Source organism: Myiozetetes cayanensis, unplaced genomic scaffold, assembly GCF_022539395.1.
Source record: "Myiozetetes cayanensis isolate MyiCay16 unplaced genomic scaffold, myiCay2020 scf14, whole genome shotgun sequence".
Taxonomy (NCBI): domain Eukaryota; kingdom Metazoa; phylum Chordata; class Aves; order Passeriformes; family Tyrannidae; genus Myiozetetes; species Myiozetetes cayanensis.
This window is the reverse complement of record NW_026087048.1, coordinates 10110150-10254328: the sequence shown is the minus strand read 5'-3', so window position 1 is coordinate 10254328 and position 144179 is coordinate 10110150. Positions and strand designations below refer to the sequence as shown.

The following is a 144179-nucleotide window of genomic DNA, read 5'->3' as shown; positions in this document are numbered from 1 at the left end:
GCAGAGAATAAACCCACGTCACTGAAGTAGAGAATTGTGCTGAAAAGGTATTTTCATTACAGTGACCCAGCTTTGGAGGAACATCCTTGATAAGAGTACCTGAAAGACATTGGCCCAGATAAGTGTTTACAGCTTTCCCTCAGGTTGTAAGTGTCAAGTTTATAATTTTAAAAAAGTCTAAGAAGCCAAAGTCCTAGTTTTGCCTGGGTTTTTAGGAGCATTTTGCTTCAGACCTCAACAAAGGGCAGGCAAAAGTCTGTGCTAACATGTTGTTCTCCACAGCTCTTGGTGTTACAAAGAAAAGAGGAGACATATAGAAAGATCAAAATGATGACTTCTTTGAAGCCTTTCGGTCATTCCAGTGATGCAGCAGGACTGTGATAAGTTTTGTGTGCAGACACATTTAGATGTAGGTCCAGGTATATGTAAAATCTTTGCCTGATTAGAGCTTTTAATCAGTAAAATCATCGAGACATTGTTACAGAGCAAATTACTGCAGAGGAAATTCTGACTCAGACAGGTGAGATGGGGAAAGCACAGGAGTGTTACATATTTTTAATTCGATTTATGGATAATTCAAGAAAGATTAAATTTTCACTTTTTTTTTCCTTGGATCCAGAAATGGGATTACACCTATCTCTGTATGTTTGTTGGGGGAGAAAAATAAACAACTTGAAAAAGACCTTTTTATTTCTTTATATCTCCAAAGGTATCTGTAGTCACCTGAAGTATCTTTAGACCATGGCTTGTTATCTGAAGCATATTCATAGTTCATAGTATGAATTGTCTTAGCTGAAAATATTGTTTGTATCATTGTGTGAAATAGTCTGAAATTCTGACTTTTGACCCATTTTGCGTATTAAGTTGTTACTATTAATAAAAATAATTTTTTGCACATTAACCTATCATTAAATAGTATTGCACTGATTGAATTTCACACTCTATTTTAAAATAGTTACTAACTGATCAGACTGAAGAATATTGTAAATATTCTGAGTGAATTTTGACTGCTTCATGTTTATAAATGAAGAAAACCTAATTCCTGTCATTTGTCCAAGGCCAAATACTGTCAAGCTGATAAAAACAAGTTGAGCAGAGTGAAGGAGAGATTTCAAATTCAGATCTGTGAGCAGCCTTGATAAACTCTGTGTCTAAAGACTGACCTGTTGGTAGCACTTGCCACAAAATGTGTGCACAAATGCAAGATTTTTGAGATAAAAACACTCACAGGGAAACACGTTGGTTGAAGCTGACAATGTACAAAAGTAATGACTAGTCCTACAAAGTATAAAATGTCTGGGTTTTTAAACAGAAAGCCTAATGCCTTGGCACCCAGAGAATGGCTGGAGATCTTACTACTTGCACTGGATAAAAATTTTATATGAGTTTATAATCCACAGCTCTTCCTGTTAGAGGTATTTATAATACACTGCCAGAAGCTGATGCTGCTTTCTGAAATGCCACACACCTTTGGAGGACTGATTAAAATTTTTTGTTTATTTGTGCTTAAACAGGTGCAAATATACCCAGATAAGCAAGATGCAAGAAATACTGAAATCCTTTTAGCACTTCTTGGCAGTTCTGGCACAGCTGAGACTCAGTGCTTGCCTCCTAAAGTAGAAGGAAATGTTAGTCCAGTGTCTTCCTCTGCTTTGTCATTATGGTTATTTACGACACTTTTGTTCTTACATATTTTTGAATTATGTAGTAAAACGAATGCCACAAGTGTGACTTGATGCCTTACTGATTTTGTGTGCCTTCATTTTTGTGTTTTAAACTTCAGATGTTTCCACTTTCAGTCCCAGGTTTATGGAAAATTAAAAAAACAAAACCAAAAACCAAAAACCAGTAAAAGGTTGAGAGAGTTGCAGGTAGCTGGCTTAGGGACATCAGTCCCTGTATTTTGACAACCTAATATTTAAATACCCCAAGAAGCTCTTTTGCTCTTCTCAGTAAAAGCCAAGCATTTCCCCTGCAGGTTTTTTCCCTTCAGTATTTCTGCAAACTGAAAGAAGTTCCTCTGTGCTTGTGCATTGTGTTTCAAATTAAAATCTTTATACCTTCTACCTCTGTCTAATTTTGATTTGCTTTGTGGGTTTAGGATTTTTTAAATCCCTTCAGTCAGCGTCTCGGATTTTTTTTTGTTGTTTTGACAGAAAACTGTTCTCAAAGTCTGGAGACGTTTCTTTCTCTAAGAATAATCTATTGCAGTGTTTCAGGGTTCTTCTTGATCGTGGTTTCTCCCAAAGTTTAATATATAAATTAAGTTCAAGTCTTCTTAGATCTGTTATTATCAAATAAGCTGCATATTCCCCAAACACAAAACTGCAAATGTTTTACTAATGTAGCTCAACTGCATCAGCTGTAGACCCGAGATTCATGTAACTTTAAAGAACAGAAGTGGAACATATGAAGAACTAATTTAGTAAGCTGGTTTATATCATGAAGCTTAAAACAAACTTTTAGATGATGAAATTGACTGTTTATTTTACTTTGCTTACTTTGTGTAATGGTGCTAAAATTTATAAAAGGTATGAGTTTGGAATATTTAGGTTAAGAGAATAAATCAAAAGTGTATGGGTTCTGTTACCTCAGGTGATCACTGTGTTCTTTATTAAGGAGAGAAAGAAAATATTCCTGTGGCAGGACATTGGGATTATGTCCACTGGCTTTGATTCAGCACATCACTTGGACTCTGCCTTAATTGCTGGCTGATAAACTTAACATATGCTTCAAATAATGCATGTTTTTGAGTGCTATTCTGAATCAGGGACTACTGCAATATACTCAACAAAAATTAAACCTTTAGAGGAACAACATATTGGAGTAAGAGATGGAATTAATTTACAAATACGTGTTTCAGTGCTGTTCCTTTGTGTTGTCAAAGCCTCGCCTCACAGGGTACATAAACATGAGCTTTAACGATGCTGTGCATTATGAAATAATCACTATACAGCACACAGCTACCTCTGAATTTATGCTGAGATCTTTTTCCTCATTTTCCCCCCATTTGAAGCCTGACCAAGACCCCTTGTTTGACAGAATTGCAAGATTTTATGGCACATTTTCTACTTGTTCTTGGGGATGCTAAAGATGCTTTCTCTCAGGTAAGAGTACAAGTAGCATTTTCGGTGGTATATTGGTAGATGCTGCATTTCAGCTCATAAAAGTATTACCCTGACACATGAGCCAATTTACCTCCATCCAGACTGGCAACTTTTGGCTGCAGAAGAGAGCTGGAAGCACGTGCACGTGAGAACCAGAGAGAGCAATCGTGGGCAGTCAGTAAAGGGGTTTTTTTTTTTGCTCATATAATGTGTGAATATTAAAAATTAAATTATAATATTAAATTAGGTTTCTTTTAAGAAATGTATTTGATTTTCATTAAATATAGTAATTAGTTAAATATTAACAAATATTACTTATTCTGCATCCTAATTTTAACCCTAAGGACAGGTTGAAACCATGCAATTTGTTGAAATCAGCATCCTCCAGTTCAGGCATAACTGGAAACTTTGACTTTTACATTAATAAAATCGGTTTTAGGAAGTGAATTCCCCTGTTGTTTGTACAGTTACTTAATGTTTCATGCAAATAACAAAAGGTTATACTTTTTTTCTTTGGTTGAAGGTCTTTGCAACTGCTACAGTTCACTTGAATATTTTTACATTAAGTAAAAAAAATTGTATTATGAAATCTCTTTTGTGGACTTTTTAGATGGAGAGTTATTTTGTCAGGTATATCCTGATTGCTCATTGCAAGTCATTTATTTTGCTTTCTGTGAAGTGTTTCCTGAATCTATTCAATGTTTTGATGATGATTTTATGGAGGCATTGGCAGACCTTGTTTTTCAGGGGATATCAGGTACTAGCAGGTTTTTTTTCCTTCTACCAGGTCTGCATTTCAGTGAGAATCTATTGCTTTTCCCTTAGAGATTGAGTACATATATACAGAGAAAATTCAGTACTAACAGTACTACTGTCAAGGCTGGCTTTCTCTGCTCAGTAATAATGATGATTGTGATTTCTTAATGGCCCTAAAGGTGTCTCTCTCTAAAAAATGGCCACTTTTTATAAATATTCTTTCAGGATGCAGACTGTACCTGTCCTAGAAATTTCTATTGGAAGTAGTATTATATTACCATTAAAGGAAGTAGTATTATATTACCATTAAATATCTGCGTGTTTTGACAGTAAAAGTTTATGATTTTTAGATTGCATATGTCATTTGATATCCATTCCAAAACTTAGATTTAGAGCAGATTTCTATCTTTACTGCTCATTTATTTAGATTTCATGACAATGTGGATTTCATTATCTTGTATGTTGAAGCTGATTGACAAATGCAATAGAAATATGGTTTTGAAGTAGATATAAAATGCAGGAATATTTTTCCCCGAACCTTTCTCTCTGTCGGTCACTGTTTGTTGGGCGGAATTTTCTTTTTAGTTACAGACAGAGAAAATTGTATGTAGAAAAAGATCACCCTGGAAATTTAATTTAGAGAAGGTTTACATACATCAAAGTTATATGTGCTCCAAACTCCTAATGGGTCTTTAACTTGGAAGAGCTGGGTAAGCCCACAGTATTCTCTGTAATGTGTAACCACTATAAATAGATAATGAATGGATTTAACTGAAATTTAGTCAGCCCAGAAAAAATCCCAAGGCTCTGGGAGACCACTGCTATGGCAGAAATTCTGTATCTGCAGGAGACTAATGGTGTGGGAGCTGTGTAAAATTCTAGGGGAATGAACACTGAAAACCACGGAATAAAGTCAATTAAGTATTGCTGTGAGAATAATTCACAACCTCAACAAAACCTATGCAAATGTATTGAATTACCAGAATTGAAACAACCACAAAGTAAGGATATTCAGCCATGTGCAAAACCAAGCAGAAACAGGAGGGAGATAGTAAAAACTGTTCTGGTTAACTTTAACTATATGAATATAATCATTTCAGTTAACAAACAGGCTTGGATCCCATGCCTGAAAGTTGGCCGTGGGCAAAAAATTTGCCCATTGGAGACAGGAAATAAAGCAATTTTAATTTTATTTGGGAATATTCATAGGGTGATTTTCAAAATGAATGTAAACATTTTTCTAAATTAAGTTTTTTTCTTTTCAGATCTAAAACCAAGGAAATGGGTGTGGAAGAAATGGAATCTCAAAAGCTCTAAGGCTGCCACAGTAAATCATACAGTAAAGATGCTACTGCTAACACACAAACTGCTGCATCTGCCAGTTCTGCAGCAGCCAGTAAGTCTTGTAAATATTTTTAAACACATAATGCACGTGACTGTACATTTTTGGAAGAGAACTTAGGGTACATTGCAAAACCTTAATTGGCAACAGAAAGTATTAGTAATATTTTCAGTTCGTTTTGCACAAAATCAAAATGTTAAAGCAACTAAAAATGAATTGTGAATTTTGGTCAACTCTAAACATATGTCCTGCCAATATACTGATACTTCCATTTGATTAAGCTGTAAACACTATTACAAAGTATTCCATCTAGTAAAATCTGACTGGTTTGATTTATCAATTTTCTAATACTAATGAAACAGCTACTCTTTTTTCTACTCCTTTCTCTGGTATCTGCCTCCCATTTTCAGAATGTCTTGCATTCCAGCTCTAACATTTACCCCTTTGTCTTCACTGCCCTGATGGATCAGCCTTTTATTGTTTTATACTAACCTGCTGTTCTTCCTCGTGGCCACTATTTGAACTTATTTTTTCAAGCTTCTTGTACTCATGTTTCTTCTAACTTGCTCCCTTTCTGAATGTTATCCAGCATTTTGTTTCTCCAGGTTTGCCTGTTTCTTCTCTCTTCCCCCTCCTGAAGTGACTGTTCTCCTTCAATCATCTACAGCCCTAATTTTATGCTACCAGTCATCTCTTACTCCTTTTTGTCCTCCTGCACCAACTATAACCATAATTTTTCCCATTCTTGCCTTTTCCCCACTCATTCTTTTTTTTTTTTCCACGTGCTCGTGTGCTTTTTCTGGTTTTAGATCATTCCCCAGTTGTCAAGGTAGGAAAACCTTATTTTTTTTGCAAAACAATTTAGAGGAAAACGTCTGAGTGAAAACTCATAAATGTGCATTCCCCCTGCCATTTTCAATGGTATCACTCTGATTTTCTCTATAGTTATATTCAATGCTTAGGAAATGTATTTTTTTAGATCCCAAAGCCTAAAACCAGTGGAAATATTTGTGTGATTTTTCTCCATTCCAATGGGTTTGTTCTGATATAATCATATTTACTTTTAGATCTTGGTCATTGTATTACTTTACTGGTATATGAAAACAAGAATATGAAACAGAGTAGAAAGTGATTATTCTTGAAGCAGCTTCAATAAATCACCTCAGCTGTTGATTATAATAACACTTCAAACCTTTAGGGAGTCTTTTTACTGACACTAATTTTGAAGTCACTGAAGCTGTCGTTTCCTCATGTTTCTTGCCAAGAGATAATGACTCGTTTTTTCATGTGACAATAAAATAAAAGGGAGAAGCCTCACTATTTTAGCCCTCCCTGTTAATACCCTGTTCAGTGATCTCCCTTTTTGCTTTAGGCCTTCACAGTGTTCCCAGTTTTGTTCAATAATCACTTATTCTCTTGTATGAGCACTGAGAAGTCAGTTGCTTTTCCAGATCCACTTTGGTGCCTGGTTTGTTTGTGAAATCCCTGGGAATAGGGTGCCTAGGCAGGTTGGCTGTCACAGTAACGTGTCTTACACAAGAATTGAGTGTCTGTGGTTTTCAAATGTTCCCTTTCTTCTACAGGTCTCATCCAGTTCTCCTGTGCTGTGCTGTGATATCACAGCAGGCATAAACAAGCTGCCAACCCTGTTTGTCACCTTGTCACTGGGACAGTGTGGTGGCCTTTGAAGCAACAGAAGTCACTGTGAGTGTGGGTAAAAACAGCTCCAGCTCCTCTGCTGCCCTGGTGTGATTAGTCAGGTAATTTAAAGTCACTGTGTGTGTGTGTTTGATGTTTTAGCAGCCTATACCAGGCTCGAACTTGTTTTTCTTGCTTAGCAAATAGGACATTGAAAATGGCTTGCTTAAAGTGATATAAGAAATCTGTAGCAGAGCCAGGTTTCAAAGCCCAGTAGATGAGCCCTGAAAACTCAGCAGTGAGTAGATTCTTGTCCATCCAAACTGGTGCTGTCCAAGGTAATAGTGAGTTGTGTTCATGCTTAGGCAGCCAGTTGTAATTGTAAAGAGGGCTGGTCCTGAATTCTGATTAAAATTACACAACATAACTTTATGAAAAACATTTCTAGTGGTATTAAAGATATCACTGGATTAATTAGCAGAATAGGGAAGTCATTCTTCTGCTCTACTCAGAACTGGTGACACCACAGCTGGAATGCTCAGTTTTGGACTCCTTAGTTACAGGAGAGACGTGGACATGCTGGAGAGAGTCCAGTGAAGGGCCACAAAGATGATTAAGGGACTGATGCATCTCCCTCATGAGTAGTCTGGGAGTGCTGGGACTGTTTAGCCTGGAGAAGAGAAGGCTCAGGGGAAAGCTTATCAATGTAATAAGTACCCGAAGGGAGGGTGCAGAAGAGAACTGAGCCAGGCTCTTTCCAGTGTTTCCCAGTGACAGGACTAGAGCAATGGGCACCAGCTAAAAGAACATCTTTTTTTCCTGTGAGGGTGACCAAGAGCTGGCACAGGTTGTGCAAAGAGGTTGTGGGGTCTCTCTCTTTGGAGATACTCAAAAAATGTCTGGATGTGGTCTTGGCTCCAGGTGGCTCTGCTTGAGCAGAGGGGCTGAACCAGGTGACCTCCAGAGGTCCCTTCCAACCTCAACCAGTTTGTGATTCTGTGAATAAAGTGAGACAGAAATTCTTCCAAATAAATGTGAGAGAATGAAATAACTGTGGTTGGGGTTCTTCCCATAGGAAGAGGGATATAGGCTGGAAGTAATGCCTTTGCTTATGTATAAAAACAACAATATGGAAATAAGACATTACATAAGGATTTGTAGGATCTTGGTGAACATCACAACATGCTGTGTCAGTCCACTGATCTCACAAAACTGAGGTGCAAACCACTGCAGACTGGTCTGTAGAATGAGCTGTTTTCAGTGTTTACTTTGCAAAGGTAGAAAAAGATATTTTGGTGTTTTAGTCTTACACTATTCTGAACACCCAAGTGACACAAATATTCCCTAATTTTGCACACTTTGTTAGCTCCAGAAAGCTTAGTCTGCAGAGGACTGAGCCTTTAAAACTGACCAGCCTAACTGCTCAAAAATGAGGAAGCTGTTGGTAAATGTAAAGTGAACTTGTAAGGAGCTTCACAAAGCTGTCTGGGTGCGAGGTAAGGCAGATCCCTACTCTTCTCCTCTAGCTGAGTACATTGAATATGTACTTTCTACTGAAATACATTGCATTTCAGCAGCCTACTTAACCTGACCCTGCAAGTTCTCAGGAGGTGCCATCAGCCAACCCTTGGGTACCTGCTGAGCCCCAAGATCTGCACTGCACTGAATAAAGCTCAGTGTTCAGGTCTTTACCCATCTGCACTAAAGCACTGTTTAAGAAATGATTGTAAAAGGGAGGGTTCTTGTTTGATATTGGCCTTCAGCTTGAATACACGGTAACCTTTATGTGACAAGTTTATGCATCTTCATTCTAACTCCTCTGCTTTGCTGCTTAGCACTGGAGGTAGATAGTTTTTCTCATGAGGAAGTAATTTCATCTGAAGTGAGTATTTTTTTCCCACCTCTGTGTCAAGAGACATCCTTTTGAAGTGCCAGGCCTCTAAATAAAAGGGTTTCCTTAATGAAACAACAAACCTTGGTAAGCTGGGATCTGCCTTCCGAACAGAATTGAAGGAAATCTCCCATTTTAGGTCTGGAATGTAAGCAGTTATGGAATTTCAGTGTCTGGAATGCTTGAGATTTACAAGCCAGCTTTCCTCAGCCAGGTATTTATTGTGAAGTTATTTACAGAGCTCAAGACTTAACACTTGGTAGCTTTAATACTGTGTTAACCCCCCTTACTCCCCCAAATATTTATAATTAAATTCTGCAGTTTTCTTTTGTGTCAGACTATGAATTTCAATACATGCTGTTAAAAAGCTTTTTTAGTAAGTTTGCTGTGGGGATATTATTAAAGTTAATATAATTGTCATGTTAAAAACCCTGTGGAACTCCTTGAATATTTTCCTATCTGAGTTCTGCTTTAAATACAGTCCTAATTCTCAGCATTATTCTACTAACAGCAGAAGGAATTTAGGGTTTTTTCTGCTAACAAATCTCCATTGTTTGAAGTAAACATGTGATTTAAATGGCTATTACTTTTTAAAAATCATCCAGTGATGTAAACAGTTGAACTTCCTTTTTGTTTTGCTATTAAATATTAGCTTAAAAAAAGTACATTATTATTTCTAACTATGGATCTCAACTCTGATGGTGGCTGTTTTCCTAATTTGGGGAAAATCATCTAACCTGTAATTTTTATTTTCTGTATTTTATATGTTATGAAATTACTATAGTTTTTGAAAAGTTAGTAGTGAGCAGACAGATATCCTAGGCTTGTTTATTTAGACTTAGAAATATTTAGACTACTCAGATACTGGTCGTTGAGTGCAATGAAATACTGTGGTTCTCATTACTTTATTGATTTAATATTAAGTTACATTTTGCTTCAGCTTATTCAAAGAGAATATACATGTTTTCTTCAAAAAGTAATTTAAGACACAGACAATGTATTTTAATAATTAATGGATCATGTAGTAATCTGATTATTACAGATGCTGTGCAGAGCAGTGTTTTAAAGTACTTGCAACAGAACTAAAAGTGAGACCGTGTTGTACCATATCAGGTGTTTTGAAAAGTCATGGAAATTGTCCAATTGTCATATTTTATTGTGTATTTACACCATTTTGCATACCTTTAATGACACACAAGTGATGAGACAAATGTGTAATTATCCCTCTTGCGTGGAAAATGTGTTTTGTGTAGTCGTTTCAAGCAGAACAGCTTTCCTGTGGAATCTGGACTCCTTCAGGTTGGCAGAGTGCTGCAGGTCTCTTGTCCAACCTCCTGCTCAAAGTAGGGCCCACACTGGTTGTGTGGGGCTTTGTCCAGTCAGACCTGGGGAACCTCCAAGAATGGAGATCCTGCAGCCCTCTGTGAGATTCCTCAGCTGAGATTTGCCCACTGCTGTGTCCCAGAGTGTTCATCAGCACTAAGGCAAAAGATAAGTAATTAAGTAGAACCTTGCTAATGAAAATTAAAGAGCCTGTGTAATGGGGCAGTTCCCATGAAATGTGAATGGCTGGTGGAGGTGCTACTTAACCCTCAGAGCTTGTATTTCACTCCCAAACCCCAGGCTGGGCACACTGGGTGGTGTTGGTGGCAAACAAAGCAAAAAGCTGCATGAAAGCCAATGCCTCTGGAGGAAAAGCAAAGAAATTACAGCTGAGGTTGGCTTTTATAACCGTTTTGTTTGAGTTTTCTTAAACCTTTGGTATTATAAAGGTTGGTAATGAGGCATATCTAGGCAGGATTATCTGTTTCCTTTCATACAATATACATACAATATACCATATTTATTTTTCCTGCCACATGGTGCACTGTACGTTGATGTTAACATTAAATTGTGATGTAGTTGATGTAATAGGCTTTTGTGAGGATTTCTGACATCTATTTGAATATCTGTTAAATCCTAATAGATTCTTTTTATTATCCTTGTCTTTTAATAGTTTGCTGCTGTAGATCATCACTTTACATTTCCTGATTACTATTTTCTAGTTTTAGCACTAAACTGATTTTCTTTTTCTTGAGTTAAAAATAAGTATTTCAGAAGAGATTTTCTGGGATAAAACTATGTTGAAAATTGTTCAGTTTTAAGGCTGTATGACTGTGGTGCTGAAGGTCTGCACCCTTTGCAGTCAGGTGTGTGACTGTGAGCAGTTCCCTCACAGGACACAGGTCAGTTGTGACAGCTGTAAAACATAAAGCAGCCTTGGCTTACCTGGAAATGCTGGGAACACAGGGATTCATTAGGGAAAGCAGTCAGCAGTAAAGCCTAATTACAGCTGGGGCTCAGGAATTGTATGACTGTGTTTCTATATCCTTGAATTACATAATCAAAAGATCTTTTAAAAGAGCTTGTCTACATCTGGTTTTCATTTTAAGGGGTTTTTACATATATATTCACATATTAACGTGTACTTACATTTTAATTCAAACTTCAGTAGAGCTTTTAAGCACCATCTTAATGAGATGTTATTTTCATTTTTATTTCAGAGTTTCAACTAACCTAGTTTAGGTACAGAAACTTCTGCTGGTGTGTTAATGTTGATCATGAGTGTCAACTTGGTTTCATGTTTATGTATTCACAGAAAGGGGTGCAGACAGTTATCAGCAAAAAAGCTTTTCATAGTACAGTCTGATCATGTTGTGATCATGGAACATGTGATAGATAAACCAGCAAGAGCACAGGGAAGGTTTGCTGATACAGCTGTACTGACACATTTTCCTGCATGGGTCTCTTTATCTCTTTTTTGATTTTTGACTTCCTAATATCATAATCGATGTTCAAGTTACACTATTTGTTAGACAAGTATTTTTTTTTTTAGAAAAAGAAATATTTGTTAAAGAGAATTTTTGCTGTTTTCTGTGAATGCTCTTAAAAAGAAAGTGTTTTCTGTAGGAAAAAGTGGTTGACTCTAAACACTTGTAATGCAGCATAGGGCATTTAAGACCATTATTAATTAACTTGACTGTATCCCAGTCATCTGGCAGCTGCTTCAGCTAATTTTTTGGTGATCTTTATCTAAGTGCAATTATCACACGAGAAAACATGTGGGGAAAACTGAGCAGAATGAAATGATATAATGCATTAGTCATGTAGGGCTTAGCTGAACACTTTAATAGCTGGAAATTTAAGATGTCCTTTCTTCAGCAGGTCACACTGATTTTAGCTGCAGTTTACAGGCTCGTGCATATTTCTGTAGCTGAGGGCATTGCCTCTGCCATCTGAGGGTTATTTCCATTACCTGCTGCAACTGCAACCTTCTTTTACCTGGCATAGCTCTGAGCCTTTAATCAGCACGAGTATGTGGCAAAGATTTTTCAGATTTTTGCATTGTTTCTTTTGAGATGTCTATTGTGTGGTTTGCTGCAGGCTGTCATTTTTGTCTGCCATCCAATGTATGTTGGCAGGAGGGTTGTGTACTGCTCTTTGTGTCTGGTCACAGAAAAAAATTCATGCATCTCAGCCAGACCATTTTGTTATTCCTTTAGAATTAAAAGCATATGAAACAGATGCAGCTTAATAAGTATCTTTTTTTTTTTATAAATAACATTTAAATAACTTAAAACAATAAAGTTCAAATACAACTTCAAATAAAGTTTAATGCTGTAACAACAGAAAAAGCATGTATAAGGATGGAAAAATAATATTGAAAGCTGTATGCCCTAACAGGAATTATACAAAAGATAGGATATGTTACATAAAAAACCTTAATATGTCTGAATTTTTGCTTCATCGTTATATAAAATGTTAATTTGTGAAAAGTGAGATGAAGTACATTATTTATTCCTATTTTTATTTTACATACACTATTTGAAACATCTTTTAGAGCAGCATTAGGTATTTGTTTCATTAATAGATAGGAACATTTTGTGTTAGAGTAAACTTAATTTTTCCAAACTAACTCTTTTATCTGAATACAACAATAAACATTTACAAGATTATATTTTTTTTTTCTGATCATATAGTTTATGTATAGGATATCAGTTTCTTGGGGGAAGTATTTAAAATACTGCTCAGCCTCCACATCTTCTATTGACTTGATAATCTGACAACTCATTCCAGCAGCCTTAAAGTCTGACATATTTTACACAACATTATCATCTGCTTATTATTATTATAGCAGCCATATTTAAGAAGCAGATAGGTTTTTTTAAATAAAATATTATCAGATAATCAAGTAATGACTTATTCTTCAGGGTAAATTAATTTAAGAAACTACCCAGTTACAATGACTAAGATAATGATTGTACAACTCTTTAGAATTTTTTACAACTTTTAGTTACTAAATCTGGTTTTGTGTATATTTTCAAATCTTTTTCATGTAGTCTCTTAAAAATAAACATAAATGCGCAAGTCCAGCTTGTTCAGTTTCTCAGTAGTATTCCAGCCTCTCTTGGTATCTTGTCAAATAGTCTTCTTAAAATTAATCTTCCTGCTGGAACTAGTTCTTTATAGATCATTTGTGATTAGGATATTGCCAGAGGAAGAAAGTGGGATGCTCTGTGTTCTTTCTTTGTTTTTTTACCTTTCATTGGAACCCCCTTGTGGTTTAGTGTGACAAACATCTCCTTTCCTTTGTGTGTCCATTTTGCAGAAGCATATGTGTTGTAGTGGTTTTCTTCAATCAGTTCGATGAAGTTGCAGTCCTCGTTGCAGACTTTCTGTGGAGAGTAAATAATAAAATAGAGTAAGAGAAGTACAAGTGATTTTAAATACTTAGGCCAGATGGGAGATGCATTATAAACCCCGTGTGTTATTAATATTGTAATAAATAAATTTGACTTCTGAAATCTGAATGTTAGATATTTTGAAGTATATAAGCACTAATCACTGAATTTATTAAATGGGCTTAAAATCTAGCATGGGATGTATGAGATAAGTACAGGATACATTTTGCTTTGTTAGGAATCAGTTTTATAAAAAAACCATACAGATGCTACATCTAAAAATGTGTGTCTTTGAGGTTTTCCAGGGTGACTGTACACAAAAGAGAGGTTTTGCATCCATACCTTTCCATAGAGTCTTCCTGACTTGTTCATTGCCAGGAAGTATTCACTTTCCACTCCTTTGATTGCCACTATTCCAACTGCCACTGTTCGGATCTCTAGAATACCTGCAAAGGCACATGGCAAGGGCTGTAAAATGGTTGGTTGTTCTCCAGTCAACTTAGAAGGTTTAGCTGAACTAATATTCAGTAATATTTCCATGTTTATTGAAAATCTGCAGCAATTGTTCTTGAAAAACGGGAAAGATCTGTGGATTCATGTGAAAAACGGGCTAGACTTCAAAAAATCCCTGTATGTCATCATGTCTGCATAAAACCGCTTAAAAAACTGAATGATGATAATTTTTAAGTATATTCTGAAGTTGTGATGTCAGTATAAAATCTTTCTGTTTTCAAGGAATCAGTGGATCTTAGAATGTATGAGGCTCGTGGTTTCATTTGGAACATTCACTCGGCCGTCAAGGTTTGCAGAATTTGTGTAAAGCCTTTATTCTGAAGTCCTGTGTAGCAGTATCATCTCCTTGAAAGAGTTTAAACCTTAGAACTTGTGAGTGATAGAAAACAGACCACACAGTGTCTTAAACAAGATAAAGTATTTGCCTGACCTTTGTGTGCTTTTATGACTGATTGGAGCTGTAAAGATCCGTGTATTTGAAAATCATTAAAGGCTGCTCTAAGGACTTAAATTTATTCAAACCCAGAAAACATGTAGTGTTGTCTTCTAGAAACTGCTTTATTTTCATCTCCCTGAGGTCACTATGATACGTTTTTACCTGCAACGTAAAAAAATATGTCAGTAAAAAAAGAAAAAATTTAGCAGAGGCGGGAGGGTGGTGCAAGTTATTAAGGAACACCGGGTTGTTTTCAGGCTTAAATATTATCAATGTCATCTTCAGCAATAGTTTAGAGTTCTACATCTGAGTTTGAGCCTTTTCCTTCCACACTGAGTCCCTGACAGAACCCTGCCACACAACTGTCCTGTGACTTGTTCTCCAAAACGGGGTCTTCCAAAGGCAGCAACTCCAGGCAAATTCCAACCGTGTGGAGGAGACAAGTGAGTGAGAAGGGCACAGAGGCATGTGTTGGATGTTGTCACCTGAATGGTGACCTTCCTCTTTAAAAAAACATTTCATTTTTTCCCTTTCAAGTTTTCATTGACTTTTCACAGCCATCACACATGATAATAATTTTTCAATAGTTAGTGTTGGGTTTTTTTTAAGAAGGCATTAACTATCTGTCATATTTTCCTTTCCTGTACTTCTCTATATCGTGATGTCCTTTGCTTTCTTCCCTGTTGGGCTTTGCTTTCCTCCTTGATATTACTCATGTGTCAGTCCTAGTCTGTATGGTTGATTTTTATTTCCTATTTTCCTTAGCAGAGCAGTTACCTCTCCTCATGGTGTGTGCAGTGCTGGGCATTCATCTTGGGGCACTGAGACTTCTGCACTTCTCTGTAACGCTAAGCCAGCTTTAAGTAAAGCTTTTAGACTTCTTTGAAAGTTCCACCCTGCTGCAGGCCTAGGAACAATTCTTACAAAGGGCAATTTGTAACTGAAACTAACAAAAATTATATTAACTTTCATTTAAATTTCACTTTAGAAAAACCACAGTGAGGCTGAAAAACAGATGAACATCTGCATTTAGCCAAACAAAGAACATAACAGTGGAAGGGATCTCTGGGTCATCAAGTCCAGTGTTCTGCTAGCCTGGGAATTGCATCAGATAATTCTCCTTTCATAAACTTTGCCAATGCTAAATTGGAGTTGTTATTTCTTTGCCCCCAGTGTTTCTGCCGAAGGCAGTTCCAGATTTTGATTTATTTTAATGGCTACAGACTTCGTAGTAATTTCAATCCACATTTTTTCAGTGACAGCTTATATCCATTTGCTCTTTTGCCTGTGCTGGCCGTTAACTTAAGGAGAGGGTTTAAAAAAAAAAAAAAAATCTATGTTTGACTTTTTTATTTATATAGAATTTTAAAAAATGAAAGATTCAAAATGACTTTTTAAAACAATTCGTGCTAATAGGAATGGAGATTTATTTGAGTGAGCTGATGTTGGGCTGAAGTTACAGTAGTAAGAAATCCTTCTACTTTTAAAAAGGAAATGCCAAAAGGTTTTGTCCAAGGCAATATTATTATTGTTACAATTTTTACAATTTTTTTTAGATTTCTTTTTTCTGAAGTAGATGGTGACATTCTTACTGACTCGCTTGAGTTATTTTATTTTGGTTTAGGGTACTTGTTTTTCTACTTTATTCACATTTCTTTCTTTATGTACATAAACTATGGAAAGAGACTGTTAAGGTTGATAAATCATACACTGAAAGTTTATTAGTTTATCAATGTCATCATTGCAGTTGTATCACATGGTTAAATTTAGCATTCAATATCAGAAGTCTGTCACAGACCAGGAGGAATGATATTGAGTAATATTCAATATAATACAGACATTTCAGTACTTCAACAGTTTTACAAGGTGCTTCTGAATATAAAAATTTGTGAGATGTCCAGCTTTTCCCTGAACACCTATTATGCTCAAATTATGCACCTATAATTCTGAAAGCACAAGTTCTTTGATGGACTATTTAATGGACTATTTAACACTTATGAACAACATAATCTCTCTATGAAAACATCTAAACTACTTTTCTGGTTTTTTAATTCTCAGCTTTATACATAAATACTTAACAAAGAGACGTGGATAATGGCAATCACTGTCTCTTCCAATTATAATTTTATAAATTATATTTAAATAATAAAAGGATCTTTTATATTTTATCATAATTTTAACACCAAAGCAGGAAATTACCAAAGAATATACCAAAGAACAAATCCATAAAATAGAGAATATAAGTTGCATTTTTCCCTCTTTCCTTTCAGTATTTCAGTAAAGGTTCCACATTATATTCACTATTTGACAGTGTAGTCCTATTGGTCTTTGTTTATTTTGTATGTTCTTGGTACTCAGTCACTGTAAGAGAAATTACAGGGTGGTAAATAGACACTGGGAGATGTCGTTGCAGGTGGGAACCTGATCCATCAGTAGGTGTCAAGGGAATAAAACTGTTCAACCAGAATTTTGGCCAACTGCAGATATTTCCTGTTTCTTCTATACTTTCTGTAATCATCTGCTACTGGTGGTTCTTGCCAACAGGATGTTGGGCTAAATTAAATTTGGAGCAGATACGGTTATCCCTGTGCTCCGTGTGTACAGGGTTTGTTACACAGTCAGGACTGTTGGATCCAGCCAAGGCTGTGAATGTGATCTCCTTATGTAGCTTTTTTTAAAAAAAAAAAACCAAACCTCTTCTTTTTGCTCTTCTCCTTTTTTTGAAATTCTGCATCACTGCAATATCTTTGAGATTGGGCAGGAACAGCATTTGTGTACTGGAAACTAACTCAATAATCTCATTTTTCTTGCAGGAAGGAGCTTTGCTCCTGAGTAATTGAAGGTATTAAAATCAACAACATCCCTGTAATATAGTCTAAAGATTAGAACACGAGTTCAGCAAAACTCACCAAAGCTAAAGATTGTTCTGGTGTTCCATTTTTAACTGCCTTTAAGACATGAACTGAATGAAAACATCTTTGTTTCATTGCTCCTCTACTGTGTAGCTGACCTTCAGTGTTCATGCTGGTTCTTGTAAGGGGATTCATTGGAAGGAGGTAAATCTCTTTATCAGTAGAAAAATGGTAATAGAAGTAAACTGTCTATGCTGTGTTATGTTTGTAGGCCATTTTGTACATAAGGACAAAGATTATAAGGTTTCAGCTAACTCAGTGGAACCAGGATTTTATCCCTGAGGTGGTTTCCTCAGAGCAGCAGGAGAGGTACAATAAGTTAAAATCTTTTCAAAAAGAAAAAAACCCCACAGAAATAGAAAAAAATGAACAGGCACACATGTGAGATTTGTCTGCTCCAATTTCTAAGTGTTATTTTATGTAGCACCAGATGTTTCAGAAAAATGATAAAGAACTAAACTCTACAGTCAGAAGTTCTACTAAGGGAAGCCTTTTCTCCTCAGTCTGATACTGCACCATTCCTTGTCTTATATTAGCAAGTCCATTCTTATTTGCTTCCTTTTGAAGTAAAGAGTTTTAATTCTTTCAGTCTCTACTCATGAAAAGGGAAAAGTCACCAAGCTATGATGGGAAAGAGAAAATCCTTATATGTAGATTGTTTCACTGAAATACTCTTTTCATACTCTAATAACCAAAATTACTTTAGAGGCATGCTTAAATTAATAAGAAGTTGATGAAAAATTCAGAAGGCCAAACTCCAACGAGGTCTTAAATACCCCTGATTTAAAAATTCAAATGTAAACTATGATTTTCAGTAACTTTATCTAAAGCATCCCCATAGAAATTCGGAAGAGGCTTAAGAGTAGACTTGAATATACCACAAAGTAACTGGGAAAGAAATCAGATTAAAACCAGAAAGAAAAAACCAACAACCTAGAGATGGGCATACAAAATTGAAAACAACTGTAATTTCTATAAAATCAGCATGAAATTCCAAACAATTTTATATGGTTACATGGTCAGTGTATCAAATGTAGCTTAAAATTCCTGTAGTGAGTGAACTTTCCTACGGAGCTGAAATTCTGTCTGGTGTACGTAAAAGACACTCAGCTGAGATGGGCTATGGTTTGTCTTTAGAAAAGATGGCTGTGGATGATGGCAGCATTCTTTTTAACCACTTGGTGGGAATTAAATAACAGTTGATATCCAGTGGGGGAAAAAAAAAAGACACAAAACAACCCTCTAGGCTGACACAACAATTTTAGTGGTGAAAAATATATTGGGTTTTGGAGAAAATTTACATCACAAATGAGGTGAGTTTCCTGGCGTCCTGTCTGGAATGACAGTTGCTCAGTACTTTACAAGCAGATATTTTTGTGTTTGGACTTATTCCATAGTACCTTGGGCTGGAAATTTATGGAGAAAAATGGGTGTTTAGCTATATCACTGGTACAGATGTGAGCATCCTCATGGGAGAGGATTCTTTCCTGATAAGCAGTATTTGATAATTTTGTTTTTAATCACCTGATATTAAGTGGTTTTTTTCTGATTTAAGTAATATGTTCACATTAACACTTTCATCATTGTTTTTTTGTTAATTTTTTTCTTTTACAACACACTTCGACATTTTGATTGTTTTAATAAATCTTTGCTTTTATTGCTACACAATCCATTTACAGATTATATTAATTTCTATCAGTGTGCAGCCAGAGCTGAACAGGCAGAGTCTCTTTGTGTTTACCCATAATATCCTCAAATCACAATATCTTATCTATCCCAAAGTAGTGAGAGCCTCGTGATTGAGCAAAATCGGGGCACTTTGTTAATCATTTTGCACCCAAGGGGCTGAAAGAGCAATTACAATTCTTGCTCCTGAGAGCTGTAGGGAAACCAACAATGCTGCTCATGGCTGAAGATCCAGCAGGCAGCTCTGACCTGTCCAGAGGGTTTTTGGAAGAAAGGAGGGAGCAAAACCACCGAGCCAAACAGCTTTTCACATGCCAGGGAGCTGCCCCAGTAGGCCAGGTAAGATTGTTCAGGAAGATTCTGGCAGAAATGTTGATGTACCCTTTGTGTTCAGTCCCTCCTCAGCTCTTTCTCCAGACACTTCATGTGTTGCAGGCATCCCCTCAATTGTCTATCATTTCTGGTCCCTGCTCCTCGGTTTGTTTCTGTGGACATTCATTTAAAGAGAACTTTGGGCATCCATTGCATTTTTCAGCAGGGCCCACAGCAATTTCATCCCAGTCCTTTTCTATTCTGTCAGGTACATTTGTTACGAGAAAATGTTTAAGGGGAAGGTGGAAACTGCTAAGAAGACTTCTGTAGTCTTCTAAATGCTCTAAAAGAGGAAAAAAGAAGAAAAGGAAAAGTATGGTTTTTAAGGACAAGAAAGCAAAAGCTAGTCCAGAAGCCCGTTGTTATCACACATTCTTATTATTTTCTTTTTAAGAAATAGGTAACAGACAATATATTTAATGCTGATTTTTAATATAATCTAAATGCTTTACAATAACAAATTTTGTGTCATATGTACAGCATTTATTTCTTGTGACCTCTTTCTGCAGTGAAGCAATAAAAAAACAGTCTGTTGCTGATTTTTAGGGGTAGGGAAGCTGACAGTAGTTTTAGGGCACTGACAGTTCAGCACTCGTGAGGAATGTGTTTGTGCAACACCCTTTCCTAGGCAGAATTGTCTTAAGATAAAGTATGTGGAATCTCAAATAGGGAAAGAGGAGGCAGAAAAGACTTGGATGGAGAATAAGTGAAAACAAAATGAAACCTCAAAGTTTCACTAGCTTGTGTTTTTAATTAATTGAATTTAGAGCACATATTTATGAATACAAGTGACCTTTGCAGATGGTTCAAGGCTGAGAAAAATGATCTCTTGTTACTTACACCACTGAATGGTATTTAATTTAATTTGTTCTTTTGCTCTGGGATTTAATAAGTTAGTGTCTGAGCCTCTTAAGGCAAGAAAATGCAAATCACGATGGTCAATCATAGAGTGTCCTGGAAAACTTTCAGTCTTAGTGCATGTGCATTTGGTGAGCCAGCCCAGTAAATACCTTCATTAGCTGCCTTATTAGTTTTTCTGGAAAAGTCTATCAGGGAAATGAATGCTTTCATTGGACAGTTTTGTAAGTCATTGGTTTCAGGAAATGTTACCTCTTTCTATCTCTCTTTTAAAAATAGTGGCTAGATTGTGAAGTACTTGTGTGGGTTTAAGTTATTTTGATTCTTAATAATATTTTGAAATGTCAGTACGACAATTTGCGGGCTCCTTCTCTCTCAGATGTAAAACCTCATGGTAAAAAAGCTACTGTGAATGAAGGTATTAATTTAAGATATTTTGTAATATGACTTAATTTTTACCCTTCCTATTATTAAATGAAAATCGATAGGAAGTAGAATTTGCATTTGTGTTGTGTACTTTCCTTAGCAGGAGAGCGAAGGAATTTCTGGACGGTACCTCAGAGAATTTATGTTTATAAGCTTTATAAGCAGAAAGAGATATACAGGTGTATCTCTTAATGGTGTTCAAAGCAGAGATGAGATTTTCTCCATCCCAGGAATTTTGTGTCTGTGGATATGATTTTAATGAGCAGTTGATTATGGTAACAGAAAACAAGTTGGTACATACATCCACTATCAGTTTGTTCTTTTAGCTTCTCCTTGTGATACTCAGAATTTTGATTAATGGCTTCACCACATATATGTTGTTGTTTACAGCATGGACCAATATGGAAGGCTAAAAAAACCTTTTATTTAGGGACTTTGTGCTGTGTCCATGTGTGCATTTGCTGTGCATGTGGAGAATATCTGAGGCACTGGAGATATGAATATGGCTGTAAAAATGATCTGCACATAAACAATGGATCTGTCAAGGATTTTCAGGAGAACAGTTGAAGCTACTGCTTCAGTGAGGTGCCAGACATCTGGATATCATGGACAAATATTCAGAGCACTCAAAACTCCTGCGTTTGTCCCGTGTGTAATTTCCAAGCAGGAATTGTAGTTGTCTGAGGAAAGATGATTAATGATAGGGAGATATTCCTTGAGGAGTCGGTGCAGCATATTGTTCAACATCCTCAAGCAGCAGAATTTACTTGTAAGATTTAGTCCATGTGCAGAAAATATTTGATTAAGCACAAATAGCTGATGTTTAATTGCCTTTTTGCAATTCACTGGGCACAAAAACAGTGGGCATACTGAATTAAAAAGAAAATCAGCTAATAGCTAAACAGAAATCCATCAAAGAAACCCATTTTTGTGCTCTGTTGAGTTCTCATTTATGGATCATTTTAAATATTCCTTATTTGACGTTACATTTTTCATAAATTTCTTCACTGTTTTCCAGTCCTACAAACTGATTAATACATGCATTGCTAGATAGAACAACTTTATGATAAACCATTGTCCTGGTGATACTCAACAGGTGACAGATAAGGAATTTGAGCCATGTCAAGGTTTCTGAAAGACACTTCTAACTTGGGATCTCTGTGAAGGTAGTATAAAAAATGCAAGACAAGAACCAAACATAAGAGGGAAGATACAACAGGGACTAAAATGACTATTTAGAAATGCTGTTATTTTACTTACAAGATCTGTTCTTTGCATGTGTGCTTGGACTTGTGGGTGTTTACCTTTATGACAGAAAAGGAAGGGGTAAGCCAAGTTCCACTCTCAGGTCTGCATTGTTCAAAGTATTTACACAGTCTCTCATGCATCATCAAGTGTATAACCTGCCCTTCCACCTACGTATTGCTGGTACCACAGCGAGAGGTGCAGAGTCTGGGTTGAACTTCCAGGCTGATGTTTGGAAATGCACCTTCCTTTTTACTTACAAATTTAATTTGATCTGCAGCAGGAAATATTAAGAGCCATCATACCTTTATTTTTTTAGTTAGTTTTCAAAGTGAAGAAATGTAAAACTCTGCTTGTCAGTTTACAACACGCAGCAAAGATCAACTGCCCTAATTATGGTGGTGAGGAGTTCAGTGACCATATTGCAATTAATAATTGCTGAAGAGAAACTGCTTTGAATTTCGGAATCTTTTTCCTTACTGTCCAACCTGTTTGGCCTCAGTTTTGTATTAACTCTCTGCTAATGTTTTTGGGTTAGATGGGTTTATAAATCAAATGCTTCCTTCTTCATTGAAAATGGTAGTATTGTAAGGATCGGTCTAGGACATTCTGACTCTAAATTGCCCTCTCCTGGCTGTGTCTCTGTCAAACATGAGCAGTTTAGGCCGCTGTCTTTCCAATATTTCTCTCGGCTTGATCTTCAAAACCAAAAGCTGTGACATTTTTTACTAAAGCAGATCGTGAAACTACGGAACTTTTCAGTTCAGAGCTGTGACTTGTGAATAGCAGAATACAGTAACAAGTGACCAACAGGCTGACCCAGACAGTCATTCTTTTGTGAATGTCTCCTTAAACTTATTAGAGCCCTTTATTTTGCTGATCTCCACTGTGCTTTATATAAATATTTTCTTGATCAGCCTCTTATACAGCATGTAGTCATTTCTCATTTTTGCAGGAAACTACATTTCCCTCCAATAAAAATTGCCTTGAAGCTAAACATATGGTAATAATGAAGAATAGTATTATTTTTTAGAATTAATACTGTCATGTAAAATCCAAGTCTTAATCCTCAGTCTGAAAAAGTGCTCTTTTATTACAGCATTAATAATTTACTGATATGAAAAATGACCAAAAAAAAAGTTGAATGACTGTTTACAACATGTAATTGTTTCCAAGCACTTAAGAAATTAATGATTTAATAGTTTAGAGCTGAACTTGTACAACAAATACTTTCCCTACAGCTCAAACAAAGGATATTTCTAGTATTTATATATTTTCTGCTGATTTCACTGGATTACATGATCTTTTCAAGCTTTGTAGGCTTTCAGAATGGACCTTCAAAACACCAAAAGTAAATGTAAAATGTTGCTTATGAACCTTTTCACAGCAAAATATGATACATCCATCTAGAGGTGCAAGACTTCCCAAATTCAGTTTCGGTGCCTGCAGCTACTTTGATTATCTGAACTTGGAAAATTCCACAGACTTCTGTCTCTTCAAATTCTTCCATAATGCTGAAGTTTTTAAACAGATTCATTTGTCTGTGTTTTTGTTACTATGCTGTTTTGTGTTTTCATTTAGTAAAGAGCTGGTGTTTTCCTTCCCCCATTCCTGGGTAGGATTAGTGATCACAGTTGACATTAAATGAGTCATGTCATTCCCATGGAAGACCTTTTCTTCCGTTTTCCTAAGAAAAGCAGGAGTGCATCATCACATACCTTTTCTGTGTGTAAGAAAACACATTATTCATTATCTGAACTGTGTTCTGAGGAGCTTTAATTTCAGGTGCATCTCCTGTGTTAGGGCTTATCACCTGGCTAAAGTGGCTGCAGGCACAGAGATGGCCTGAATATAACATGGCACTGAGTGCTGGACTCTGTCGGTCAAAGGAGGCAAAAATAAATCCAAGACAGGATCATCTCTTTTTTATGTGAAATATTCCCTGACCTCAAGGTTTTGTTCTGCCCATTGTACCGTCTCCAGCCATTCCTATGGTAGTTTTCCTGGTTCCTGAAACAGGCCTGACAGGAGAAATAGCAGAGCTGTTTTCTGGGGACAAACTGAACCTCAGAACTGCCTTCCTGTGTTCTTTCAGGATAATTTACTATTATACATTCTTGAGACAAATTACTAAAAGCTATTATTAAATGCTTGTAGAATGATCATGACATTCTGCAATGTGTTATCAGTTTAAATACATAGCACGATGCATTTTTATTAGTGAAAATGCTCCCAGATGGGGCTAATAACCGAAATTATTTCAAATACGTAACGTTCAGAAAGTTGATGCATAAGAAAGAAGGTGGCTGTGGTGTTCCAGAGCTTGAGTGTGTACACAGGGGCCTATGGCATAGAAGCAAATAGTTTTAAGTGGTTTAAAATTTTAGACTGACATTTTGTTTCACATAATCAAGAGATCTTTTCAGTCGCAAACGCTGCCGTTCTGTTGCAGGAGACAGAGACAGATCCTTTCCCACTCTGGGTAGTTCTGTAAAATGCAGAGCAAGCACTGCCCAACTAAATACATTTTCCTGCCATTTCCAAGTCGGATCTGCAGTTTGGTGCAGGAGCAGCTGAAGCTGGACATGTAAATGCAGCAATTACAGTGTCTAGAGGAACACGGGCAGGCACCACGGAATTCCTGTCAAGGTACAGAGCACAGGAAGCTGCTGGGAAAACCTCCCTAACCCCTCACTGCATCGCAGAGTGGGGATTGATAGAAACCAGCTGGCTCACTCCTCCTGCCTTCCAAACCCCACTGGACATATCTTTGGTTTGCTGCTGACAAATAATTTAGATTTAGTTGAACTTTCAAAATCTGTATTAGTCCAAAGACTAAAATAGAAACTAATAAAAGGCAAAAATTAAAAACCTCACAAAATCACAACCAATCTAAAAATTTAATCCAATCCTGATAAATAAATTAGGATTTTCATACCAGATGTTTCTCCTGTATTGCTCAGTATATGGATCAAAATGTGTGTCAAATATCTAACAATTTTTTTTTCAAATATCTTAAGAATTCCTTATCTTAATTTTGCCTAATGTAATTAATTTCCTTCTAATTACTGTTTTTACCAGTCTAAAATTTTAAGCCTGATTGGAAGCCTGACTTTAGGGAAATCAATCAGATGTTTGCCATTACACACAGGCAGTAGTTTGAAACCTCCCTCTCTGTTTACGTGAGCAGATATTAATAAATGTGTTACTGTCATCCAGTTGTTATCTTTAGTTGTTATCTGATTTGCAATCCCATATCAAAACTGAGAAAAACAGAAGCATCAGCACCTGTGGAGAAAATTGTTCCTGGCTACTGTTCCTGTCTGCTATTACCAGAGCAGATACACGATGGGAGCTGCAGCCTATTCTGTATTTATTTCTGTGATTTTTAATCTGCCTTTTTAAATTCAGCTGAGTTGACCAGTTGGAAGATCTGGGGTTTTTTTCAGTTTTGACTGCAAATGCCAGGATGTAGAGGAAATGCAGGATGGAGAGGAAATCAGGTGTTAACCATCTTGAGTCTGGTGATAAAAGTTTCCATGCGCACTTGTAGTTTTGTCCATGTGCATACTGTCAGGAAGTCAGTGAGAAAACTATTGCAATGTAAATATTTTTTAATGTAATGTAAATATTTTCTAGAGTCTACAGCCTTTCTGTGCTTTGCTTTTTGCAAGTATTACATAGAAATAGTGCCCATTTTTTGGGTGAAAGTTGCTTGTACCCTGAAAGTAGAAATCAGGGCTCTAGAACTAAGGACTGCACATTTCAGTGTGTTGTGATAGAAGAGTATGATGTTATCTTATGAAAAGAAGTTATCAGCTTATCATAGCTAAAATGTAAGAAGTCACGAAATAAGTAATCAGTACTGAACAGTTAATACAGCATAGGATTAGGCAAATTATATGATATTTCTTCAAACTTTTTTGTTAACTTTAACACATTTTTAATATGGTTCTGGTTGTGCACAACCCGGTTTGCCATTGCTCTTGTTCTAATTTTTGTATTCCCATATGTGAATCGGTGCAGTTGTATTTATTTCAGTTTATGTTTAATATTTCAATATATTACAATTACTAGCTTATATCAGCTAAAAATATAGAAAGGGGACATATAAAAGGGAAACTATGAAGTTAGAGCTGTGTTGTTATGCACTTTGCATTATCACAAAGACCCTCACCTATAGTATTCTCTCAGTAACCAGGGGAAAGTACGTAAAATGTGAGAGAAATCACTTCACTTTCTTTACCAACTAAGAGAAGTTTCTCGATGCCCTGAGCTGTCCCTGGAGGGCTGGGAGCTCTCCTGTGCCTGCAACCTGCAGTGCTCCGTTTCCTTGGCTCTCAGAGCACACAGGTGCTGCTGCAGCACTGGACAGTGACTGTTTGACCAGTCTGTTAAAGGATCTAAAGTCTTAAATTCAGATCCATCCCAGCAGCCATATTATTATGTTGGTAGCATTCCAGATTTCCATCTCTGACAATAATCAAACAACCTGTTTGATAGATGACAGTGCAGTGCATTGGCATAAGCCTAAAGACATATTTTTCTCTTGATCTTGAGGCAAATGGAAGATTTCACTCCACTCAATCATTTGATAACAGCTTCAGTCTTTTAGCTTTTGAGAACATTCCACTTTTCAATTTTTCTGCTACAGTTTGCTTTTATATGTATTGTCATGAAATTTTGATGAGCTCCACAGAGTACATAAGCAATCTGTAGCAGCAAGTGTGGACCCCTTTAAAATCTGGAACACAGCTGGTCTAGGAATTGTGGATGCTTGGAAATGTGCATTTCAGCTAAGGGGCTGAAACAAAGCCCTTGGTCAAGCAGGGGAGAGTAAAATGTTCTCTTTTTGAAGCAGAGTATCACGGCAGAGGTTGCTTCCATGGGTTTGTAGAGTTAGAGGACTCAGGTAAAGCTAAGTGGGCTTTTCATATTAGACTCTGAACTGAGCAGCAGAAGCTGCATGTGCAAGCTCTTCCATTCTTTTAAGTGGGTAATTTTTTGATTGGCAGACTCGGTTTGACAGCCTTTTTTGATTCTGCATTGTGTTTATGATCATTTCTGCTCGTTATGGTACTGTTCTCTCCTAGTGTTTGTAACATGAAGTGACTGTGGAGGGTTGAACTTAGCAGCTAAACTGCCTTGAAAACCGTGTAGTTGAACCAGCACAGGGCTTGGCTGTACCCACAGGGGTGTGTTCTAAAATGTATATGGAAAACCTGTTCCTGCTAAAGGATTTGCTATGCTTTTTGCTCTGACTGAAACAATTGTGGCTGTTCCAAGCACTGAAAGTGGTGAAGAAACCTTTTCTTTCTTTGCATGGAATCTCTGTGACTTCAGCTGCGTCGCAGCAAGGAGCTGGAGAAACAGGACCAAAGTTGACTGAGATGGTGATGGTTTTTTACCACACAAAATGAAACAAAGTAACTCTGCTGTTGTTAACGAGGTCTTTTTGTGCCACCCTAATTCTCCCGTGACTGTCAGGGTATTCCTGATTCATATGTAAATGTTATATGGTCAACAAAAGTTACAAAACAAGATTATACTTTTACTATTAAATATATATTCACTATAAATAATGCTATCGGTTTTTAGTATAGGAATGTGGATCTGTGGTTTTAATATAGGTCAGAAAAAACTTAGAATAAACCTCCATTTATATCTTTCATATGGAAATATAAATTTGCAGATATATTTGAAAAGTAATAGCTAGCTGCTTTTCAAGTTGAATATCCTGAATTGGGTGTATTCTGGTGTATTGGACTCTGAAGCCCCTATCTTGAGTAGAATAGAAATAGAAACATTACTCCTACATAGATATTGTTATGATAGATAAGTCTTCTGACCTGAAGATCAGGAAGAGATTAATGGTGGAACAGGAATTTCATTTTTCTTTCTGTCCAGTATTTATTACTAATGTTATGAAACTGTATCTTAAAGTAAAAGCACATGGATTTGCAGAAGCACTGGTTATTATTTGGCATTTTTTTAAGCAAACTCAAGCCATGGATAGGCATCATAACAAAACTTTTACTGATTACAGTAGAGCCAGACTTTTACAAATGGCATGTATTTGTGTCTTTCCTAATATGGGTCTTTCAACTCTTGAGCAAACTTTTCCTAATGAATCACAGGGTTAGATAGCTTTTCCACTAGTCAGTAACTTAACTCCTCCACAGCTGTGCAGTATTTTTGCTTTCAACAGCAACTACTTCGACTATTAATGATGGTTTGCCGTAGTTGATCCCTAAGTCAATAGGAATAGAAAAGCCACACTTAAGAGTGTGTGTTGAAAAGAGCCAATGCTGTACCTCTCAGCTGTTACTTTCTCATGTTGATTACATCTCTGAGTTGCTGAGAATGTATTTCAGTCAAATACCACGCACAGAGAGCGGGAATTATGTTTTTTCATGTTAATGAAACAAATACAGCACAGTCTGACAGGGCTCAAATCAGACTCTTTTGTACAGTGGCACCTGTAGATTGCAGCACATGTGATTCCACTAGGTGATGTATATATAGTTCTTTAGGAATCCACTGACAGAGGCTGGTTTGGGGTGCAGCTGCCAGACAGCTCTTAAGGGGAAAACAAAGAAAGAAACCATCCAACTGTGACAGGTCAGCTGAAAACACCCATAAATGCAGGGTTGAAGTATGGACAAGAAGAAAATGTAATAAATTGTGATGCAAAATCTTCAATATTTACAGTGGTGTATCCAGACAGAAATATTCTGCATTTTCCTGCATCACCTAAAAAGGAGTGAGCACCTACATTCTCATTCAGAATCCAGGTAGTTTATCAGGGAAATCATTTGTACAAAACTAATGTTTGTTAAATTTTGTCATATATGGATAAGGATGCCCCAAACAAAATTGTATCACAGACAGCATAAGGTGAACAACTGATGTGAAGAGGAAGAAAGGGGAGAAGTATTTTTGTAATGGCAGTCATATTTTAATTGAGCCAAACAGGAGAAAAACTGTTGTTATTTTGTGCATACAAGATTATCAGTCACAAGTGATTAGGACAAAGGCAGGAAACGTTGGATTCTGTTGTTTTTGTCTCACACAGTTGCCTAACAGTAGCTACTTGCACATTTTTGCATCACCTGAAGTGATGTAGAAATGCAAGTCCCCTACATGAGCTGTGGGACTTAGGCTTAAGTATTGCCTGTTTTTAAGGTAACTTGAAATGTCCCTTGAGCACTTGTCAGCACTTTGAGAAAACTGTCTCTGGGTTGTTTACAGATCCTATCTGAAAAGGACAGTGTACAGATACCTACTTGTGTTCGTGAAAGATTTTTGTTATACAGGAAGAAAAAAGTCTTGTTTTGGCAAAGATAGGTATTTATTACATTTCCGATGTTAAACAGTTCTGAATAATTTCTCCAATAATTTCTTACTGTAATTATGGTAAATATTTCTTCTATCACTTGATCATTTTCTGTCTGAATGACATAGCCATTGGAGCTCATCAGATTCTCTTAAAAAATCTGCTTGGATCAGAGCTGGGCTGTTCATCACTGTACTAAATTAGAGGGGTCTACCTTATATGTTATGAATTAGCTGAAAAATCCTGCTTTTGGTCTGGTTTGGTCTAATGATAGCGCACTGATTTTGGTATAAACCAGTTTTGCTTCCAGTGTTCCTTCTGGATGAAAGTGCCCTTTCATAAGTTCTCCTCGGAGTGTGTCCTTGCAGAATACGATTAAAATAGAGGAATTCAAATTCAAAACACTTAGCTCAAAATTAACAGAGCATGATTTCCGTGAAATATGTGGTAATAGTTTCCTAGAAAGATGTGGTAATTTTTTTTTTTGCTTTAATTTAGTTGCATGACATTAATCTTCAGTAATATAGACTGAATTTTCCAAGTCACATAAGGATGCAGTCAGAAATGAAGGCACATTAAATAATTTGCTATTTATAATCCAGTAACCTGGGCACCAGCTAATATGAACATTCTGATTGAAATTGGTGTATAATAATCTCAAAGCTTGGCTTTATTAATAGCTGTATTATTTTCATTTCTCAACTTAAAAGGCATTTAAAGGGACAAGTCTAAGTGGCCTAGGACTCTTGCCATCTGCTTTATAATTTCAGCAGACTCTCTTAAGACTACTCTCAAAATTGATGCAACATTTGGTTTCCTTTGAACTAATAAATATTTACTGTGAAGTCCAATACCAGTTCACTCAAATATATGGCTGTTACCCTGTTAGTAAGGTTGGAAAACATGCCAGAGTGTTTGTCTTTTACACCCTCGTAAGAAAACTTCCTTCCTGGCTGCTGAAACAGGTGCTCAGGCAGAATGCTCAGCACTCTGAAGCAGTGCCAGTCCTGCAGGAGAGGCAGGAGGCAAAGCAGAGCCAGAGGCTCAAAGCACCTGTACCCGATTACATCCTTAAGTGAAAGGAAGGAGGGCATAGCCAGGCCTTGGGAGCTGGTCAGCAGCGTGAAAGGAGGATTCCTTACAGGGAAGAGGCTTTCCCTGTGTTTCCATTGTGGTTTTCTCCACAATTCTCATGCTGTCCCTTACCTGATCAGGTAGGTGGTGGTATTTCTTTCCTGAATGGATGAATGGTCTTTCTGGAATCATAATTAGGACATGAGAAAGTTTCCTTTTATCTGACTTGTATGCAGTGTTTTAGAGTGCTCTAAGGAACTTGCTTGCCCTGGAAATTATATACCTTTCTACTTGGTTTTGGTTCTCAGTCTTTGTTGGAAGAATGGCTTTTTGTCACCAGTTAGTTTGAAAGTACTTGTAGTTGTATAATTCAGGGTTTGATTAGTAGCAATATTTGTAAGCCGAGCACTGTTTGAGTTTTGGCAGCTCATGCATGGTCAGAGATGTGCTCAGGACACAGCAGAGGTTTGGTTTTGTGCTGTGTCAGTGCATGGCATGGGTAAGATGGTGCTAAACTAATGCAGGCAATAGTGCTGGGTGTGGAATTCAGCTGGGATGCATCTCACTTTGAGGACTGGTGTTTGTCCCTGGCCTTTTGTAAGGCAATACTGCAATGTTTTGTGGTAGCATTACCAAGGGACGGGGCTGTGATGACTTCAAGGCTTCTCAGGTGCAGTTTCCTCACACAAGCAAACATAAAGGAATGGTGCTGAGGAAGATCTTGTGCTGACCTTTCCCACGGTGTAAGTCTGTCTCTTGTTGCAAGGCAGCCCTAACAAGCAAGTCTCGTTATTTGAATCGTTATGTGCTGGATTTACAGAGCTGATTCCCTAAATCCTTGTAAAATTTCACCAGTAAGCACTGAGGAACTGCTTGGATTTCTGCATATCATCTTGCACATTATGTGCAGTCCCCAAGCTGCCTAGGCTCTTCCAAAGGAAATAAATTAGCATGGAGGAGTTAAAGATGGTTTTGAAAGCTGGTGAAAGTTGCACTTTCCAATTGTGTCAGTACTGGCTGCGCTCTCAGGATTCAGTTATCCTTTCGATTTTATTTCAGCATTTCTGTCAGGGAGAACAACTCTTGTTCTCCCAAGAAGTTACACAAGCACTGGATGTAATCAGTCTGTTCTCCACTGCCTTCCCTGGGCTAGACCTGCATTTTCTCCCAGATCCATCTGCTTGATGGCCAGCTGGAGAGCCTGACCATTGCCCCCCTCAGAGTTCACACAGAGCACTCCAAGGGCAGATCTGAGGTCACCCCGCAGTGCTGTGCACGTGCTGTATAAGAAACCAGGCAGCTCTTGGGAGCCTTTCCACACAGCTGGCAGGTAAAACTCCCAATTTGCCACTCCACTGTTTACAGCTGTGCACACAAACAGCCCCCAGAAGGATGGCACCAGTTCACCTGAGCAGCTCTGGGACTGCAGCACAGTTTCACATACAACCTCCTCCAAACTGGATGTTGATTGTAATTATTCCCCCCCCCAATATTTTTCAACTCTAGATAATATGTATGGTCATCTATAATAATTTCTCTGTTTAACCATCATGAAGTTCTCTATGCACTTTTTTTTTTTAACTCCAAACATTTACTTTTGATTGAAATATCAAATCCCACATGACATTTAAAGGTCACAGTAAAATGTATTAAATTAGCACAGGTTGTTATTGAAAAAAAGCTTCTTGTTAACAGGTGGTGGTATTTTTTCTGTTTTGAAGCACATTACCTGCTAGTAAGACAAGTAGTAAAATTCCAAGGTATCAAAATTGCCAAGAACAAGTCTGATCACCTTTTTTTTATAGTCTGTAGCACCTCCCAGTGTCTATTGACACGTTTAAAAGGAATTAAGCCGGTTTGCCAAAGATGGAAGTATTAATGCTAGGAAAGTCCTTCAGGAAAATCCCACTGGCAATGGGGGTATTTAGAAAGTGTTATTATTGGAGACAAGTGGTGTGTGTTGATCCCTTTTGAAGTTATTGTGGTTAACAATGCCACGAAAGGGTCATTGTTGCTGTTTTCAGTTATAGTTTGGAGCTGATCTATCGATGTCCTGGCCGGGTGTAGTTTTGAAAGTCTGGATGGTAAGGATTCTGTTTTTAACAGAATATCTTTCCTTTTAATAGAAAAAGACCTTTTAATAACTTCATTCTGGTTTTGTTCTTTGTTTTAAAAGCTAAATAACAGTCAAGAGCGTATTGATTGCATTGGTATTTTTATTGCTTTTTTTGGTGTGTTTTCATGAAGTTGTGGGCCACATCTGTGAATCTCCACTTCTAACTTTTCAACACCAGTTGTAACAAAGAACTTTTTCCATTTGTATAAATGATGTCATGTGTTATGAAAGTTTTAAAGTGTGACAATTCAGTGCTAGGATTGTTAACCTCTATTATGTTTCTGCCATAAGAATTTTCACTATTAACTTTTTAATAATAATGTTTCTAAATTACATACACCAGAAGGCTAGCTTGACCTTTCTGTCAGCTCATATCCAGAATTAAAAATTAAAAATAAAGTCAAAGGTCAAGCAAGACAATTGAAATGCAGTTGCCAAATATAGTCATAGACAGTCAATTATGCAATGAAAGCAGCGTGCCACCCACGAAGAGTAACAGCCTTCATTTGCCTAAACTTCTGCTGTTTTGATGAGAAAAGTGTTCCAAAACATACTACTGGCTGATAGATCTTGTAGCGTGGAACAGTTTCATTCTATGCTTTAAGATGTCTTGGTCTTCCTGAGCTTTAAGGAAGATGGAGGAGAAAACCAGCTTCGTTCTGTGCTCCAGGATCCTGGCAATCTAAACCAATCACTTTCAGATACTCAGACAATACAGAAAGCTGGAAGCTGTGAACGGGGATATCTGGATTTAGGCTTTGTTTTGCAAGATTGGCTGTGTAAGGCATTAAATTTTCTAACAAATTCTCTTTGCCTTTATGGAAATTGCTTCTTTAAGATTCATCTGAGCTCAGTGTTTTTCTGTCTAGCTGCTGTCTTCAGTTATTTTAGTTCATTTTCTATTAGCCAATTAATATATTATAGTAAAATTATTTAATATTTGTAGCAGTAACATACCATTCTTTTGAGGTTTGGGAGTTTTTTCCACTAGTACTTTTTAAAGCTCTTTACAGAGAGGTGAATAATTCTTTTCATAGAGACACAGAGAGTCTGAAGAATTTTCCCAAAGTCTGTAAACAAATTTCTTAAAAGTTTGGATTAGCCTCAAGTCTCTTGAGTCTCAGGTCAGGGCCACTTCAGCACATTTTCTTTGGGATGGAGCAATAACATGCTTAATGATACAACACTGAATTTTTTGAACATTCAGAAATTGTAAACAATTGAGGGGGGAAAAGCTGTGGGGGAGAAGGGGCTGCAATTTATCTTTTAAATGTGTCCTGTAACTGCTTCCACAGTTGGCTGCTAAATTTGAGTGATGGTTCCATAAAAATGCAGGATTTCTCATTTCTGATAAATCTCAGTATCGAGAGATTCAGGAAAACTCCCGAGCCACAGCTGAACTACGAAGGTGCATCAAGGTCAGAAGAATCAGTTTAAGGACAATGTTTTTAGACTCAGCTTAGGTGTTTTTCACTGCTCATACTGATTTTAGCTCAGTTCTGAAGCTCCCCTGGCAGACAGAGCCCTGTTGGTGGAGATGAGCTTGGGAAGCTGCTGCCTGGGCCTGAGCCCAGAGCTTCGAGTCTCCCCTCACAGAGCTTATGCAATCATTTTTGTTCAGAGGGAGAAGAAAGTGAGGATAAACTGCTACTGTCTGGCTTTCCACATACTTTTCAGCTGGTAAATGCCTCAGAATAGACAAGGTGATGAAGAGTCAGGAGGTAAATTCAGAAGTAATAAACAGTTTTAATTGTGTTTTGTGGCACCCCTGTCATGCTGTGTCAGCTGAGCACTGATCTGACACGAGATCTGAGCAATCTTGCTGCAGTGGTTAAGACTTTATTCCCTGCTTTCTCCTCACTTCCACAAAGGGTACACTTACTGAAAAAGTCAGTAGAATCTGTAAGGCAGGTATAACTCAGCTGCTTCTGATATCTGAATCTTTGCTAAAACCCATCTTCATCCACAGTGAGGGTGAAAACCTGGGGTTTGTGATAAAGTAGAGGCTGAGGTACAGGCAAAGAATCTCTCTGCTGGTTGAAACCTAGGGGTTGGTTTGTACCACCAGTGCTAGACAAAGAACTAGAGAGGGACCAAGGAAATCTGTTATTTAGGTCTGATTAATCATTGTAGGAGAGAAAGTCATCCTTGGCACTGTAGACTGGGTTTTGAGGGGACACATAGGTATTTCCACTTGAATTAAATCTCTTTCTGTTATAACTGAAAAGAGTAACAGAGTACTAATGTGAAACAAAAGCACTTTCAGGGTAGTGAAGGTTTGTCTTCTGACACCAGAATCTGGGTTGAACAAATGACCTCTTGAAAAATCAAAAATGCAGTTGCAAAGACAAACTTTGTTTGTTTGGGACACACATAACCCTTAACTGAATCTGGTACATCAATACCTGCCCTGAAATATCTGATTTTCAGGAACTGGATCTTCTTGTTTCTCTATGTAGTATGTATTTAATCAATAGAAACAAAATTTATACAGTGGCACAGCATACATAGTCCAGCATTAGTTTTATGCTAAGAAGCATATTTAAAATGCTACTGGAAATAATTCTGAGCAAGCTTGAGTATTTAACCACTAAGATGCATTTAAAGTGTATTTTGCCATCAGTTAGGGTTTAGGTTTGAACAGAACTGGATTAGAGTTCATTTAATATTGCTGAAAACTATGACTTGTTGGATTTTGGTCAAATTAGGAGTAGTTTTCCAAGACAGAAGTTTTAATCTAGATTTCAGCCATTTTGTGTCAAGATCTCACTAGATTACTTTTTCTACATTTTTTTTTTTTTGGTTGGTTTTACCCACTGAAAAGAGGAGGAAATTGGCACTTTCTGGGTTTAGAGCATACATGGAATATGATAGGATCAGACATCTTAGGATTCAGGTTCCGGGAAGGCTTTTCTAGTAACTAAGAGACCCTTTGAAGTCTTTAAAATGAGATTCCAAAGGCAACAGAGCGTGGAAAGTCCTAAAGCATCATCCAGTCGTAGTTGTAAATCCTCTTGGATAGAGTCAAAATAAACTCGGATTTTTTGTTGTTTTGTTTTTTTTTTTTCTGAACAAAATCAAGTAAAATATGGCAAAATTAATAAACACAAACTGAAATGAAGGAAGGAGTAAACAGTGATAAGAAGAGGCTTATTTTTCTATCAAAGGTTGAGTTAACAAATTGCCATGTTATTTCCCAAGACTCCTTCAGTCAATCTCACATTTTACAATCAAGAATTCAGAGTCTGTTCTGTGTGCCCAATTAGATTCTTTTCCATGAACAAGATACCAAATTTAATTTTCAATAAAAACCATCTGGTTTAAGCTTGGGGAAGGTATAATAAATTTTTGTCAAAGAGAAGTTTTTCTATGAATAATGACAGATTTTTCTGGGTGACCTAATCTCTTGACTGCTTCCTAATTCTTGCTTTGGTTTGTCAGTGTGTGACCCTCTGTTCTCCCTCTGCCTTTTAGCTTTCAGATTGAAAGCAAAGCTGTCAGGTGCAAAGTGATTTCCTCTGCTTAGCAGAGATCACTGTCCTCTGATTTGATCAGTTCACTCTTGAGTTATCACCTTTATGTCCAGCAGAAGGCTCTGCTGCTTTCTGAAGTGTGCCCAGGACCATGTTCTGTGGGTACCTGACAGGGTCAGTGCTGCTGGAAGCAGGATCAGCAATTCCCTTTCGCTGGCACAGCACACACAGATTGCTTGAACTAAGCTCTGGTGTGTCTTGAAGCAAGTGAATGATAAATACAGATTAATTACAGTTGGTGAATGAGGATTTGGTTCAGCATTCAGTTATGTCATGAAATTTGAATCCACATACATTTAATACAGTGGCTGTTAACTTAAAACCTGAGGACATTTTAACACTTTGATTATTTTTGTTGTTGCTTTCATAGTATGTGTGTATCTATATTTTTACTCTGTAACTGGAGAAGTTTGAAATGCAAAGACCTTAATTCCTCACCATCCTGGCATTCTGATGTTCATCGTTCCAGCTGATGGGAGAACCTCTGTGAATTTTGGCACTTGCCAAAGTGGTGATGAAGTCGTCATTCTACAGACATTTCTGAGGGAAGTTTGCTTTTCACAGTATTTATGCTTCCCAGTTCATGGGCTCAAAACAAATTGATGATTCTGCCTATAAAACTGTCAGGGCAGCTTCCTTTATGAAGCTAAATTATGATAGGTAAAAATACGATTTTTTTTCTTATTTTTATATGAGTAGAACATATTAGTGAATTCAAAAGGGAAAAGAATTCCTTTTATTTATTATGTAAGTGGAAAATTAGGATAAAAGAAGAAGAAACCTCTTGGAGCAACACTTTTCATATCCATTGATTAGTTTGACTTTAGCTGTTCTGGAATTGCATCCTAGAAACAAGTCTGATTTACCTTTTACTGACTTCCAGAACTGGAAATCATGGAACAAGAATATTTGAACACACCCATTAATACATCTTTGTCATGGGTATGATTTTAAATTCATGTTTTTCAGAGACCCTGGATAAAAATAGCCTTTTAAGTCTCCTAATGTTAAAAATGTTGTTTAGGGAAAGGGTATTAGTCCAGGTGGAGATTTTTATTTCTGTATTATTTTGGTTGGTTGGTTGGTTTTGATTTTGTTTTGTTTGTTTGTTTGTTTTCCCCCTCATAAAATATTATTTTCTTTATAGGTATTTCAGCAAAGAGCCATAAGCACATCTTCAAAAAGGCTGCTTGCATCTTTTGCTGAGCAGAGGGTATGAAAAAAAAGTGTTTCTGTAATAATACTACAACACTAATTTTTTTGTTTCTCAGACAATCCAAGTTTTAAGTGCTCACATTTTTCGTGTCCTCTTTGTCTATATTTGCCTATTCTGCTTGTCCAACAAAAGCATTTGGATGTTATTCCCTGGGATACAACAGATAAATTACAGGAAGAGACCTAAACTTAAGATGGTGGGAGACTTCCTACATACTTCAGTCAAATTTAGTGGAGACAGTAAATCAAAGTTCATCAAAGCACACATCAGTCACCAGATAACCATTCCATTTTTGATTGGTTTTTCTCCTGATACTCATTTCATTTACCAGAAAAAGGGTTCGATTTTTTTCATTGCAATACAAAGGTAAGGGTTTAGTGACTCAAGTCTGCTTTTCTGGAATTTGGAATAGTTAGTTACCATCACTAAGTAATGATAAAATGTTTAGAAAACTTAAAACTACATCATTAGCACAAGATGATCTATTATTCTCCAGTGGCCTCACTCCAGAATGTGTCAAGGTGTCATTAATGTGCTTCAGCAGCACAAAATCCTGCAGAGAACTGAGAACCTTCACTTGAATTTGAAATAATGCTAAATTGCTAACAAAGATTTTACTTAAGCTTCATTCAACTCAAAAAAAGCACAAATGTATATAATTATTCAGCTCATATGCTGTCATAATTTCTTTAAGGTGTTTGTAAATAACAAAAGAGAAAATTGGGTACTGTGGATGTTCACTGATCTACATTAATTTAGAAGAATCTGTTTCAGTGCTCAGTAACGGGGTTTTTTTCGGTGATTTTTCTGGGAACAACATTTCCCTTCAAAACCAGCCCTATGGATCTCTATTGTAGCAATGTCCTGAAACTCAAAGGGAGTCTTGAATATGGACCAAATAACTTAGTTGGCTGCAGGCCATGTGTTGTCTTTCAGAGGAATATGGTTATTCACTATGTAATAGTGTAGGAAGAAAGGAGACATATGGAAACAAATTTTAAAAGAAACAGTCACATTAGTCAGTGTAGTTTTAGCCACACAAGTTGCCAAGCACTTAATGTAGTCCTGAAGTAAAGAAATAAATGATGCAGCCCACTAGGCAGGCACTTATGGCATGGAAAGTGCTGTTCTTATAGAAAACAAGCAGGCAGCTCCAGCTGAAAGCTGAATCACACCAACAGTTCTTGAGGGCTGATTTATTGATTTCTTTTGCTGCTGCTGCAGTTATAAAAAGCACAGTATTACATATAACCTACATAGAACTGTATTTAACGGCATCCTTGGAAATATATTCGTCCTTTTATTTGTCCCTGGCCCCTTTTCCTTATAATTTTATTTTGGAATATGCAGTATAATCCTATGTATTTTCCTGCTGTATCTTAATAAAGTAATATCCTTTCAAGTAGATGTCAAGTTTCTCTAAATAAATATATTTGTAACAACCCAAAAGAAGAAGTGGCAAAAAATAGTGGCTGTAAAAATTGATGCCTTCAAGTGTAAATTGAAGATACGTAGGTATTTGTGTGACAAACACAGATTAGTGCAACAATTATTTTTCCAGTTCAGAAATTGTATTGAGTAGAGCTTTGTAAAATATTATATGTCCATTCTCTCTAGATGAGTCATGGTTTTGGAAGAAAGGGGAGAGAATATTTTTTCAGCATCATGATCATTGTAATAATGAACTGCAGAAACTATAATAGATTTTGTTCCTGGCTTGGCAAACTATCTAAAAGATTTTGCAAGAGAGTTTACATAATTCTTTCCATTGAACTTTCTAGTATTGCATATGTTTTAATTGTTAACTCAAACACACCAAACCTTTAGGTGGTTTGTGGACTATATAAACGTGGTTTAACGTTTCAGAGGTACTTTACGAGCAAAGTTGGTGCTTATACATTTTCATACTTACAACCTTAGTTCACTTGTTAAAATAGGCTCTCTGTTTGCTAATAGTTCCCAGCTGTAACTAATACATTAGCAGATCTACAGTGTAGTATTTAAAATGACGCATTTCAAAATCAATAACAAATGTCCTGCTGTACGATTAATTGTGTTTTACACAACGGTCAGTTCACCATGCAAAATTCCTCTGAAATCACGATAAATCAAGGAATAGGAAACAATGCTGGGCAGAGTTCTGAAAACTTAGAAATAGGGAAAGCAAAAGTATTACTTACTGTAGTTGTTGTTTGCTTCTCTTGTCCCTTTTACTTTGCCTCGCTTATCAATCCTCATATACCACTGAGTTCGACAGAAAAGTCTTCTCACTCTCACATCCCCCCCTTCCATATAATCATAGCTTCTGGTGTGTCGCTCAGGGCTGGAACAGTTCACATTTGTAGCCATTTGCTCTGGGGTCATGTCATTGCAAGCTAAAGATATAGTGCCCATTAGAAAGATAATGTAAAAGTATGATCTGTAGAGCAAAATTGGCAGGATCCATGTCAGTATCCATTTGTGCATTATAGTGCAGTGTTCTGGGTGTTCATGAACAACATAATGAAAATTAAATCTCAAGTAGACTGTTGCTCTTAGGTCACCGACCTGCCTTCTGTCTTTATGAGTTACAGATTCATTTAAATGAGATTGCTCCCTCTTCTAGAATTCTGATCGTTATTCCTTAATAGTTAATGGCGAAATAGAAGAGCTTCTTAAATATCTCTTCAGTCAGAATATCCTTTAAAGACACAAGTTATAAAAACCTCTGTTGTCGTGACCTTCTTTACTACTTGAATTTGCTGCTTGCACTGAAAATAAAAGATCTGGGAGAAAAGGTGCATGTGTAAGTCTTTATGCTCAATTGTTACAAACATGCAAGGTTACATTATGCTACTGAAAAGTACCACACACAAATATATAACATGCTGAACTGATTTTTAACAATATGCAAATGTATATACAACAGGTATCTCTCATACGATTTTTTACAAAAACAAACATTTCATTTCCCCTGGTTGTAAACAGAGTTCTGTCTTCAGTTTTAAGTCCTTCCAAAAATCTCCTATTGATTCACTTCAACTCCTTTCTCATGCGTGATAAAATTCTCCTTGTTACTTCATACCTATACAGTCGCTATTAGCACAATCTATCATTTAACTTTTCTCTAGATTTCAAAACAGACCTCACAGCTTCAGCCCTGTATTTTCATCCCACCCTTTTCAGATTATTAGTAGAAATCGTTTTCTTAATTCTTTTTTTAGCATCTAGCGTATACAAACGAAGATAAAAGCTAATAGCTGTTAGAAACCGTTCTTGTGAAGGACAGATAACTTACTTGTTCCTGTTGATAAGAGCTGGATGCCCAAGTACTCCATTTCTGTCGTCTGCTTTTCGCAACATGAGACACTCTACTGTAGCTACAAACTTTCTCGGCTCAGAAAGGCTCCACCAGCATTGTAATTGTTTCCATAAATCAAGGGCCGGAGCGATGGTGTGTGTGTGCGTGCGCGTGCATGTGTGTGTTGAGCCTGTTGTTCAGTCCTTTTCGATAAATACCTTTGCTGACCTCACTTGGAAGCAATTAGAATTTAACCAGTCAGCTGTCAGTTGAGTGCACGAACAAAAGTAAAAGGAGACTTGCATTGTATCGTGTCCAATGGTCATCAGAGGGAGCTGTGTACATAGTTTATGCTTTAAATCTCCAAGAATCTACTTTCTAAAAACATATATTTCGTGGTGCGTGGATAGAATTGCTTCATATGCTAGCCAGTGTTTCTGGGCTTTGGTTTAGGTTAGTATTTTGCTGTCCTTACACAATTCCTCCTCCTCTCTTTTGTACTCACATGCTTATCTCAGTTTGCTTTCAAATCTCTTCTGCAGTTTGGTGTGTTCACAGTCTGCTTAGTGCCCTTCTAAAGGATACATGAAACGTGGCTCTGTTCTGTGCTGTGGCCCTTATAGATCATACAGTGTATTTTCATATCATGAATTTGAAAAGAGGGACTACTGCACTGAGATTTTTATTTCATCAGCCACTATGTGAAAATGAGAATGAATGTCAGGCTTTGAAACATCCAGATATACAAACACGGCCTTTATCAGCATGAAGGAAAAATTGGTAGTAGGGAACAGCCTTCCTTAGCACATGTAGTTGGTTCTTGAAACTCATGAAGTGAGAATGAAAAGTGGCAGCAACGTAAGAACACTCCTGATACCGTGTAACCACCAGTGGGGAACGGCAGGCTTAAAGACTGAAGAATCAAAATCCTGGGTACATACACCTGGGTTTCTGCTCCTGTGTGCCTGTTTCCATCTCTGGCACCAGGCTGTCCATGCTGCATTTCATCCGTAAATCCTGCTGAGTTTCTGGGGAATGTATTTGTAAAACATACTGAAGCAAACTTTTCATAGCTCCTCATCCCGTTTAATTGCCACAATGTTCCTGTGAGTACACCTCAGTCTCTTTAGTAAATAATAGTAGCAAGGAGAGTTTGGAATTAATCCACTTATTAAGAAAAGTTGACTGACATTTAGTTGTTTATTCTTGATAATATAACACGGATTATCACTCCCTGCTTTTATCCCACCCACACTCCTTTCCTCGCTCTACAACTGGATAACAGTTACTTCTTAAAAACCAACTGCAGAGGCAGTCAAAAATCCCAGGGAGTACATATGTGCCACCTTGTGGTGAGGGGCACAGAGCTAAATCAGGGTGTTAGCCTGGAGTGATCCAAAGAGCAGAAAGGTGGGAGGCACCTGGCAAGCTTGTGGTGCTCAGCCTTTCCTGTGCACAGACAAAGGGAAGGAGCCATTTCCTTCCTTCCCATTGTCAGCTTCCTCCTCAGCACTCACGGGGATTGATCCCATTTGTCACTTGCTTTGCATTGTTTTTTTAACTCTTTTCACTCAAAGCCCAAAGTTGATCAATTTTTCTTGCAATTACTGCTATTTCAGCACATTGGCCTGTTCCCGATTTTCTGTAGCTCAGCCTAATTTTCTAGTTCAGCAAAAGGCTCAATATGTGCAACCTTCTGATCTGAAAGGTCCTGTGCTTAGGGCTTTCAAAGGCTGGGTGCCTGCAGGTGATACACAAAGAAGTGGTTTTCATTAGGTTAACTCTTGTAAACTGTGATTACAGCTATTTCCAGTTTGACTTGTATCTTGCCAACCCATGACCACCGTTCTGACAAGGAGTGGGGACTGAAGTGATTTATCCCCGTTGCGGTTTTTGCCAGTACTTTGGCTGGATTTATATCAGTGTGTTCTCTGGTCCATTCCACAGTCTGAACTCAGAATGATAGCAATGAAAAAAATTTGTGGTATTCAAAAGGCTTATCTGTTGTGTATTATAAAGAAAGCAATCAAGGATAAAAGGTAATCTGTGTTTTACTCAGCAAAATAGGATGCAAGTAGAAATGTTTTTGTAAATATTCTGGGTCTTTCATGTGCAATAACAACTTGCACTTTCAGACCCATACTGGTTTTAATTTTTCGTTTTCCTTGCTAAGTTATTGTTTCTGACAGTTAGTAACAGGAGAAAAAATACATACCTGAGGTTTCAGTTCCAGAAAGCTGGAGCTATTCGTGGTCCAGGCATAGGCATGTATTTCTCTTGGCTCTGAAAAAGTAAATCACTTGCTGTAAGTGTGTTTTTTAAGTGGTGCCTCAGTTCAGATTTCTATAAAGTTTTGTATTTAGGAATAAATGCAAAGCAGCTTAAATAAGGCACAAGCTCTAAGTTTAGTGGTGAACAATGCAGTTATTCTTTAATGATTGTTGGTTACTTTCATATCCTTGTATTTTATAATTATAGAATAACGTCTTTCCACCATGGTTTAACTGCAGTTTTCCATAATCACACTGTTTTATGCTATACAACAAGTACAACTGGATATTTTTTAATGGGAGGATGCCAGTCTGGTCTGTATGTGCATGTCAGGCTTCTCTGCACCTCTCTCTGATCCTTGGAAAGAATCAACATGCACCTGTTTAAACCAAGCATAACGAATCTCTCAGATTGAACTGGCTGAGGTTTTTAGACGACTGGCACTTGGTCCTCTCTCTGTTTACCTGCATGACCAGGGCTTTGCAAACACAATCCCAAGAAAATCCTGAATGATAAATAGAAATTGTCCACCTAAAATGCTCGTGGTTTTCTGTTTCTTTGGAGATATTGTGTTTGAGTAGATGTGCTCAGGTATGAGGAACACAGGAAACATGAAAATGTGCAAAGCACATAAGCTGTAAGCCATCCTTTAATGCTTCACCCTGCCCCCTGTACCTTAAGCCATGCTCTGGTTCCTGCTTCCTGCTCAATAGGACAGTTTTCCATAGCATTGCTGCAGTGCACAAAGTGCTGAAAAGAAAAGTGGAAATGAATTGCAAGCATTTGCTTGCTATTACAAAGATTCTACAGAGGCCTCCAGTTCAAATAGAAATAAAGTTTATTCCCATTTTCCTTCATAGGAAGTTACTTTTTGTCCTTTTAGATGAAAACGTGACTAAGGATCCACGCTTTCCTCATCTCCAGGCTGGCCTGCTGGAATATCTATTGCCTAGGTTTGGGTCACGAGTGCAACTTAAAAACCCCTCCATTTTGTCCAGTTTGCCCTTAGGGCAACCCAGACCTGCTGAGAAACTCTCACTGTGTTCCTCCTCGTTCCCTGATCCATTTCAATCTGCTTTAGAACATCTTCCAGAATGTCCAGAGTTTAGGACAGTAGGAAGATACTAATCTCTGTATCAGACTTTCAGCTCAAGTTGTTGGGCTTTAAGGCCCTGCAGCAAGAGCTAAAATGGGATTGGAAGGGCCTGTGGAAAAAATTCTGTAGACGTGAAGGTGCTAAATCTTGCTGTGGTTAAATCCTTGTCTGTAGTTTCCAGATCTTGGAAATCAGGATTAATTCAAGATTGACTTTTGCAACATGCAAAAGATAAAAGTGCTGCATTTTTTGCCAATCTTTGGGCAGCATTGCAGTATCTGAACAACACTGCAAAATGCGTGGAAAATAAATGTATAGCAAGGCAGAAAACCAGAGAGATAAGGAATATTGCACCTCAGTTTGGATTCATCTTTTCAGGTTGTAAACCTAAGGTTAAACCCCATAATTATGGATCCTTTGTCTCCTTGACTATAAGAATGTTTGGTTTGGTAACTGGTATGGGTTATTAAAATCATATTGAAAAGACAACAAAAATTTTTTTCCTAGCAATTTTCTAAGCAGATCTCTTCCACATCATTCATTTCTTTGTTTCCTCCTATTCATCCAAATCATATTGAGCTGATTTAATTCTACAGGAAAGTTTGAATGGGATGCAGTAGATCCTTAAAAAAACCCCTAAAACTATCAAATAGTTGACAACTGCATAACTACTTCTTTTTTTGTTAATTAACTACAGCAAATGTGTTTTACATGGTTTATTTTAGGCAACACAAAGGCTGGGAATGCCTTAGTTCAATCAGTAGTAAACTTAAGATATAAACTCATTTATTCAGGCTTTATTCACCAGGACAGTGGAGCATCATGATACTGACTTTGAAAGGAGATAGAATAAAAAAAGAATGCAGTGGCCATCAGGTGAACCCTTCTTTTCTAAATGGAATTTGCACTGTATATGGTTATGATGGATTTCCTATAATTAATATATAGCTTGATAACCCTCAGGTTTAGGGGATCCTACTTGTGATGACATCAGGACACTCAGCCTGTGTTTATCATAAGATGTTACAGAACTGTAACAGTACATTTTTGGTGGAGGAATGAAAAATAGAGAGCTGAAATGAGAAAATACTCAGGAGAGCCATTTGATTTATCTCATTTATTACCAGGTGTGACATTCAGAGGTCTCTCTTTCTGGAGTGATCCATCTGTTTGTAGTCAGATTTTTATTTTACCAAAATACTCACCATGCAGTCACTTCTTCTGCAGGATTTTTAAATATATTCTTTTTACAAAATAAAAAATGTGTTGCATCTTTTTATATACACAGATGTTGGATAAGAATCAGCTTTAAGACCTGGATCTGTGGAATGTGTTTGCTTAGATCCACCTTCTACACCTGTGGGTTTATCCAGTTAAATAGGTGTGATACATCCAATATTTACTGCCCCTACAGCACACTGTGGGTGTCAAAATGCTCCTGTGATTGATTCTAAAAACCTGGGCTCACATATATAAACATTGAAACATAATTCATGATGTAAAGTAAGTTATGCAAAAGGCACAAATTCTAGTTATCCATCTCATGCATTCAGTCAGGGAGGGAAATTGTGGAGAACACAGTGATGATAAAACTTAAGGTCTGTATCACAGTACGTGATCACAGACTCACCCAAACCAATATTTATCAAACAAAGCTCTTGGCATCTCTATATAATGTAGCAAGTCCAGGATTTCACCCAGGGTTTAGTGTAGATTCCTGGTTCTGTGTTATTTACAAGCATCTTAAGTCCTGAGATGTAACTAGACATTTTTTCAGTGGCTTTTTCTTTTCTGTACCAAGCAGGCAATAAAGCAGGTTGGTATAATCAGTGCAAACAAATGCAAAGTAACAAAATGTGGGCCCGTGTGTGGCAGAAATGCTACTGGGTTACTACTGCGTGTTTAATATTTGATTTTGGGAAACAGCTGGAGTAAGACCTTTCCTAACCTCCATCTAGCCATATGGGCTATTGTTACATGTGCTCTAAAAGCAAAATAATGTAGGGAAAAATTACCCTATTCTCGTGTAAAACTGTGCTCCTTGTAGAGTTCAGAACTTAGCAGTAGATTCAGAGTAAGAGCAATTCTCTGTAATGACTGCATTATTTATTACCCATCTGTCAGAAACAGAGACACTACTTAGTCACAAAAATGTAAGGTTTTCCAGCTGTTGACCATTTGAATGGTAGGTAAGCATTGGATGAACTGAGGAAATCTAATAAAAGGGTGTTGTTAGCAGAGATTCTGCGTTAGTAATTGGCTTTCAGAGCAAACTCCACCACATTTCCTCACTTTTTCCATTCCCTCACTTACTGATAATGAAGTCTGTGATATCCTGCTAAATCCTATGTAAATTCAGGCCAGAATAGTCATTTGATAATCTGGGGAGGGTGTGAAAGAAGGATGTGAAGTGCTAGGGATTGGAGTGCGGTTTGCCATATCAAGTGCAGGGTTAGAATTAGCACGTCACCATCATTCCTGAGGCATCTGATGTGGGCATGGGCTGGTGAGAGAGTTTTTCTAATTATAAGAAGGAAAGAAAGTGTCAAAATACCTTGGCATTCAAAGCAGCAGGGCAAATTGAGGCTGTGTGAAAACTCCAGTTTCTTCCAGAGCTCCTGCAAAAGTTAAGCAAGATGGGACACTATTGATTACAAACGGACTGTGATTTAAAGGTGCCTGGATTGAGGATTACCAGACTGTGTTACTTATTTGCAATATAAACTCTCCTGCTCCTCTGTATGTATAGTTCTGTAGATTGAAGGAGTGATCCCTTCTCTCTGTGAACAGCTGTGCTTCCAGGAGTCTAAATGTCTCTGCAGCTGTTGCTTTGTTGGATGGTTTTTTGCCTGGCTTGTGGCATCAGCAAGGATTGAATTTTGTCAGCGACTGATGAGGGTCAGGCTTTGGAACAGATTATTATCAGACTTGATTTTGTTCTGATCTGCCTCCTTACTCCTGCATTACTTTGCTTATCATAGCTATCACATTACTAAAATAATTTCTCCCCTTTTAACAGTAATTCCAGTTGCTAATTTTTCACACCTTTGAGAAAGACTGTCCATTGCAACTAAAGTACTCTCCACACAAACCTAAATATTACTGTTCTGTGAAAGTGGAATGCAGAACGTTTGGGAGCTTGTAGAAAGAGGCGCGGGGGGAAGATGGGACTAAAGGATCTGTGTATTCCTTTCTCCCCATAAAAGAAGAAAAAAATTTGATTCCCTGGTAGGAGTTTGTCTAGTGTGGTGGTAAATTCTCTTTATCAGCCTTTTATATTGGCTTGAGTGCATCTGTAACACCTGTCTAATTTGTGTACCTCTTGCATCTGTGCCATGCTTGACAGTGTGTTTCTGCAACAGAGGCTTTTTCTGTTGTAGAAAACTTTTCTTGATGTGACTTAATGAAAATTTTTTTCACGCTGAGTGTGTGTATTGGCTCCAGTGCTGAAGTCACTGTTGAACTGCACATGCTGAGGTACAGAACGGGGCAGCCCCTTGACACGGCCCTCAACTGAACAACTTTCTGAGGGTGCTTTGAATCCAGTTGACTGAAAGCCCCAGAAAAAGAGGATATAAATATTTAGGGGAAGTTACTGAAAAGCTGTTTTTTAAAGAATTTTGACAGGCAGTTTTTTGCTAGTTAACCGCATTTCAATAAAATTCCTCTCTGAAGATCACGCCATGGTTTGTTTGTTTGTTTCGTAGCATTGTTCAACAGGAACAATGCTTTGGCAGTGCCTGCTCTGAATTCTTGGTCACTGAAAGGTCTCTGGTGAATAGTTTATCAAATTGAACATCTATTCTATAATCTTAAATTACAGATTAAGTTTTTTTCCCTGAGTTAATCTGGTGTGCCCTTCCTGATTGTTCCTGAGGGTGACTAAAACTTTTTGTATCTCTTCTTGACTGAGTAGCCTATGGAAGAAAAGACAGCTCTCCTAAAGTATCCTGAAATGTGGGAGCTTGTTACAATTCTGAGATTCTTTTGTGATTTTTTTTTCAGTAATTCCCAATACCAGTATGATTTTGATAGTCATTACTTCAACAGCAACAAGAAAATACCTTTTATAGCAGTCTCAAGTTGTACAGCTGTGGATAACAAAGTGATCATGCAAAGGAAGATCACCTGTGCACACACACAAGTTGAAGTAATGTTTCATGAACAGCATTCATTCTGGTGTTTCCAAAATTCAGTGTTTGACTTCATGATCTTAATTTTACTCTGATATTTGAGTAATTTATAGTTGTAATTGTTGATTTATTCAGTTGGCACCAGTATCTCAAGTGCAGCAGAGGATGTCTCAAAGAATGGAACTTTGATCCAATTCCAGTCTCTCAACACCCACAAATGCTGCTTCTCAGGCAGGTCGTTATCTGAGTACCCAAGCTCAGTAAACTTCTGCATGAAAGTAGTGATGTGTTTCCTGAAATATCCCAAGGGGGCTGTTAATGGACAAGCAGGTGCTGGCGTATGGAAGAGAAAGGAGAACCAGCTATGGGAGGAGGAAAATTAGGAGCATTATAAACTGTGGGAGGCAAGAAATAATGGAAAAAAAATGGAAAAAAATTGGCAAACTCCCAGAAAGAGGGAGAGGGATATAAGACAGAGTAGAGGAAAGCAATGAGGTTCCTAATGTAAGCAGTATGTCAGAAGAAATAGGAGCTACAAAATAGGGGACCCCTGGAAGTCGTTTTAAGAAGGAACAGGAAGAGATTGGGGAATTTCTCATATTAATCCCCTCTTGTTCTGTCTGATGCTTTTTCAAAATATATCTAAGAGAAATAACATCATTTGGCAAATCAAACGTGTATTAGGCTGTACTGCATGAAATCTTTCATTTCCTAATTTGTATTTTGGCTTTGGTGGTGTGCAGGGGAAGGACTTCTAGAGATGGAATGATTGCTGTACCACATGGTGACAAAGCTTTGTTCACCCAAAAAATCAGATGCTGATATCTAAAAGCATTAATTTGTGAAAACTGGAAGTAAGTTATCTCTTCTGCCTTTATATGGTGTGCTGTTCCAGATTTTGCAGGGCCTGATTGTGTGGCTTGTGCTTTTCCCATTGTAAGTGACGCTCAGCTGCAGCACAATGACCTGGTGCAACTGGGTCAGTAGTCATCAGGGTTGGTGCCAGGCAGGGCTAACCCAGTCTCCCTTCCAGCTCTTCTGAAATTAAGGTGGATATGTGAGGTTTGTGATCCCTGGTCCTCTGTGAGTAGAAATTTTGCTCTTTTCTGTTCCCTGTAAACAAACAGATGGTCTGCGCTGCAAAACAGTGCCAGTCAGTTGTACTCGGTCTTCAAGATTGCAGATACTCATCTGCATTTAGCACAAAACCAGCTCCCATCAGGATTGGCACAGAGATAAGACTTCCATTTAGTGGGTCTCTGGAGTTGAAGATAGAAAATTTTTTTAGAACTTTCATATCGTACTTACAGGCCAATAAAGCAAAGTGACATTCCTGTAAAACACTGAGGTCTACAAGTAAATGAGTCTTTTTCCTATGAGCTTTATTACTCATGAATTTATGGGCAAAACTGAAAATACTGATTTTTCTTTGTTTAGTGTTGGCTGGTACACCAAATTTTAAGATAATGGTGCATTGAAATATAATCAAAATAGGTGTCTGAAGAACTAGATTGTTTCATGTTTCTTAGGGATTTTTTTTGTGAAAAAGGAGATTTCTGGTTTTGAGCATTTTTCAGTTTTTACCCCACCCTTCTAAAAGATACATATACTCTCCTTCTTCAGTTTCGAGAAACACCCCCAGGGCATCCTTTTTATTTGAATTGATTTTCTGGTTGTTTATCTTTTTCAATCTGGTCATGAAAAGCACATCTGGTTCCTATTTTAATCAGTATTCCAGTGGGAGCAACATCATATTATAGAAGGCTAACAATGCTAAAATAATAATCCATAATGATGCAACTTCTGGTAATTTAAAACTGTTTTATCCACTGTTTGTAGAAGTGTGTTAATGATGTCGGCCAACTGATCTCTTTGTAGATTAAACTCACCCTGGGTCCTCAGAACAGCAATCTCTGACATCCACGTAGGCGAACCCTTCGAACTGTCAGGAATTCCTGTTTTTGCTGAAGTGTCTGAGCATTTCAGTACTCGTGGAAAGTGCAAAACTGACAGTTGTGCGAACTGAAGCAATCAGCAGACAGAGATTTGGTAAAACAAGCCCGGTGCTAGTTTACATGTAAACTTGTTCTGCCTTTTATTTGATGCAGTTCTGCATCTGGAGGTGACAGGGCTGGGGGTCTTTGCCTTGTTTTTCTGTACTCTGTTGGTCGATTCAGGACTTGGCCTGCGTGGTGAGAGCGCCAGAAAGCGACAGTGGTTGTTTTATGACAGAGCTGTGTGCTAGCAGCTGAGCTGAGCTGGGTTGCCAAGCAGCCTTCGAGTGGTAGGACTTGTTTTCTGTATTTCTTGCCTTGGTTTGAGCCAACAGCAAAGAGGAGAGGCTGCTATTGTTTAACTCACACATACTGAGCCGTTCTGTAAAAGCGAAACCCAGCCACGTTCATCTGTGCACTCAAAGTACATCACTGTAAGCCCATCTCCAGACCTGGCTCCCACACTGTTACAGAACACCTGAAGAAACTGGCCTTTAGAAATAACTTTGAGAGGTGAGGAGAACACACTCCTGTTTTTGAGACAGCTCTGATAACAGAGTAGTCGATCTAAACTTTTTATTCCACCTTCAGAATATTTCTTGGGACAGTCTCTTTAATACAAACCTGCCTCTCCCTTGACTCTGCTTCAGCAAAGTTTCTCACAGAAGTAGGTTGTAGCATATTTTAAAGTTTAATATTGGTGTGGTCAAATTTAACGTTGGTATGGTCAAATCAGGAGCGGCATTCTTGGCAGGATGATTAAAATTTTGCAAATTCAACTTTTAATGGGAATGATGGGAATGGTTATGTTTCAGAGCACAGTAACTGCAGTCACTGTTAGTGAAACGCTCCTGCAGGTCTGTGCTCTTGGTAGGAGAGTGTGGAGGAGGTGTACAAATTAGGCTCAGCAGTAGGTTTCTCCAGTTCTCTAAGAACCTCTGCCCTTAATTTGTTTTATCAGCTTGCTCTCCTATCCTAAAACAACTGATGAATGGATTAATATCTTAACACTTCTGTGATTTCATCCTTTGGAATAAAATAACCTATTTTTCTCACAGTTCCAAAAGAGCAGATGATATAAAACATCAGAGCAAAGCAATGCAAATTTCAGGGGAGCTCAGCTTTTGAAATGCTGTGCCTGAACTTCTGTAAATAATCTGTGCTCAGGGTCAGAATATCAGGTCAGGGATATCCAGTGACTACACTTTAAAGCAGGGGAGCTGCAATATCTCTCATCACTACAGTTTTTGGTTTGCATTTTTAAATAAACCAGGAACAAGTGCAGGGTATATATAGTGTGTGTGTATATGTATATGTATATATTAATATGCCTTGTGCTGGCAGAGGGGATGTCTTGAATAATTTTATTCCAGCATCTTGAAACATGGGGTTAGTTGGACTGGTGAAATGTTATATTTTCAGCTACCTCTTTACAAGAGAGACTCTCCATAACATTGTCAAGTGCTATTCCTTGCTCTCATTTGAACTGATGCTGCATTCCTGGTAGACATGGACTCATTTCAGGGGTAGATAAATGGAAAGATCACTATCCCTTCGGCTCAAAAGTAATTTGGAACCCTTGTTATGCTTTGGAGCTCTCATAATGCTCTACTAGATGCTATAAAAATATCTAATGAGTAATTTGCTTATGGGTATATTATAGAATTGAAAAGAATTGAAGGATGGAAGATTCTCTTAAATGTTGCTTTTGTGAACCCAAATTTATTATTTGTTTTACTTTTTTCCTTTTTTGACACTATAAAGTTTCTGAGTTTCATTTGTATTTTAAAAACTGTTCTCATCTTTAGAATGTTTCATTTTCAAATGACTTTCACGAGTCAAAAAATATTTTTGGTTCTCCTGAAGAAGGGGGTGGAGAATCACTGTCCTGTGCCTTTGGCACTTTTAGATTTCCCTAGAAGGCAGTTCCAAGTTGTGAGAACTGAGAAAAGTTTCTAATCTGGGTTGCTCTTTTAGTCATAGATGGTGGGCACTGGTTGATGTGCTGTTGAAATTATACTCTGAATGCAACTCAAATTTGTCTTTCCAGATCCATGGTTTAATTTCCATATCCTTGTGATCTGACTTCAGGTGCCTCCTCTTCTATTTTTCTCATATGTATCACAGCTTAACTTCGATATAAATGCTTTCAGAGTATTTAGGGACAACTGTGTAAATAATGACAAGGAAATAAAGCTTCCCCCAGGTAAATGTGTGCTTTCTGAAGCTGGGCAGTTTTGTGCAGAGGAGCAGTTTCCTGACTGCACACCAAGAGGCTCGTGCAGGCACCACTGAGGGAATAACAGAGAACCTTGTAACGTGATCTCATAGCTGGGGAAAGGGAGGCACAAAGAAGAGATGCCCATTTTCCATGGCTATGAAATGATGTAGCCATGGATCTCGGAGTTCAGTGCAGGTGGCCTCGCTGCAGGAGCTTTCAGAATGAGAGCAACTGCTCAGGCTGTGTCTTGGGGTGTGCATTTCACTGTCTAGTTTTGCCCTCCTGTCAGCATACCTTCTTTTTTTTGGTGCTGTCCAAAAAGAACATACCTGGTAAGTCTGCTGTGTGTATGTACTTAGGAGTAGTGGATATGTTAAATAAAACACATTCCTAGGATAGGATAAAGGCTCAGTAAATGATGAAGTCATGGAACTTCTGTGACTTTTAGGAACTACTTTTGTCTGTCCTCACCCCCAACATATTGCCCAGCTACTTGCAGCTCAAGCATGAATTTTTTCCACAATTTTGTCACAACTCTCTCCTTGACTTCAGTACCAGAGCAGATTTTTTTTTTTTTGCCAAATTTTATAAGAATACTTCCCCTCCCTTTCTCCCCAATAAAAATAATTAGCTCCACCTTCTATTTTGGAAGATACTACTGTCTTGTTTATGGAAGCCAGTTCATTTTTCCTTTGGCTTAAGAAATGTCTGGCCTGCTAAAATTGTTCTTTCTGTGTGCAGAATGCCAGTTTGGAATTTTGCTGAATAAATGAGTAAAGGAGTTGCATGGTGGGTAGGAGAGAAGATGAAAGAAATCCTTGGTGTGAACTCACTCTCTCCAAGTAGTTAGAACCAATGAAATGCAAATTTAGGTAGAGTTTATAAAGGAAAATCTCTCAGTTTCTCAGTGGGCAAACTGTTAATAAATTGGTGGCACAAATGCAGCCTCTTCTGTTTCACTGGGTTTCTTTCTCACTACAAGTACAATGATATTGGGTCACATAATTCCTCTGTTCTGGAGCAGGAAACCCACCTGACTCCAATGATTTTGCTTAAAAACTGATGGCATGATAAAGTCACTCTATTTAACATCCAATATTATAAGATAAGAATATTAAGAGCAGCTTTCTTGTACAAAGTGAAAGCAGATAAATTATCTCTGCTTTATCAAAGCTTTACACGTTCAAGAAACAGATGCCTTTTCAAACCAATATGAAATTCCTAGATATTAACTTTTCAAACAATAACAGCTGTCAGAAATCAATCCCTTTAGATTAACTACTCTTGGAGTAGTCCAGATTTGCTTTAAAATTAAACACTATCACAGAATGAGTTTCTAAAATCAATACATTGTTTTCTTACTCAGTCCAAGAAAATTCCAGTTAATTCAGAAATCATTGTATATTTAGACCATATTTTCTAACAAGGGAAATCTTTCATAATCTAAGTTAAAATGTTACTTCTTTCTTTGCTCAAAATTTAAAGACTCTGTAATATAGCTTTTCTATTTTTTTTTCTGGTTGTTTTAATCTATTCACAAGCGTGACAAAGGAATTAGGGCTGGTATGACTTCAGTCAGTTGTATTCCTTGACAGATTAAGTTTTTCTGGCATCTTCTTGAAGAGATGACTCAGTTTAGGAGTTCGACTTATTTTTTTCTTTTTTAATTATTATTTTTAATTGCAAACAGATAATTGTGTACATTAAATATTTGGACATAAAGATAATAAACATATATTATATATTAATATATTAATTAGATATTTATTTTTATATATATATAAATATTTGGAGATAAAGTTTCAAACTGTAGGAGAGTCCTGATGCCCCAGAGCTGGACTCTTGCTGGATCCTCTGCCACATGCCTGTGTTCACTTGCAGCTCCCTGTGTGACTGCACCTGTTCCACTTTCTGCTATTCTGAGAATACATTTGCGTGTGAGGCAGCTTTTTAAATGGAGATGGATTTCTGGTGCCTCCAGGCAACAGGAACCAGTGTATTGAGAGACTGGGATAGCCTGGTGCTTTCCCAACCACGATTCATTTAAAAAAAATAAAAAAAGTCAATCATTCTTTCCTTCTCTGCTGTTACTGCAATTTCAGACTAAAGCTTGGGGAATTCGGGTGTTCCAATCCATCTGTACCATCAACTGATGTGCAGTTTGGGGAGCGGCCCTGGAGATCAGGAGTAAAGCTCCAGTGATATCCCACTCATAACCCTCATTCACAACTGCCATTTCTATTAAGCAAAACCAACTTTCTGTATTTCAGGTGATCAAAACAAGATGCAGCTTTAAAAAGAGGGGATATGTGGGGTTTTGTCTGGCTTTGGCAATATTGCAGTTCTGACTTCCCACTCCACTTAGAAGCAGCAATAGCTGTAGGACTGCACTGACAAAGCTGCTGATTGTCCCTGCCACAGATACTGCCGTGTGCAGGAATGGAAAACTTTGCTGCTTAACTTTATTACCATATTTTTCCTTTGCTTTGACACTGAAGACAAGTACAATCCATATTTTATTTGACAGCCAGTCTTAGATTCAAGCATAAGAGCCAGTAATGGACATACAGAAGTCCATGTTATCTCTGCTCAAATGCTGAGTCTGTATTCAGAGAGTAATTGCTCGTAAACCAAAATATCAGACCCTCAAAATAATATGCCTAAATTTGTGTTCAACTGGGATGCATCCCAAGAGTGCATAGTTTTAACAAAATCTTTCTCCTTCTAAAAGCACTCAGACTGCTGTATTAGTGGCAATAAATAATTAATGAACGATTAGGAATGATAAAATATCTTCTGGCATTCAAACAGATAGGGAGGAAAAAAAAAAAAAAAAAGGCAGGCTTTCCATTACTGTGAAAGAGGAAATTCTATAAAGTCTGGAAAATCGGGTCTTATGTATCAACACTTTCTGGGAAGAAACAGTTTTATGCAGTTTTAGCTATTTACACTGACTATGAAAAATATACCTTAGAAAGAGTTGACTTCCAGCTATGGCACCAGTTCTTTTCTGCTTCCACCTTCAAAAATAAGGGAATGTATTAAAGTGCTACCAGGTCCTCATCACCTGATAGCTGTTCATTCAAAATTACTGTAATAATTAGAACCAGAATCTTAGCTCCTTCCTCTTTCTAAGCCTCAAATAGCCTCAGAGAATAGAAAGGCCTTGGAGTGTTTCATCATTTATTGAAAAATGGAAGCAAGCTGAATTCCTGAAGCCTCTTGGAAGTTGTGCTTTCACTCAAAAGTCTCTTGAGATCCGAGTGGCAGTAATGGGGAACAGAATTTCTGTACCTGTCTTTAGAGGTGTGAGTTTTTTGCATATGTGCACATTTGAATGACCAAGATATCACTCACCTTCTTCCAAGTCTCCCATATAAAAAAGTTTGCCACAGTGTCAAAAATGCACCATCTTTTTGTCAGTACTATTCCTGCTGTTAGTCACAGGGCTACATGCAGTATTTAATCAGAAAGAAAGAACACCCCTATCTTCACTCCTTTTATTCTTCTATCATGCAAAAATATGCAAAGCACTTTATATAGATTATTTCATGGCCAAATTAAAAAAAAAAAAAAAAAGAGCAAATTTATTTTACAAATTTATTTGTTTGGGCTTAGTCCATTTCTATACCCTAAAATCTGCTGCTCTAGATTGCTGAAATATTTTGTTAGTACCTCCCCAGCTGAAAATAAAGAGAGAATATTTTCTTCCAGCGTGCGGGCGCTGCTCGGGGAGGCTCTGGGAGCGTTCACACCTCCTGTAATCTCTGCCAGTGCACACGCTGGGGTGGAATTGCCTGCAACAGAGCTTTGCCTCAGCTCATCAAAGGAGCAGGGGGGACTTGACCCATCAAAATTGTGCCATACTTTTTTGACTAGGTAATTATAAATAAAACCTCGCTTTCAGTTGTTAGTAATTCTTCATTTCTTACTTTCATTTGTGGTTATTTCATGGCATGCTGCAATAACTAATGACAGCCTAGGTACTCTGGGTTCTAAATTAAAACCAGTTTTAAGAGTTAAATGCTTTCACTTAAGTTGGAAAAATCCCAGCAGAGTAAAAGCTTATATAGTACAATTTGTGCATGATACTAGAGCAGACTCAGAGTTCATTCTAAGTTTCTGCATGCTAAGCATCTACTGAAATCAATGACAGCTGCACATGAAGAGATATTGCAGAACCCATCCACAGATTAATGAGTAATAAACAGTAAGTATGAGATAATCTGACTCTACTTCATTTTAATTAGAAAACGTGAGTTCAGAGTTTGGGGTGAAATTGTACTCAGACTTGCAAGTGAGTTTCTAAGGTGAGAATTTACTTCTGAGTGTGTCCTGTATAATGTGGTCAGATACTCATCTCAAGAAGCTTGCTCATGTGGCTTTTCCTCTACACACCTTCAATTTATAAGTCTATTTTCGAAACCAACTCTTTGTAGATATGAGATATTTTCAACAAATTCCTCTGAAAATTTATTGTAGCAAAAGTGATATTGTTTCCAGCTGTTTCTATCCAGAACTGATATTAAATACTGGAAGATAACACAACCAGATCACTTTCTCTATCAGACTTTGACACTAGGTCATGGGAATTAATAATGCTCAAAATGTATCTCAGATTGAAGCTGGAAAGGCCAGTCAGAGATCTCAACCAGCAGCAGATGTGAAAGCCAAACTCTGATCCAATTATTACCTTGCACCACAAAAGAGGAAAAATATTCTGGAGGCCAGTCCTGCTGTTTGGTCTTTCTGGGTGGGCTGCATGTCTTCTGTTCGACTGGTCTAGTCCAAATATTGCTCACAACACTTTCAGGTCATTCAGCTGGCAACACATTTCATTCCTTCCCACCACACATTAAGGTACTGGTGAGATAAGATGTGGGTAGGATATTGAGAGAGACACTCTCTGAGTTAATACAATCAGATTAGTTTTAAGCTTTTTTGTTGTCCATGATATAGCTGTTTGTCAAGTTTCTGTACTATTTCCTAGTTGTGTGTGAGAGTTAACACGGAGGGTGATAAAAAAGTAACAATGAAAGCACATGAAGTCCCAGTCCCTTGTTCACTGGAAGCGGCTGATTCAAAGTACTGGATGCCAGCTACAAACTTTATATGCACTTCTAGTTATTGCTGCTATTTCTGATGTGATGAAAAGATCAACAGCCACTAGTACATAGCTACTAAGACATTTGTTCATGAGGCAAGGGGTATATATTGCTCAGGTGATACCTTTGGCTCACGTGCAGCATAAAATTTGTGGTGGTCTCTGAAGACTTCAGACTTAAAGAGCCCTGTTCCTGAATCCACTATCTGGGAGCAGTGTAGTAACTCTGCCACTGAGAAGTGACAAATCTAAAGTAACCTGATGTGAAAGATTTCCCACACTTGCTGGGAGGCAGAATTATTTTTCAAGGATCAAGGTGATCACCTAACTCCACAGGGTTTTTCTATTTATTCATTATGTGTTGTTCAGTAAAATATGGCTTCTAAGAAACAAAGTGATCAATCAGGGAATAAACCCTTCTGCTGATAGCAACAATATTGGTTCTGTGGAAGCAGAAGTCTGGGCAGCAGTGGTAGCAGCAGGAAGATATTTTATTGTGGTGATTGGCTTGCATCAGAACGTTCTAATGGTATTTGATTCCGAGTTGATTGAACCTCCCTGCGTGGCAGGTAACACATTGACCCTGTCTGTGCACCTCAGGCAGCAGAACACTTTGTCACTCCATTAAACGATCTTTGTTTTCAGGATAATTCATTTCTATGTAATTTATTCTCTAGTTTTTCTAGACAGAATTGTGAATGTCCAAGTGTTTTTGGGACAACAAATGTGTAAATCTAACAATCCATCCCAAGGAAGAAAGGAATAGTTCTGCCAGGAACAGGCCTGGGTGAATCCTGAAAAATGGTTGTGGATCAGAGCTGCTCTGCTCCTCTGGTGGGTTTATTTGACCTTTCTGCCTGTGTTCCTCCCACTGGGGCTACTGTGAGGAGCTGAATTTAAATCGCTGGATTCTGACAGTGCCTCAGAGTGAACAGCTACTGAGAAAAGCTGTTTGCTTTAACCTCTGAGCTATTTGTTTTGCTTAAGGACTGAGTTTAAGTGAGGTGTGGTTGCTTTGTTTAAGGACTGAGACAAGTGAGATGCACTTAAAATGTGCATCTCTGTATCTTGGTCTGCAAGCAAAGCTCTTTATTATGGTGATATATAAAAGGGTAGGACAGGAAATTTTTGTTTGGCTAAATGGGATTGTAAAATCACCTCTCAGAAAAGTGTAGTCTACCATCAAAACGTGATAAAAGTGCTATTGGAAGTTTTGGTTATAATATGAGAACTTGCAAATATTGAATCCAGAAAATGGAAACTCTTCTCCATTAGTTTGGGAATATTAAATGAGCAGAATCAGGAAAAGAAACCTCTGTTGAGAGAAGAGCTTTCTGTTACAAGATGTCTTAATATACAAAACTCTTCAGCTGTCTATAGCAAGAATTTATACGTTACAAGAAGTTCTCTGATTAATCCCTAATTTTCAAGCAAGCAAGCCTAGCAGAACATCAGATTAGACTAAACTGAAATAAAAATGCCTCTTCATGCAATATTATTAAGCACCAAAGGACACTGTAGGTACTAAAGTTTAAACAGTCTCAAAGCTTACTGAAGTAGTTTGGGGAAACTCCTACACAGCTGTTAAATAGAGTCACTACCTCTGGTTCCTGAGCCACAAAATGCTTGTGGCCACGAGAGGTTTCTGTGGAAGTATCGCTATGTGCTTGCCATGTTCTAGCCTTGCTGAGGCATCTGATGTTGGTCAGAGCTGGAAATTGGACACTGTGCTCTGTGTACCTCTGGTCTGACCGAGTGCAGCTATTCTTGTATTCCTCTCTTCGAACAGGAAACCATCCAGATATCTCTGATTGTGTTTTTTTCTACTGAGAGAAGTCAGATTTTCAAGTATAGTAGAGCAGATGCAGCATTAAGCTGTCTGGTGACACTCATACAAGCTCTCTGTTTGTTCATTTTAATTTTTAACAGCTTCTTATCCACTGATGAGCAGACTTACTTATCTATAGATTCTGTATTTCATTAAGAAGGAAGTGATAGCATATTTTCTTGAATTTTCAATTATCTAGTTCCACTCTTACTCAGAGCTTGCCCACCTTAGCTCTACGGGCTTCTTTAGAAAGCCGTCTTTTTCTCTGGTTTTTTTTAGGAGTTTTTTTGGATGTGCTTTAATGGCAAAGGTTGGTCAAGTTTTTCCCATGTTCTCGTGGCTGTAAAGAACATCCACAAATCTGAGACACTAAACTAAATGTCTCACAGCAGTAAACAGAATAGCCCCTTTAAAATAAAATTTTTATAATTTAAATCTATTAATAGATGGTATTTATTTAGCCATCCATACTACTGTTTTCAAATTAACTGGTTTTATATTTGAAAAGTAAGGAGTTAAAAAAGGTGCATCTCCAAGCCTGGTCTGATAGTGGCTATGGCCAGTCATGATGCAGAAGAACAGATTGCATCTTAGTTTACAAGGCTGTCATGCAACATAAGCCCGTTGGTTTTGAAGGTCAGAGGGGTGCAGATACTTCATGTGACAAGAGCAGTTTAAAATCTTCAAAACCACTTCTACAGATCGTTATTTTTTAAAAAAGAAAAGCTCATGTGAGAAGTTGTGTCTGGTGCCTTTGCTCATTGTTGGGTCTGTTCTACAGCGGCCAAGTCCGGGAGGGGTCTGTGCGAGGCAGGTTGAGCAGCGCAGTCAGTCTAAGGTTGACCTGCTGTCATTTTTTACTTTCTTTTCAGAATGGCTTTTGTCATTCTAAAGAGAATTTTGTAACCTTTTCTTCAAACCAAATTTTTCTTCTTTCGTTCCGCTTCCTTCTCCTTGTTAGGGAGTGAATTCTGCTGAAAAGAAGGCAGTAATTCCTTAGCAGTGAGGGAGAGATCGGATAAAATGAAAGCCTATGAGGCTTTTCTCTGTAGGATGACAAGTTGTAAAAATATGACTGTATGCTGAAAAGTGACTGTAGAGATGGCATCTTGGGAGTGAGTGGGGGAAGGTTATGTTTATTATCTGTTAATGACTTCCAGATCAAGTTTGCTCAGTTTGTGAGTAAAAGAAAAAACACAAAAAACCCACCCTTTTTTAACTGCCTTCTCTGCAGACTCAGTTTGGGATTTAAAAGTCATGCTGTGCTAATTTTAATCCAAGTATTCCTGTCAGCAATAAAAAGGTTCTTCAGGGTATATTGTGCCTTTAGTTAAACTATCTACCAGTGGACTGTAAATGAATGTTAATGCTGGTGACAAGAAGCTTATCAAAGTCAGGATATGTCTAGTCCTGGTTAGTCTTGATTAAATATGCCTTAAGTCTTATTAACCCTTTTAAACACTTATGTCTGTTGAAATGGTTTCTGGACTTACCTACTGTGGAGGAATGTAAAAGGAAGAGGAATAAAGCTCAGAGCTATTATTTTTACATTGTGCATAAGGATTGTTGGGTGAGGTCATAGGAGTTATAAAAGAAGTCCCACTGACATACTGACCATCTTATTAAGTTTAAATTTCTCAAGGATTTGAGCATCTAGTGTTCATATGTAACACAAATGAGAAAAGTTTGTGGGAAGAAGCAGTATTTTAATTAAATCAAATGATGTAATCTGAAAAACATCAGCTTTCAGACATGCAGGTCCTTCTTTAGATCCAATTGGAATCAAAATGTTATCAGAGACCGCCAAGAATTGGGGAAATGTTGGGGTGCATTTAAGTGTGGCCTCTGAGGGTGCTTTTATGGCAGTGCCCCTGAGCTTGGTGGTTGCAGTAAAGGAAAAAGGGGTATCAGTGGTAATCTTGCACTCCTTCCTCTCTCTGTCAGATATTCAGTGATTCAAATTGTACCCAAATCTTGTCAACAAAGTCTTGTTACTGCCTTGTCAGGGTTCAGGCATGTTCTGAGATGGGACTTTTCTGTTGCTCTTCTCACTAGACTGGCAAACTGGGCTGGAGACTGCCTGTCCCTGTCTCAGCCTGGACCACTGGGATTCTCTGGGGATCAAGGGAGGAGGAGAAGAATGTGTTCATCTTTGTAATGCTTTTCTCTTTTTTTTTTTTTTTTCCCCTCAAATCAGCTGGCACTGTCCTTAATGACAGGAGCTTTCCTTTAGACTCATCTTGTTGGTGGAGGATCCTGTTCCACTCTACCCAATTTCTTCTTTGCAGGAAGAACACTGCTGCACAGCAGGAGAGCCCTGCAAGGATTTGAGGTCACTCCTGCTTTTAACAAGCAATAAAACTCCTGCCCTCAGTGCCCCCTCAGAGGGCATCCCCATCTTCCCTGTTTCTGGTGTTGAGGGTGTTTCCTCTTCAGCAGAACCCTGCACCAATGACATCTAAATTTGTCACTCCTGTTGATCAGCCTTTCAGGCCCTTGTCTTCTTTCTTGCTGCTGCACCTTTGCAGGGAGTTACTCTTTTGTGTGTGTGTCACTTCTGCCTGCAGTGGGAGACTTTCATGCAGGAGATGTTATTCCCAGAGAGCAGCGTGGCTCTGAACACCATGTTGTGAACAAGGTTAGATTATAATTCTGCTTGAATCAGGACATTACTTTATCCATTTTCTTTCCTAAATTCACATCCTGGGGCTAAAGCTTTTCTATGGTTATTGGTTTCAGAAAGTCCTGGGCTGTATCTGATAACTCAAGTGTTTTCTATGATGTCTTCATTTGGATTTAGTGCTGAGACTTGCAACGTGTCTGCAGAGGGAATGTTTGCCTATGAACCAGCATGTCTTAATATAAAGTAACCTTTGTTCCCATTTGCATTCTAAGATCTTTCTAAGAATGCAAATTAACTGATTTGGAAGTGGTTGGTACCTCCTTCCTCCTCCTGGTAGTTTTCAGCAATGTGGAACATTGTTCTCACACGTATTCTTCTTGGGAGTATATAAATTGTTTTGAAGCCCTATGGGATAATTGTCATTGCTGGAAAACTTCTATTGAATGGTATTTGTCTGCCAGCATCAGAACTTGAGGAGGTTATTTCATCTTGGCTTTCATTTCAGTTCTATTTTAGCAGTTCTTTGTCTTCAGCTCCATCATCTTCTCTGTGCACTGAGCTGCTGTGTTCAAAGACATTTTTTGAAATAAAATTCTTCATTTTGTGGTTCTTATTCAATGATGTTATTTCTCATTTTAGGAGCTTTTGTATTTCTTTAAGGCAAATGAGACATGTTAGTGGTTATTTGTAATTCTTTTTTGTTCAGTGGATTTCCTGTTATGCAAAAATGTAAAGCTTTTCTCACTGTTCTTCCAAACTTTTGTTTTCCTGTCTTGATAGTTTTGTACATCTGTGTCTGCTTTGTAACCTGTGGCTAAGATGTACTTGCCCAGTTCAGATCTGGCTTTGTCTGCGTGGATGCCTGACAAGTTACCGTAAAACTGCAAGTTAGAACTGCTGCTTGTTTGTTTCAAGACCTTCAAGAAGGGAACAACTTTGTTCCACTTTTATGAATGGACATGAGGGTACTGAAGATCTACCTAAAAATATCAGCATGCTGTGCTCAGGCATTCCATTTGTCCAGTAATCATTTTACTCATTTGGTACCGTAACAAAAACTCACAGGGGAAGCTTTTAGAGCATAAAACTGGTACTTGGACCACATGAGTGCACACAAAGTGTGATGTTCCAAATGGTGCACAGGCAAAGTCATAGAATCACAGAATGGTTTGGGTTGGAAAGGACCTTAGAGATGATCCAGTTCCAAGCCCTGCCAAAGGCAGCACAACCAGACCAGGTTGCTCAAAGCCCCGTCCAGCCTGGCCTTGAACACACCCACAGCCCCTCTGGGCAGCCTGGGCCTCCCCACCCTCCCAGGGAAGGATTTCTACCTACAGTCTAACCTAGACCTGCCCTCTTCCAGTGTGAAGCCATTCCACCTTGTCCCAATACAAGCCCTTGGAGAAGATCCCTCTCCAGCTCTCTTGGAGCCCCTTTAGGTCCTGGAAGGCTTTTCACACATCTGTGCTTTAGAGATCACTTTTCTCTTCTGTAGCAGGTGGGTGGGGACAGGCAGAAGGACATCATCTCGTGGCACTGGATAATTACTACTGTCTGCCACCATGGATATCTGGTATTATTAATACAGTCTTTTAAGAACATGAGAGACTGAGCTAAGGATCTGTCTTTTATTGCCAGTGTTAGTAGTATTTTGTCTAGTTTCCAATCTGTTGAGGGACAGAAAGTGGATTAAATAACCTTCTTAGCACCATTTTTCATTAACTGATTGATTATCTGCAGAGAAATCTCCTTGTATAACATTTTGTCTGGAAAAAAACCCCATGGAAAATATACCAAGGGGAGATTTGGTTTATTGACATCTTGCTGGAAGTGTGAAGTGTGTCCTAAAGTACCAAGAAAATGCTATATGATGAAAAGGGATATCAGAAAAATAGGAAGACAGCAATCTTCCTGTATTGCCAGGGAGAGAAACTGTATGATTTTTTTATTTTTGTTAACAGAGGATGCAATTTGCAAAAATTGGAAGGAAGGAAATAGGCAGATGAAAGAAAAGGGAAGATTGTGAACATATAAGTGATGTGCCAAAGGAATCCAAAACCATAACAGAGGATTGCTTTACATACTTCTGATATTAAAAGGATCATACCATGGGTACCTCACTAACAAAAGCCATGCTTCTGTCAATATTTATAGACTATGCTACTAAAATGCTTGACAGAATACAGAGGATTATGGAGAGAAAACAACAATACATGTAACTGGGGAAAAATAAAAGGGGGTTGTTTTTTTCTCTACTGATCTACAATTTCAATAATGTTACATGTGATTTATTTAAAATACTAGACAGAAAAGTCAGAGGTAAATATAATCTTTCTTTAATATCTGATTTACCCTCAGTGGTTTGAATAGTTCTGTATTTATGATGGACTTTTCGTTTTATAACCTGTGCTGGGCTTTTTTTACATGTTTTACATGAATTTTTTTCAGTTTTCCTTTTTACCATATTTTAATGCTTTCAGTGTTCAAAAAGGGAAAATTTTTGGGCTTAGAAAAGAATCAATTAGTCAGATAAAGGGAAGAGCATGTTTGTAGTAAACTGCAGTTTAAAATGTGATATGCTAGGTTAACTCTTGATAAAACTTTAATTTTTCACACACCTTGATTCTTTTGAAATGACTGTACATAAAATAGATCATTGATTTTTAAAATAACTCAAGCTTACTTGCAGGTGTTTATGTTCCATACCAAGGACTTGGTCTTATGACTATTGTAGTTTTCCTGCTTGAAATGGAGAATTAGATCATTGCCATCAACCTGTGTCAGAAATTCTGATCCCTTCTTATCCTGGTATCACCCTTACATAGTACAGTACTTTGTTTCGGTGAAAAAAAAAAATCTTAGCTAAAATAAAACCAAAAACCTCAACATAAATATTTTGTAATATGTGTGTAGAAATTCTTAGCCTCTTCTGTTAATATTTGCAGAGAGTTTGTTTGATGATATCCTTTATTGACATCTCTCCTGGTTTTACAGTCCTTTTGTATCAGTTCAGATCCAGAATAGAAGTGTTTGCTCCTCAGACTTTGGGGGCCAAAGTCCTTTGATCTCCTCCTTTCTTAAGACACTCAGTACTGATAATGCTGTGTCAGATTCCTTCCCTCGAAGAGCAATTGGGTTGAAGTTTACAAACAACGATACCCTCCTGGACTCCCTGACCAACCTGCACCGGGTTTAAAAACCTCTCCTCAGAAGTTTTTGCCAAGATGGTTTAAACCAGCCGGGGCAGGGAAGAGAAGAATGCATTACTCAAGTCTCATCCATTTATTTGTTTCCTTTTTCTGCTGTGATCCACAATAGCTGGGACAGTTTTCTCTTTTCTAGACCGAGACAGACCACAGTAATGCAGACAATCTCAGCAAGTGGTTTGCCTAAAAGACAGCAACTTAAAAATACAGAAAAAAAGCTTTGATTGGTTCTTCATCTCGTTATCCTTTACCCTAACATATGATTTAGAATGCCTGCAGTAAGGCTGCACTACAGCTTGGGTACTTTATTTCTGTTAGATTTTGGGGGAAGAAGGCTGAATGAGAAACATAAATCAAACCCTGCAAAACGTAATGGAAGTCCTCTCATATCTGGATTCTAGCTTTATATAGTGACTTGGTTCTATTATGGCCAAGTCTATACTCTTTGGATCCAAACATTTATAAATCTTGAGGAAGTTCAGGGTATTTTCTGAATTTGGACATGTTTTTATCTGGCATCTGTCTTCCTGAATGTAGAAAGGACTTATCTGTTGTGTAGGACGGATATTCAGAGCTCTCTGTTGTTTATGTCTTAAACAGGTTTCAAAAGCAAAGACTTGCTAATGATTTCTGTACTTTTCCTGACATACATGTTCTTTAACTAAAATGCTTTTGGAAGATTTAATAAAGACTTCCTTGAGTTCCCCTGAAACTTTTTCTCATGGGGTTCTTAGTCTTCTGTATATGGAAGAGTTTGCACAAAACCCATTAAAGTAAAACTTTGCCACTGTTTTTCAGCATATCCAGCACAGGGGCACCACAGCTTGTAAAGAATTCTGTCAAATCTCAGCAGCTTTTGTTCCAACAGAGCAGCCCTTACTCAGTGAATTTAAGGGTCAGATTGTGTTATGGTAGTTTAACTTCACTGACTTCAAAAAGTTTTGCAATATCATATAGAAGAGTGGAAAACTTTTTTTTTTTTTTTTCAACTTTCAGTGTGGCATTTTTATATTTGTCATGGCTTTTATGAACTTTACAAGGACAAATTGTAAAACTTGTTATTAGGCTGACTAATGGGATAAAAAGAACATTTTAGACTTCTTGTGAAACTGATTATGTTTTTCTCAGCAGATTTTAGGTGACTATTCACATTACGAGCATAATTCTGTCTAAAAATAAGTCATGTCCACTTCTTTATGGGTTTATTGAGAACAGAAATTTCCACACCATTCTCCCTTTAATGTGACCACAATGGGCAGTCGTAATTTGTCCATTTATATAAAAAGAATAAAGTAGCAAATTGGCCACCATAAACTGTTAGTATATCCACTTTTGCTGACATGTTTATTGTAGTTTGCAATATGCATGATGTTGATTTTCAAAAATGTTCCATTTTCTTTTTTGAGAGTATGAATTATAAATCCATGCATCACAGAAATCGAGGCTGTAATACAACTTAGAAGTTGGAAACACTACATAGCACTCATCTATGTCATCCTCAAAAAACGGGGATGTTGAAATTTTTCACAGTTTGATTAAAAGCCTAAAACCTTCTCTCCATTGTACAGCAAAATCTGAGCAAGTCGGGTGGTTTTTCGTGTGTTTATGTAATGAGCAAAAGGCAGCCGATGAACATGCCAGGAAATATCCAGAGAAAACCTAGAAAGGGGCAAATATGTAAACTTTGGTGCACCACTCCAACCATTCTATAGCACAGAATCTCATAAATTAAACACATAACTTTGCCTAAAGACCGAAAGTGGGTTTAATGCTTTGTTTTCACGGGACGTGTCAAAGGAAAGGAACTTGCCTCCAAAAAACACATCTAGGAATTAAAGATGGCCCCTAATGAACAGACAAAGGAATGAAAAAAGCAGAAGCCTTTGCAGCCTTAAAAAGTAGAGTTCAAAATATCACCCCTCTTACAAAATATTTCCTGAAAATAGGCTTGTGGAGCACAAAAGTCAGTTCTGGAAATGCGAGAACTATGAAAGCAGGGCCAGTAGTCGGCACTTTCAAAAATAAATAAAACCATCAGGCAACAACTGTATGCTAATTGCATTTAAGAAATAAAAGGCCACCTACATAGAAATAAAATAAATCTCATTAGTGGAGCTAAAGCAGATAGTTGGGATTCAGACTCTGCTAACTCAGCCCCTTGGGCTCGCCTGACAGAGCTCCCAAAGTCACTGCCGTTGTCTTTGGGATGGAGCAGAAGTGTAAAAAACCACCTCGGTGCCCTCACTGGAGCAATCTGTAAAAGCTGGTGTGCATTTCCTGTCAGAGCTGGGCTCTCACTTCCACAGGACCCACCCAGATTGTTCTTGCTGAATGAGCACAGCTCAGGCAGGGAGAAAGGAGGTCACCAAGAGCAGCTGTGTGTGCAAAAGCCTGAGAGATTAGGATGGCACTGAGAAATCCCACAAATCACAACTTTTTTTTCTTCTGTCAAAAAAAAAAATGAATTTAACCATTGAATTTGTTTTATGAAAAATCAACTTTACAGGGGCAAAGCACTGCAATCTTATAATGAAGAAAGTTTAATATTTTATGAATTTTAGGCAGGACAATAAATCTTGAAGTTTTTCAATAACAATAGTGAGAGGCCTGTAGGTCCATCTCCTAAAGCAGCTCACAGTAACCACCCTATTCCCTCTAGAGGAAGTATTGAAAATCATTTGCAAGCAGTGACCCCTCTCTCCCTGTTGGCCATCATCAGGTTATAGATCTTCAGAAACAAAAGCTGCCCAGGCTTCCACTCATTCTCTAAAATGGTCTTCTGAAAAGAAATTTAAAAAAAAAAAATTAAAAAAATATCAAGGCTATTGAAAGCTTATCGTCTGTTCTGCTGCTGATATAGTTGGATTGGCTGTTGAAAGATCGCACAGGAATTTAACTGGATATATTTGTAGGGCCAAGGCCTGGCCATAACTAACTTGAAAAAAAGCCCTATAGGTATTTTTTCCTTGACCTTTAACCCTTTGTCCCCAAATCTTTCCATTCATAGTTAGTATTTGTCTCTGATTAAATTTATGATTCAACTGTGGAGCTTTAACTTAATCTGACAGAAGTTCTGTAAATCCTTGCTAGATGCTTTTGGTTCTGATTTTAGCTCCTGTTTTCTGTTAGACTTTTAAATTCAGCTATGAAAGTTAGAGCTTTATGTTCCTAACATAAAATTAGGTTCAGACCTTCATAAAAAACTTATTATTTGGGCAGCTGATTTTTTTCTTCAAGTAGAGGTTCTTGTCTGAACTCTTTCCTAGATAGAAGCCTGGAAAGGGAGGAGACAGAATTAAGAAAGGGTGTTCCTTGGGAGAAAGGCAGTAGAAAACACTTCAGTATTTAATCAGAATGATTTAATTCTGTTGATAATTGATCAATAGTAACACAACTAAAAAATCCCACTTTGAGTCAGAACAGCTTAGCCAACGAAAATAAATACATGTATTTGTCACATGAGGGACAGATAAGAAATCAGAAAATGTACAACACCACGAATAAAACCTTCCATTATATGAAATTTGGCAAAAAATAAGGCCTTTAAAAATGTTCCCTAGGAACTGCTGTAAGTTTCATACAAACCTGCTTCAGTGTCCCTTGAAAAATTAATGTGGATTTTCAAAAAAAGAACCCCACACATCTGGCTCGATCACTGGCTGATAGAACGTATTTTTATTCACACCCCAAATCACACACGGCTTGGCAGGAAGGAGGACAGCTGCTTGGGCACTGCTGTGCTTCAGTGTGAAGTACATCTAATCTTTATTGAGTTATTTGAGCCTCATGTGCCAAGTGCAGAAAGATGTGCTTTTGTGGGGAGAGGACTTTTTTTTTCCTTTTAATACTAATGTGTAATTTTGGCCAACAAAACGGGGCTTAGGAGACAATAGCGATTCTCAGAATGCATTAGACTTAAAATCCAATAAATATACCAAATGCTTTTGTCTAAATCCTCATCGAGTTTGTTGCTTCTGCAGGAAGCACTGCTATTGGAAATCAGTATCAAACACTTTATTGATCAATTAATTCTGAAAGCTCTTTATTGTCTTCCCATCTGATTCACTTAAACAATTTTTACTCCTCTGCACTTTCTCCATTACTGAGTCTCACCTATGATGAGTAAGGTATGAGTGCCTTAAATTACATGTGAGATTTTGGGCACATCAGTTTTATGTGCAAACTCTCCCTCTTTGTTATTGTGCTGATTGAACTGTTTGCTTGGGACTGTGGGCTGAGTAAATCCACCCTATGCTGAGCTCAGTGTCCAAATTTACAGCCTTCAGGGGCTCCAGAAAATGTCCATCTGCAGGTTTCACTGGTGAAACCACTGTAGCTGAGGGGAAGAGCTGCTCCAGGAGCAGCATTCCCAGTGTTACCAGCTGAGGCAGTGCAAGTGTTGCAGTGCCCCTGCAGAGGGAGAGGCTGCAGAGGGGGTTGTTGGGCACCATCCACCTCAGCACCGTGCCAGCCCATCTCCTGCAAAAACACTGTGGTCTGTGCTGTCCTGCAGAATCTCAACTTCTTGTGACACAAGTCCTAAAGCAGAGGGCAGAGTAGAAGAGATAAGGTCGATAACAGAATTAATCTTTTGTCTCTGTTTTACGAGATATTGAATCTCAGAAGAGCGTTCGATGAAAGAGCTACTGACCTGCAGAGCTGAGGGAGGACAGATGTGTCAGTGATATTGCTTGGCAGTGCTTTCTCTGCCAATCCTCTGTGAGCTGGGAAAATCTGTCAGACAAGGCTGGATCACAGGGAGCAATTTTCAGTTAGTTTTATGTTCCTCATTTTAGTCCTTTCAGCGTTGTGACCTTGTCTCTCTTATCAGTACATAGCCTTCCATCTCAAAATTAGCATTCAAACTATAATTTAATATGCTGCATGATTCACAGGTTAAATGATATTAAGCCTTACCAGTCTGGTTTTCATGCTGCTATTACTTTGTAGTGCAAGATCTTATACAGAGTTCATTTTCTCTTGCTCAGCTGTACAATGACAACAATCAGGGAACACTGCTTCAGTCCTGCCTGTAACAGCTATGATTTGCAAGGTATCTTCTTTAGAACAGGACAGTTCTTGTGAATATTGTTATGGGTGTATCTTTAACCAGATCTGATCGGGATTTAGCACACAAATAAACTTCGTAGTGAGCTGAAAATACAAATCTTTCACTCAACTGAAACTGTAGCACAGCAGTTGCTCCAACATATCAAGACGTTATTAAAGAGACACATGGAGAGGAATTTCAGAAGGATTATACTGACTAAGTACACAGCAGTTACTAAAATAAGAGTTGGCATTCAGATCGTATTAACTAGAAACCAATATTCCCGAAAATGTTATGTAAGTAATTACTATATATTAGGTTGCCATATGTGTGTGTGTGTGCTGTGTTCAAGGCAGCAAACGTCAAATACGCTGCCATGACCCCCTCCTGTCGAGGGAATGGTAAAATTGCCTTCGTTCTGTTTCAGAGGATGAGCGTGTTCCTGTGTGCGAGACACACAGGCAGCAGATACAGCGGTGAAGACGTACATGTCGATGGGATTAGGATAATACAGAGCATTAATGTGGCACCAGGCGATGATGCTGCACTCAGATGTCTCACAGTGTCTCCATTCCAGATCCTTTTTGGAAAGGTTTAGAACCCATTTACTGCACACTAAGATTAAACTGGTGATTGAATGAATTACAGTCAGGCATTTAAATAAGATAAAGTTACAGTCCATGGGTAAGCAGAGCTCGTGCTAACCTTTATTGGAGCACGGGGACAGAGTGACAATGGCTGAGGAAATGGTGAGGTACTTAAAGACTGAGGCAAAGAAGGCATTAATAGCAAGAGCAGCTGTTCTGTGGGTTCCCAGCCCCTGAGCTGGAGGATGGGGACAGGGAGCAGAAGGAAGTCCCCAAAATCCAAGGGAAAACCATCAGTGACCAGTGAACGCAAGTGAAACACACTCCAGTGTCTGGGTCTGGATGGATCCACCCAAGGGGACTGAGGGAGCTGGGAGTGCTCACTGAGCCAACTGTCCATCATTTATCAGCAGCTGCAGGAGGGGAGGTTGATTGGATATTAGGAAAAATTTCTTCATGGAAGGGCTTGCCAGGCACTGGAACAGCCTGCCCAGGGAAGTGGTGGAGTCACCATCCCTGGAGGTGCTTAAGAGATCGTGCAAATGTGGCATTTGGGGACATGGTCTGTGGTGGACTTGGCAGTGCTGGGTTAATGGTTGGACTCGATGATCTTAAAGGTCTTTTCTAACCTGAACAAGTCTGTGATTTGATATCCCAATTAGTGTTATTTTAGCTATAGAAGAGATTTTTGAAAGGAAGTCAGAAAAAAATACTAAAAATGCAGATCTGGGAAGACTTGCTTAAGAAATATGCGTATGAGTCGCTGCTTTATGCTCAGAAATTTTCATCAAAATCTTCTTGCTTTATTGGTAGAGATTCTACTGATATCCCTGCTGTTTACCATGTTCATGCTTTCATCAGTGGTTTTACCATTATGTAGAAACATGTCTTTAAAGTTTAAAAAGCAAACAAACCCCACCCAAAACAGATCCATTATTTTTGTTTGTTTAAAGAGAAACATTTACTTCCTATAGTCAGTAAATAAAAACATTTGAGTGCCCCTCTTATGTGTATAGTTTGAACAATGTAAGTCTTTCAATGAAAGTTATGTCCAAATTTTATTGGGAAAGACATTGAAGCAATTAAAAAGTAAGAAATTTATCAGAAGTTTAGAACATTTGGTTTTATTCTTTTATACTGTGCCAGTTTTCTGTTTCCCTCTTCTTTGTTTATGAGAATATAATTTATCAGATTCATTGACAGAAAAATTTTGAAATGTACTGCATCCTGTGTGTTTTTGGGAAGATTCCATGACTTTGTGTGTCATGCTCAAATCAGGAAGAAAGAAAACAAAACCCAACAATATAGTTTCTATTCTGCTCATAGCTGATCAGCTCTTCCATGAATTCAGCTGAAGTTCAATCAAATATCTTAATGAAAGGACTCGTATGTACTGTGTTCTACTCCATTTTTATGATGGGATAATAAATAGGAATCACTGGATTAAGCTGAGGATTATATTTCATAAGGCAGTTGGTAACAAAGCAAATGCATTATTTTCTTTAAAATCTCTATGGTTATCTAAGACATTTTTGAAGCTACTTGTTTACTTTCTGGACTCATGTGTTCCCAGGTTTATTTGAATATACAGTATATCTGCTGTACATTACAAATGGGTTATAAGTTATTCAGTTTTCATAGATTCATTTTCATAGCAGATGTTTTAAGCTTAACCCATTCTATGATTCTGTCTGTTGTTCAGAACTGTCTCCATTGTCCCTTCTCAAATGCATCCTTTTCACTGTCCTCCCTCCAAACACACTCTTTTCATCTCTCCCCATCGTGCCCAGTCCCTATCCTTCTCCTCTCTTAGAGTGCTTGATTTACTTGACCTAAGCACTCTGTTCCACTTTTCCTAATTGTCAGAAACCAGGAATCTTCTCTAGTGATAGCATTACCATGACATGTTCCCTCTGAGGTTCCTGAAAAATCTGGTAGTTTGCACTGGCTGTTGTTCATCTGCTGTGTTCAGATTTGGCAGAGTCCCATCACAGAATCAGGAGCCTCTGAGAATTTGGGTTTGGCCTGAATTAGCAAGGGCAATGTACAGAAAATCTCTTCTGAGGGATCTCTAATTTGATGCAGACTTCTGGACATCAACTTGTGCTTAGCATCACACAAATGTGCACAGGGCCAGCTCTTGCTGTGTGTCTTTTATGGCTGCAAGGGCTGTGACAAGACCAAACCTTGCCTTTGGTTTTCTTTGGAGAGAGCAGAGAGGTGGAAGAGAGAGGGCACAGGAACCTCAGCTTCCCCTTGGAAGCAGGGTTAGAACATCTCTGGGGACTCCTGACATACAGGACCTTTCTGCAATCACAGGAATTTCTCCTCCTGAGGAAGCAACTTATTGTGGGTCTGTCCTGTCAGAGCAGTTCCAGCCTGGGGATGGTGAGGAGTGTAAAGTGGGAGTGAGGCTGGAATTTATCAGTAATGTCAACGACATTTTCTCTTGCTCCTACCTATTTACTTTTGCTTAGTACAGCTAAGTGAATTCTCTCATTAATTGTTCCTTATAAATTTTAATTGTTTTTTTAACATAGTCAATGGATTATATTTAGTCCTTCTTAATAGTTTTGCATAAAATGTGAATGTTCTACCATGTAGAAGCAGAGCTGGCATTCAGCCACTAGAGTATGGTATTTGGATTCCTCAAAATCCACCATTGCTTCATTATTTGTTCGTGCTCTTCAGGGAGCAGGTTGTCACATTGTACAGCTCATAGATAACATTCACTGTTGTTGAAACTTTCATACCAAGTCATCTTGTACAAATATACTTTTCCTGCTTAACATAATGTTTGACTTGGCCTGCAGGTGCTCCTCCATATTAGTATTAATGACAACAGTAATTATCCTATTTATGGAGAGTATAAAAACTTCTAATGCTTAGCAAGGTCCTTCCAATTTTTTAAATGCTTCAGATTAATCTTTCTTTTTTACAAAACACTCCAAACAAAACAATGTCCAGCACCTGAAGAGAAAAAAGCATGAACAGCCCTGCTAATCCTGCAAGGTCCCTCCCTGCACTGAGACAGCTCATTCTTCACAGCCTCTCTTTAATGGAGCAAAGGGAAGAGAAGAGAGAGCCACTGTAACAAAGTATCATCTTTATTTCAAGTTCAGTTTTCCCCGTCAATGAGTTTTAGTAAATCAATGTTTATACTGAAATATATACTTAGTATGGAAAAAAAGCAAGACTTTTATAATCAAAGAGTTTTCTTTTAATTGCTTCTTCAAAAATACATTTTGATAATAGCAACTGCTTGTTACAATACAAACCAGAAAAGGCATTCATTTACTGTGGCATGGGAAGTACTGCCAGTTCCAAATGCTCCACATAGTTTCTTTAAAATTTTTACGTTCTTTAGGCCTCAACAAAAACCAAAGCTCCTCTTCCAGGTTTGGTAGCAAACAGACTGTTATTCTCCCCTGCTAACCTTTGGCCATCCGTTTGGTAATAAGCTTTTTTGACATTTTTTAGGAACGTGCTCAGCTTGTCAGTAGGCACCATTGACACAGTGCAGCCACCCCATCCAGCTCCAGTCAGGCGTGACCCGATGGCCCCGAATTGCCTAAAACAAAATAACACAAGAAAAATCATGTAAAATCAACCCAAAAGGGGTGCTTTGTCGTGTATAAATTTCATAGAGAAAGCTAAGATTTGTTTTGAGTATTCATGTCATCTGATTTTTCTGAGGTTCCCTCGGTTGTGTGCAACACTACAGCAATTTTGCAGTTACCATTTTGGTCCAAAAAAAAAGTGCTGACGCTTTAAACTGCAATATAGTGATTTGTGTCAGTTCCAAAAGTCACCCTGTTTTGTAATGCTTCAGCATCAGCTGTTTTAAGGATCACAGTGCAGCTGAGATGAAGAAAGCAGGAGAAGAAAGGAATTGTGTTAGCAACATTCATAAGACATCAGAAGTGAAAACAGAAATACATGACAAAAATAACAAAAGAGGGTTCATAAACTAATTGCACAGGATGTAGGCATGCAAGCCATTTTCTAATGTGGCAAAGACAAATAGCTCTATTCTTCCAGGACAGATCTAAAACATGCTGAAGATTCACAGGCTTCTGCAGGACCGCTGAGCGTGCCAGTCAAGAAAAGGAGAGTTCAGAAACACTCAAAAAGCCATACAGAGTCACTGCACTCTGTGTAAATAAATTCACCTAAACATCTGTTTATGCTGAATGGACAGATTTGGGTATCTCTCTTTAGGGAAACCTCATGAACTTAAGAGACTGCCAGCAGCAGAGGTAAAGTAAGAACTTAGTCCCAAAAGAAAAAAATGCTCTTAATGAGGAGGGTGAATAGAAAGAACAATGACAAATAAATGACATCCAAAATATAAACCATTCCCAGCCTCAAGATACTGGCCTGCTAGAAATGTCCTAAAGCAAATCCCATGCCATTACACTGCAAGATTCAGACACCATCCCACTAGAATTTAGTAGAATTATTTTCATTAGTTTGCTTACCTGTGTTCCTGATCTTTCCTTAGATTCAGAAAAAGTAGGCAAATACCATGTAATAAATGTCTTTGGGGCTTTTCTAACCTAGTCAGAATAGAACCAGTCAGATTCAGAAAACTCATCTGAAATCTTATTCTCGTGGGAGATCTAATCTGATTTGCAAACGAATACTTTTGATGTGTTTCCAACAGCCACGCACGGAGAGATTTATCAGCCCCAGAGTATGTCAGAGGGAGAGGCAGCATCATGTGAGCAGGAAAGGACAGCTCATTCAGAGCTGTTGTAATTTTTCATGTGTGCATTTAATGTTAAATGAATCTGGTGTAGTGCTGGGTTAGTCGAGGTTTAGGTCATATTTCAAGCAAGTACTTACATATGTGTTTGATTCTGAACACACATCTCTTCTTGAACAGAAACACTTTCTTCAGTGTGTCTGTGTGGTGCCACCCTTCATATTGACTCGATTTTATGTTCATTCTGCATTTCCTGTTGGTGTTCTATTTTACTTATTGTTATTCCTGTAAGCCACTCATTCTCTGATGCAATTTAGTAGTTTCTAGTCCATGGAGCAACCTCCTAAAACGAGCAGGATCCAATCCAGTCTCCGTTGCAATCAATAAGGAAATTCCCATCAACTTCATAAGGCCCAATCCGCTTTTCAGAGTCTGCTAAATCAACTGTCTGTACTCATTATGGTCTGTTACCTCACTCAGAACTTTGCATTTCTGATGGTGTCTGGCTTTTATTTTGGTAGGCAACTGAAATCCCTTCAGAATTGTTCTGAACCTTTTATTGATTTCGTAATTCTCTGTGGTCATGCTCATGCCTCATTTTTACTGAGTCATTTTAAAATACTTAGTTGAAATAAAGCATAATGTAGACAGAAAATATGCCTGTTGCAGAGCTGAAGTCACTGTGTTTCAAAATACTGCGGCTTAACAGTGTCAAATGTGGTGATCTGATCAGACACTTGGGGTTTTCTGCTGAGGAACTTGATGGGCAGTGCTGCAACATCTGAAACCTGGGTACCTGACATTACAGGACTTCACAAGTGAGCACCTAATTGTGCTCTGCAAGAGATGTGGTGTCTGGTAGGTATTTAGATCCAACAGGAGAGAGCTGTCTTTGGGACAGGTCTGAAACCATCTTGTTGGAGTCCTAACCCGTGGGGTGCTGAGCCAGCCCCTCTGGTGCAGTGGCATTCCTGGCCAGACACTCTGCTGGTGCACTGGCGTCCAAATCATGCCCTTTGGAAGAGGAGTCTGAGCAGACAATCCTGTGGATGGGGCGCCCTCCCAGGCACTGGGATTTCACATGTGGGAATTACCCTGGGCAGTGCCTGGGCTGTGCTGCAGCACCAGGACAAGGAATACAGGGAGAGGTCATGGAGTATCTGCAGCCCAGTGCTGGGGGCACTCAGCTCCCAGTCCCAGGTTTCAGCCTTTGCTTCCTCAAGAGTTTATATATCTTTTTCCAGTATTCACTGGATCAAAAGAGAGTTATCTTATAGGAGTGTGAGAATAAAAATATGAGTACTGCAGCAAAGGAGAGATGAATAAAGGAAAAAAAGTAAAAATGGAAGTCCCATAGTTTGATATATGGAAATGATAGGCAAGACATTGCAGTAGTTAATTTTAAAAATAGTTGTGCTGTTAAGAAGTGAAAATTTGAAATACTCAAAATTATTAACTAGTTTCAGAAAGCATGGAGTTAATGTGATGAGATTTAAATACATAAATGGAGAGGATTATACTTATTTTGCTTTGTAGCTTAGTTTGCACTTGAATAGCATCTTCAAGGCTTTCTGGCTCTGTGAAAGGGCTGCAAACTTTTTGTTGAATTTCCAGATTGTGCCATGGCTGCAGGCTTTGCAGCTTTAAGAGAATCAGCTTTGGTAATGGGAAGAGTCTTGATAAAACGCAGAATTGTCTTGGCCACCATAATGGATGTGATGTACAAACTGCATCCTTTAAAAGTGATCCCAGAGGACTCAGCTGTAATGGGCATGGCTGGGAACACACCAATTATTGGGATTTATAGCAACAAAAGATGGAGAACAAGAGACTGAAAGGAAGTTATGAGCAACACTAAGGACTGAGAGATTTCCAAGAGGACCTAACATGTTCATGAGCTCACATCCAACTCTTTGTCCCTTAATTGTTTATTAAGGTAAATCTGCTGTGTTACCTACTTTAAAAGACTAACAGGTAAAACAGCTATTAAGAGCATGAGGTAGGTTAGAGAAAAGTACAAGTCTTCTGTCTTTGCAAAACAAACAAAAAAAAACCTGACGAGCTAGTGGTTACAGTTTTCAGCACTACAAACCACAGCAAGTATGGATCCCTTTCTTTCTTGGCAGAGGTTGTACAGTAAAACATAAAGATCTAGGCAAAACAGAAAACATCTGGATATGCAGATCATTCTTCACAGTTTAAACCTTGTAAGGAGAGAGCAGCAGTAGACTCAGGCAATTCTGTGGAATGTATTTTTGGAAAAGCTTTTTAAAGCTACAGGGCAGCTGTATATCATCGTAAGTAAAGAATGTAATTTCTGTAGTTCCTGGCCATTTCTATAATCACATCAGCCAAGTTTTCCTAGAGTGACTAGTGATTTTATGTCCCTCAGCTTCTTTAATGTACAACTTGAGAAAAGTTAAGACATTTTTTCCAAAAAATTAGATTCTGGCTTAAGCTGCATTCATCTGGAATAGCTATACACTTTGAAAAATCTAATTACTGAATCAGAAAAAGATTTAATATTAAACTTCTAGAGAAGAAAGATGCAGTTCTTCTTGAAGAATAATGAACAAACAATTTACTTGTTTCTGTGCAAAGAATGTAATAAAAAAACCCAGAATAAATAACTTCAATATAGCAGTTAGACATCATTTCACACAAATGATGCTCCAGTGTGGTGCTTAGCTCTGCCCATCGTACTGCTGTGGGCTCTTCTGCTGGTAAGTTAGAAATCTGATGTAATGAGGGCACACGCGTCACTTTTTTCCTTTACTATTTATATTTTGCTTCCTGGAATTGAAATTTGAATTGAATTTCGAAAAATCCTAACTGCTCCTTTCCTTTGGGCCTTGTGGCTGTGTGGGAGCTGCCTCCTGCGAGCCAGTGCCCCGTGCCCAGGCTGGCTGGAGCAGCAGCTGCCTCGCCACCGAAGCACAGAGCTCAGCGCAGATGGGAGCAGAGTTCCCGTGCTGAGCTTGGCACTGACCCCTGAGCTGTCCCTGCCAGCCCTGCAGCTGCAGCACAGCCCAGGTCACCCCTGCCCTCCACGTCCTGCCAGGTTATGCCTGGCCTGGTTTCCCCTGCGTGGGGCAGGACAGTCTTCTCCCAGGGGTTCTGAGAACAGGCCCGTTCAGAAGGATCCAAGGTGGGCACCCAAGTGAGGACACTTCAGATGGCTCAGCAGGTCTGCAAAGGGGTCATGGGGTGCCACTGCTGAGCTGTGAGCACTGGGGAGTTACTGCACCTCAGAACAATGCAGATGTGAAGTTTGAAGGCTCTTCCCCTATCAGAGGTGTCTCAGAACAGGCAGTGCTGATGCCTTGCATGGGATGAAGACTTTGTTGCCCAAGATTTTTGAGCACAGTTTCTGTCTTCAGCTGATTCTGGAGATAGTTGTCCCTTCTCACACAGGGATCAGCAGTTCCCTCTGAGCAGCTGGGATAACCCTGGTGGAATTGCCCCGCTGAGTGACTGTCACAGCTTATTGTGTTATGTGATCACTGTGTGATACAACAAATGGAACACGGCCCAAGAGAAGGATCAGGAATTGTTCTGCTCAATTACTGTCAGTCTGTCCAATGGCTATCAGGCTTCTCTGGGTTTTATCACAAAACAGCACGTGTATCCCATATACAAAATAATCTCTTAATGTCCAGAAGTCTTCTGTTTAATTGTTAAGTTTGTAGCTTTCTGCCTCAGAGGCCATTCCATCACGTCTGCAAAGGAAATTAGACTAACCTAAATAATCATCTGTATTGTACTCTACTGATTTACAAACCTGGTAAATGGGTTTTGCAACTTAAAAAAACCACGAGTATTGAAGTAAAAAAGCATATGGTAAATTGCATGTTTTTAAAATTCATATTTTCTTTCTAAACCAGACTAATTAAATAGTTAATAAAAGAAAAGGCCAGTTGCTGGTAAAGACACATTTTTGCAATCTTCATTTTTAGGTGGTATTAACTGGGGGGGGAGGGGGAGAGAGTTTTTAGCTTCAATTTGAAACAGTTTATTTTCCTCAAAACTGGAAGATGTAGAGAAAGGATGGGATATTTGCTTCTGAAAGACAGTGAAACAACATTTCTTGACATGAGGCCTGCAAACCCTTATGTCACCCTGCATTTCCCTTCTGGGAGGGCAGTAATGCTCTGGCTTAGGGCAGAGCTTCCCAAACTAAGCAGATCCTTCTCCAAGGAGAAGTAGGAACAATAACAGAAGAGCAGAATATGAATATCACCAGGAGCTGTGATGGGAATGCAGGAAGCAGCTGGGACAGGGTGGCTGGGGCAGAGGCAGAAAGTTGTGGATGCCCCATCCCTGAAAGTGCTCAAGGCCAGGTTGGGTGGGTCTAGTGGAAGGGGGTTGGAACTAGATGATCTTTAAGATCCCTTCCAACCCAAACCATTCTATGATGCTATAACTGTAAGAGATACAGAAGAAGTAAAAGAGTTCAAATAGAACAAGTAAAATAATGTTGTAAGAAAACGAGTTATGACTTCTTCTACAACTTAAAAAGGAATAGCCAACAGTCTAACGTAACACTTGTGACGATGAGTCAGTCCAAAAGCAAAATCTGTAATAAAGCCATAAACTGAAGCTTTCATCTGAAAGCATTACACAGATGTCAGCAGGGAAACAATTGACCATGTAATGTCCCTGCAGGAGATTAATTTTGTAATAAGAGACAAGAATACTTTCATTTTAAGATTGCAATAGCCAACTATGTCATATTTTCTCATCAATTCAAGCACTATTCTCAACAGAGGATTACTCTTCCTTGTGGTCAGAACTTACAGGCAGATGTCGACCAGCCGATCCAGTTCGGGACAGCTGCATTCATACATCTCCCTGCAGCTGATATGGCTCTGGTTCATTAATTCTCCCAGCAGCTGGAGTGCATTGGCAGGTGCTTTGCTGCATATCTTCTGAAATTCCAGCACTCTGGCAGCTTCACTGTACACGTGCTTTGCACGCTGGTATAACTTAAAGGTGGAGACTAAACAAAAGGAAAATTGCATTACCATTCACTACAGAAGGAACACACAAAAACACAGAAGAATTGTATTTTTTAGTAATTCATATTTTGTGTTAGAACTTTCTAGGCTAAAAGTCTTCTTCAAAATCTCACATCTTCTTTAAAAGCCCTGATAAAAATAGTGGTTAGAGTTTATCAAAATACAGCGTAGACATTTTTTCCATGTTAATAACTTCATGCACATACTCTGGTTATTTGCTGTGTCAGTGAACAGGCTCAGTCTCTCCCTTACTTTGCAGAAGCAAGGCCCAAATTCAAGGGCTGGCAGCAACAGCTTTATGGCGTTAATCTAAAGCTTTCAGGTTTTCAAATACCAACAGAAAGGAGGCAGGAGAACACCTGGAGGGTCCCCTGTGCCCTACAGGCAGCTGTCAGGCAGCACCTGCTGGCCCAGGGCCTGGTGTGTGGCTGCTCCAGGCCAAATCTGCAGCAATTGTGGAGCTGTGTGGACAGACCTTTGCTTGAGAGAAAAACACAAAAACCACAACCCACGTTTTTTTTTGTTTTTTTTTGACAGTAACAAAAATGCTCTTTCCCTATTTCATGATGCACAGGTAACAAAGCCCTCTCAAATATCTTCCCAATGATAGGGGCTCATCCTGACTGTAAATAATACTGGATTAAAGGTACAGTGAAGAGCACAGGTGTTTTCACTTTGGTTTTCAGGGTTTATTTTTGGTGTGTGTTACTTGCCAGAGTGTTAAGTGCTGCCTGTGTGGATGAGATGCCAAGCCCAGACAGGTACTGCTTGGTACCGACCTACTAAGATCGAAGTCTAGTGCAAGGATTTTGGCTAAAATTTTTCAGTTGGGCCATGGAAAAGCAAGTCCTCTGGGAAGGGCTGGGGGATGCCCAAACCTGAGTGGCAATCAGGGTAGAGACCTTCATCAAGCCTAAAAAATGGGGCATAAAAAGGAAGGAGATGGCTTTGGCTGAAGGCTCTGCAAGCCACTCATATTTACAGGAGGGTTTGGTTTGCAACTAATATCTGAGAATTGATCTGCCTTTCCCAAGCTCGTGCTGTAGTTCATTGTTTTCCTCTCCCAATATAGTTCTGTTTGCTTTAATACCATGGCTACTATTAAGGAAGTATTGTTCACCAAAAGCATGCATGACATAATTTATGATTAAATTGGTTTGCTTGAGCTGTTTGGGTGGTAAATATTAGATAAGTGGACTTTAACCTCTGTGTGGAGCACCTACTGCTTCATCACAGCACACCCTTGTTAGAGCACCTCAGAACATCCCTCATTTTCCTTCTACATGTAAATTCTCCTTTAGAGTGAAGTTTCTCTCCTCATTTCAGCTCCTGGTCTCTCTTACTTTCAAAAATGGCTGATGAAACACTCAAATAGAGGTAAAAGGAGAAGAGAGACAAGCCCTGTATTTAAAATAGAACTTGCTGTCTGACCCAGACACATGGAGTTCCTACTTGGCTGTTCTGTGGAGACAGCCAACTTCTGGAACCACTTCTGACGCTTTCAGCAATCTACATTTGCAAGTTTATGTAGAAATCTTCCTTGAAAGACTGGAAATAAAATTATGTCCAGTATCAAGTCTCTCATATGTACACTCCAGGCTGCAACCCTTACAGACTAAAACTTCATCAGCACCTCTATAATCCCTTTTTTATTTCTCCAGAGGATTTCGCAACTATAAATGCTAAAAATACAGTGCTGAGAAAGACACAAGTAGTCTAAAATGAGAGAGAAACATTGAACATAGCAGTCTTCTGCTACTGCTGATATTGCTTCTGCTCCTATTTATTTTGTAATTCAATACAGCCTGCTACTGAGAAACCCTGTGCTGCTTGTGTTTTGAACAAGACTTCTGAATGCATTTCAAACTAGGACAGAAATGAGAAAATTTAGTGCCCCCCAGAAACATGGACTTGAGAGTATCACACAGGAAGAGCATATTTTGGTTTCCGATTTTATTGCTGCTGGAGTTGGTTGCGCTATGTTTTGCAGAGCGGTGCCTCAGTATTTCTGAATGTTGAAGAAAGGCAGCTTGGCCTATTTTTAAGGATGGTTTCTCTTTAAATATTCTTTTCTTATAAGCCATTGTTTTAGAGCAAGGAGATTTCTAAATGTGCATTCGTTTAGGGAATATCTAAAGTTGCGTGAGAGATTGCCATAGCTCGCACTCTCTTGTAAATCACCATTGAACAGTAGTAACCCAAAGAATGAACTGAAAACATGTCTGGTTTCAATTGTCGGGCAACAGACTTGCCAAAGGCTGTGATTGATTCGGAGACCACCCTTTGGTAGAGCAATGCTCCACTGGCCAGATTACCTTCGGAATCTCTGGGCTTGTGCTGTGCTCGTCACGTCAGGATTGGCAGCCGGGCTGGGCTCTGGGGTCCTGGCGGCCGGCCAGGCCCGCGCCGCGTCCTCCACAGGAGGCTCCCAGGAGAGCCTCCCAGGGCAGGGACAATGAGCTACCTGGAACTGCTCCCTCTCCATGGGAACACGGCCCTTCCAGGCAGCTCCAGGGTGAGAAAGAGTGGCTGGCTGTTCTTTGCAGGCTGCTCTGGGGACATTTACCCAGCTGGCAGCGGTTAAAGGCTGGGATCCTTACGTTGGCCGTTGGTCACTTATGGGCAGCATTTTATTTCAAAATAATTATGTCTGTGTTTTAAAAAACCAAATTTATAGCTTGCTTTTCATCTCTGACAGTGTACTTTTCAGACAAAATTATCTTCAGGGCAGCAAACACCTGTGTACTCTCTAAGTCTTATTCTAAAGTAACGAAATGATTCATGTATTTTGAGCTTTCAACACCAAATGCCTCTGATAATACAGAAACTCTCTTCTCTGTCTTCTGTTTGGATGGGTACTCAAACCAACCATCTCTATCTAATAGAAGATAGCAGAGCACATGTGGTATTTCCAAATATTGCATCTATATTGGAATCTCTTTGCTACGTCACAGCTTGTATATTAGCTCCTCATAAAGTGTGAATTAATAGGACGTGTCAGAGCACTGTGGAGGCTGTGATTTTAGAAGAAGCTCACTGGAATCTGGGTTTCATGGGGTCACATTTTCTGACAATTAAAAAGGACTGATTTCCTAAGCCATACTCTGCCAGTGTTAAAAGAAACAAAACCAGAGGGCCCACTCCTGCTTAGTTTATATCTGAGCTAGGGCTGGAGTGCTCTGAAAGAGGAAAAGCTGAAGCCCTCAAAGAAACCCTTGCACTGTTTCACAGGACCGGGTTATATGGTCTCACCCTCTGTGGTGCTCCAAGGAGAACAAAAAAGCAGATTGTTAAAAGCATGTGGATTCTTAAATCTATTACAATGTCTGAAAATTAGGTAATAAAACTGAAAACGTAAATATACTTTCCTAAGCCAGCAATCTGTAATAAAGACCTGGTTTCTCCCACTTCAACTTATTTCCAAGTTCTCTGAACCCCATCTTTGCTCCTTTGCAGAGGATTTCTGTCATGTCACCCAGATAGATTCAATTTCCTTCCAAACCACCAAATGCCTTTGAAAGAAAAGTGCCATTTTTCAGGGCACTAAAAGCTCACACTGCAGCAAGAACCTTCCAAGTTGCTAAGACCCAGCAGAATAACATTAATGAAAGTTTGTCCAAAACCCATATAAAATATCTAAATAAACAAAAATCTGGGCTATAAGCCCCAAATAACTGTAGGTTAACTAAATATAACAGAAATGTTTACTGTGCGTTTTCAGCTGTATAGTCATATTTTTAATTTTAGCTTTACAAAAACTCTGCAAACCTGTCCACTCCATCTACAGGGATTTTTTTTTTTCTTTATAAGTAAACCTTGTTGTTGGGGGTAATCTGGATGAGGATGAAGAGTTTAGAAGGTGGAAAGAAATGACTTCTGGCCACATAGGCCAGACAGCATCAGACATACAGACTGTTTGTTAGATTGTGAGCTTTCTCTCTTGTGGGGGAGAGTAGATTTCTCTGATTGGCCAAAGTTGAGTCAGAGGCAGTTAGTTTTCCCAATTAAGTAATTAGTAGTTATCTGAAGATGCATGTATCCCCCCTATTAAGTACATCAATCTTAAATACTATCCAATGCCCTGTCCAAGTTTATATATTCCTATCCCCTTTTTCCAGAACCTTCCTTATCTGCATATAAAACCCCTCCATTTTGTAAAATAAAGTTAGATTTAGCACCCACAGCTGGTGTCTCTGTGTGATTTGACTCCTGAGCTCGGCCGATACACCAACAGGCACAATGAGAGAAACTGCAGCTCAGCTGTGAACCCGCTGCTCTGAGAAGACCCCGAAATCCCAAACCGTGTTACCTTGTGGCTTCTCAGCAATTCATATTATTTGTTACAACTTCAGCTTCAGCAGATTCCTTTCTTTAGAGGCTTCCTGTACAATTCTGTCTGACCTTTAGCTAAAGACCAACCTCTTCAGGCTATATATTTTTTTTCTAGTTGCTTTGGCAGCTCCCTACGATACGTTTCAGTGTAGATTAATGAGCTGCACATGGCTGATGGGACTGTTAGGGATTTACAACCGGAAAAACTCACCGATGCACAATCATGTAGGGGACAGTTTCTCCCACCATTCCTCCCGTGGAATAGGACCCTTCTCTGTTAGACATCCTGCTGATTGAACATGATGAGGGTGAAGGTTTCTGGCTCAGAATGTATATAAGAAAATGCTGCCAGATGGCTTTAATTTGAGCCAGATTGTGAACCCCCTAGTTGAAGTGGGGAACAGTTACTCTGCTGGGACTGCTCAAGTAACTGTTTGCAATCTGGCTCTCTGAAAATAAACCAGGGGACGAGTCAGCACTGGATTCAGTGACCCATTTAGCAGACACCTGTTTCAAGATTATGATAAGTACTGGTTTGAAGTGATTTTTCATCCAGAGGAATGCTGGCTTTAACAAGGCTTTTGCAACTAACCTTGTTGACTACTCAGTGCCTGTTCCTCGCCTGTGGCACATCCCAAGGACCTGCATCCCACAGGTATGGGATCGGCCTGGAGCAGCCACCTCTCTGTTTTCGTGGAAGGAATGGTATGTTCCCAAATTTCTCCCTGATACGGATCAGGCCAAGGCTGAAGTGGGCACCTGGATCCTTAAGCTGGGAAGTGCTCTTAGGTCTGGCAGTTTGGAGGTAACTTCTGTTCATGCAGGACATCTGCTGATGCACAGAGTCACCTCACAGAACACCTGAGACGCCTTCACCTCCACCTGTCTGTGCAGGGAACGTGGACACTGTTCCTCCACTGAGATCATCATCAATACCCATGAAAGGCTATTCAAGCACCACTCATTGAAGCTGCAGCACAGACTTAAAATTCTCTTTCCAGGGGACAAACAGGAGTTAAACAGCCCAATCCACACAGCACATGCCTGTTCCTCCAATGGTGATTTCATTCCCGGGTTTAAATGTCAAAATTAGATTGCAATTTTAAACATGAAAAGGAAAAATTAGTTTGAAAATACCTCATTTAAGAAGAAAAAAACATTTAAGGGTTAAAGGAATACCCTATTTTACAGGAAAATATCCTTTTGTGGTGAAGCTTATAAATACTTAATGTCCCACAATCACCACACACTACATTTTCTGTGAAGCACTCGAGTCCAAGCCAAAGTTATGGCACAGTGCACCTTAAAAAGTAATAAATATTATTTTTCTAGAGATGTTCAGAAGCCACAAGTGCAAACCATGTGTAAACATTTGCAAGGGAGTTTTAAACTCAGGAATTTGAGTTGGCCAAGGAACAACTGCAAGAAGTTTAGAGAGGCTTTATAAACCCTCTGTGCTTCTCCAAACGTGGGGAACAAGTGTACAGTGGGGAACTGCAGAAATCTTGGAGTACTTGCCTGTAAAAGGGATGCAGAGTTACTCTGTGCTTCCAGACCTGGCCTGGGACTTGCCCCAAGTCTGTCCATACCATTTTCCTTTGACACCCACAGTTTTTATCTGGTCATCCTTGTATACTGATAAAACTTTGTTACTGTCACTGAAGAAGCAGAGGAGGGAAAGCTGGACTTAAGGCTAAAATAATACTTATAGAGCACTTTCAGCTCCTTAAACATGAGATACAATGCCAGTACAAAACAGTATTTGTAATGATCACTGGGCTTTGAATAAAAGAAAAAATTAAAACTACTGACAATATCTATTCAGCCACAGAAAAAACTCAGAATGCGATAAATTATGTAAATAGAAACTTGCATGTAAGTAATTTACCCTTAACATTACAATATTGTATCAAAAAAGTTGATAAAACGTGTACAAAGAAAGAAAGATATCCTAAATGTTATGGTTTGTTCTTCACGTTTCACAAAGAAGTTCAACAACACTGAAATTCTCTGAAGAGGTTACTTATTTGACTGAATGTTTTCTCTCACATGAACAAGCCAGGCACTGTCATTAAAATAAGAGTGGGAAAGCAGAGGGGAAATAAGAAAAGTATTTTAATCAAACAGCCTGTGCTTTTCCAAAGCCAATGTAACACATAATATGCGTAGTGGGTAAAAAAAACACACTCTGGATTTAGATTCTTTCTGTCTGTGTCTGTCTTGTTTCTTCTTTGCATATGTTTTACAGAAATCTGTTATTTAATTTTATGTTGTACATGCAAAGACGCTTTCAGCGTAGCCCTTTTTAATTGGTCTTATCAACTGAAATCACGGTCATGCAAGTTTAAGAGATTCTGCTCAGCAAACATCTGCAAATGGTATTCAGAGCTACAGTATAAAATTTCCTTTGAGTTTCTTCTATAGCTTTTATGTCTGAATTTTGTATCCAGACTTTGTTGCTTGGAAAAAAAAAAAAATCAAGATAACCTGTATAAACAACGCAATTCTACAGAACTGTAGAATTTTGTTGTACAAAGCAGGTATAAGGAGTATAAACATCTGTAAGTTAATAGTCTTGTATTGCTTCGTGAAGGGGAGAGTACAGGGACAGTGTAAGATTTACAACCTTGGAGTTTCCCATGAAAATGCTGCAGAGTGCAGGTAGTGGTTCAGTATATTCCTCTGTGCAGAGCACAGAGCTATCCAAACTTGCTATGGAGATAAAGAGCTGGATTAGGATATCCCAGTCCATCCTGGTACCCTCTGGCAGTGTAATCAGACAGTAAGAGTTTCATACTGTCTGATAGCACTGGGGTGCAAAACAGGTTATAGATTCAGGGCCTGGTCCTTGGTCAATATATAAAACTTGCAATCACTCCAGATAGATTAACTATTTAAATGTAATTGTCAGCACAGATAGCTGTATTATGGATTTATGTACATCAAATGTATGCATTCCTGAAAGCAGTCTTGGCAAGGACTGGCAAGGATATAAGTCAGCTACAAAAAAATAGAGCTATTAAGGCTACAGAATGGAAACAAGGAAAAAGGATTCTATGTAGTTCTTCAAGAAAGGTTCTGATCTCAATTGTAAACCTGTTATAAATGCAAATGAACTATTTCGTAAATTCTCTATTATTCATTATTATTAGCAACCCTTCCAGGATCCATCCCATGTGTGACAATGCTCATGACTGTATGGTATAATCATAAACAATAACACAAGGGAAATACTTTAAAGAGTAAATTGTTCACCTCCACCAACATTTTCCTAAAAGAAAAAGAAATACTGATAGTGACAGAAACTTCTCAGGAGATACTCAGAGGATTTGCTGCCCAGCGCATGTTTTAGGAAGTGACCAGGAATTTATCAGTTCAAAAACAGAAACACAAGCCCATCTCTGCTGGTCTTTTAACACCAGTTAAGTGAGAGCAAACAGGATTCATTTTAATGACTCTGTAGTTATCCAAAATGTTCAGTTTTGTTGTACTTAGTGTCTAAAAAGGAAGCCTAGTTTAGACTTTTCCCTAGAAAAAAACCTGAGTTATTTAGAAATGACTCAAACAGCACAGGCTAATCTAAAATACCAAGTGATCTGCTATTCCCATCAGTTTAGAAACAGTTCAATCAAAATTAAAGTTTTGCTCTATTTTTTCAAAGTCTCAAATTGGAATGAAATTATCAGTTGATGATGATACCAATTCTTTCAGTTGCTAACCAAGATTCCAGGTGAGTGTTCTGGCAAGACTTCCACCTGCACTACTTATTAATGCATAACCTTTTTATATAATACAAACATTGTACAGTAAACCCCACCATTTCATATATGCTTACCATCTTGAATGTTTTGACTAAGGATCTGAGAGCAGAGCTCCTCCAGGCTAATTCCCAGGCATTTACAAATTTCCTCTCTGCTGTAAGGCTCAGGATGTAATACCTCCTCCACAATGGTCAGCATTTCCTCTAGGCTAACTCCTAGCTCGGTCTGCACATCATGGAGCTTCAACATTTTTTTCCAGTCCAAGCCTTTTGACTTTGAGAGAAGCTGAAATTAAAAAAAAAAAAAAAAGAACACATCAGAAAATATTGTACTTTCCTGTTTCAAAAAGTTAATTATCTGTAAATACCTTTAGGGCCCATTTTCTCCTCTCACTTCTTAACTGGGAACCATCAGAAACTTTCTACCAGTATGCAGCAGACAATCATATTTATTTATAAAAGGTCTGTTGATGACAGCTATTCTTCCCTCAAATCAGATACTGTCTGTAGAAATCCTACTGGCATTATTTGTGTGGAATCAAATAAATGATTTATCCTTTTCCATGAGCTTTGTTACTTCAAGCACTTACTTACCTTTTACAATCCCGTCTGGACAACTGCTTGTAAAAATGCTGTGATATTGTAACACTACCAGTCCTTAAAAAGTCTATTTCTGTACCATTAGTATTTGCTCTAACGTTTAAATCTCAGTTTGACCTTTCCAATACGCTCCTGAAATTTTCTGATGAACATTGAGATTGTCAATAAAACCCTTGCTTGTAATAGCCTTAAAAATGTTCAAGTGATCATAAGATTTGTTTGGAGAATAACTGTAACCTTTCTCAATCTCTAGAGTTTAAGGTACATTTTAAGTACCTTCTTTTAATATCCAATTTAAAGGGACTTCTGAGCCTCTACAGGAACATTACGATGTGTTGGTCAGAATCTGTTCCATTCCTGCGTGGTTGCTGTGAGGTTAATTAGTTAGAGATGCATCTGCTTTCCTCGTTGTTGGCAATGATATCATGCTCTGTGTCTCTCTGTGATGTTTTAGCAATTGACAGTAGTTACTTCAACCCCAGAATCCTGACAGGCAATATGCCAAACAGGCTTTTCCCTGGAAGGTTGTTGTATGTGTTGATGCTCTCACGTGCCCAATGAAAATGGTTGAGCAAAGCAGCTTTCCTACCAAAGGGGAATATTTTTGATGTTATTAATTATGGAAGAATATTAAGTGGTCACTGTGGGATCCTACTGACATATCAGCTTTAATTTCAACAGATTGCTACAAAGTCAGACACAGATTAGCAGGGACACTCCACTGTTCTGCTGCGTTCCTAAGGCACATCGCTCATCTCCACTTCTGCACCATTTAAACTGAGATTAAAATTTCCAAGTATGCCAGATCAGGCTGTATGTTTGCAAAGACTTTAAACCAGTGCACCAAGATCAGGGATTTTCTATACAAATCAGGGTTCAAACCTCTCATCAACAGGGCCAGATTTCACCCAGAATGTTTTGTTACTCTTTTCAATAAGCGCTGGTTTTGAGCAAGATCGGTTTGAAATGTCTTGATTCAGCAAAGCCATTTAACTTCCTAGTTAAAAAAGGCATGGGATTTCCATAATGTCTGAAACGTATTTGCTTTGTTTTGTGCAAAGTTACAGAATGAAATATAAGCAGAAGATTCACTGCCCAACTATCTGGTGTAGATTCTCGCTCTTCTCCAACAGTGCCTGTGCCTTTGCAGGGGCTCTTCCAGTTTTGCTTTATTACAGTATCTAAAAATTAACTACTTTTGGTGCCATCTAGTGACTTGCTGAGATTTATGTGAGGCTCAGCAGAGCAGAACAAACAAAATCCAATCAAAATCCTAATCATATAACTCTGTCGCCATTTAAAACATAATTTTCTATGTTCAGTGGTAGGGAAAGAAGCAGAACTGTTTAGTGCCTAATGCAGAAATCAGGGAGAGAAAATTTTCTTGTAAAAGAATGATTAAGTCACTTCCTGTCTCCTTTTCAAAGGCTCTGAGTACCTAGAACTCCACAGCCTTTATGTAACTTTATTTTAGCTTACTTACTGGTAAGTTAGAATAACAATTATTGCTTCATTTTACTTAAATACTTGAATATCTTGTATGGTGGTGCACGTTTGTGACATGTTTTTAGATTTGCTTCAAGGTGCTAAATGAATGGAAATGTTTTTCCTTGTGCTTTAATCCTAATATTCAGCATCCCCTAGACTTTACTACCAGCAGTTAAACAGAACTAGGAATTTATAAACAATAATGTTCTATAAGGCAACGAAAATTTTCCTACTTCCTTTTTGAATAAATAATCCCCTGCAGAAATATTACCACATGCATTGTCACATCTGTTCCCATTTCTGTACTTCAAGGGAACTGCTGTATTTCAGGTGAGCCAACTAGGCTGGGGTTTTACAGGTCAAATGTTCCAAATGGAAACTTGACCCTGTTGGGCCAGCGGGCACGGCTTTGCTGGAAAGATCTGTCCTGATCCCAGCAAAGCTTCTGTTCTAACAGCCCTGGGAAAAATGTTATGGGCAAGCAGGAATGGTGTTTGAAAACAGTCTGGCTGCAGCAGCTCACACTGTAATGGACACAGAAGAGAAATGGGGGAAAAAAATCCCATCTCTTTAATGCACAGAAGTAATCCCAATACTGCTTCCATAGTTGGATATTTTCTTCATGATCTCTGACTAGATGGATTAAAGATGTGGACATCATGCAGCTGGCTCTTAATTGCCAGGATACAGCATCTGTGGGCTTTATTGTCCTTTCTTGTTCAACAGGCACACTGGAGCATTGCAAGTAATAGAGAGGAAAACATACTTGGTAAACGATGGGACAAATATAAATAAAAGAAAGTCTGACTAGGAATAAGTCCAGGAATACTTCTGTAACAACATCACTTTCTAACACATTACATTCTACAATGCCATCTGAGCATCCTTCCCCATTTAACAAACATTGGTTGGTGAACTCTATGGCATTGCAGACATTCTTGGCACAGGCTCCAGCTGGCAGTGCAGGGAACCACACAGGGCGAGCGGGCAGAGCGCGGCGCTCCCGACGCTCCTGCAGCACCCACCGGGTGAGGCTTCCCAAGGACGAGGTACAAGTTCATTTCCTTTGGAACTGTGAGTGCTCTGCAGAACATAAGTGTCTTTAAACACACTAATAGATTGCAGGAAAGCACTCAGAAGCTGATACAAGAATAGAGAAAGGGGGGAAAAAAAAGAACTGAGCAAAAGAATGACCCTCCAGAAGGGAAGGGAGAGGAACAGAATCTAAGAAAGGTAATTTTGTGATTATGATCAAGAGCTCATTTGCTACAGGACAGACTGATATCAAAATGTTCTCCATTAATGCCAGCAGGGATATGTTGTGTTGCCATCTTTACTTGCACAGAGCTTTCTGCAAGCAGTAGGAAATTTTAGAATTACCTAAAGCAGAAAGGGGGAAAAAAAGCCTATCCTAAGGCACTTACAATGAGAATTTCTTTTAAAGCATTATTGTAAGGCCCAGCATGTTATTTCATAGTTCCATTAGCTTAATGGTGCTTAAAAGACTTCCCTGTTTCCACTTACATACCTGCCCTCCTTCACCCCGCTGTGACCTCTTCCTAAAGACAGTCTTTTCCTGGCTCAATGTATTTTTATAGTGTGTGCAACTTTCCATCTGGGTAGCATATGTTTAAAAACAGACAGGTGTATGTTTTTAGTCTCCTTACAATCAGGCATCTGCTAAAAGTACCTTTTTAGAGATTACATCACAGCTAACAGGAATGTATAAAAAAATGATCTTTCCTTACTACCTTTTTCATTTACTGCACAGGACTAATAATTTAAAGCACTTTAGAAAGCTGTGATTCAGTTCACAAAATCTGGTATATGGAACAGTACCTCAAAAGCTCCTACAGCTTAATGCACTCGTTGTTGCACTTTGCCTTTTAGAATAGATCATCTTTGAAGGTTCTTATTTCTTATGCAAAAAAATGACTTTCCAAAAGAAGCTCTTCCTAAAAAATACATATTTAGTCAAGTAGCTATCCTAAACTAGAGGTCTATCAGTTATACCAGAACTATCATATAGACAGGTCCTTCTATTTTTTTTCTCAGAGGCATAAGAATCTTTTTATTAACTTCAGTGACAACAGCTTTAACTATGGTTATTGGTGCTATTAGTTTTACCCCATCTTATATACAACTGAAATGCAGCTATTTTTTTAATATTTGAGTTTATAGCCCATTGAAAAACTTATCTGAGGTTTAGCTTCCCTCCTCAAAAAATATCTCAACCCATTATTTTGTATTATATTTTGTCAGTATCTGATCATCTCTTTTTTTTTAGCACTAAAACATAAAAGAAATTACTGATTTATAGAATCATGATGCCAACAGATGTTCAAAGTATTCCTGAATATTCATCAGATATTGGCCAAATGTTTTGTGGCAAGGAATTCCACGCTAGTTTTCAAAACTTTCTTCTAGACTTTGTGACCCAAATTCTGTTCTTTCACACAGCACATCATGCTGGGAATAACTGCAGTGGATCTTTATGCTTACTCCTCATTTACTCTAATCAAAGAAAAATGCACTGTCTTCCCATAAAAACCTCAAATCATACCCTACATCTACATATTCCTGAACATACAAAATCCAGAATTGAAGCAGAATTTAGATTTTTTCCTGTTCAATTTCCATACATTTTAGAGATAATTTCAAGCTGTAAACTGGCAGTACAGCATAAATGTTGGGGTTTGATTCAAGCCTGGTTTTTTAACTTTATATTGACATACATGCTGCTATTCAGCATTTCCAGTATTACTTCCAGGCCTCCAACTAGTAGCTTTGATGTTCTCTAAATCCTAGAAAATACACATCTATTGCCATATATACATATAAACATGTGACCATACTGGTTGTTTTCCATTATTTGTCATTATTCAACTTTAATTAGAAACAGTCTATCTTATTAAGTGAGAATATTTTTTTCTGAAAAATAGACTTACTTCCTCTACTGAAATATAACACAAAATAAATTTAATAGAACTAAATCACATAATCTTCTATATAAGGACATGATCCTTGCACTTCCATTAAGCTCAGCAGGAGTTCTGGTCCTGCAGATGGAGCAGATGGAGGTGTCTGGTTCTGGAAAGAAAAATTATACTTAAAGTAGCACCTAGCCAGGTGTTAAAGACATAACTGGTCAGCAGTGGAAAAAAGCACATATTTAGATGAAGGTTTCATTAGAGTTTGACATAAGCCATGCCCTACCTTTGTAGCCAGCCGACACTCCATTACCCTAATATTGAAATGAGAAGTTGCTGCTTTATTCATTTCAACACAACTGTTTGCAATAACAAACGCTGCTCCACTTGGAAGTCTAACATCAGTTGCCTTCAGTGGATTGAACTCTATCAACTTGGCCTATTGAAAGAAAAATGAATGGTTAGTTTTAATTTACTACTAGCTAACAGAGCACTTAGTTCTATAAATCAAATGCAAATTTGCATGTTTTTTCTCTTGAAAATCCAGAGACAGTTAAGGAAAGAAAGCTGACATGAAACAGTGAGAAAAGAGGTTTAACCTCATTGGTCAAGTTACACATACATTTCAAACCTTTCCCTGTAGCTGGATGTTAAAATGTTTCCATTAAGTCTTTGGGTTTTTTCAGGGTTTCACAGAACCCCACCCAACCTATTTTTCTTGCCTGTTTAAACAACAGTTTTTCTTTGATCTACAGAAAAGTAGCAGGCCTGGCTGAAGCTAATGTGCCTGCTACTAAAACAAGGGGCTTCGCATTCCCTGCCCCTTCATCAATGTCCGTCTCCTCCTCACTCTTCGGATTTTCCACTACATCAAGATTAGTTCACTGAGGTACAGGAGAGTACCAACATTTTAGGACTGGAGACACTGATCATGGCACATCTGGACAACCAGAGAAGTTAAAACTACATATAAAAATGTAGTTACTGTCTCCTTTCTGACATAAGAGACTGCCTTGCCTCACAGATGCTTACACAGGCTGCGTAAGATGTTCCCAACATTTGTGACCTTTTCATGGAATAAGCTAGGCATCCGTTAATTAAATAATTCAGGATGTAATGTAATCAAGAGATTAAATTCACATCTGGTTTTTCATTGGGATAAGTTGTAAATCATGTGCCCTGCTTTGGCTTCTTCGAATAGACTGACTCTGCGAGCAGGGCCGTCTCACTGGCTTTGGCACCGCTCACCCCCAGAGAGTTCCCTGAGCCACTCGAGTGCTAAATAAACAATGACAAATCTGCTTGTACATTATGTACAGCATGTGTGTGACTCCCTGCCACTGAGACTCTGCCCCACGCCACAGAGTCACCATCAAGACAGACAGACTTGCTTACATTTCAGTATACCCTTTAAGAACTGCTGCCTTAGATCAGAACCTACCCCTGAGCTGGTCTGGTGTCCTGATTCCAACAGTAGTCATAAATGGCTGTTTAGGGGGAATAAAAACTAGGATATACACAAAGCAATCTTTTTTTGAGGGGGAGTATATTTTTCTAGCTTTCCATAAGCAAAGACTGCAGTGGGTATGTTTACCCTGGAAGAAACATCCAACTATTATGTTTAATAGCTACAAATAGGCTAATACTCTAATAGTGTATCCAAGAAGGTCTTTTTGGAACCCTTTTAAAACTTCTGCCTTCTACAATGTACGGTATTTCTCAATTTAACAATGAATGTTTTGGAAAAAAACCCAAACTTCCTTGTTTGTTTTTAACAAGCTGCTTGCTAATGTCATTGTGTTTCTATTAGTTCTTCAGTTATGAAAAAAATTGCATTGAATTCTCCATTTACCTTCTCTTTACTCATTTAGGGGTTTTACAAAGCTTCAAAGTATCACCCTCTAAGCTTCTTGTTTTCCAGGCTGAAAAGCTTTAAATTATTCAGTCAATGCTCTTATAAAAAAACAACAGCTTTGATCAACCTCGGTGTCCTTTACTGTACTTTTCTCGTTCTAGTGTATTTTTTTAAGATGGGAGGCCAGGACTGCATTCAGCTGCAAGTAGACTGAAGCAAGGATATTTTCTGGTTTGTTCACAATTTCTTTTCTAATATTTTCTAACATTTTCTTTGTCTTTTTGATCACCACCTCTACATATTAGAAAAGCTTCCACTTACACGATCATCTGTGTGCACGCCAACAATATCTCATTATTCATGTAGCTGTGTTTTTACTGCTAACAGTACAAACATGAAGGGAAGGTGCAGAGCAGGTGCAGGTGATGTGAAATTGACAATACATGTGTCTCATGATGGCATTAAGTGTTTGGTGTAATTCTAGGAAATCTCTTTTTCTGTGTAAGCTCATCCAAGATATGGCACTAAGGAACAAAAGCTGTAGGGATACAATACCATAATCATAAGGAAAGTAAAGGTTTTTGTGAAATGCTGCATCAATTTCAATAAAAGTGTTTTGACAGGTTTGAGGTTGAAACAGTCACAGTCCTGTGCATTTTCTGGGACAGGGATGAACTCCTGTAAATTCCACTGCAAGCACTCATGCATAACTTGGCAGGTCCTGTTTATCATAGCTAGTCCACCTTCTGTCACCACGTTTAAGGCAGCTAAATGCCTTCTGCATCAGATTCCAGCCACAGAATTGTCTGGAATTAGCAAAACTAGTGAAAAAAAGTCTCCATTGTCTTTGTAACTGAACCTGGCAAAACATCCTAGAACTGTTTGGTTATGAGAATTTTCAAGAAAGCATTTTTGTAATAATTATCCCATTTTCACTGAATACAAGGCATGCTGACCATTCAGACTTCATTATATGGGAAACATTCTGAGTTCAGCGATGAATTGGCCAAATAGTGTGGAACCTGGTGCTCTGCTAGAGTACATCTTTTCCCACATCTTTTCCTTCCTCCTTGCCATTTCCCATTTTCCCCATCTTATTCAAACTTGTCATACTCAATTGTACACAAGTGTATACATTTAATTCCCATTTCATTTGTACACCAGTGGTGCTTATACTGCTTACTAAGGTACTCCAGTTTCTCATCTTGTCTTTCTGCTAGACAGCTCTGAAGGTATTTTTTGTTTCCATAAATTAGTATGGCAGTGTTAGTTTAGATGACAAAGATCCACATACAGTTCCTTCTTCTGCCAGAAAAGAGATCGCCTGGTCCATCCCTCCACCTTCTGTGCCAATGTAACGCTCGCTCTTTGTGCAAATTTCTGCCAGTTCCACCTGAAAAAATATTAACATGTGAACCTTCAGCCAGGGTTAAGGATGGTACTTTTATTCTGTTTACATCATATGAACCAGTGAGAAAACAAAGGAAATAAGGACAGAGTTCTGAAACCACTGTCTCTCACACATCAAGTCGTGTAAGCTCGTATCAACCAGGATGCCACATGGCCACTCTTCCCTTTTATTCTGTAGCAAAAGAGAATCGACTATTCAGTCTCCACAAGACCTACCATAGCCAGGTGCTTTTTTAAGAGTATCCTTGTTTAGATGCTTAACTCTTGTAGCTGTCCTCCTCCCACCTTCCTTCACTTCAAACCCTTCCATCTCAATAGCCAGTATTCTGTTAATTAGTTGAATCCACTACATGTGCATCTGAGTAGTTTACAGAAAAATGGCAAGTTGTTACTCTATGCTATTTTAATGCACTGATTCCACAGTCAGAAATACTCAGAAACCTTTTCTCCCTGTAAATATTCTAATCAGTGGTGCCTGTCATTTCTCCTTGAGATACTGTACTCTGCTTACGTTGTTTATCTGAACTAATTCATAGCTATATGTGATGTGCATTCTTTTGTGACATTTTGGGCATATCTTTGTGCATTCTGATACTTGCAGGTCAGAGGATACTGTGGGAGGGTGGAATATCACTGTCATAACTGTCAAAAACAATAATTTACAGTAAAGCTTTCAGCTATCGGGCCAAGTCAAAAGAAAACCCAGGAGACCCCTTGGAGAATGGTCAAAGAACACAGACCAGCCAAAAAGAAGTGGGCCAAAAGGCAAGTATGCCTGTCCACCTATTATGACCCTGACTGGTTTGTTTTTCTAAGCACAAGGTGACCACAGGGAAGATGGGAAAAGAACTTAAGAAAAGCCGTTTTCCAGCCTGTTGGCAAAGTCAGAGTCAGATTCCACACTAAGGATGTAGCATTACAGGGCTGAATCAAGCTAAGCAGCAAGACAGGGACATTAGCCAGCACACAGCTGTAAAAGGCAGCAGATAGAGGCAGTAAATCACCATGCTGAGAGAGAGGTATGTGCAGGGTGCCTGCCTGCTCGCTCGCTCAAGGTCTGTAGTGGCACCACAAAGCTGTAAAATTGGTGCTTAGATGAATGTAATCAGGCTGAACTCCTTGCAAATGCAGTAACAACCAATTTATTCAGCTCACTATGCAGTTATGGCCAATAAGCCTTGGGCTGATAAGCAGAAGGTATCAAAGAACATTAACAAAGTTACTCTAAAACTATGCAAAGTGGATCTCTTTGAATCCAACACGGTAAATGACTTCTTACTAGAAAAAGACCATTAATGAGAGAACACTGAAAGTGTAATCATTAAAAATACTCTCCTTTTCTGCACCGCCTTTCCTTTTAAAGCTGAGCTGAAGTAGAGATTATGTTTTTCTTTCTAGAGATAAAATTTTTCTTGAGAAAGTATTGAAACATTGTGCATTTTGGTGCTCTTTCTTTTTAACAAAAGCCATCTCCCAGGCTCATCAAAATTCGTTTTTCCTTCCTAGTCCCACATCCACTCCAAGAAGTCTCATTTCCACTTTGAACCTCAGACCTCTTCATCCCATGGATGAAAGGTTAACATCCAGTCACCACATGTCCCTGCTCCACTGTAAGTTGGAAATGATTCTGAATGAAATGCTAATGAATGTAGTGATGCTTTTTTCCCATTTAATGCTAAAATACTCAACAACAGCTCCGCAGAAAAACCAAACCTCCACACACAGCAGTCTCCTTTCCACACGAGAGGGCATGCCTATTTACAAACGTTGCTGGGATGTGGGAATGGCTGCTTGTTTCAGCCAGATCTGCTGAACCTGCCCTTCCTCCCTCTGAGAACACAGCAATACCACATCCCTAATTTTTGTTGCCTCTGACTGGAGATACCAGACTGGAGTTCAGTATTTCTCACTGGCCAAGGAGACCATGCCAGCTAACAGGTCATGGACACTTAAACAGGAGCTGTGGCTGTGCAAACCTGGCCTGAAGTCCTGGGCTACTCACAATGTATCCACTCTTGGGCACAGCTGCCTGAGGTATTACCTCATCTGCAACTGCCAGATAAAGCTTTGCAAAGTCAGAAATTAAGCATTTCACCCTTCACTTAGTCTGGCTGCATCTCTATCTCCATATACACATCAGCTACCACTTGATTGCTTAAATTGTTTAGACATTATGAGCCCGGGCTTATTAAATAAATATCAGGAGAAGTCTTGCAGAGGAGGAATGTTAACAATTAGGACAGTGCCACTCCCCTGTCCCTGCACTGGCGAACTGTGCCCGGTTAAGCCGGGCTCACCAGCTGTCCCACTGCCTGTGCCGGGCTCGCAGCGGCTGCCCCAGCTTGAGCAACTTCTGTTTTGAAACTGAGCAAGGATTGGCAGGACCACCAAGTAGTAACTGGCAAGGGTTGCGAAGAACCCTCTCCACAAGACAGCCCAAGGCATCCCTGAAATATTATTTGGTTTCTAATTTAAACAGGCCCTTGCTGACACAGGCTGGCCTTCTAATAGGGGGATGAGAAGCATGTGAATGGAGAGGAAATCATCTGTATAGAGAGCAGTTTCTACTCACTGTTGAGACAAATGGGCAAATGTTTGCCTTTTTTGCTAAAATGAGTGAAAGGGCAAAGTTTCATTGGAAACTAATGTGAAGACTAAACTGAAGAGCCTTGTGTACATATTTGGTACTTGGAAAAGGATGGTCATATGACTGAAACAGTGAACTGAATGTCAGGAGGTCTGGGCTCAACTTCTAGCGTGACATTAAGTTTCTTGTGATTCAGAGAAAGTCTCTTTAATTCATCATGGCTTCATTTCCTCGGTAAAATAAGGAGTATCTTCCCCCTCTTTGTAATTAGTAATTGCTACTTGGAATTCTTAGATGATAATGCTGTAAATATGTGTGACTTCATTACTAGAAACTGAAAAAACCCACATTTTACTACCCAAGTTCTTAGAGTTTAGGCTTCTCTAAGAAAATCTCTCTAAGGAAAAAAATCTGTGAGAACCACGTAATAAAAGGAAATAACTTTTGCCTATCTCAGAGCAATGCCTTGTTTCCATTCAACTTTAGACACTCAGAAGCTCTTTAGGGGAAGGACCGTTTGCATCATCTGTATAAATGTTATTTATATCTCTGCAGTGTATGTCTGACCTGTTAAAACACAGAGCTTCTCAGATCCCAGAGTTCACTGCACAGTTTGGCAACATCTCAAATGTATGTCTGAGCAACACCTAGGCATGTAACACCTTCCTCCTGGATGCACTGCAGTTCTTGCAGAGAAGTAACTCAGAGCATTCTCACGGCCACATTTCGGGGGACTGCACCCCAGGCTACACCACAGCATCACCTGGCAGGTAGGGAGGTCAGAGGGGGCCAGACACTCCTCGGGGGCTTCAAAGTGCAACTGTTGTGCATATAAAATAAACAGTGTTGTCCCTAGGAAGTTCTGCAGGAGTCCTAGGACAGGCTTTCTCCCTGAACGAGGTGAAAGCAGCTATTTGCTCCTCGTGAAGAACCACGAGAAATACACAGAAAGAATAAACCCATCTGCACGTAGACTCCACTTGCATCCCACCTATTCTGATTCACAGGAGAGATCACTTTGAGCCAGCCACAAAACACAGCTAGTTCTACTCACCCAAGGCTCATTAGCGTGCTTTTCCATCCCTAAAGCAGTATTTCAAAAACACTAGTAAATCATAATTTATGATCATCATAAATGTCATGATGAAGACATCATAATGTCTTCACAGAATTTCACATAGTTTACTTTAAAAGCATTCCTATAAGCCTGCTGTTATCTTCAATTTAGAGACAGCACAGATATTTATATAATTTGTTCAAAGTCATGTGAATCAGTCACAAAGCTGAAAAGAGAATTCAAAAACCTCCCTATTTCCAGTATTGTGGCATATTTCTCTAAAGAATATGGTCTCTGGGAAACCATTTCAGGGTGGATTTAAAAACTATTCATAATATGATGGTAATGAAAAGTGGAACAAAAAGATACTAAAATCCAAGTTAAAATGGGTTTGAATAGTAGCATTATTACTCTAGAAAAAGAATTACTTAATCGGATGAATTGAAAATTTCCTTACCTCAACTATTCTGAGATCCACATATGCTACTGCCCTCTGAATTTCTGTATTATTGTTCCAGGAAGTTGTTCCAACAGGACTAACTAGACCAGGTTATCATTTGTGAACAGTACATGAGAGCCGTGCCCATGATTGTCACTAAACAGAATTCGTTAAAAGACTTGAGTCAGAATAAAAATATAAAGTATATTAAGATAAAAGCAGCCTTTGTGGGTCAAACCAATGCCACATCTAGTCTTGTACCTTGACCTGAAAGCGAGCTCTTAGTATGGACCAGAGGCCAAGTATAGATGGGATTTCCCCAGGACTTAGGTTTTAATTTCTAGGCTGAATATGAATTCTGCACCCTTACTTACCAACAGTGGATTTCTTATATATGAATTTGTCCGGGCTCCCTTTTAACTCATTGATAATTTTAACATGTAGATCATCCAGTAACAAGGACTTCTGAAACTTGTCAGGTGAAGAATTGTCTCTTTTTGTTGATTATTAATGTGCCCCTGACTGGCTTAATGTCATGCCTTCTGGCTCTCATCTGAGGGGCCTGAACAATTGATTCCTGCCCACTCCATCAAGTACAGTCTTCATTTTATGGATCTCTATCACTTCCTCCTTTAAGTGACTTCTTCCAAAGACTCCTAACATACTTTTATGGGGGTCATTCTGTACCTTTAATCATCCATGTGGCTTCTTCCTAAATCTTTGTCAGTTTAACTACCTTGGTTGGTAAGAAAGAGAAAGGCAAGCTTATAGCTTTTCTTAGTCCACCTTAGAGAAAATGTCACCGTATTATTTGCTGCTTTAATGTGACACATGAGCCACATAAAATGTGTGTTAATTACTGTTGACATAAAGATATTGTGATAGAACCTCATCCTGTTCAGCACTGCTATCCCACCTCTGTCACTGAGGTTACTGGAGAGATTATGTGGCCATGACTGCCCCTCCTGTGCAAAGCCCCTTTGTTCAAACCTGCTTAGGCAGTGCATGGCTGAAGCAAACTGTTCCCTTGTGCTGACTGGAGGGAGGGCTGTGCAAATGAGCCCCAGTAAGCAGGGGAGCTGGGGTGGAGAGCGACAATCCCTGCAGTGAGCTCAGCAGTGCCCTGAGCTGGTTCGGGCACTCGGCCTGTTCAGCCTCGGAGCACGGCAGAGGGGTGAGCGTAAGGAGTAGCTGGTAGGTGAGTTAAACCTCGCAGTCTCCCTGGTGACCTGTCAGGAAACACTAAATATTGCAGCTCTTGAATGCCAGACCCAGCATCATCCACACAAACAGCACTTTTATAGCTGTTGGCAGGTCCACGTGCCAGGTTGGCTGAGTTTCCACAGGAGATGTTCAGTATCAGTGAGCTTCATGATATATTAACGAGGGTTTTTTGTTGTTTATCCAACAAAAAAAGATACATTATTAAATGAGAATATCCATAATTAAAACAATACAAAACCACATTTCTAGGAGTAGACTATCAGTGCATAAAATTGACAAGCAAGAAATTAAGCATTAAGAAATTTATATGAATTAATTATGTAAGGAAGCTTCTCTCAGGTTTAAGACAACTTTAGTTGGAGGATTTGGAAAAATCTGAAACGATGTTCAAAATGTAATTTTTTTAGGCTGTTCTTGTTCAGTAGCTTAATTCTAAAGTCTGTTCAGAATGTATCCTATTGCAGAAGGCAGTACTTACCAGTTTGTCTAGCAGGCAACTGGCCCCCACGTGCAGACCTAGGGTAGCTTTTGATCTAAGAGCTCCACTAACTACCTCTGCTTTTTGTTTGAAACAATTTCAGGTTCTCCCTGATAAGGAGTAAGTCGATCTTGGGTTACAAAGAAAGAAATTACTACCACTTAAATCTGTTTTATCTTTGAGCCACAAGATTTCCTATCCAGCGTGCAGAAAGTCTAATCTGGGAAATCATATTAGTGGAGATATAATTTAGTCTGACAAAGAAAGGTTGTGATTTTTTATTATTAGTTGCCTTATGTATAGTTACTCTAGATGGAGAGATTTCTTGTAATAAGAACTCATCAGCAGCTCTGCATCATGTTACCTTGTTTTGGATTTTTTAATGGAAAAGTGGGTTCTCAGTAAAATGATACTTTTCATTAGAATGTATTTTTCTCTGCTTGTTTATGTTTCAATATGAAACACCTCAAATTCAGGGTTCAATTTACAGCTGAGTATTTTTGGTCTTTCAAGTTGAAGAACTGATAAATTATGAACCACCAGTGTAGCTCATTTGATTCTCTCTTGCCTCACCATTTATTTTACTTTCTCTCAGTTTTATATTATTGATAATGAACACGAAGGCCTTAATGTACAAAGGTATTTAGGCATCTGAGGAATAATCGAAGTGAACACATGATCACTTACTTATAAAAAAGTCCTAAAAATAGAAACCTAAAGAATTATCTGAGTGAGAACAGCTAAGGAAGTTTCACCTTTAATAGTCCCCTTGCTCACAAAGAGGCCAAGGGCCAACTGCTGTGATTTTCCCTCATGCAATAATGGGTCTGGACAGTGTGTAAACTGACAGAATTTGTCCCTATATAACTGTCACTGTCAATATGGTCCAAACCAGGGATCAATCCCTTTCAATCTCACATAGCCCTTTAAAGAAGCAAACTTGTGTAAGATTAAACCCCTTAAAAGAGTAAGACAATTAGTGAGTAGGAGACAGGCAAATATTTGTTAGTAAAACAGAATTAGTGTTGCTTAGTATTTTTTTGGAACAGCTCACCCTACATTACACAGAAACTTGATATATACAAATCCAGAATGACAGCAGCCAAAATAAAGCAATCTTCTCCATGGAATGATAGTATTAAATAACATCTGCCTCAGTGGTTTAATGTAAGCCCATTTTGGCCAAAGTTCAGTGTGCTAGATTTTCTACATATTACAATGTAATAGTAATGATAACTAATCTTTAGAATAATTTTTTAAAAATTCTTCCTGTTTTAAATTTGATTGTTCATGAAGGGAAGCTCCATGAAGAAAATAAATTTGGTAATATAAATCATTTTTAGCACTGTCATTTTCAGTGCTACAAAAGTCTCTTCAGCATGCAAATTTAAGTAACTGGAGTATTTAAATATCTATTCAGTCAAAAGTCCTGTGCATACATTTACTGTCTCTGTGTAAATACAGTAATGGTTCCTCAATGAACATTCCTTAACATTTCGGTCAGTTTAATCTACAAAGTCAGACTCAGTCTGATGCTTTCCTTTACAAGAAATACTGTTGGTAATTTAATGGCAAACGTAGTGTGGATTTTCTGTGCAATTCTACACAGCTTGGTTCACGATACACAAAACTGAAAATGAAGGAGAAACATTTATAGATAAAGACAAGGATTTTACAGGAAGAAGAAAACATTCTCCATCATTTAAGACAGATTTAAACTCTAGTTACATGGTGGTATTTTTTTCCAAGCTTTATATATACATTTTATATACATGTATATAGGTATGAAAATAACTTCTGAAATATAAGGCCCTGTGTTTCATTTATTAAGGTATAAAATGATGCCCAAATTTTGAGGTTATTTTCATCCAAGAATGTCTTTATTTTTAATATCTGGTCTTGACTAGGAATAGGTTGATGAAAGTTGCCATCTGCTTCCAGTTTGCACATAAAATCCCAATTAGCTAAACTTCAATATGTGTTTTGCAAGGTAATTACACTTACTTTTTTCCAAAATGGGGAAATATTTGTCAGATAGTATCTGGATGTCCTCATAAGCACAGCAACCTTAGCTTGACTTCGTCTGCCCTCTAACATGCTCAAATAGAAGGTTATCAATTTGGTTGATGAGAGATTATGGCCTTTGATTACCACTGCTCCAAAGTACCCTGTTTCCTCTTGATTACAGACATACACACTTAAATGTAACAAGTTAAAGAGCCCTGGTTTCTCAATTCCACAGAGAGAAAGGAACTTCAGCATTTCTCAGTATTAATAGTACTTTAAAACACAATATCTACAGGCCATTTTTTGTGTCAACAGTTTGTGTTTCTCATATAAATAACCTAAGCACGCATCTATCGAACATTTTTGCTGCATCAGTAAAATAAATTATAAAAATAGATAATTTTTTTAAAAAGTAGAATAAATTTTAAAACAATCCTAGGCAGTATTACCAGCACAAGTTATTAATTTCTAAGTCCCACTATCAATATGTATACTCACAGGTTTTCTAGCCAGCTAGGCAAGGGTAGGTATTATGTGGGTATTAAAGCCCTACTGCAGAAACATTATTAGGAAATGGTAAAGGGTTCAACTTAAGCCCTTTCATTATTATATACAGGCTTCAGATACAAAGTAGAAAGGATTCCAGAAATATCTTTCTCCCCTTGAAATCAGTGACATTAGCAGGTACAGTAACTGTTGAAATTTAAAAATGTTTAAAACCCACACTCAGATTCACCTAAGCCATAGCTTGGGAAAATTGGGATCAATGGACACTGTGCCATTACAGATTAGATTTAGGTCCTTTATTTATCATTTTGTCTGACTTAGATTTTTCTAAGTCTAGATAAAGTCAAATATAACTCTCCTTCCTATATCCAACATTTCGTGTTAAATTAAATATACCCTATTCATTTTTGATCTATTCTTCCCAATAAGTGTGTGCACAGCTGCCCAGCCCTGGGTAACAGAGAAAATGTTAAGGTGGCTGAACGGACCTTAGTTTCATAAGATTTAACATTTGGACAGCAACACTATCATCACATCTTCCAAGTAAATCTAGTTACTCAAAGGACTAAGTCATTAATTTTCTGTGCTCATTAATTCCTACCACGTAACACAATGCTGGGACAATTTAGAGCATTATTATACTTCCTTTACAAAAAGTATCTTCTCCTGATGAAAAGTTATTCAAAAGATTGATTTTGTAACAGTGAAACAAAAATCACCCTAAAATCAAAAACTGGTAATAGTGAGCATTGCTGCTGTTTGAGTGATGCCAACACAGCCTTAGACTGGTATCCTGTTTGGAGAAGAAAAATGGATTCTTTTTAAGGATCACATTCTACATTTTCCATCTTGTTATTTGAATGCTATTGCACTGCTGCAACTGGTTAGCACTGCACATCTGGCTGAATTGTCTTGAGCTGGTATTTTCCCTAAACTATTGTGTATGTGTGTACTGATGGGTTTTAAAAAAAAAAAAATTGTATGCACACTGAAACAATGCCCTATTGCAGACTGCTACACACAATTAGGGAGAGCATATTTTTTTCTGATTTTGTTTTCAACGTCAAAAAAAAGTGCTATTTTTAAAGTAAGCCACCATGAAATTCTAGCCGTGCTTTTACAATGTTTTTTAATTCTGGGGTTTTTTTGGCTCTTAATCTCACAGGCCCAAACTTCACACTGGAAGTGTTATCTCATAAAAGCTCTAAATTTCAAGGACTTTTACTCTACAGCTACTATTTTAAACTTGCATTTATCAGGAAAAAGAGCGTATAACTAAAATATTCTCATAAAAATAGTTTCACAGAAGCAAAACATATAAATGTTCCATTCAGTAAAAGGTCAGTTTTTCATAACTTTGGCTACAGGAGCCCTACGATTCAGCCAAATTTGATTCCAAAGCCAAAAGTTTCCTGTACTGCTGCTACAAACCATCGTACTAAGATTTTGCAAAGTCCATCAGACTAATGAGGGGCAAAAAGTCAATCTTTTCTCATAAAATTACTGCCATGGTCAAATATTGTTACTTATAAATGCTACAATTTACAACTTTCGCAACTGTAAAGCATCTGGACAAGAAAAAAAAAAAGAAAAAAAAGATGGAGGGGAAGGGTACAGTGATATTTCTTCTTTAAAATAAACAAACACATAAATATCCAGAGCCTTAAACATGCAAGGTCCTGGTTTGCTTTCTAGTAGAAAGGCTCTGGAAAGCCCCTAGTTCTGCTCAGCTAAGAATTCCCCTGCCATGGGGGAGCTCCCGGCTGATGCACAGCCAGCACTGCTGGATCCTGCACAGATCCCATTTGACACCAGCACAGGATGCATTAGGAGCTGGCAAGAAGTGGCCAGAGCACGTTTTATACTTCTGAGGGCTCACATGCCTAGATTGCTCTAATTTATACTCAGCTCTGCCTTACACAGGGCAGTTCTGGGAGGCTAAAGCATAAATCCAGTGCAACAGAGAAGCTGGATTTGGCCAGATACAAGAGGTCTCTAATGCTAAATCATAAATTAGCCAAGAACACTGAACTTGTTTTTACTGTCCTGTAAGATTTGGGGAAACTTAAAGCCTGGACAAAAGTAATCAGTGTTCAGAGCTGTCATCCTCTCTCTCAACCACCACAACCAGGTGTCTTGGTCTGTGCAAGCACACGAAACCTGGGAGGTGTTCCGAACTGCGCCTGTGGCGGCTATTGAGAGTTCTCATCTGTACATTAATTGGTCATTTTTCATCACAAGTGCAAAGCATTTGGCTGCAGACAGCAGGATTTCCTGACAAAAATGTGCAATTGTGTCTCTTGTGTTTGTCCAACTGTTATTTCAGACACAAGCTTAACTTTCAGCACATTTTTCAACCAGCGAGAAGAGACTTTGGGTTGATTGAACAGGACACATGAGGAGAAGGAAAGCCCTTTAGTGGAGTCTTTGTCTTCTTTCTCTTCCTCCATAATTTTCTATGAAAATGCCAGAAGTTTTGCACCTTTCTTTACAACAAGTCTGGCATAATGCTGGTCAGTACTCCCAAGCCATGTGTAAATTGAGCTCAAGATACACACTGTATCATTTACTCCCTGAAGAAAGCTGTGCAGTATTTCTTGGAATAACGAAAACCTGGCTTCTGGTTTTCCAGATACAGATTTCTACTACCTAGTAAAATTTGGGCTTTCTGACCTCTGTCAGTTTTATGGATTTTGAAGATAGCCAGTTTCTGAACACATGCACTCCAGTGATTTTGATCAGCAGTTCCCAAACTGAGCTCATTTGGTGACCACCATCGGAGATGGGGCTGAGCTGTGGTGAGACCATCTGTGCAAAACCAGAAGCTTGTTGCCAGGACAGGTACATGTCATGTCACCTCCAGCCTTTTAACTGCAAAGTCTCATTCATCCAAGTGGGATTCTTGATTCCACATTTTCATCTCCCACTGCTCTACATGTCTGACCTCACAGGGCAGAGCTTCTGTCAAGGTGTCCAATCCCTCACCTGCCTTTTGACCATACCTCGCACCAACACAAATCAGGGTGACAGTGACTGCAGCCACATCCTCCTACATAAAAAAGCTGCCCTGCCTCACCAACCTGCTTCTTTCTGCCTTAGCCCTGCTTGACCCTCTCCTGAAGCCCTTTGAGGTGTGCAGTGGGGGATGGTGAGGTCACTGCTGAGCGATTGCTGCAACTACAGCTACACAGAGAAGTAAATCACAGCAGATCAGCCAAAACCTCCTGTGTGAATCTGTTTACCTCATGGCTCAGAGAAGTGCTTGTTACAAGCAGAGTTAACAGCTGCCATCATCATGTACCACTTTCAGTTGGCTTTGTACCACGATTTGGGAATGTCTGCCTTAGACAATAGGCACAAACATGCATAACAGTCACATTTAGATCTGTTCTTTTCTCTTCCTGACAATGTTCTAATTTAAGATCCTAGTTTCACTTAACCAGACGTTTTTACTGGAGAGAAGTTCATTCCCATATGGCACCTTCAAGGACCATGACTCCTCCAGAAACTTGTATTACATGAGCCAAATTCTACTAACAGTTGTACTGCTAACAGGTCACATACTTGGGGTTTGTTTTTAGAATAATGTTTGTTTAAAAGTGAGGAATACATTTTGGATTGTAAACACGTTCATTCCGAAAAAACTATGAAGAGAATAAGGAGAGTCAGATGGAAGAATTTTACCTCTCGTTTGTGCTGATTATATAATTTATCAAGAAATTGTTCCACAGGCCTCCAACAGATGCTCTGCTGTTAAAGCCATGAAAAGTCATTCAGGGAGAGGGTAAAGGCCTCGGGGGTGTGGTCCACATGTTTCAGCACATATATCCTCAGTCCTGGCCTGCAGATAGCACATCTGGTCCAGGCATGGACCTGATGGTTGGCCAAAATACAGGCTTACAATAATGCTCCTTTTTTCAGCTTTAATGTAAGCCTGTTTTCTTGCCAAATTCTAATCCTGCCAAAATTTGGCCAAAGATGTTTGCTCAATTGTGCAATATCTTAAGTTTATATCCAACAACTCTTTGCGAAAACAATTGTATCGTGTTTTTAATGTTTACAGGCATTAACAATATTTAATTTTAAGTAGAATTTTACTGCTGACACTCTCGTGTTTTACAGTAAATTACCTTAGAGAGGGTTTTTCCATTAGCTCTGAGTGTCACGAGTCCTGCACAGCACACCAAAGCACTGGAGCTAGAGAGACCAGAACTTGGAGGGACGGTTCCATCTAGCAGACAATTCATTCCAGTTGGGTTATTAAGACCAAAATGTTCCTAACAATGAAAAATAAACAATCTCAGTTTCAAGTACAGACAGACTCAGGCTTGCAATTATCTGATACTTAGAAAGAGAATCCTTCTACTGAGTTGCTGGAACCAAGGACCTGCTTCTGGTATCTCCAAAATAAAGTAAAAGCAAAGTTTTCCTTCTATTCCTTAAGAACAAAGCCAATGGTAGGGCTCCAGCCAAAGGTATGTCTGCAATTCCTGTACCCAAACATATAACTGCACCCCAAGCAGAACTTACTATGGGCTGAATGCCCAAGAATTTACCAAGCTTCGTGGGTGGGTTTTGCAGCAACTGGCTCCACTCTGAGCTGCAGTGGTGACAGTTACCAATCACTTCATACCCTACTTGTGTCCTTTTCTCGACAGCTCTTCACTTAAGGCATCCTGAAGAGCTTAAGGTTCCACTTTATGCTTCACTTCTAACGCTGCCTTGTGGTATTAGGGAGCACATGACACTGATGGGGAACGAGCAGCCATGCAGCTGCATTCAAAGGCAGATACTCATCTCCTGAAGCACCCACAGGACTGACCCTGGGAAAACCAAATGGTACTTGAGGGACTCTCTGCTTTCAGAGGCACAAAGACACACCTACCAGCAGGGATGGTCTCTGTCATACTATTTTTAGAATAAGGTTTAAAATACTTTCACATATATGATAGATATCACAGATAATACATTTAATCCAGAAGTCATAAATCCTCATGTACATACTCTTTTAATTATTCTTTAGTTGCTTTGTCTTTTTATTTATAATTGCTTTAAAATAAGTTTCTCTCTGCTGTCAGTTTGAAGCAAACATGCAGTACTTATTAAAAAATCATTGCATGTATATGGGAGGTATATTAATAGCTGCATTCTGATGCAATTTCTATGTCAACGGACTATGTTACAGTGTCAATAATCAGAAAAAAAAGCAGTGTTTTCATAAAGAAATGTCCACCTTCAAAAGATTTCTACTGCTTTTCCTGAAACAACTTCAACCATAAGTACCAATGGTAGAGATCAGCACACACAAAGAACCTCCTTTAAAGTCTTCTACCATAAGTTCAAATTATTCTGAATTTCCCTTCCTACAAATATAGGAAATTCATACCTAAAATACTATTGCTGCCCATGCCCCTTCATGAGGAACACTAGGCAGGCTTGTTCAAAAACAGAAAACGCTTGAGTAACCAGAAACTGATCCCCCGTTTCTGGATTGTCTTGAATGTGAATCAGGCTTGCAGATTTATCACGCGATGTTTAAATAGAAAACGTTCTTCTGTTTCAAAAATGAAAATGGACTTTGCCAAGTTCTGCAACAGTTCTGTCCCAAAAGGATAGCATGTTCAACTCAATATAAACAGATTATCCTGCTGGACCCTCTGAGTACTTGTATTTCAGTGTTTCTTAAGCCTGTAACATTTATGCTTATTTTCTGCCAGTACTACAGTCTGCAAACCTGCTTTGCAAATTAACCTTCAAGTATGAAAGCTTGTCCTTAGGAAACAAATCTCAGTAGCAGACTGCAAAATAAATAAAGTCAATTGGTCATGCTAGCCTTAATATAAGAAAGGACATATTGTAAAGAAACCTAATCTATACCTCTACAGTCAATGCAATTTAAACGCTTGTGGTACTGAGCAATACAAAATTGAAAATACTCATGTTACTGCACACATAAGTAATTTATTGGGGTCTATACATAAAGACAGGGGTCTGTTTAGGAACTGTGGATTGTTAATAAAGCGATTTGTGGCCCTGGTTGTTCCAAATCCTGTATTTTGAAGCCTCCAGTGGCAGGTTTGAGGCAGGCTTTGTTGGCTCTCTGCAGTCCTTATCTATTGGACTGTCCCATGAGGTGACCTAGATGGCTTATCCTGAGGCAAACTTCACGTGCTTTAAAAAGCACATTCACCCATAATTTGGGATGGCTGTGGTAACCTGTTCTTGACCGGACCATCACTGTTTATCCCATCTGCCCTTCCAGAAATATCACTGGATTGACATCGAGCAGAGACGTCACCTTTTTTTTTGTTTTTAACTCCAAGAGCCACGAATCACCTGCAAACAGCAGGTGAGATTTATAGGAGCTCCTCTGGTGAGTTTAGGCTGCTTCCCAGCACAGCACTGACAATCAGCACTTGGCTTCACGAGCAGTTTGGTCTTCAAGGCAGTCTGGAGACAGGCGAGCTCCCGGTGGAGAAGATAAAGCTCAGATGGGCAGACGGGAAAATGTCTGTTCAGTGTTCCTGCCGTTCCCGTAAGTTGCCGTTTCCTGCATAGCTGCACTTTTAACTCAGGGACTTTTGAAAACCCCATTCAAACCCTGAAAACCAGGCTAAGTAATGGTTCCTAGTGGATTATTTCTTCTGTATGCTGTTTGCTTAGTTTTTTACATTTTCTTTTGCCTCCTGCATGACTCGGCTTCACTCGGTTGTTGTGCACAAATTATAGATTTCAACATTAATGGAAGTTCATGGTGTTTAGAAATGTCCTTCTTTCCATGGGAAGAAAAGGACGAAAATATGATTTTTGAGTCCTTACAGACAAGCCTCCAAACCTTTTCTAAAGCAAATTTTAATTAGAGTATTCCACTGGAAAGCATTCTTTTTTACTTCAAAATACAGAAATGTCATCATGATGATGAGTTTGATCATGGCGTTGCTAAATAATTACTTGCTATCGTAATTTGTTTAATAGAAACAAAAACAGTGCTCTGCAAATATTTTAAAGCAAACCCACTCCTATCTCCTCTTTAAATTTTAACATAAAAATACTTTGCTGTATGTCAAGAAAAGCTATAGAATGCAGGGAAGTATTCTGAGGTGAACAGCTATGCTTGTTGTATTTTACTGCAACAATAATTTCATAAGTTAAATGGATTTGGCTTACCTGGATGCCCTTCAGTCCACACAGGAAGTAGCTATGCCACTGAGGTTTGGTTTTGTTAATCTGAATGTTATTAACACTAGTACTGAAATCCCTGCAAAAACAGAAAAACCTTAAGGCTTAAATTTGTATTGAATTTAGTTTGAAAAAACATGGCTTGTTACTGCCACCTGCTGATGGACAAAAACAGGTTGATGTTTTCCAGTGCAATGTGTTTTGGTTTGTTTTGGGGTTTTTTAACAGATATTCTTTATTAATAAATTCTATAAGGTTATTTTAGATGAAAGCATAAGAATTCTTGCTGAAGTATAGAGAATTTACTAGATAAATCCAGAAATTAGGCTGCCTTGGACATCCTTAATTAAGGCAGCATGCCTTCCACCACATCAATCTGCCATCTCGATATCTTAGAGAAGTAAAAATCTAAATAATCATATCTGTCAAACCTTGAATAGAGAGAGATAAACTTCAGGCTCTCTGGTAATTCCTGCTCAGGAATTCCTCTTCATCACCTTTGCTCTGAATGGTACTTCACTAAAACAGGCCTAATGCTGCAGAATTGTATTATGGATGTTACAAGATGTAATGAAAATTATTTAGTTTAAATAATTTTTCTGTTTCCTCCGGGATAATTCCTACCCCATCCTCTTTTCAAAATAATTAAAATAATAAGCTTGAATGTTCTTTAAGAAACTACTGCTAGAGATAGGTGCTGTCAAAATGGGCATGGAATGACACACAGAGCCTCAGAGGAGTGGGCATCAGTCCCCAAGAGGTGTGAGTTGTTGAGAAGTCTTTACTCTGGACACCCACCGCTGTGTCTCCCTGATGCCATTACAGCAGTGCCCAACACTGAAACAGGAAAGGCAGCTGCAGGCTAAGCTGTGCTTTTAAAAGCAAGGTCTGCCAAACAACATGAACAGAGGCAGCTGAATTTCCTGGAAATATTTAGGTTTAATGGGAATAAAACCACTTTCAAGAAATTATGCTGCTGGAAAGTAGGCAGATCAATATAAGAACTTTCTAATAAAATAAAATAAAAAATTGGGGAAAAGATACCCATGAAATAAAAATATTCTGGTATTGTCTGTTCCAGCCTTTCTGTTTTAAAGAATGCTTGGGAAAGAATGCCACTCTCCATGACTAGACATAAGCATTCCATTTTTTCTGTATAATTACAAGAGGTGACATTTTTGAGTAGAGTGGCAGAGGCATTTTTTACTGGCTCAAATAGTAAATAATCCTTATGTTTGGGAGACCAATTTGGCTCTTTCTCACAGAACCTCCTTGTCTTGTCAATCCGTTGGTTTATCTGTTTGAGTCCTCTGTGCAAATAGCCCAATTTAAAAAAAACACAAACAAAAACCAAAACCAAACCAAAACAAAACCAAAAACCCACACAAACAAACAAAAAACAAAAACAACAACAAAAAACTTTCAGGCCATGAGATGGAAACTGATTGGTAATTACCATCCTCTGGTACTTCTGAAGGCATTTTGAGAAGTACAATGTCAGATACTCTCTGTACACACATCTCAATTACAAAGATGTTATGTGAAGGGGAGGTATCAGGAACTTCAAAAGACTGTAAGTACTGAATGCCATTTTAGCCCTAATAACATAAAAGGTGTCAGATCAGTTGAGATGGTTTATGATGAAAAACAAATAGGTGGTTTTTCTAGCAACCTGTTCTCTGTACTATTTTTCCTAAAAGCTAACATGAACTATCAGGGTGGAAGCTACAGAACTGTTACACATTTTACCAGTTCACAAAACAAGAATTAAATAGGAAGTACTAATTCTATGGAGGTTTATGGTTAGTCCTTATTTACCAAGGCCTATATATGTGTATTCACCACAGGCATAAATCTACCAGTGTAACAGGCTGGGAAAGAAAGACATACTGTCACCAGTTTTGTTTGTGGTGTAACATTCAAAGTGTTGAAAAATATTTCTTTGTTATGAAATTATGGGCATGTTTCAGCTTTGTTTTTTAAGCAACAGTGCCTCAACAAACCCAAGATGTTAATGCTGTATTCTGAGACCTCTTCTTGGTTTATGGTTTACAGCATATGATTTCAAACTGAAACCAGGGCAGATGTAGAAATATAGTGATGGTGTGTTTGGGTTCAAAGGCTGTAATTCTAGATTTGACAGGAACTCTATATACCCTAGGAGAAGGCCATTTCAATTGTGATATGATATGGCAAAGCTTGAAGACCAAGTAAAAATGTTTACCTTGCGATTACTGCTTTATTTATTGTCCATTATAACAACTACTCCTAATCAAAGCTACTCTAAATCTGAAACTATTGCCTCTTGCAGAATGGTTTTGCAGTGCAGCTTAAGCCCTGTTGGGAGGCTGCTGCTGAAGAAAGGGAAAGGTCCCATGCACATCTTTCAGTCCTTTTGCCCCTGCTCAGCCCTGCTTGTTCCCACTGTTTACCCCAAGTCAGCTTTAGTGCTGAGTGCTTGGCAATTCACTAAAATGACAGAAAATTAACCAAGCAAAAAAGGGGGAAATAGTGCACTTTACCTTAAGATCAAACAAGTACCACACCTGCTAAAAGGCAGAGGATGGACTGATGTTAGAAGCAGGGACAGGGGGAGTCGGGGTAAAAGAAGCACCATCGCCTTCTGGCAGTGGCAAATTCTTAATTCAGCCCAGCTATAATGTGAAAACATATTCCAGAGTGAGTGACAAATCTGTGAGTACTTATACTTACCATGTCACAGGCAGCAGCTCAGAACATGTTTTTTTAACAAACTGAGCTTTAAGCAGGAATATGTGCTCAAATAGTTCCCACTTTTGGCAGTTTGTTCCTGACCCTGTGCTGCCACACACTGTGCTTTCAGTGAGTAATTTACCATTGGCTTAAATAATAAAAATGGCTTAAATAATAAAACTAAGCTTGTGCTGATTCTAGTTTTTGCAAAATGTCCACAAAAGCTCATGTGGATGAGTGGCCTGATTTGAACTGCCATGCAACTACACAAATATCAGTCTGTTAAAAGCAGGCAGAACAACGTGGCTCCAGTTGAAAAGAATGGCAGGATTATTTCCCTATGTTCAGCACTTGTGAGACCATAGCTGGAATACTGCATCCACTTGTGGGGTTTCCCAATACATGAAAGACAGTGGTGAACTGCAGGGAGTCCAGCACAAGGCCATCAGGATGTTTACAAGGATCTCCAAAGGTCCTTTCCAACCTAAACTGGTCTACAATTCTGTGAAAAAGCAGCTGTGGAGGAAGTAGGAGAGAGAGAATACAGATTTTTTGAGCCAGGACTGTTACTAAAGCCAGATTGTTGTGTTGTGAAAACACAGCCCCAGGTCCTCCAGAGCAGGGGAGTGTTGGCTTACCTATGCAATAATCAATTACAAAACATTTCACTCCCTTCTCCAGGAGAAACTGAAATGCTGCCAATTATGGGGATTATATCAAGACAGATGAGCTAAAAGAAAGGAAGACAGACTTGCACCTTCAGAAGGATTGAAAAATCAGAGGCCTAACAAGAGAGAGATGAACAAACAGGTGGGAGACAGCAGCTGCAAATCTGTTGCTCTAAAGTAATACACAGCATGGAGCCAGTCAGTGGGATTCCATCTGCTGACAGGATTTGTTTTACACAGTTGCACTCTGTATTGCAATTGAAGTTTGTCAGCTCTCTGAAAAGGTAACCTGTTCTGCAACTGCATGAAGAGGTTCATAAAAGCTGGTGAATAAACAAGCAATTACTTACAAGTATGAAGAATTGGTGTTTGCCAGTTGCACAACTTGAGTTTGTACAGGTTCTGCTGCAATCAGGATATCTTGTTCTATAGCCATGGGGAGCACAGCATAACCACAGTAGTCTATATGTTCTCCTGTCAAAGAAATGGACAAGGAACATATTTTGGATAGTTTGGAACAGCAGTTACAGGGCTTCTACAGGGGTTCAGTGTTGTTTACTGTATGAGACTTGAAGTTTGGGGTGCATTTGCTCCATTTCATATTACTCTACACAAAATTTCTTCTTTAGTGATTTTATCTATTGCACCCATTTATAAATATTCTTGTTTTAACACTGGCTTACAAAAATCACAAAAAACCACCATGTAGATTATTGTCCAGCAATGAGAACAGCCACATTATTTGTACACTGTCTTGTGCATACAATTTCTGGACATTTTTCCAAGAATATAATAATTATGTTTAAATAATCAATACAGTTGCATACAACATGTCCTCTCTCTTGGGAATAATTCACTGTTAGCATATGCTGTCTATTTAATCTATGTCATATGTTCTCACAACACTGACATAAAAATTAATTCATTGTACAATAGACTGATTTTTAAAGCTCTGTTTTGCAGGATCTTTTTACTTACAATGTCTTCAAATGCATAGGGATACTTCATAAGTATACAAGAAACTGAGCTCCAGGGAGAGCAAAATCCTAACATGGATAAAGAAATCTCAAAAATAACCCTGCCACAAAAATGTAAGTAAGTCCTACATAAAAAATAGTTGTGTCTCTCCAGTCTGCCAGTGAATCACATCAGCTATTCTCAGTTCTGTGGACACAACTCTATGGAAGAGAACAGAAGAAGAAATGACGGTAGAATCATTTCATGCTTTACCACAGGCATTGCTATGTGGCTGGTTGTATTTGGTAACTTAAATTGTAACAGAAGAGAAAATATACACTAATTTAATTTGTGGATGCACTATCCATAAACTACTTCAGATTTCCAAAGCCTCTCAAAAAATGGTATTCAACCATAAGCTGAGAAGTTACTCCAATTTTCAAAACCATCACCACTGTCTATAAATGTTGTTTCCAAAACTAATATGGACGTGCAGTTGTTTATAACAAGCTGTAGTAAAAGCTACTAAAGTGTATATGATTTCCCATTTATCACAAGAAACTTCTCTGAGAAAAAAATTAAATTAAGACCAGCATTATTTCCATTCTGTGTTTTAAACTACTAGACTTCCGTGATGATAGATAAAGTAAAATAACAGAAGACTAATTTTCTCCTTTACCTATTAAGTTCACTCGTCCTGGTGCACGAGCATAAAACTTGGGAGCCGATCCATATTTTGATATAAACATTTCCTTCAGCTTCTGCATTCTGAAAGGCAGGTTAGAAATACTATAGTTAGAAAGGTTAGGAAGACTGTATTTGCATATAAGGCAGGAAGTTTCAATGTTTCTTGAAGTAAATTCAATTCAACTTTCTGAAGTATGTGGAGTTTTCTCTGATGCATCAGGAGAGACATTAAACTGCTTATTTCTGCTCTTCACATAACATTGTGACAAAGAAGACTATTTAGAATATTCTAATTAATAAGAAATGTGTATATTCACTTGATAAGGATCAGCAAGGGCCTTATTTTATTTAAATTCTCTGTCTAGGGTGGGTCTAGATAGAAGCAGGGAAAGCAGTTGCCTGGGATAACAAAATACCATGGCCCCCACCCACCTCTTCTATGCCACAGCTCTGAAAAAGTGTCTGCCGTTGAGGAGGAATCTGGCAGTGTGGACCAACAGCTCATTTGCGGCACTGGGATTTGTCCCACACCCAGAGACACTCCCTTCAAAGTCAAATCTGACCACCCCACATCTGAGCAAATTAATTTTCTTCTGAGGTTTGATTTTTATCAATTTCCACATTAGTCACTACCCCATCCCTGTACAAATGCCTAGACAGAGAACTAAAATTCCAAACCTCAGATTATTCCTGTGATTTAGACAGTATTTAGTCCACAGGATTACAGCAACAGTTCCCAGGAAATTCTTCAAGCTTTCCATTTGGAGGTGCTAGATGTGCTACTGAAAGTTCAATGCAAAGAAACTTTGGCATACTGCTTTATTTCCTTAAACTGTAAAGGTGTGTTTGCAAAGTTGGGTTACTTTAGGGTGTCATGCAGGACGTTGGATAAACCAAGGCAGAGAACAAATGAAACCATTACCTTAGTGTAGCACAGGAAATTTGATAGTAATTCACTTCAAAACTACCTTAAAGCAAAATTTTGGTGTACTAACAAAAATGCAGTAACAGGAACCCTGATAAGGTATCTACATTTAGTCTAAAACTAGAACTGGAAGCCTAGTTAATGCAAAGTGGAAGAAGACAGCAATGACAAACAGATGTTACAAAATTCACAATTATTTAGTTTGTACTTCTTTGTAAAGGCTGTGTTACTGTCTAATTACATATATTCAAATGTTTTGTAAGATTTCTTTAAATGGAAAGCTACAAAATATGATTTGTTGTGATTTTCTTTAACAGATTATTCAGTACTTTTCCATCTTGGTACCCGGGTAGTAACAACGCTGTATTAGGTATTAGGTCCCCCTATAATTTCTCCTTCTTATAATCTCCCCTAGTATTGACTGGTATATCGCTCTTCCAATTAGCAGAAGCAATTTCTGCCATTTCACTGTACAATCCCTTCTCTAGATCACATTAATAAATTTTATAGTCCATGGGGGAATCTCTTGGCAGAATTCTAGGTGTTAACTTTATTCCTTTTTGTGTCAGTGTTTAGAATGCTGCTTTGTTGCACAGATATTTTTATAGTAGTGTTGGTACCGAGAGACTAACAACAAACAAAGCAGTCATGGGGGCATGTTTATCTAAGTGTTGATTGATCTCTTTTTTTAAAGTGGGTTTTACAAGCAGGCCTGATGAAAGGCTATTTACAGGCTCTGGCCTTGATGTTGCAACACTCACACTGCATTTTAAGCACCTACATCAAAAAGAAGATTGTCAGAAGCGTTAAGCAAAGGCATCCCCACAACTTCACACACCCAAGTCTGGAAGTGCTGGACTTGTCCTTTCCATGTGCCTTACAGTGCAAGTATATGCAAGTAAATGAAGTTTAAAAGGTGACTCTTCTGCGGTGCTAATGCAGTTAAAAAGGTTGGTTTGTGTGTGTTCTACCCTCCGAGCACGGCTCCGTGGGGAGGGAGCATGTCCTGGCACCTGCCTCGGCAGTGCCAACGCAGGGCCCGGGCCTGCGCTGTGCCAAGGATTTTATAGCAAAAAGAAAGTAACGCCAAAATTCTGGGGAAAAAAGGTAGGAGGAAAGCTGAATGAATGAATAAATGAATGAATGAACGATCCCCCCTGCTGCCCCAGCAGCACCCAGAGCCACGCGGGATGCGAGTGCCACGCCGGCCGTGCAGCAAGAAACCAAAATCACCGCCAGCCAAAGCCCCCTCGCACCTCACACGGGGGCGCAACGAGGGGCCGGCCCGCCTGCCCTCCCACCTCCCGCAGACCGCCCAGCCGCCCCGGGATAAGCGGCGGCGGGGCCGGGGAGCGACCCACCCACCTGGGCTGCTCCACGAGCTGCACCGGGAGGGCGGCGGGGCCGTCCCCTGCCATGGCGGCTCCGGCAGCGCGGTGGTCACGGGGCCCGCACACGCCGCGTCCTTCCGGGCGGCAGCGCCGGCGGCCCGGCCCGGCCCCAGCCCAGCTCAGCCCGGCCCGCCCCCTCGGCCCCGGGCACCCCGCGGCCCCTCGGCCACCGCAGCCCAGGCGAGACGGGAAAGCTGCTGCCACGTGCCAAGGAAGTGTTTAGGGTTCCCGCCCCCGCATTCCTGCCGGTTCTCCGGCAAAACGCACTTGCAATGAAAACAATAAATGGGCAGTGCCGTCCCCTCCGGCGTCGTTCCTTTCCCTTTGTTTTTCCTGGTGTGCGGTTCCGCCAGCTCCACTCCCAACAAGCCACCTCATGGCTCCTGCTACCCCTCGGATTACTGGCTGCAGATGCTGTGAGGAGCTGAGACTTTCAAAAGTGTTTCCAGGTTCGTTCGCTCAGTGTTAATGCGCATTTTGGTGTATATCTTTGGTTTGGTCTGTATCTTCTGGCCCTTCATATCCCACTCATGGAGCTTTTCAGGACTGAAGCACAGACTGAAATTTCACTGCAGGTTTTCTGAGGTGAAACTTTTTTTCTTCCTCTTAGTATGGTGGCAGAAAACAGAGTTTTTAGAAGACTTAACACTAGCTCTAAGAAAAGAAAAAAACTGTTAGAAACCAGAACCCCAGGCCTTGTGGAGATGGGGAGGCAGAGCTGCTCTGTCAGGCATTTTGCATCACTCAGTTGAAGGCAGAAGCAGAAATTAAAGTGCAAAGATCTTTATAAAGCCATTGCTTTGCAAGGCCCATAGATTTTAACAGTTCAGGCCCTTAAAACTGCTGCTCCGGGACTTGCTTAAGGCAAAACACAGCCCACGTAAACTGTTCAGCAGCACCGAGTGAGGCAAATAGGCTGCACTGAGGGCTGAGCAGCGCTGCCAGTCCCAGCATCTGGACCGGCTTTCACAGAATCACGGGATGGGTCAGGCTGGAAGGGACCACAGTGGGTCACCTGGTCCAACCTTGCTGCTCAAGCAGGGTCATCCCAGAGCACACTGCACAGGATTGTGTCCAGATGGTCCCTGAGTATCTCCAGTCAGGGAGACTCCACAACCTCTCTGGGCATCCTGTTTCAGTGCACGGTCACCTGCACAGTAAAGAAGTTCTTCCTCGTGTTCAGGTGGAACTTCCCGTGCACCACTGCCCATTGCCTCTTGTCCGATTGCTTGTCACCATGGAGCAGAGCCTGGCTCCATCCTCTTTACATCCTCCCTTTTAGATAATCATACACATTAATGAGGACCCCTCTCAGTCACCTCTTCTCGAGGCTGAAGAGGCCCAGCTCCCTTAGCCTTTCCTCCTAAGATTCTCCAAACCCTTGGCCAACTCAGTGGCTCTCTGCTGGACCCGCTCCAGGAGCTCCATGTGTCTCACACCGAGGAGCCCACAGCAGCACACAGCACTGCAACTGTGGCCTCATCAGCGCTGAGCACAGGGGCAGGATCACCGCCCTCGACCCTTCCACACCCGCAGCCGCCGCGGGGGCCGCACACCCGGCGGGCGGCCCTGGCGCCAGCACGGCGCCCTCCCGGCGGCAGGACCGGCAGAGCCGCCCCGGGGAGCTCCGGCGTGCAGAGCCCAGGCCCCGCCCGGCCGCGTTGCCAGGGCCCGGTCCCTGCTAGGGGCAGGCGGCGGGGCGGCGCGGATCGGGCTCGGAGCGGCCCGGGCCGGGGGCGGGAGAGGCGCGGATCGGGCTCGGAGGGCCCGGGCCGGGGGCGGGAGAGGCGCGGATCGGGCTCGGAGGGCCCGGGCCGGGGGCGGGAGAGGCGCGGATCGGGCTCGGAGGGCTCGGAGGCCCGGGCCGGGGGCGGGAGAGGCGCGGGCGGCAGCGCGTTCCGGGCGGAGCGGAGCCACATTGGGCAGCGCCGCGCGGGCTTCTGGGAGAAGGGGCCGTCCTCGCCGCCGCCCCCCGCCCGTCCTCCGGCCAAGATGTCTGACATGGAGGATGATTTCATGTGCGATGATGAGGAGGACTACGACCTGGTAAGGGCGCGGGGCGGCGCGGGGGCCCGGCGGCGGGGCCGGGGGTGCGGCCGACGCGGAGCCGCTCCCGGCCGGGGCTGGCGCGGCGCGCCCGCCGCAGCTACCGCTCCGCCGGGGCTGCCCCGGCAGGGAGCGCGGACGGGCAGGAGGAGTTTCCCTGCCGGGGAGGAGGGCGCGGGCAGCGGGCGGTGGGTGCGAGGGGCGGGTGCTGCCGGGGGAGCAGCCCCCGGCCGCCTCTCCGCGGAGGAACGGGCCGGCTCCGGGCCGGGCGGGTGGATAGGCCCGGGCTGGCCCCCGGGCTGGCCCCGTGTCCCCGCAGGGCTCGGGGTGAGGGCAGGCTCCGGTGCGCTGCCCCCCTCCCTCCTCCTGCCCCCGGCCCGAGTGTCGGGCATGAAGTAAAGTGATAAAGTTGCCCGCCCTCCTCCCCGCCCGCGGCTCCGAGAGGCCCTTGGGGGTGGATGCGGTTCATGTGCTTGTGCGGGCGACAAACTGAGGGAAAAGTGGGGGGAAGAGAAAGGGGACTGAGGAGAAGGGGCCACATGGCCGGTTTCTGACGCAAAACGCTTAAGGGATGCGCTTGTTTTTAACTTTTTGTCTTTATAGCCTTAGCGAGCTTTTTGCTACCTCGGTTTTGTTTTTAATTGCAAAGTGTGTGTGTGGGGGCTGTTCTGTTAACATTTAAATACATGTTGACATTAGGTTTTGTCCTAAGCTTTTTCAGGTCAAAGAAATGCTGCTTTTCTCATTATTTTTATTTATATTGCCCTTGTTTGTTTTTTTGCTTTTACAAACTTTTCATGGGTTTTTGAACTAGAGACATTTATAAAAACCCCAGCTGTGTATGGTTGAGGTTTCAGTACTGCAGTTGCGCTGAAAAACTCCAGACACTTGTTTCTGGAAGACTTGCTTTCTAACAAATTATTTGATAATCATTGCTACTTATGAATTCACTTAAAATACTTACCTGATTTTATTTTAAAATAGTTTCTGAGCAGTCCTTATTATGAGCTGCTCAGAATGGCTGGATGACATTAGACAAAAGCACCTGGGTTTGGTTTTGAGGGATTTTTTTTTTCATCCATGTAGGAGTGCTTATGACCAGCGTTGTTATCATAACCCTATGAGCTGCTTGTGTCAGTATTCCAGGAACTGTCAGTGTTCCCTTAAGTCCATGAATGAATCCACAGACTTTCAGAAACAAGGTTACTGAAGGAAATATACAGAGACTGTTTAAAACACTGTGTTCCAAATCGAATTTTCATTCATTTTCATTAACACTGAAATTGGTTTCCTGATTTAAAATACTATGGGTTTTTTCCATGTGATACAATCAAAGGACAATTCACGTTGAATGTCCATCCATAACATGAGAACTGAACATGTCGAGTAACCACTGGAATAGCATTTTTCAGTCTTTCAAGGTACAGATTTGAGTAAGACTGCTGCTCAAATTCATGCTGCATTTTGCCAGTTTTCACCAAGAATGATTTAATGCTTTTTCCTGTGTTTCTTTCTTCTGAAGTACTTTCTTTCTCATTGGAAAAACCTTCCTGAAGCATCTTGCTTGGGGCAGGTTTCAGCCTCTGGCTGTAGTTACTTTCACTGGAATATTTTCATCATCATTAATTACCCCTAGCCCAGACCTTTCCAAAATTTAAAAATACTGCTTGTAATAATTAGGAGCATGTTAGTTTTTTCTTTTTAGTATGTAACTCCCGTGTAAAGCTACAGATTTTAAAAATTTAATTTCAATTCATAACTGATGGGAAAAAAACTCCAGAATTGAATAATAAAAATATTCCAGCTAGACTAGTTTCAGCATTCCAGGACTAAGAGACTGTAATTGGCTGTTGATTTAAAATGTACTTGAGACTGTAATTGTAGTGTTCCACAGAATTGTTTCAGAAATAAGTTAAAGGCCCTGAAGATAGGGCCTGGTTTCTTCTTTTCATGTTGATGTAAATCTAGTTAAATTAAGAGAAGACTGTATAAGGGGATGCATGATTCTCAAGTTCAGTGTAAGGGCTGCTGCAGAAGGCTTTGCAACAAAAAAAAAAAGAGTACAAGACAAAATACTCAGACCAGTGTAGAGCTGAAAATAAAGGAGCACATATGAGTGGGGGTGAATAATTTTTTTAAAGGAATAGGAGGAGAGGCAGTAATTAGAGAAACAGTTAAGGAAAGAAGAAATAGCTATTTTGTCAAAATACAGTATGGTGAAACCAGGTTCAGGTTTCCCAGGGTAGCTACTAGCATAGCAGTAGTACTGAAGACTCCCCAAAAATTTCATTTTGTGAGCTTTTATTAGGAGTGATTATGGCTGTTTCTCTTAAAATGTGCACTTGACCTGCTGATTATGGAGAACCAGTCAGTTAAATTTCCTGAAGTATGCAAATGTTTCACACTTGAATTGAAATGTGAACAGATATTCTGAAGGCCTAGCTCTTTCCCAGCTTCATCATGGAATTTTGTGTAATTAGAGTAATTACTACACTGTTGAACAATTGAAGACTACCCACTTTACAGGTTGTACTTGATTGTTTCTATTTAGTTTTGTTATTGGGTAAAAAGTCAAGGTTTTGTATGTAAATGACCTCAGCCACTCCTAGAGAAGTTAACTTTATTTACTGGGGGTCTTGATATCAGGAAGATATTCCATTTATATTTGTGTGTGGATGGACCTAGATTCACAGTTTGCTGCTAATGTGCAGTGACAGCCTTGATTATAACATGGATTAATTCCACTTTATGCTTCAGTGAACAGAATAATGTTTACTGGTCATTAGAAAACCACTCAATTTTCATTCCTAGTTTAATTTCTAAATTCTAATTTCTAGCTGTTAGGTGCCTTACATGACTTCAGTCCAAGTTCTTTTTACTAGATCCAGCCTGAGGGTGGAGAAGGACAGGGAGGGAAGGACCATTGTAAATTCCATTTTTGTTTTCAGTCTGGGACAAAAGACTATGTTTAGAATTGACTTTGAGGCTAAACTCAGCCTTCATCCAGAAATTGATTCTTCCAGGCACGATGACAAACACATTGACAGTTGTTGTAGTGCATCTACTGCATTGTTTTGTTTTGTTTTAAATAAACAAGGAATTTGTCTGTGGTGTTCTTAAGTATTGTGTTCTGAAATTCAACTTGAAAATTAAAGGAAGGTTGGACAAATATATTTTCTGAGTAACTGGTCTTTTTTATGTTATGGAGTTGTATGATTTCAGTGATTTGAGTGGAAAAGCTGGATACAGTTCTGATGAACAGCCATCAGTTTGCACCCTGCTGAGAGGGCTACAGGTTCCTGAGGATTGACATGGCTCAAGTACGGGGAGCATCCCTTTAGATTACTGAGGATTTCCTGTTTCAGGCTGTGATGATGTTGGGAAATAGGCACTCCTATTATTTATTTCAGGCTACATGGATTGGATCATTTTTTCTTTCCAACAGAGAGAAATGTACTCCATTTCAGAAGGATTTTTTTTATGTTACCAAACTTGATAAGCAATCTCATCAGTAGATAGAGACATTATCCCATCTTATATTGATGCATTGAAATTTCATGCAGATATTGTCACCTCTTCCCAACTGTTCATGTTTCACTATTACCATAATTTTAATAAATCCACAGGTATGTTGCAAACAAGAAAGTGATAATGCTGCACAAACAGGCTTTACAACTGAAGAAATACCAAATCAAGCAGATCCACTTTACCCTCTTCTGTATTTAATTACATTAGTATGTGATTTAAAAAAAAAAAAAAAGTGAGCACAGAGGACATAGGATGTACTGTCTCTGAATTAATTACTGTTTCATATTTTATAGGGGTTCAGCATATGTCCTGATATTTTATTTTATGCGTTCTCTTCAGAGTCATCTTTAAACACGGAATTAATATATTGGGGCTTATTTAGCTCATTGAAATGTCTCAGAAGGAAGTATTGAGGCAAAAAGCCTGAGAATAGTTAGTCAGTAAATTCTTTCTGTCTGACCATTGACAAGTGTCAGTAAGTTCTGGGTTTTGTTGAAGTTATTCAGCACTGTGTTCAGAACAGAGCTCTCCAGATCTGATATGCAGTTGGATGTTTAACAGAAGCAAATTAGATCTAAGTTATGCTCAAAACTGGACTTTCAGAAAAAGATGCACGTGACTGTAGGAGAGCTGTGTGACAGAGGTGGAAAGCAAAGGCACTTTTTTCCATACTCTTTACATGTCATAATACTAGGTTTCTCCTGCAGTCTCCTGTCTCATTTCTGTGCATCTTCCAACTGGAAAAAAGAAAAATTAAAACAAACAACCAAAAAAAAATTAAACCAGTGTCTTTCATGGGACTCCTCTGACGCCCCTGCAAATCGCCGGTTTCACAGCCTTCTATTCCTGGTGCCAGCCCTGGTGTGAGCCAGCAGGCACGGGATGACTTGCAGAGTTAGTGAGTAGGAGCACAAGAGCAGAGACCTGGAATGTGGAAAAGAACCCAGGCCTCCCAGTGCCTGGCTGAGTGCTTGCAGCCTTCTCCTACAAATCACACTCTTGTTTTTGCTCCCAGGGTTTGCCTCTGTTCTTTTCCTCCTTGCTCTTTTGCATTCCAGTCTTACTGCTTTCTGTAGAACCGTGTGCCTGGATACCAGCAGCAAATGCTCAGAGAAATTGGTACTTGCTTTTTGTCCTGGTGCCTGCAGGCCAGTGGTCCAGGAAGAGCAAATGCAAAGGAAGTTGTGCTTAGCAGATCTCCTGCATGCCACAGTTAGGCAACAAAGTTAGCTGAAGTAAAACTAAATTTGTACCAGACTTATTCTTAGAAATAATTGTACTTTTAAAAAAAAAGTTGTTTGAGTCAGCCAAATGATTGAAATTTGGTAAAATTACCAGCAATTGAAAATTGACACTAATGAGTATTTTCAACCGTGTCCTTGAAGGATTCATTTTTACAGAAATGGATTTCTTTATACTGTGTCTTTGTACTGGAAACTTATCTTTGTATAGCTGCTTTCCCCCTTTTTCAACAAAAAAAAGGCTTGCAAAGTTTGGTTCCTGTAGAGCTGGTGAATGACAAACAGTGAGCACTGGGGGGCTGCTCTCATCCCGGGAGGATCAGCCATCAGCAGGGACCCTACAGCATAAAACCCTGAACCGCTGCAGGGAAGGGCACAGGGGATGCTGGGACCACAAATGGACAGGGAGGATCTGGGAGCACGGGATGCTCTTAACCTGCCTGTGCTGCAGGAGAAACTGCACATGGATCCATGCACTAAAAAGGATGATTAAAGCTGACTGGGGTGAATTGAGTTCTGTATGTGCTCATTTTAGAAGCTGAGCCTTAATGTTTTATAGCTGTTTACTAGATAAAATGAATTTTATGAAAATACGTAATGGAATAAAGATTTGTTAATTAAATTGGTTCCTTGGTACTAATTTAACTTTTAATAAAACTATCTGAAAGAACTGTGTTTCAGGCAGAGTAAGCTACATCAGGGTTTTTATCTCCAGTACAGTTGAGCTAGTGTGGTAATTTTTCTTTCCCCAAGAACTGATGGGATGGGATTGTATTGTTTATAACTGACTGCATTTAGAACATGGAGCAATGCTTAAATTATGGCTTAACCTCTTTAACTACATTTTTTCCAGACTCTATCAGAGCTTTCTAATTTTTTGAGTACTAATAAAAAACCCCACTTGCTTGCTTTGATCCTCTGAGGAGGGAAGAACCCAGGGGGTTTCAAAGATCAGTTCTGCAGACTCAGACTGTTTCTTTTTCATTTGAACTTAGTGTTGATGTCCACTTGAAAAATATCACCAGGATCTTAATTTTAAAAATTCTTAGGCCTGTGACTTTTTTTACATCAGCTGGAGATAAAGTATCACACAGGTGCTTTTGTATCTTGGAGTTCTAATTAAGAGTGTTGGTCACTATGCAGAGTGTTAGGTCTAGATCCTATAGTAGAAGTTTTTAGAGTTATGTAGAACTCCTTTTTGTAAACTGTATATTTCTATTTAATTTGCAACAAACTTCTTACCTAAAAGAGTTGAGCTGGGAAAGTTATTCAAGTAGGAAGCAGGGGCATTAAAAATGAGAGTGAGGAAAGCTTAGGCTTTTGCTATCTGAATTTATTGTTAAAGGAACTTTTCTGTTTTCAGAACTGAGAAGGAAATGCATCTTTTTCTTAGTTCTACCTTTGAGGGGACAAGCTTTGAGCTTCACATGCTTCCCTCCTTTCCTTTTGCTTTTGGCAGAAGCTGAATGTTCTTACATTTGTATCCTACTGCACTAAGCCATCTCTGCATCAAAAGAAGGCAGAGTGCTGGTCCTGCTGAATTTATCCCTACTGATATAATTAGCATCAGTGCTTGAATTAAAATGCAGTATCTACATGGCTGATTTTTTTTTATATTGTGTACAGATTAATGGCCTCATCTCATACTTAGTTGGAGGTTTGAAAGTTTTCTTCACAGCCATTAAGTTTAAATATGTCTTTTAAAGTAGCCACCTTGCATTTTCTCCCTTAAAACCTTGAGTCCATATCAACATTCTGAATCTGGTGTGAGGCAAATAGGCATCAAGAGAAGAAAAAATACAGCTGTGAGACTTCGATGCACTTCAAAGCATTTCCACTGGGGAAAAAAATTATCTCTAGACTTAACACTTCTTCTTTATTATGTATTAATATTATGAAAATAGCTTTATGGGATATTTAAGTATCGTTGAGAAAAATTATCTTAAAAAAGGCTTCTTGCATGAATCCACATCAGAATCCCTGCCAGAGCTAAGATGAAAATTCAGATGTTCCTGGCTTTAGGCTAACAAAACATATTACCTCCTAAAAGGCATTAATTTCGTTTGCTTTCCTTTTATCTTTACAAATAGACTCTTCTGCCAAAAATATTCCCCATTGTTCAAGTTAAGCATAAACAAGACATCAGCTGATTACACATCTCTTAAATGCAGTGTTGTTTAATTTTTGGCAGCCCGTGTTTCCATAAGGTGCCTGATACAGCTGTTGACATCATGTTCACGCACTCGTAGCTGCTGCTCCACCAGACTGGTTGGATCAATAAAGACTTCACAAAAACAAGCTGACCAAAATGAAAGCCTGCCCACTGAAATGAGACACTTCCTGTTTTCTTTGCTGTTTTCAGTATTGGGTTTTTATAGCTCTGTGGGAATTCAGAAAACAGGTTTGTGGAATTGAGACCATTCATTCTCACTAATGCTAATACTTCGTTGAGTGAAAATAAATACATATGTGGGCAACTTGCCTACATATTACAAGTAGAAACATTAACAGGTAGAAGGACAAACGTCTCAAGTATTGTGTTTAATAAATTCTGAGTCAACTGGGAGCTCCCATAATTAATTTTTCCATTAGAACTTTAGAAAACTGAATCTTTGAAAGATTTGCTTTCAGTGCAGGGAGGAGAGAGCTAATTTAAAACTTCTCTTTTGTCTCATCCTTTTTCATTCCTTCTCATGGTTTTGAAGGAGTTCATTAATAGCAGGAACATATGAATGAACAAAAGAGTAAATGTGCCTGATAAAGTACAATAAAAGAATAAAATCCATCTTAAAAAAGGGCATCTTACTATGCATTGTTTCTATTGTTACAAGGGAAAGTTACTCTGACAACAGTAACTTTCAGATTTAAACAGGTTCTGTTAAACACCTTCCAAAAGGACCCTGTTCAGAGGAGCTGGCTTGAAAGGTGTGGTTTTGAATCCTGTAAACCTCACATGAAATTCTTATTTTAGCTTTGTTGGTGTTTTGTAATTCAGACACACAACGTTGTCCTTCAGCAAAAGAAGATAAAATGTGTAGGGGAGTTTTCATCAGAAAAAGTCTCAGAGTACTCTTTTAAAAAAATAAATAATAATTGGTAGAAGTAAATACTTCAATTTGTTTGGCACTAGTGTACATGATGGGTAATTATTTGATTAAATTATTGTGCCTGTGCCCCACCCCACTGTCTTTGGCAGCATCCTTAGCATTTTCTCAATCATCTCCTGCTTCTCAGCACAGAAGCAGCTGGTGTTCTCGTTATTCTTTTTTTTTTTAATTTCCTTAGACAAGTATGAATCGTTGTGGCATAAAAAGGCAGATCGGAGTGAGATTCAGGGAAGCATTTGATATCCTCCAGAGCTGAATCATTCCTCGTGCAGCAGCTCAGCCACAGTCTGTTCTGGGGATGGCAAAGGTGGTAGAGCAGGTGCCTTTTGGAGAACCAGTGGGCAGCCCCTGTCCTGCCCCACACAAATGACGTGAGCTGTCAGACATCTGTCCTTAGACACGGGCACTGGCAGAATCCCAACCCTACAGCCTGCACTTGTCATAAAGGTGAAGCTGGGAGAGCTGGGAGCTCAGTAATGCAGAAAGAAATCTGCTGGCAGGCAGATGGTGGTGGTTGGTGAGTCTGGTCTGGTGTTGGGTGAGATAAAATCACCATAAGGGTCCATACCTGTCACATGCTCTAAAAGTGAACATTTCCTGTTAGTTCCCAAGCATTCCGTGTCAGTTGGAGAAATATGTCTTACTATCCATTTTCATCAAATTATTTGATGTTCTCAACCTTTTTTTCTCTTTTTTTTCCCCCTTTAAAATGTAGGAATATTCTGAGGACAGCAATTCTGAACCAAATGTGGATCTGGAAAATCAATACTACAATTCCAAAGCTTTGAAGGAAGATGATCCCAAAGCAGCATTAAGCAGTTTTCAGAAGGTTTTCCATCTTTATTTTCTATCTCCTCTTTTTATATTAATTCATATTTTAAAATAGTTCCTTACTGTTTGAGTTATTTTCTGGAATTTTAAGATTAGTGTTTATCTTTACTACTGTGCTAAGTTTATCACTGGACAACTTAAAACTCCTGGCTGACTGCCTTTCAGGATCATTCTTAGGATCATAAATAGGACATGAAATAGTCTTATTTTATCATAGTTCTGAGTTTTTAATCTTCAGGATTTACTAAGTTAATTGAACATTTCTAACTGTGCTTTCACATGTCAACAATAGAAGCCAGATCCATTTGTTGTTTTTTTTTAATGAAATGGTGTTTTCCCCAGTGGTTTATGTAGCATATTATATTTGGCTTGCAATCTGATTCCAAAGCATTAAATGTATAAATACTAAGTGACCCAGAGTTTCTTTTCTTCATCTCAGTTTTAAATGTTTTTTGGTTGCACACTGCTACCAGAAAGCAGCATGTTAGATGTAACTTTTTAAAGGAAAAGTGGATATTTGCATCTCTTGGTTTATTTTTAGTGTATAACAGAGTTATATATATGACTTAAAAAAACCTTTTCTGCTGTAACTCAGAAGTGTACTTCTTTAAATAATTTAGTCCAAATTGAGTTGAGTCAGTTTTGCAGGGGGTGTTAAAACTTTTTTGTGCCTATGTATTTATGGAGCAGTGGTAAAGTTTAGTGTTTGGCACTAAAGTTCAGTGTTTGATGTTAACAACAACAGCAGAAATCATATTCACCCTCCCTACAGCAGCTAAGTTGTGAAAACTTGTAGGATACAAACCCCTCACTAACTTTTTCAATAATACCAGGAATGAGTAAAATCGAAGAACAGGGCAGAGTTAAACATTACTTGGTAGGGAACAAGGTGGTGGTGGGGAAAAGGCATGTATGGGATATGTACATTTTAAACAAGATATAAAATGGATTTAAGTTTGAATAAAGCTTTTGTAAATATTTTGCAAAAAATTCTTTTATTTCAGGTATTGGAGCTCGAAGGTGAAAAAGGAGAATGGGGATTCAAAGCTCTGAAGCAGATGATTAAAATAAACTTTAAATTGGTAGGAATTCCAGCTATCACTTGGGAGTAAATGGCATAAATACGTATTTGATCCAGAGATGTTAAGTTATTCTTCTAATTTATGGCCATGACAACTAAATCTGCCAGAACTTGTCTTTTGCAGCCTTTAGTGGCTACTACAGACCTGGTAGGTCTGTAATGATGGGGTGGCTGCAAGTCCAAGGCAAAGTGGATGCAAAATAGCTGCTGTGGTCAGCTGATACTCTGAGAGTCTGAGGCTCAGCCCTTGCTGTGCTGAGGTACCACACCAGTGACAGTGTTCATGTGCCCTGCACCAAGACAGATCAGTGAAACATTTATATGCTGCATATACAGCTGTTCAAATAGTTGTGTGGCCAACTCTGTTTTCTTCCTTGAGATAAATATTTTAAACGTCCATTCCATGCAGTTCTGATGAAGTTATTTCTGATTTTGCTGCTTATGAGTAAAGTAGTGATGTAAAAGTTCAAACAGCAACCACTCACTACTGCACAGTCTTCCTTGTTATGCTTTCTTTCCTGTTTGTACACTTGCAAGATACAACTCAGTTTTTAATCATTAAAACAAAAACTATAATGTAATTTTGTTTTTCTTTTAGACTAACTTTCCTGAAATGATGAATAGGTATAAACAGCTATTGACCTACATACGGAGTGCAGTTACAAGGAATTACTCTGAAAAGTCCATCAATTCTATTCTTGATTATATCTCTACTTCCAAGCAGGTTGGATCATCAGTTCTTTCATCTTCATGGGTTTCCGTTTTGCATTTTAACTATGGACTTTTGTGTTTGGTTTGGGCTTTTTTGATCTCAGATAGAATTTCCAGTACTCATTTGCTGTCATATCTAAAAATATATTTCCCACATTCAGTGGATTCTGTTAAGGCAGATAACTTTTCATAAATTTGTCCTTTTTTGGCAATACTTACCTGGGCTTTCTATGCTCATAAATAAATACTTTTTTTTAATTAGCGTAGTAGCTGCAGTGCCCTACCACTACTGCACTACCCAGTGCCCTCTCAAAGTAATTTTTAATTAAACAATACTTTTGGTGTGAAATTTACTTTGTAGGGAAGTGCTGGAGTGAAGTACTGCCTGTGTGTGAGTGAGCTGTGCAGGCGAGGTACACGGTCACAGTTACACAGCCCAGCTCCTTTTCTTTTGTACTGCTGTAAAAGCTTTACAGAGAGTAGGAAGCTCCCTGACTGACCACCTGGAAGGATCACTGGTCTTTAGTGATGACTCTTCAGTCATTATCACAGTCCTTCCTGCCCTGCTACTCTGAGGAGGGGAAGGTTTAGTAGCTGAATGGTGGGTCACCCTTGAGGTCTAAAGGATTGTTTTAGACTGTCCCTTCCTGGCAGAGATTAGTTTCTGGTCTGAGTGCAGTTGAGCCAGACTTGGAGGGACAATCTGGAAATCTTAACTTGATGGATGGTCACAGATCTGCTATCCCCAAAACAGCTGTGGCCATGAACAATACAAATGCATTCTCTGTTTCACCTTGTAAAAGGTAGCACTCAGCACTATGATTTCCAGTTTAGATGTTGTATTTGGGGGTTTTGTGCAGAGGAATGGTTTGATACACTCGAGGTTTCTTTCACTCAGCACTGGGAGTACAGAAAGGAGAAGGGATCTTTGCCTTTGACTGTTTTCCTCTCTTTGTAAAGTACATTTTATTTTTGATATGTAAATCATTTTTGGGTTTCTTCTTTTAAGTAGGAGCAATGTTGCCTGTGTTTGTTACACAACATCAGAATTCTATTCCTTGGTTATATAAGATGGGCTCTTATAAGATGCCTTTCATTTTTCACAGATGGGTGGAAATCTTGAAATGTGAATGCTTTTTAATTGTATGTTTCATATAAGAAAAACAAGTGTAGTTAGTTTTGTTTCTTTAGAAGCTCTTTGCAGTTTAAATGCAGACATTCAGTAAGATACAAATACCTTTCTTATTTAGAAGTTCAAGCATGCACTTTTAGTTTGTTCAGATTGACTTTATTAACAGGTACAAATTTGCTGTTTACAATTATAGAATTCTGATTTTTTATGCCAGATGGATTTGCTTCAGGAATTCTATGAAACAACACTTGAAGCTCTGAAAGATGCTAAGAATGATAGATTGTGGTTTAAGACAAACACAAAGGTAAAATATATAACTTACTGGTTTTTTGCTTTTGTTTGACACCTTCAGCTAACTCTTATACTTGTGAAATCTTAATAGACCTCAGTACTTCAATTCCTTTTTCATTACAGCTTGGCAAATTATATTTAGAAAGAGAAGAATATGGAAAGTTACAAAAGATTTTGCGTCAGCTGCATCAGTCGTGCCAGGTACCTTTATATTCTAAATCACTGTGGCTCAGTAAACAACATCGATTGGGGGGGGGGTTGGTTTTTTTCTTTTACATCTGTTGTTGGCCTTTGGGGCATGTTGCTGAGCTTTAGTACAGAGGGAAGAAGTTCCCTGCCTGATTTAATTTGTTATCGGTTTGATAACACGAACAAAAAAATGATAAGTGTTTTATTCCTTGCTTTAAAATGATTTTTTAAAAAATTATTCTCAGGTTTCTCTTCAGTCAGGTGCAAGGATGAGAAGCACATATCAATGCATAGGCATTAATTTTAAAATACAGCAAAGATTCCACGTGAGCTTTACTCAAAACCGAAAGTACAGTTGTTACTTTCCCATCTGGAAGAGGAATAAATAAATCAGCCTTGCAGCCTGCTGTGTTTGTGTGTGACAGTTTTCTTCTTTCAGTATGGAAAATGGGTTACAAATGTCTGGGAAATGGTTGTGTTACAGGCAGCAGAAGTGTTGCATGTGTTATCTGTATATATGCATTTGTGTCAGTCATTGCATTTATGAGAGTGCAATTTAAGCAAAGTGGGAAAGAATAAAGGGTAAAGTTTGGAGGAAAACATTTAATTACACAAAAATACTGATGTTTTAAATAAAGGGCTTCAGAACTTGGCCTGTGATAAGTTCTTCGAGTATTACGTTTTCTGTTAAGAGTTGTATCAAAATAGCGGAGTTTTAGGAATATTCCAATTACTGAGAGTATTTGGTAATCAGGTTTTTACTAGTATAAAACTGAAATTGCTGTTCTCTTAAAATTTCACAGTATTTATTACTTAATCTGTCCTAGACTGATGATGGGGAAGATGATCTAAAAAAAGGTACTCAACTATTGGAAATCTATGCTTTGGAAATTCAGATGTATACAGCACAGAAAAATAACAAAAAACTTAAAGCACTATATGAACAGTCATTGCACATCAAGTCAGCCATTCCTCATCCGCTGATCATGGGAGTTATCAGAGGCAAGTACATCTTCAATTTTTCATTTAATTTCTGTTGCATAGATTAGTTTTATGAAAATCTGAGAACTAATGTGGGTTTTTTTCAGTTCCAACTGTAGAGACAGAGGATCCTGCAGATTCAGAGGCTGCAGACTCATCCTGTAGGATGTAGCTCTGCTGTTCTGGTGCCTGAGTACCAGATGCTCTGGTCAGAAGGGCAGGACAGTTGGCCATATAAATGTTAGGAGAGAAGCAGTAGAAAGAAAAGAGGAAGACTTGAGCTGTTTGGCACCATGGCAGGCAACAAAAGATAAATGCAAAGGCATTTGCAGGGGATGAAAACAAAGACTTGACAGGAAGGACTGCTGGCAGAAGGGAGTGTTTCTGCAATCCCCTTTGGTAAATCTGTGCTCGATGTCTCACCTCACTGAAATTCAGCAGGAACTGAAGGGCTTTAAGATGTACTTGAAAATATTCTTTATTATCTGCAGTGATGAATTGTAGTGGAAACACGCTGTGTGTCTTGGAGAAAGACAGAATACTGTTGTGCCTTCCCCCTTCCGCTGCCGTAGGCACTTGCACAGACACTCAGGCAGCAGTGGGTACTTCAGGAGACAGAGAGGATTTCTCAGTTTTTCTGTGCAATTTTGCTCAACAGATAGGGAAAATTCCGTAAATATAGGAAGTCTGTTACCATTGAAATGGAGATAAATTCCATTTCAGTTTTTAGAGTATTTTAACATAAGGGTGAACTAATTATTGGCTATGAGGATTAGTGTTCTTTTAGTTTTATCATGTGGGTTGGATTTTATTTGTTCTTCTTTGGAATGGGTTTATCCAAATGGCAGTGCTGTATGTGAAGGCCCTAATGCTTTTTTTTTTCCTGGTGATTTCAGAGAATGAAATGACTTCTGAAAATATTTCAGTAATCTATTTAGAAATAGCGTGGAACTTGGGTACAATTACTGTAGTCAGCAACAAGCACACAGTGTTCCTTTTCTCTTCATCTGTGTTTTCAGAATGTGGAGGCAAAATGCACTTAAGAGAAGGAGAGTTTGAAAAGGCACATACTGATTTTTTTGAAGCATTCAAGAATTATGATGAATCAGGGAGCCCCAGAAGAACCACTTGCTTAAAATACTTGGTCTTAGCGAACATGCTCATGAAGTCTGGAATAAATCCATTTGACTCTCAGGAGGTATTTTTTTCTTTTTCTTTCACATTTCCCCCCTACACCCCCCCTTTTCTGAGTTTATAGGGAAATTACCCAAAAGATGAAAATGGAAAAAAAAATCTAAGCTTGCATATTGTGCTTTCTGTTCTGTGTAGGCTAAACCATACAAAAATGATCCAGAGATTCTAGCAATGACGAATTTAGTAAGGTAAGATTTTAATTTTTCTGAAGAAGAGAACAAAAAAAAAATAAAAAGATACGGTGTCCAAACCAGAGATGAAATATTTTTAGAGATGGCTTTTCTCTATGCAGCTAAGACAGTTATTTCATCAATATTGAGCAAATATTTGTACTGTTTTTCTTAAGCAACCTAATTACTATGAGATACCAAAGTATCTATATTATACCAGGTAGGTGTAAAAGAGACATGCTGTTTTCTTCTACTATGCTGAATTTTTTATGCAGTAGCAAAAACCTAATTTTTTTCCTTAAATAAAAACTGTCCCACCTTGTGCTACAACTGGTATTTAGGGCTAAGTTGTCTGACATCTCATACCAAAGCCAACAGAATAATTTGATGCATGGATATGTCATGATTACTAAAGGAGCTTCATAATTTAGGAATAGAAAAACTGAACTTCGAAGGATAGGGGAGATCACTTAAAACACACATGAAAATCACAGAAGGCCAAATGACCTCTTACAGGCAACTGTGATATGAGGACTTTCAGTGTATTAAGATCATTAGGCAAATGAAGTGAACTGAAGTAGGGTTTGAAGCTGCCCTGTTCCATCCACTCTACCCTACCTTTGCTTTATCAAGTTAAAAAAGTTAAACAATACATAGGAAAACCTTTCCCACCTTTTCGTTAGGTAAGAAGCAGTGTCTGCTCACGTTCTGAAATGCACAGTTGGTCTCCTGTTGGAACAGGCCTTGCTCTGACGCTGCTGTGGTTCTGTGCCATTGTCTGCAGCCAGATTGTTTCTCAAAGTGAGGATGTTCATCCTTTTTTGACACAGTGGTTGAACAAATTATTTGGCAGTTCATTAAGGGTCTATTCCCAGTAATTCATTCTACTTTAGATGTGTTTTTTCTACTTCACTGTCATAGTTCCTTGTGAGTTTGAGGCAGAAGGAACTCCAGATGGCCTTACCCAATCTGATTTTATTCGTATTTCTAATTTATATGTTTTATCTTGACATTTGAGTAGAACTGCTTCTTTAGAATTAATAATGCAATTAAAGCAGTATAGATAAGAAATATGCAGAAGATAAAATTAATTTCAAAGATTACAATTACATTTTTAATCCTTTCTGTACAGTAGGAACTTATACATTTTACATATGATAAAAAGAGACTTTTGAAATAAACAGGTTTCACGTGATACAATCCATGCCACTCACATAACTCCATTTATAAACTACTCAAGTTTTACCTTAAATGTAGATGGTCTTTTTCTTGCCCATTTTAATAAAGGATGAATCTTTTTGACCTGAAACAATTTTAAAATGTACAGACGAGGAAGGAAAAATAAACATTGTTTTTAAAATGTTTGATGTCAGTATTGAAGAGAAGTTGAAAGCATGTATTTCAAGAAAAAGGTCTTGTTTCAGTGGTTACAGCTCTTGATCTTTAAATGATGCTGTGGTGCCACTACTGAACCCACCTTTCTGTAACCCTTTCTCAGATAACAAGATTGACTGACTAGTTAAAGGATATACACACAAATAAGGTATAAATAAAAATCTAAACCATAATTTTATGCCAGAATTACTGATGGTTAATCCTGGAAGTCAGGATTTCTTCCATCTTCCAGTATTTTTAGAATTCAGTTTAAGGTGGACATCCTAGAGACAGCAACAGCCTTCTAGACTCTTTTTAGCTCTTATTTCTGCCATGAATTATGAGTTATTGAAGCCAAAATTCATGTAATGGTACTTTTCAAAACCAGCTATTTTTATGGTCTGGGCTTTTTTAAAGAAGTACAGAAAGTACAAAAGTTTTGAAACTAGAGTGCACTTATGGAATGACTAAATGTTTATACTAAACTTTAGTAAATGCTCTTAAAATTGAAATAGGAGAAAGGTCATTTCTGTTGCATTTCATCTTGAGAGAGTTTCTGCTTATAAAGGCCCTGAATATAATTATTTGCCACCAACGCTTAATACATGTTTGTTTTAGAGGTATAACATAATCTTATATAAGTCTCTAGCTTTATAGAATAATAATTCAGTCTCTTGTTTTATCTGAAGTGCCTATCAGAATAACGACATCACTGAATTTGAGAAGATTCTGAAAACAAATCACAGCAACATCATGGACGATCCCTTCATAAGGGAGCACATTGAAGGTATTTTTGAAGGCTATTTTAATCCTTTTTGTTTTCACTGCTTGGTAAGCTGCTGGGGCTTTTTTATTTGTTTTCCTCCCCACAGTTTACTTTTCTTCTTGGCAGACTGAGAGTTCTTTGTAATTACTTGTTGACGATTCCCTGACTGTTTACAAGTTCCTTAGGAGCTGGTCAAGGCCAGCCTGCATCCAGGCATGTGGCCTGACTGTGAAGAATTGCAGGAATGATGGAGAAAGTTCCAGCAAGAGGGGATATTCTAAGATAATATCTGTGGTGGTGTTAAGACACTGAATATTTTGAGTGGTTTGTTTTGGGTTTTTTTTTCCCATTGGAAGGGTGAAATGATAGCAGCCCTTACCTGTAAAGGTGGCTTGTGTCAGTCTCAGCAATTAGGTGTTTGCTGGTTTATAAAGTTAATTTTCTGCTTCAGATTAAAGACAAAACACACAGTGTAATGAAGGTTACACTAATAAATATGTAAAATATTTAATAAGATGCATACATTTGAATTTATATGTTGTAAAAAATGTTTAGACTTGCAGTAGCTATACTTCATAAAACAGGAGAACACATCAACACATGCCTTTCTGTTACAATAACATGATAAAATAAAGTTCCTCCTGCATGTTTTTAAGTATTTGAGAACTGAAAAGTCTCTTTGCTTGAACACAATGCCCAGTTCTTCAGGTGACTGCTGTTTCCAAGAGTAGGTCTTACTGTGGCATTGCAAGATCATTTAGCTGGACAGTTATATGAAAGAAAAGAGTTAAATGCAGAGAGCTGGCTTTCCTATACTTTGTGTTTGTAAAAGAGAAACATGGCAAACAGCAGGGGAAACTAAATATAACCCTGCTGCTGCCACATGGAGACTACTGGGGAGCTTCAAAGTCTTGTAGGGAGACTGTGAGATTGTGAGGTGGATGCTTAAGGAAGAAGGTGGAAAGAACTGGAAAGCAAGAGAAGAAGGGCAGTTGAATCAAAGCACTGAAGAGAATTATGTGCTAGTGATGCCTCATCTTTGTGTCTCTCTGTAGTGATACACAGCATGGTTGTGGCTATAATGTTTACATACCTTGCCTCGTTGTTTTAATCTCCTTACTTTTATTGAGACACATAATCTGGTCTTCAGTGGTTTTTTTATTATATAAACAGTCCTTGTGTAACTAGTTAGGTAAAAATGGAGCTAGATTTTTTTTTCTATTAAGTTACGATTGTAATTTATGCTTTTCTTTAATAATGTAAAAAATTCTAAAACAATGACTGCACTACTTTTCCAAAGCAAAATCAGCCACTCCATGCAGATTGTTTTATTTCTTCAGTTCCTCATCATAATTATACCATCAGGCCATAGTCTTTTATGTTTAAATGTGAATGAAGTTAAATGCAGACAGACTTTTTAAGTTGCATATCCTTAAGAATACCACTTTTCACTTTTGTACAACACAAGCATTTTAGCCATAAATCAGAGGGACAGACATACCATGCAGTCATCTCTAGGACTTACCCAGTTGGTTTGAATCAGTTAAATTTTTACAAGAGAAGATGTTGCTCCATGTTTAAACAGTTTTTGACTCTGTGTGTCCATTTTCAGGCTTGCACATTGTTTGGATCCCTTGGCCTCTGCTGGGCTTCCCCACCCACTGAATCACTGCCTTAAAAGATCCTGGTGTTTAGGATGTCTTTCTATATGGAGTGGTGTTGCATCTTTATTTCAGTACTGTTGTTCTTACGGTGTTTATTTTTTCTTCCCCACAGAGCTTTTGCGAAACATCAGAACACAAGTGCTTATAAAATTAATTAAGCCTTACACAAGAATACATATTCCTTTTATTTCTAAGGTACGTGTCAGTGGAGCCTTGCATTTGCTTAAGTAGATGATTAATAGTGAATAAAAGCTTTTAAATAAATACAGTGCTTCCAGAAATAAAGCATCTAAAATATACTCTATACCATAAAATAGCACTGATGCACTGATGGCAGCTTTGCAGTGAAAAAAAAAGTAAATTTCAAGTGTCATCTGAGTGCTTTTTATAATATGTACTATGATATAGTTCTAAAATACTCAATTACCATATTCTACTTGGGGTGGAAAAGCACATTTCTGAAGAGAAGTATAAAAAGTGGAATTCATATCATTAAAAATGGAATTATAAATGTAAATTTTATGAACATAAAAATTAAAATTTGAACTCCTTTTGTTCAGAAGGTATCTTAAAATGTCTGTGTTGTGTGAGTTACAGAACTGTGGTAGTAGAACAAACCAACCATTATCACAGAATCACTGAATTCATGGCCTAATCTGGAAAGAACAAAATCAAACCCCAGCGATAAGAGATGACTATTTGCATCTCGTGTGGGTCTGTGATTTTGCTTGCAAAAATTCACAGCATTACAGAATGTGTCATGAAATATTAGAGGTGCTTATTTTTTATCCTTGAATTCTATTTAGAACTCTGTGTGCCTTTTTTTTTAAAGTTAGACTTAGCATGTGTAGAACTTGCTTGAGCCAGAAGATGCAATTATGTCTCTAAATGTTCTGAGTGTAGATCCATTCTTTTCTGATAATTACTGTCCTATTTTATTTCCTGGGGTTTTGTGGTTGTGGTTTATTTTGTTGTTGTTAGGGATATTTTTTATCTGTTTGTTTTTTCAGTAAGTCAGTAAAGGAACTCATTTCTGGAGCTTCCAAAATTTTGCTTCAGCCTTTTCTGAGAGGTTGCTGATCTCTTGACTCTTGGCCACGTGTACTTTGGTGGAGGTCTTTTGCTTGATAGATCATTATTGAGTTGATACTTTAGAGCAGTAAGAAAGAGAAATGAAACCAAGTTCTGTATATGAAAATAAAGATTGGAGGGGTTTAATGTTGCAAAACATGGTGGCAGCATAATGAGTTTTCTTTTTCTTTTAGGAGTTAAACATAGATGTAGCTGATGTGGAAAGCTTGCTTGTGCAGTGCATATTGGATAAGTATGTACTTTATTCTTGATTATTGATCTTTGATTACTTTAAAATAATCAAACTATAGCAGAAGCAACAAACCATTGTTTTGGTGCATTGTGACAATACTGGTTGATTCTAGAAGTGAAAGGTAATGATGCTGACTTTGGATTTGCTGATGAGCAGTGGAGAGTGTTTGAAAGATGGGAGCCAAGAAAATGACACAGGGAGATTGAGTGGCATGTTTTTATTTTAATTTTTAATTACATAATAAGTGTCTTGAATTACTATGAAATTTTGAAAGTTACTATTCTAAGTAATTGCTGCTTATACCCATGTATATTTTTGAGTACATTTTCAAGTTGACAAATTAGTAGTCTGCTCTCCTTAACTGGAAAAACTTGACTACAATTTGTAAACCCTATTTTTCCGGAGGGTAACTTGTTACATCTACTGCAAAAATAAAATCCATACATGGGTTTGTATTTTTTAATTTCTTTTGACATAAATCTCCATTTTTTTCACGATTCCTTCACTTTGAAGAATTGTTTACCACATACTGCTTTAGACTTTGTGTGGGTCATAGTTAAGCAGATAAAATCTGCATTGCCCAATGAATTAGTCCATTGGATTTCCATTTACAGCTAAATAGGCAGCACTACCCAGGACAACAATTATAAAGGTGCCGAATTCTGAAACGGCCTTTGTGTCTCTCTTGTATAAGACCTCTTATTCTACCTTGGATTTGCTGTGAGTTCCTATTTCCATGTCCATGAGCCACTGACAGTTTCTGTTCCTTTGCTTCCAGCACTATACATGGCCGGATCGATCAAGTCAACCAGCTCCTCGAACTGGATCACCAGAAGAGAGGCGGGGCCCGGTATACGGCGTTAGATAAATGGACCAACCAACTAAATTCTCTCAACCAGGCTGTAGTCAGCAAGCTGGCCTAACAGAAAAACAGGCTTCTACAAACTACTTAAGGCAACAGTGCAGTGATGTAAACCTTAAAAGAACTGGGAATGGCAAAACTACTGTCGGTTGGTGTGCCCTGAAATTATTGGAGTTATGGCAGAAGTGCTTTTTTGATCAGCTGGTTTGTGTTTTGCTGCTGCATTTATCCCAAGAAAAAAACAGCTTTAATCTCCAGAAGAAAACCAAAATGCCACGGGATTTATGCTGTATTGACATCTTGCCCTAAACATACAACATCCTAGTAATTTGTCAAGGGGCAATTAATGACCAGAGAGAAGATTTTTGTCATGATTTTAAATACACTGACACGTTACTGTTGGTTAAATTTAAACATGTTTTACCTGCAGAAATTCTCTCACAGAAATAACCTGCAATAACTTGAAATGCATACCCTTTTGAACACTTCCTTTTCTCATGTATAAATTGAAATGTTTGCTGCATTTTGCAAAATGTCAATTCTCCAAAAATGTGTCCGTATATTTCTGTACCTGCAGTGTAGTAAAGGTTTAGAAGAAACCCCATAATTATAGTGGCATACTGTCACTTAGGTTTCAAGCAGCAAAATAAACAGTGCAGTTCAGAAATTGTACAGTTGTTTCTTGATGTGCTTTCATTATACTTGAATTTTACTTGTGTTATTTTTAAAAGAAAATAGACACTGCTTCAAAAACAGGTATTACTTGATCCTCACCTTATCTGTGAAGGACAACATAGAGATTTAAAGTCTGAGCCTCTTGATAAACGTGCTGTTGATTTTTCTTTTTTTCCCCCTTGAAACAGTGAAGCATAAATACTAAAGAGCTGACATTTAGCAGTCTTGTTAACTGACTTTCAGCTTGCCAGATGCCAAGCCATTATCAGCCCTGCCCGGTTACGTTGGTGGGTATTTGGCATCGCTCAGGGACATGCTCGGGTTTTATTTCGCTACTTCAGGAATGCAGGTTTGCCAAGCAGTACCCTGGGAATAGAAGTGCAGCCCCTCTCTGCCTGCTCTGTGTCTTTCTGACTGGATTCAGTGTATCTAAAATGACACTGTGGGTTTGGAGCAGGGCCCAGGGGCAGTGACATTGGTCATGTGTTTGAATGTGTCCTAGTCCCTTCAGAGCTGCTGTTCTGAAGTCCTGCCTCATAGCAGGCACATGCCTTTTGTGTCCTAAGATTTTGGGATCATCAGATCCTTTTAAAATACAGCTGTAGTGGTGACCACAGCAACTTTCATTCCTGTAGGAGATTGTCTGGAGCTGACAGAAAAATTCTTTTGCGGGTCTCAAATGTAGAAGGAATTTTTTGGGGTCAGTTCTGTGACTAGTGTGTGATGGTACACAAAGCAGTGCCACACACAGACATTGTAATAATAGAAGGAAAAATATGTATGTAGAGCAATTAACACCCCCCAAAAAATAGTGCAAAAGCCTAATAAATTACACATGTCCATCACACACATGGTAGACTCAGTGTTCTAGGGCAGGATTTAAATTGGTAACAGGGTGTAACTAAATAGGATAAAATTAACTTTCATCTGAAGAATAGTTATGTCCCTTAGAAAATTATTTTGCTCTGCAGTTGTCAAAGCAAGTGAGTTTTTTTTCCTGGAGTTTACACAATAAAGCTTAATGTGTACCATGAGTAGCATGATGCTGAATCTTGGGTGAGCATTTCTTCTTCACTGATGCTTTTTTTTTTACCCATAGGTGTTTTTAATTTATCCACTTACTTAAAACAACAGTAAAATAAGAATGTAAATTGAACTTAGTTTTTAAGCAAAGGCAAAGGTTTTTTTCCTTTGTAAAATCTGTAGATAACACTGACTAAAAAGCACATTGTGTGTTGTTTCCTTACAATGCTGTGATGTGTAACATTGTTTTTACTTTGAAAATTCCAATACTACCTGGTGATGTGGAGTTGAACTTAACAATACTGCGCAGTTAATTGGGACCCTCAGCTACAGATCCAGAGGCTTTAATTTGGATAGGGAATCTTACAAGGTTCTTCCTCCTTGGGGGACAAGGGACTGTCTCAGTTCTTTCAAGGTTCTCCTTCCCATGGAGACAGGGAAAGTGACAGCTATTTGAATGTGTTTATTTTCCCTGCCATTTCCCACCACCCTTGCTGTG

The 144179-nt window shown here is 38.8% G+C and overlaps 3 protein-coding genes across 7 annotated transcripts; 1 reads left to right on the top strand and 2 right to left on the bottom strand.

Annotated features, from left to right (window-relative positions):
• Window positions 1–12695: 12695 nt before the first annotated feature.
• FGF7 (fibroblast growth factor 7) lies at window positions 12696–40659 on the bottom strand. 2 transcript variants are annotated; one of them, XM_050309980.1, is made up of 4 exons: window positions 40456–40659; window positions 39359–39553; window positions 13798–13901; window positions 12696–13449 (listed from the first exon to the last, which is right to left on the bottom strand). In XM_050309980.1, exons 1-4 carry the CDS (start codon window positions 40493–40495, stop codon window positions 13255–13257), a joined length of 534 nt encoding a protein of 177 aa, XP_050165937.1. In that variant the 5' UTR covers window positions 40496–40659; the 3' UTR covers window positions 12696–13254. The 2 variants fall into 2 exon arrangements, with proteins under 2 accessions (XP_050165937.1, XP_050165936.1); XM_050309979.1 differs by having other exon boundaries at window positions 39359–39943; window positions 40456–40590.
• A 33003-nt stretch (window positions 40660–73662) lies between these two features.
• On the bottom strand, window positions 73663–121009 carry GALK2 (galactokinase 2). 3 transcript variants are annotated; one of them, XM_050309616.1, is made up of 10 exons: window positions 119758–119881; window positions 117167–117255; window positions 115881–116004; window positions 112139–112229; window positions 109102–109248; window positions 96557–96655; window positions 93694–93846; window positions 88465–88675; window positions 80077–80278; window positions 73663–74142 (listed from the first exon to the last, which is right to left on the bottom strand). In XM_050309616.1, exons 2-10 carry the CDS (start codon window positions 117252–117254, stop codon window positions 73935–73937), a joined length of 1323 nt encoding a protein of 440 aa, XP_050165573.1. In that variant the 5' UTR covers window position 117255; window positions 119758–119881; the 3' UTR covers window positions 73663–73934. The 3 variants fall into 3 exon arrangements, with proteins under 3 accessions (XP_050165573.1, XP_050165571.1, XP_050165572.1); XM_050309614.1 differs by lacking the exon at window positions 119758–119881 and adding an exon at window positions 119465–119589; XM_050309615.1 differs by lacking the exon at window positions 112139–112229 and having other exon boundaries at window positions 119758–121009.
• Window positions 121010–121372: 363 nt separating this feature from the next.
• On the top strand, window positions 121373–142654 carry COPS2 (COP9 signalosome subunit 2). 2 transcript variants are annotated; one of them, XM_050309462.1, is made up of 13 exons: window positions 121373–121536; window positions 130128–130241; window positions 131248–131325; window positions 131923–132048; window positions 133382–133471; window positions 133582–133659; window positions 134475–134649; window positions 135648–135826; window positions 135958–136010; window positions 138056–138153; window positions 139909–139991; window positions 141062–141120; window positions 141899–142654. In XM_050309462.1, exons 1-13 carry the CDS (start codon window positions 121483–121485, stop codon window positions 142041–142043), a joined length of 1332 nt encoding a protein of 443 aa, XP_050165419.1. In that variant the 5' UTR covers window positions 121373–121482; the 3' UTR covers window positions 142044–142654. The 2 variants fall into 2 exon arrangements, with proteins under 2 accessions (XP_050165419.1, XP_050165418.1); XM_050309461.1 differs by having other exon boundaries at window positions 121378–121536; window positions 133361–133471.
• Window positions 142655–144179: the final 1525 nt, after the last annotated feature.

Coding starts and splice junctions, on each gene's coding strand:
- FGF7 (XM_050309979.1), bottom strand. CDS start 39,644: ATGCACAAATGGATACTGACATGGATCCTGCCAATTTTGCTCTACAGA. Junction 13,902..39,358: donor AGAAGCAAACAACAACTACA/GTAAGTAATACT, acceptor GTGCCTTTGCAG/GTATTCTAGAGATCCGAACA. Junction 13,450..13,797: donor CAGGAAGACTCTATGGAAAG/GTATGGATGCAA, acceptor TACTCTCCACAG/AAAGTCTGCAACGAGGACTG.
- GALK2 (XM_050309614.1), bottom strand. CDS start 119,517: ATGGCAGGGGACGGCCCCGCCGCCCTCCCGGTGCAGCTCGTGGAGCAG. Junction 117,256..119,464: donor CAGCTCGTGGAGCAGCCCAG/GTGGGTGGGTCG, acceptor CCTGCCTTTCAG/AATGCAGAAGCTGAAGGAAA. Junction 112,230..115,880: donor AACACCAATTCTTCATACTT/GTAAGTAATTGC, acceptor CTGTTTTTGCAG/GGATTTCAGTACTAGTGTTA.
- COPS2 (XM_050309461.1), top strand. CDS start 121,483: ATGTCTGACATGGAGGATGATTTCATGTGCGATGATGAGGAGGACTAC. Junction 133,472..133,581: donor GGTTTAAGACAAACACAAAG/GTAAAATATATA, acceptor TTTTCATTACAG/CTTGGCAAATTATATTTAGA. Junction 141,121..141,898: donor GTGCAGTGCATATTGGATAA/GTATGTACTTTA, acceptor CTTTGCTTCCAG/CACTATACATGGCCGGATCG.